At 43.7% G+C, this 144,179-nt stretch overlaps 2 protein-coding genes across 4 annotated transcripts in view; both read right to left on the reverse strand.

Moving 5' to 3' along the window:
- Positions 1–868: 868 nt before the first annotated feature.
- On the reverse strand, positions 869–103,264 carry LOC140484614 (microsomal triglyceride transfer protein-like). Of its 2 annotated transcripts, XM_072583129.1 has the most exons (18): positions 102,727–103,263; positions 98,287–98,477; positions 96,586–96,729; positions 94,484–94,591; positions 88,295–88,411; positions 73,054–73,193; positions 69,194–69,341; positions 40,206–40,363; positions 38,895–39,063; positions 32,122–32,229; positions 28,299–28,511; positions 22,616–22,830; positions 20,102–20,199; positions 19,868–19,989; positions 16,661–16,891; positions 12,167–12,291; positions 5,575–5,745; positions 869–4,006 (listed from the first exon to the last, which is right to left on the reverse strand). In XM_072583129.1, exons 1-18 carry the CDS (start codon positions 102,794–102,796, stop codon positions 3,859–3,861), a joined length of 2,676 nt encoding a protein of 891 aa, XP_072439230.1. In that variant the 5' UTR covers positions 102,797–103,263; the 3' UTR covers positions 869–3,858. The 2 variants fall into 2 exon arrangements, 1 of the variants encoding a protein (XP_072439230.1); XR_011962301.1 differs by lacking the exon at positions 869–4,006 and having other exon boundaries at positions 5,596–5,745; positions 16,807–16,891; positions 102,727–103,264.
- A 22,211-nt stretch (positions 103,265–125,475) lies between these two features.
- The window catches only part of LOC140484616 (protein TBATA-like), a 51,359-nt gene continuing 32,655 nt past the window's right edge, over positions 125,476–144,179 (reverse strand). For both annotated transcript variants that reach the window (XM_072583133.1, XM_072583132.1), the window contains 7 exons: positions 142,039–142,130; positions 140,361–140,519; positions 138,952–139,033; positions 134,354–134,519; positions 132,766–132,812; positions 126,670–126,774; positions 125,476–125,750 (listed from right to left, as the gene is read on the reverse strand). In XM_072583133.1, coding sequence (XP_072439234.1) covers positions 125,698–125,750; positions 126,670–126,774; positions 132,766–132,812; positions 134,354–134,519; positions 138,952–139,033; positions 140,361–140,519; positions 142,039–142,130 — 704 coding nt within the window. In that variant the 3' untranslated portion in view covers positions 125,476–125,697. The remainder of the gene's footprint in view (positions 125,751–126,669; positions 126,775–132,765; positions 132,813–134,353; positions 134,520–138,951; positions 139,034–140,360; positions 140,520–142,038; positions 142,131–144,179) is intronic.

Genomic DNA, 144,179 nt, shown 5'->3' on the forward strand with positions numbered 1-144,179 from the left:
ATCAGACACGATTATTGAGGGAACAGAGATTATGGGGCTTCCAAGATTAGCAAATAGAGAAGATCCCATTCTTTCAGTTCAGTTCCAAAGCCAATGCACCACATTACCTCCTCAGCTACCTTAATATGTTACTTTTGTCTAAAGACTAGTAGTTATCTTTTGGAATTTCTTCTGGGGAATTAATGGATGCCCCAGAGAAACCAAGCTACAATTGGCCAACATTAATGGTAGGTGATTAGAATACCCCAGAGTAATTCAGGAACTCTGTACTTCCCTCATATGAAATGTTTCATTCACACACCCCTACAGGTACCAAAGGTTTCGTTCACACATCATAAGTCATTTTGTGGAGGTTATACCACCTTCTAAAACATTGCCGGTGTTCCTCAGGGTGTCTGAGGGAAAGGTTGCCAGTGTTTTTCCTGACTGCATTGAGTGGTTTTGTGCAGCTGATGTTGAAGATTCTGTCTTCAGGGAGAAAGCTGAATGAACCTATTTCCACCTTTATTTATATGTAAATCCATTGATGGTGACAATCTTCCTGTGCTAACACTTCATATAAACATTGACAACTGTTTAAAGCAGAATGTTCACTTTGGTAGGAAAAAGGAAAGTTTGTCTTTCAATTTCTCTACCTCCATGAAGTGTTTGGCAGTACCCAATGGTCTGAAAGATGACTCGAAAACAAAATTAGACCAGTCAGCTAGTCATGTGATACCACAACAGAGTTTCTGAATAATTAAAGCAACCAATTGCCCTGCTCAGTTGTTCTGTGCTCGATTACCAGTGCTGACTGAAGCACTGTGATTGATTAGCTAAGCCTGAGGGTACTTAGAAAAAAGTAAATAAAGAATGGAGCCAGAGTAGGTGCATGGAATAGACATTTTATCAACATGTCTACAACAGACCCAAATATAAGGCACAAATAATCCCGAATGAGAAATAATTTTAAGAACTAAAGTACCTCAATCCTCTTGAAAAATGCAACATTTACCAACTATGTCACATCTCAGATTAATCATTTAATAAATGACAAAGTAATATTTTCTTGGAGTCCCTGTCATTTCATTGAAATATTTCTAATCATAACTCATTATTTTTGCACATTCCCTTATGCAGCAAATAGCCTGAGGTCAGCATAAAATAATTTACATATATGGACTTCCTTTAATGTTATTTAAAAGGGAAAATAATGTCAGACTTGGCCCATTGGCCTCCACATCCAAATTTGCGACATGTTCTCCCATCCCACCATGTTTAGCACTAAAATCACATAGGACCCCATTTACTTTTACAACCCCAAACAATGCTCCCACACCCCCAGCTTGTACAATCATTCCCTCTTTATCAAAGGCATTTTCTTCCCTTCCATTTCTCACACCCGCCCTCTCTTGAGCCCGAATGAATGATTTATTGTCGCATCCATCTTGAAGATACAGTATTGCCAACAATCCGGCGCCATTTTTAGCTATAGTTAGTTTAAAAAGAAATTACTTAAGTAAAAGTTCATCTTCAGTTCGAATTGGGGTCTCAAGCATGAGCTTCAGGGCTTCTGCAAGGTGGGCCTCAAAAATTGAGGTTCTGGGAACAGCAATGATGATGCTGATTCTCCAGGAGACTCTGGCTCTGCTGCTCCCACCATCGCCATGAGTCCAGGCTTCGGGCCTACTGTTGCCAGGAGTCCAGGCTCCGGGACCACTGCCACTAGGAATCCAGGCCTACCACTGCCAGGAGTCCAGGCTCCAGGACCACTGCCACTAGGAGTCTAGGCTCCGGGAGTATAACCACCAGGAGTCCAGGTTCTGGGCCAACCACTGCCAGGAGTTCAGGCTCCAGGCCTACCACCATCAGGAGTCCTGGCTCGGGCCTACTACCATCAGGAGTCCAAGCTCTGGGCCACTGCTGCCAGGAGTCCAGGATTCAAGTCCACTCTTGCCAAGACTCCAAGCTCTGGGCCTATTGCCACAAGGAGTCCAGGCTCTGGGCCTACTGCAGCCAGGAGTCCAGGCTCTGGGCCTAGTGCTACCAGGAGTCCAGCTTTGGGCCTACTGCTACCAAGAGTCCAGCCTCTGGGCCTATTGCTACCATGAGTCCAGCCTCTGGGCCTACTGCTGCCAGGAGTCCAGGCTCCAGGCCCACTGTCACCAGCAGTCCAGGCACTAGACCTACCACTACCAGGAGTCCAGTCTCATCAGATGCTACCTGACCTGCTGTGATTTTCCAGCACCACTCAAATCTTGACTCTGATCTCCAGAGTCTGCAGTCCTCATTTTCACCTAGAGATACACAGGACCCTGGCCTCGTGCAGGAGGAAGCCCCAGGGCAACCAGAATGAGAAAAAAACGTGACTGTGCTGAAAAGATAGAGCCATGTGGATGCGGCAGAACCCACTGCAAGAGTCATGAGTGGCTGAGGCCCGTGCTCAGGAGCCAAATGCTGCTGACCCCGCTGCTGCCATCTTGGACGTCAGTCAGGCTTCCTTGAATGGCCCTCAGTACTGACATACAGAGAGAAGAACTGGTCTGAAAGTTCCTCAGGAACTAGATCCAGAAAATCGTTGGCTGCCAACTTTGGTTGGGGAACGCAATCACTCCTCACTCCATTGAACTGGCTACAGATACCCACAGCTCAGGGCTCAGCACACTTAGAAGGATCACTTGGATAAGTGTTCTAGCAGCCAATCAGCTTCCAGGGAATGCAGCAGAGAGAGAGAAATAAAACAACAGAATTGTGTATAAAGCCCCTTAACACAGCGAAACATACCAAAGTGAAGCATTTCAAACACATCATATCACTGAGCCTCAGTTAAGAGACATTAAGGTCAAAAGTAATGCTCAGTTAAAAGTGTAGCTTTTGGAGAGTGTCTTAACTGAGGACAGAGATAGAGAGCTTCAGAGTCTAGGACTTAGATAGCTAAATGCGTAGTTGTTAATTGTGGGTTGAAAGGACTGGAGAATGTATAAGAGGTCAGAGTCGCAGGAACACAGATTTCGCAGACTGCAATGGGGCTACTGAATCCTGCGGAGAGATGGAGCAAGACTCTGGGGAGACAATAATGACTCGGATTGCTCGGAGCGACAGCAAGATTGTTTTTATACCGAAGTGATTTCAACTTTAAACTCTGGCACCTTCTTTCCAAATGAAAAATAAGCAAATTTTACTGAAACCCAACGTTTGGGGAGGTCTACTCTCAATGCACTAAATTCAACTTTGTAAATGAGAACCAAATCAATCAATCTTTTTTTGTGTTGATTACATTTGGAAAGTCCAACCCTTCTGTTCCCAGCTGTTTCTCATCTCAGTAAGAGGTGCTTTTAACTTCAACCTCACCACAACTTCCCCAACCTCTAAAAGGCTCGGCAGAAATAGGCAGCTGAGTCAAAGCCCGTTGCTTTGACCTTGTGGTTGATAAAGTGATTGGAAGTGGGAACAGAGAAAAAAACTGGGTAAAAGGTGAAACATAAATACCATAGCAGAGCTTAGGGAAATGGGTGATAACTTCGTACGAAACACTGATGTGTTTGCAACATGGGGTATACTGCAAAATGGACAAGTGGTTTTGAAAACCGCAGAGCTGCTCCAAGAGATATGCTGCTATGTACCCATGGCTTTTACTGATTTTTGCAATTTGCATTTAAATTGCTTTATGAATTTTACCACCTCAAGTATTGCATTTGAAAGACACTGGTCAACACTAATTTGCCTGGCAACAGGTATACCAAGGCTGGGAGTTTTTTCAGAGTGGCCTGTCGATGGGCGTTACGATGCATTTGCAGTGATGTTACAGCCGGGAGCAACTGCGAGGAAATTCCCAGTCGTGCTAACAGCATCGAACAAGTTCACCACCCAGCCTGGAACCTATGCCCCCTCCGAGAGCATCTTCTTACACATTTCGGAGTTTGCTCGATGCAATGGTAACTCCATGCCTTGAACTTGCAATGTTCTCACCCTCTTGATGAGAAATGGATCCTCCTTTTGCAAGGACTGATAGATCATAACCGTCTCTCTGAAGTCAGAAAGGAAGAGAGAATTTAGGGCTCAACTTGCTTTACATTCTGTGATGAACAGCAACTTTCAAAATGCTTTCTTTGAATTCATTTGAGGGTTCTGGGCATCGCTGGCTTGACCAGCATTGATTATCCAACCTTAATTGCCCTTGAGAAGGTGTTGGTGAGCTGCCTTCTTGTACTGCTGCAGTCCATGTGCTGTAGGTTGACCCACAATGCCAATAGAGAGGGAATTCCAGAATTTTGACCCAGTGACAGTCAAGGAATACCAATATATTTACAAGTCAAGATGGTGAGTGGCTTGGAGGGGAACTGTTGGTGTTCCCATGTATCTGCTGCCCTGTCCTTCTGGATGGAAGTGTCCGTCTGTTTGGAAGGTGCAGTCTCAGGATCTTTGGAGAATTTCTGCATCCAGTTCTTGTCACCACACTTCAGAGCACATGGGAACACCGAGAGAGTGCAGACAGGATTTGCCAGAACATTTCCAAGAATGTTAGGTTGGAAAACCTGGAATTGTTCTCTTTGGAGTAAAGGGAGTTTGATGGGGGTGTACAAAATTTTAGTTGATACACGGAGTAAGGCCTCACAGACAGATGGTCCTGGGCAATGCATTATGGGAGACTATGTGGAGGAACTTTTTGTTATGAGGTGAGTGACCATAATCTGAAATCACTGCCCAGGAGGGGGATGGGAACAGAAACAGTTACTGATTTTAAACGGAATTAGATTGACATTTGAAGGAAGTGAATTTACAGGGCTTTAGGAATTCGGGTGGAGGGAAGTTTGTTAGATTGGTTCTGTACTGTGAAGCAATGGATCAAATGGCCTCCTACTTCGATATAAATAACTCTATAGAGCTAATCTTGCAGGACATTAATCGTGCAGTTATCAGTGAGGCTCCTGTGTCACTTCTCTTTGTGAAGGTTCACCACATTTTGTGGCCTCTCGGGCCTAGGTCTTTCCCCTGCGATCAAGCCACCCATTGGCAGAAAGCCCACCTGCCAAACTCAGCCAAACATACACCTTCAGCCCTCAGCAACATCTCTATGGAGGTGGTGGCCACTGGTGGTACTGCACCCAACCAGGCTCCGGGAACGATGGTCGGAGGGCAAGGAGTCAGCTGTAAGAGGGGATAGGGGATGTTAGCTCTCAGCAGGTTCCTCCTTTATCAGATCTGGTCCCTCAAGTAGGCAGTAAGTGTCTTTGAACACAAGAGGCTGCAGGCAAATGTGCCTGAGTTAGCTTGTCACACGCCCAGCTTACAAGCCTCATGTCAACTGCTGGGTTAATAACAATGGCAGAGGCATGTGATCTCTGAAGGCCATTAATTACTTGGGGCTACAATTGGTGGTCAGGTGTGAGGGCCATCTTAACTCAGGTGGGAGAATGAGGAAGGCAGGTTCCCTATGACCCACTCTTCCACCCAATGAAATTCCCCACCCACTTCCCAACGTCAAACCTGGCATGGGAGAGGCCACTAAATTCTGCTCTGTGACTCTAAGAATGCAGCAAGAATAGCAGGTTACCATTGGATGTGCGATAACTAACATTTATGGTGGTCTTTTACCTGTATGGGAACGGTTTCTTCAGCAACTGTAGGCAGATCAGGATTGGGGATTCCAAAAACTTCACAGTACTGACAAAATCCAAAGAAGCTGCAGCCTCCGAACTGCAGTTCACACCCACTCGCAGAAAGGGAGTATCAACCTTCGTACGCGAATTGATCACTAATGATCCCCTGTCAACCAATGGAAAAGATATTTATTATATCTCTGACGTGGAGGACCCAGTGTTAACACTGGGGTGGACAAAGTCAGAAATCACATGGCACCAGGCTATAGTCCAACAGGTTTATTTATCACTTCACCTGACAAAGGAGCAGCACTCCGAAAGCTTGTGATTTCAAATAAACCCGTTGCACTATAACCTGGTGTCATGTGACTTCATTATATTTGGATGGTATAGCAGTAATGTCTCAGCTCATGCTCTACGATCATAGGTTTAAATTTCACCACAGCAGATTTAAATTAAATCCAATGTAAAATCCCTGTCTTAAAATGGTGACGATAAAACTACCACAGATTGTTGTAAACATTCACGTGTTTGACTGATGTCCATTTAGGGAAGGAAATCAGCCATCCCAGTCTGGTCTCACTCCAGACTCATAGCGGACCCGTAACCATCCTCTGGGATATGCAAGTGGGCCATTCAGTTCAAGGACAATGAGGGATGAGAATCCCTACACCGTGGAAGCAGGCCATTCAGCCCATTGAGTCCTCACCATCCCTCTGAACAGCATCCCACCCACATCTACTCCACTACCCTGTAACTCTGTATTTCCCATGGCTAATCCACCCAACCTACACATCCCCTGCACACTATGGGTAAAAACAAACACAACATAGTATGACTACAGCACTGCTCTCTCTCTCATTACAGAGAGAACTCGTGGCAGTTTAACCTGAGTGTTCCCACACTCAACCTCTCCCTTCGCCTGAGGTAAGAGAGTCATTCACAGTAACTCTCAGCTGGTGCAGGAAATGAACCGTGCTGTTGGAATCACCCTGCACGGTAAACCAGCCACCCGACCAATAAATGCTGGCCTTGCCAGTGACATGCATATCCCATGCAAAAACAAAGAGAATAAATTCAACTCTCAAATCAGGAATAGGCCATCCAGCCGTGTGAGGAGTAAGTGAGGACTGCAGATGCTGGAGATCAGAGTCGAAAGTGTGTTGCTGGAAAAGCACAGCAGGTCAGGCAGCATCCGAGGAGCAGGAGAATCGATGTTTCGGGCCAGAGCCCTTCATCCAGCCCTGTGAGCCTGGGTTGAGACTGTAACCTCTGACCCTCATTCCTGTCAACCCCTGATGACCTTTCACCCCTTTGCTTAATAAGAATATTCCAGGACTCTGCTTCCACCAACCTTTTCAGGAAGAGAGTTCTGAAGACTAAAGACCCTCAGAGAGAAATTAAAAGCCGCATCTGAGAGAAATTAAAAGTCGCATCTGAGTTAAATAAATGACCTGTGATTTTTAAGTAGTGACCCCAAGTTTTGGATTCTCCCACAGAAGAGCACATCCCATTCACACCAACTCTGTCAACATCCCTCATGATCTTCTATGTTTCAATCAGGTCGCTTCTGATTTGTCTAAATTCCAGCAGATGCAAGCCTAACAATGTTAATGTAGGGCCCTTGGTGAGTGTTGTTGAGCAGAGACCTAGCGGTGCGGGTACATAGTTCCTTGGAAGTGGCATCACAGGTAGACACGGTATTGAAGAAGGTACTTGGTACGTTTGCCTTCATAGCACCGAGTATAAGAGCTGGCACATTAGGTTGAGGCTGTACAGAATGTTGGTGAGACCACTTTCAGAGCGCTGTGCCTGGATTTGCGATAGGAAGGAGATTATTAAATTGGAAAGGGCACAGAAAAGATTTACCAGGATGTTGCCAGGACTGGAATGAGAGTTTGGTTAGGCTGGGACTCTTTTCACTGGAGAATCAGAGGTCAAAGGGTGATCTTATAGGGGTTTACAAAATCAAGAGGGGCTTAGATAAGGTGAATTGTCAAGGTATTTTTTTCCCTAGGCTAGGGGAGTTCAAAACTACAGGGCATAATTTAAAGGTGAGAAGAGGAAGATTTAACAGGAACCTGAAGGGCAACCTTTCACACAGAGGAGGGTTGATATGTGGAATGAGCTGCTGAAGGAAGTGGTAGATGCAGGTACAGTGACAACATTTAAAAAACATTTGGGTGGGTACACAAAAAGGAAGGGTTTAGAGGGATATGGGGCAAATGCCAGCATGGGACTAGTTTAGTTTGGGAAACTTGATCAGCATGGACATGTTGGACTGAAGGGGGTTGCTTCCATGCTGTATGACTCTGACTTGATGACCTTTCTTCATAAATCAACTCGCCCATTCCACATATTGGTCTAGGAAACTTTCTCTGAACTGCTTCCAATACATTTACACCTTTTCTTACATAAAGAGATCAATACTATGTACTTTACTCCAGATGCTCTCCCACCAGTGCCCTATACAACTGAAGCATAACTTTCCCACTTGTGTATTCTATTCCTCACAATTTAAATGATAGCATTCGATGAGCTTTGCTAATTACTTGCTACATCTGTACACTAACTTTTTACAATTCATGCATTCGGACATCCAGATCACAGTGCAGCTCAAAGCTCTGCAATCTCTTACTATTTAAATTAATACACTTCTTGGTTATTCTTCTTGCCAAGTACTCCATTTCCTATATCTCTGCCCACTCATTTAACCTATTCTCACAAAGCTAGTCTCTTTCTTTTCTAAAAGCTGTTCCTTGGCTCAAGAAGACTCTTCAAAGTTTGTGAGAAGATTTGTAGCTCGGGTGCTCGTTGTTGTGGTTCTGTTCGCCGAGCTGGGAATTTGTGTTACAGAGGTTTCGTCCCCTGTCTAGGAGATATCCTCAGTGCTTGGGAGCCTCCTGTGAAGCGCTTCTATGATGTTTCCTCCGGCATTTATATTCCTCACTATAAATTCCACACTAAAGTCCTCACTTCAACCTCACTGATGTACTCCGGGTAATTTTCATTGTACACTTACTGAAACAAGTTGCAAAGTTATGATCTGGGCTGCCTGCTTAAGAATGCTTTGAATGGTCTGGCCTAGTCCATAACACTATCTATTTCTTTTTGTAACCTCCTTGTGCCCTCTTTATGACTTACTTTCCTACCTATCTTTGCGTCATCAACAAATTTGGCAATTACACCATCTGTTGTCACTTGTATATTTTGTAAACAGTTGAGGTGCCAACACTGACCCCTGTTGCACAGCACCCATTACACCTTGCCAAACTGAAAATAGATCCATTTCTGCCTAAACTCAGCCAATCTACTAGCCATGCCAATATGGTAGCTCCTAAACTATGCAGTAACTATTCCCCTTTATCACAGTCCAGCGTGGGAAGAGTGCGTGGTGGCAGAGGTCTCCTGTTATCTGTGGCAGGGGTGTCAAGAACAGACATCTGAGGTCTCCCAGAGAGTGAGCTAAGCAGAGGACTCATCAAAAGCTGCTGAACTTTTAACACAATTCCTTTATTTTTCTAGTTTTTATTAAGAAGGATTTGAATCTTAACTATTACCTTATTTCTTTATTTTTCTACTTATTCTATGAAGGTAATGCTTAACATTTTTAACTTTGTTTCTTTTACTATTTTGTACCTAAGTCTTTGCACCTAGGTACCTCTGAACCTAAGATGGCACTTTTCACTGTACTCCTATACTTCTGTACTCGAGTACACATGACAATAAAATCTAAATCTAAATCTTAAAAATGCCTTCTGGAAATCCATCCAGGATTTTAACCCAGCAACACTGAAAGAACTGCGATTTATTTCTAAGGCAGGATGGTGAGTGACTTGCATGTGGTGGTGTTCCCATGTATCTATTGCCCTTGTCCTTCTAGATGGAAGTGGTCATGGGTTTAGAAGGTGCTATCTAAGGAACTTGGGGAATTTCTGCAGTGTATTTCACAGCTAGTACACACTGCTGCGACTCAGCGTCAGTGGGGGAGCTTGTGATTGTGGTGCCAATCAAGCGGGCTGCTTCGTCCTGGACGGTGTTAGGCTTCTTTAGTGTTGTTGGAGCTGCCCCAATCCAGGCAAGTGAGAGTATTCCAATACACTCCTCAAATCTGCCTAGTAGATAGTAAATAGGTTTGGGGAGTCAGGATGTGAGTAACCCATTGCAGGGTTCCTGGCCTCTGATCTGTTCTTGTAGCCACTGTATTTAAACGGTTAGGAAAGTTCACTTTCTGATCAATGCTGAACCTCCAGGATGTTGATAGTGGAGGATTCAGTGATGGCAATGCCTTTGAATGTCACGTGGCAATGGTTAGATCCTCTCTTGTTGGAGATGGTCACTGGCTTGTCAGCCCAAACATTTGCCTGATTGGTTTGAAAACTAAACTCTGGGTTGCAGACACATGTGATCTGCCTGTTCTACACCTCTGATTGTCTTTGCTGTGCCAAAGGCCATTTAGGTATTTTGTCCAAAAATTCTACAATAACCTCTCGAAATCTCTCTGACATTATGTCTCTCTGCTCCTTTCAATATCTCCTTTAATACTAATCTCTTCGACCATGTTTTTAGTCACCTGTCCTAATAGCTCTTTATGTTGCTCAATGTTGAATTTTGTTTGATAGTGATTGTGAGATGTGTTACTCAGTTAATGAGGCTATACTAATGCAAACTATTGTTGTTGCTGTTGTGTGCAGTCCAATCCCCTGAGGGAGCTTCCATGAGGAGCATCAAATGGCATCAGCACATTTCAGTTCAAAGATATAGAAATAAACAATACCACTCAGCCAACATCATTGAAGCTGAAAACCCACTCATTGTTCTGTGTCTGTTTATGGGATCTTGCTGTGTACATGTGGACAGCTTGTTTAAGAATTTGAGGACTATCAGACCATTCAGCCCATCCAACCTTATATTTTATTCAACACCCATCTGTCTTGACTCTGCAATATGGCAACAGTGGGCCTTGGTGAGTCAATATCTGGAGGACTCTGTAATTTTGGTCTCCCCACCCAAGGAAGGAGGTACAGCAGTGTTTCACAAGACTGATACCAGGCGAGGGGTGTGTGTGTGCGTGTGTGTGTGTGTTTACACAGCAAGACTGTTCCATGGGTACAGATTGGTTCGACTGGTCTGTATTCAACAGAATTCAGAAGGGTGAGCAGTGATTGGATTGTAATGTTCAGCTTTCTAACCGTGCTGGACAGACCAGATTTGGTTGTGGGGAACGTCTAGATCTGGGTGATACGTTCTCAGGACACTGGGTAAATCATTTAAATCAAAGATGAGGAAAAATATCTTCACTCCAAGGGTGGGCTTTCAATGCAGAATGACAGCAACAGTACAGGTTCAATTCTCACACCTGTTGAGGTTAGGGACAATGAAGGCTCCTCCTTCTTAAACTCTCCCCTCACCTGAGGTGTGGTGACCCTCAGATTAAACCACTGCCAGTCACCTCTCTGTTCAATGACAGAGCAGCCTTACAATCTCGTTAGACTATGGCGATTTTAGTGAACCTGTGGGATTCTCTACCACAGAGGGAAATGGAGGCCAAGTCAATAAAAGGCCAAGAATATATTCAAGAAAGAGTCAGTAAATGTTTAGATTTTTTAGGGCATCCAGGGGTATGAGAAGAAAATGTGAATACAGCATTGAGACAGAGTGTTGGCCATAATCATTCTGAATAGCAGAACAGGCTTGAAGGACTGAATGGCCTACTCCTGCTTCAATGGCAGCCACTTCATAATCCAGCTCCAGAGCAGCATCTAGTGGCTGGAGTCTGCAACTCCACTGTGACAGTTGACATTGAAGAATTGTAGGTGAAAGTCAGGACTGCAGATGCTGGAGATTAGAGTCGAAAGTGTGGTGCTGGAAAAGCATAACCAGTCAGGCAGCATCTGAGAGCAGGAGAATCAACATTTTGGGCTAAAGCCCTTCATCAAGAATTGTAGTCAGTCCTCATGTGGGAGCCCAGTTTGCCGGTAGCTCATTGGCTGTTCAGTAAAGACAGAAGACTAATAGGTGGGGCAACTAAATCAATGGGATGGAAATGGTGAATTCTGGGAAGGATGGCTAATTGACTGATAGATTATCAGGTGGTTAAAGATGAAAATCTATTTCTCAATAAATAGGCACAGGAATGAAAATAAGTATCTGGCTGCCTAAAGCACAAACATTGGGTGAACCTGGCAAGCAACCAATTCTCTCTAATACACCAAACTCTGCCAAGGGGTGTTTAATCAACCAAAATTTGACATTGAGTGACAGAAAGAAAAGATTTTCAAAACCAGTTATTCTTTGATGGGACGTGGGTGTCACTGATCACTTCTAACTGCCTCTGAACTGAATGGAATCCTGGGCCTTTTAACAAGAGTCAAGCACATTTTGCGATATGTAGGCCAGACCCAGTAAGAATGGCAGATTGCCTTCCTAAAAAGGATGTGTTTTGACACCAAAAGCAGTGAATCTAATCAAAGACAAATTAAACCGGTGCACTTGAGCAGCTTAGTAAAGGCTAAGTTGTTACTTCAATAGAAACTGACAATGAGATTTGGACTTCTCGGCTATCTTTAATATTTTTATTTACGTACTGATTCCTGATGTTGGTTGTCGATTGTTGACTCCACAAGCTGAGTGCGATGGTGCCTGAAATGTCAATCCCAAGCCCTCCTTCGAACTCGGTGCTGGCTTGAATTCCTGACTGTAGTTGGATTGCCTAAGGGCAGAGAGAAAATTGAATGCATTGGATTTGTGCAGCAATAATAAGTGTTTTCAATCTGTGTGGAGTGCAATGGGGAAATGCACAATTTCTATTAAATTCAATGCCGTTTTAAACTCCCCAAGGTTTCTGAACAGAAAGACACTAATCTGTAATGGCACAGGGAGATAACTGACTTCTGCAATTTGTACAGTTTCAAACCTCTTTTAAATTTTCACCTTTGCTCCTTGCTTCCCATGTCTTTTCGATTTCCTCACACCTTGAAATTTCTCAGCAATGTATAGGCCTATTGCTATTTGCCACTTGACCAAGATGATTTTAACATTACTTTATTCATGGTTCCTCCCTGTTTCATATAGGACTCTTTTGATTTTGATCTTATGAACACAGCAGTTCGTCTCTTTCAGCTTTGAACATGGAGCTTGCACCTTGCACACAAATCTATCTGTTCTGTCCCAACATACGGACTAACTGAGGTGGGCTTGCCCCCTCAATGGGGACCATGCACAGCTCTGGGTTCACGTCCCTTCTCAAGATTCAATGATTGTGGAAACCTGCCATAAAGCAGCCAAGCCAGGATGATTGTATCTGTGCAGCAATAATAAGTGTTTTCAATCTGCGCAGAGTGCACTGGGGAAATGAACAATTTCTATTAAATTCAGTTCAGTTCGAAACTCCCCAAGCTCATAGAGTCCATACATCCATTGAGTTGTACAGCACGGAAACATACCCTTCGGTCCCAAGCCCTCTTTGTCTGTGCTGACCAGGTATCCGAAATTAATCTAGTCCCATTTGCCAGCATTTGGCCCATATCCCCCTAAATCCTACAAGTACCCATCCAGCTGCCTCCCAATGGCAGGTGGTAAACGTGGGAGAGTTTCCAGGTCAGTCAGAAGAGGGTGCTACAAAACAACAGCCTCGTTGTGTTAAATTACAGTAGAAACAGTCTTCTGCCATGTGTGAGGGCTCCTTCACTCTGAAGGACCAGCACACAAACTAACCTATTGTGTCTCTAGAAGTTGCTCCTTTTGTTTTTCTAACCAGCCATTTGAATTCTTTGATACTATGCTGCAAGTAGCTAACAACTGCACATAGTCAAGAGTGTGGTGCTGGAAAAGCACAGCAGATCAGGCAGCATCCGAGGAGCAGAAGAATTGACGTTTCGGGCATAAGCCCTTCATCAGGAATTACATTAATAGACTCAAGTCTTCACATTCGCCTGACTGTTGCAATGAGGGATTGCTGTATTGTCAGATCTAGGGTGGACAGGTGGGAGGTTGGAAGATCACAGCAAGCCAGGCAGCGTCAAGAGGTGGAGAAGTCAACATTTTGGGTACAAGCCTTCTTCAGGACTGTGGGTAGGGGTAGGGGGAGCTGCAGATAAAGGTGGGGTGGAGTGGGGGGGGGGGGGGGGGGTGGGGGGAGGTCAGAGATGGTTTTGGGTGGGAGAGGGGTGGAATGGTGAGGTAGTGATAGGTGAGCACAGGTAGAGGGTACAACCTGGTTGGTTGATGGGAGGAATGAATCTGATTGGTAGCAAGAAGGAAGTCAAATGGAAGGGGTTAGGTGGGTCTGGAAAGGAAACTGGGGTATGGGATGGGAAGTTATTTGAAATTAGAGAAGTCAATGTTGAGTCCTCCAGGCTGTAGGCTGCTCAGGTGGAAAATGAGGTGTGATTCCTCCAATTTGCAGTCTGATTCACTGTGGCAATGGAGGAGGCTGAGGATGGTCATGTCAAAAAGGGAGTGAGAAGGGGAATTATAATGGGTGGTGACTGGGAAGTCAGGTCGGCCCCTATGGGGCCAGCTGTGATGCTCGGCAAAACGTGCCCGGAGTTTACGTTTGGTCTCATGACATCAAGATTACATTAGGAGCACCAGATACTGTTAACTAGGTTGGAGGACAGGCAGGTGAACCTCTGTCTCACCTGGAAGGAGGTGAGGGGGTAGGTTGCCAGCAGGTTTTGCATCTTTTCCAGTTGCTGGGTGTGTGAGGGAGCTGGTAGAGAGAGTAGTGTGAACCAAAGTTTGGCGAAGGGAACGGTCCTTGCGGAAGGCAGAGAGGGGTGGGGAGGGGAAGATGTCCTTGGTGGTGGGGTCTAGTTGGAGTTGGTAGAAGGGTTTAAGGATGATGTGTTGGATGTGTTGACTGGTGGAGTGGAAGATCAGGTCAAGGAGATCTCTGTCTTTACTGTATTGGTGGGGTGGGGGGGGGGGTTGGGGGGGGAGGTTAGAGCAGTGGAGGGCTGTCTGGATGACAGAATGAGAAAAGCACATCGTTCAAGGTAGATGGATATCTGGGATGCTTGGGAATGGAATGTCTCCTTGTCCGAGCAAATGCAATGGAGGTGGAGGAATTGGGAAATTGGGAAAATGGAATGGAGCACTTGCAGGATACTGGGTGGGAGGAGGTGTAGTCCAGGTATTATGGGAGTCTGTGGGTTTACAGTAAACGTCTGTCTAGAGACTGTCGCAGGAGACAGAAATGAAGAGGTCAAGAAAGAGGAGGGAGATGTCCGAGATGGACCAAGTGAATTTGAGGGCGGGTTGAAGTTGTGGGCAAAGTCGATGAACTACTCCAGTTTAGCCTGGGTGCAAGATGCTGCACTGATGCAGTCATCAATGTAATGGTGGAAGAGTTGGGGTACAAGGCCTGTGTAGTTACTGAAGAGGGACTGTTCAACATGTCCAACAAAGAGGCAGGCATAGATGGGGCCCATCCAAGTGGCAATGGCCACCCCATGGATTTGGAGGAAATGAGAAGAGTTGAAGAAAAAGTTATTGAGGGTGAGGACTAGTTTGGCAAGGCACAGGAGGGTATTGGTGGAGGGGAACTAGATGGGGTTATTATAGAGGAGGAAGCGGAGGGCCTGAGGGCCTTCCTTGTGGGGTATGGACGTTTATAAGGACTGCACATCCATAGTGAAGATAAAGCGCAAGTTTATGAATTGCAAGTTACTGAAGAGATGGCAGGCGTGGTTAGTGTCATGGATGTAGGTGGAAAGGAGAACCAAGGGGAAGAGGATGGAGTTGAGATAGGAAGAAATACTTTGGGTGAGAGTGGAACATTCAGAATCGATGGGTTGTCCGGGGTAGTTGTGTTTGTGGATCTTGGGCAGGTAGAAGTGGGCAGTCAGGGGCTGGGGGACTATGAGGTTGGAATCATTGGGGGGGAGATCACTGGAGGGCAAAGAGGGCACAGACAGTGTAAGTGGTTTTGGCTTGATGGGCCATGGTGGGGTCATGGTCAAGCTTTAGTATTGTCAGATATGCCAAAACTCAAGTCAGATATAAATTTGCCTCCCCAGGGATACGTATAAGATTCTTCAAATTTCTGGAAAAGAAGTAAAGAATTCTTTCCTAAGTTAATGCCTCTGAAACTACTCGTCGATTTGAGATTGCTGTATATATAAATTGGCTCCCATATTTATCTTCTGAATTTTATTAAAATACAGTTCTGAGATGTAAAGAAATTCTGGGAACTAAAATATATCATAGATAATTGTTCTTCCTTTTCACAATCTTAAATTGGTTCTCCTTGGAATTTTAAAGAATGATGCTTATTTAAAACAGGGAACTAAAGTTAAACCAGAATAAGGAATCTTACAGAAAGGTATGTCACAAGATCAAAACTAAACTGCAACAATAATCTTATTTTGGATGTCAATTATGTTTTACATATTTGGCATTTACAAAAGCTATATTTCAATTTGATTTTATTTATGATCGTCACATGTGCTGAAGTATAGTAAAATATTTTGTTTTACGCGCAGTAAAACATGCCTTTAAAAGCAATTTTTTTGGCCAAGTTTGTTATTGTCTTGGCTTAATTCAGTTTTGTAACACACCGTTCCGTCACTAAAATTGTTATAAATGCAAGTTTGTACTGACTAGATAAACAATAATTTTGATTGCAATAATCTTGTTTGTCACTCTTGACAACTACAGATCAAAGGAAACATTTATTATGAGTGTGCTTGAAAGAAAAATGTGCAGTGTTTTTAATTACAACAATGAGAAGTCTCAAAGCACACTCACTGCAAGATTTTTCTGAAATATAATCATTTGTTAAATTAAGAAGCACCAATTTTCACAAAGAAAGCTCCTATTAACAGTAATGATCAGGTAATTTATTTTTTGGAATGTTGACTGAAATATAACTATTAGCTACAATAATCAGGATATCACCCCTACTCTTCTGTGAAAGGATGTCACAGGATCCATCCAAGCTGACATCTCAAAACTGCAGCATTCCCAGAGGAGAACCTTTTGACACAAGGGTAACAGTTTTACCATGTAAGCCAAAACTCACTGTGGTTTATAGCACTTTAGTTTGTAATAAGAAGGTTACAATTGGGCTTTGATACCTGTAGATGGTCAATAAGTAAGATGGATCCTTTGATTATGATTGTGGGTTCTTCAGTGATGGACCAGAGCTTTTCCATTAAATCACTATATCCTTGGAAAAACACAACAGGAGGGAGCTGGACATCAAAGAGGATCACTGACATACCGGCCGTGGCTTCATCATCGTCATCCTCAACTTCCTTCGAGCTTTCTTTGAAAAATGAGTCGAGACCTTGGGCTACGATTGATACCTGTTGCAAATGTGAAGAGATGTATGTAGTAATTGAGTGTGCCAATTTAAATAGAGTAGCCGCATCTTCTCAAATCTGGGATCAACTGAAAATAACAAATGCAGGAGATCGCAGTGGGTCAGACAGCATCCATGGAAAGACAGTGACCTAAATTTTGAGTCTACATGACTCTTTGTTCGACATTTTTTGTTTTCAGTACAGATTCTAGCATCAGCAGTAATTTGCTCTTACTATGAAGTCAGATCAAGTTTCTGGAAAGTCAGACATGATATATGTTTGTTTAAGGAAAAACATGCTGAACACAATATGAAGCTGTTGTCTGTATGTACTAAGTGAAATTGTTACTATTCAAGGTTTGTACACATTCAGTATGACAGAAACAGAGTGTAATACCACATTCTGGATTACTGTGTCTAGCTCTGGTCGCCCAGTTATAAGGAAGGATATTATCAAGCCGGAGAGGGTTCAGAAGAGACTTACCAGGATGTTGCTGGGAATGGAAGGTTTGAGTTTTGAGGGAAGGCTGGGATTTTTTTCACTGGAGCATAGAAGGTTGAGAGGTGACCTGATATAAGTTTATAAAATAAAAACAGGGAGAGGTAGAAATAGAGTTGATGATAGTTGTCGTATCCCTAAGATGGGGGTTTCAAGACTAGGGGGCATATTTTTAAGGTGAGAGGAGAGAGATTTAAAAGAGACATGAGGTAATTTTTTTTATACAGAGATGGCTCATATGTGGAAAGAACTTCCTGAGGAAGTGGTGGACGTGGCTACAATTACAACATTTAAAAGACATTTGGATAAGTACATGAATGGGAAAGGTTTGGAGGGTTGTGGGTCAGCAGCAGGCAGGTGGGACTAGTTTGGTTTGGGATTATGTTTGGCATGGTCTGGTTAGACCGAAGGGTCTGTTTTCATGCTGTATGACTCTGTGATAAGTAGAATGTTTATGTTGTGCGGAGTTGCTCTAGATGTTGGTGTCATCATTATGAGCGCAGTGGTGAGTGTGCTGTTTGAGCAGGGTCATTGCCTCAATGGTGTAGGTAATGGAGCATTAATTCCCGTGGCATTCCCCCAGTTGTCCCACAAAGGCACCACAGGCAGGATTTCTGTGATTGTTGGCCAAAGACGAAAGGTTATAGTTACGCACTGGATGGGTAAATTCTGACTGACAGTCATCTTTATCAAATACATGTTGCCTTGCAGAAAAACTCGAACAGGAACTTATAAAATTGGTTAATATACATATGACATAAAAGAAAAAATTTGACAGGAATACTGGCTCAGTTACTCAAATATTATGAGGTTATTCTGAAACTGTCAAAATCTGCTCAATAAGTGGGCTGACTGTATTACAGTAACAGCTGTGTAAAACACCAAGATTTATCCACGCAGTCATTACAAACTTAATAATGAGAAACATTAGATAATTGACAGAATAAAGCACTATCATCATTAATCATGTGTTTGGTATGCTTGCCTGTTTTGGTCAGTGCATTGAGTATAGTAGTTGGCAGCTCCTGTTGTGGCTGTACAGGACATTGGTTAGGCCACTTCTGGAACATTGTGTGCAACTCTGGTCTCCCTGCTATAGGAAGGGCGTTGTGAAACTTGAAAGGGTTCCGAGAAGATTTACAAGGATGTTGCCAGGGTTGGAGGGTTTGAGCTACAGGGAGAGGCTGAATAGGCTGGGGCTGTTTTCCCTGGAGCATCGAAGGCTGAGGGGTGACCTCATAGAGGTTTATAAAATCATGAGGGGCATGGATAGGATAAAAAGACAAGTTCTTTTTCCCACCCTGGGGAAGTCCAAAACTAGAGGGCACAGGCTTAAGGTGAGATTGGAAAGATTTAGACTTGACCAAAGGGGCAACGTTTTCACACAGAGGATGGTGCGTGTACAGAATGAGCTGCCAGAGGAATGGTGGAGGCTGGTACAATTACAACGTTTAAAAGGCATGGGAATATGAAGAGGAAGGGGGATGTGGGCCAAATGCTGGCAAATGGGACTAGATGAATTTAGAATATCTGGTCGGAATGGACCCAATGGTCTGTTGCCATGCTGTACATCTCTAAGATTCAATAACATGTTCTCTTTTATACTTCTTATCATATCTACTGACAGGCATTTTATTGACTCAAATTTCAACTCCTTTTTCTTTAAGCTCATGGATGTGCATAAAAATAAGGTTGATGCCAAAAAAGCTGTATTACAATCTGCAGGGTCCCTGGTACAAGAGGTGGAGGATTCGTGCCAAATAAACACGCACTTGTGCATAGACAATATGATTCAGAGACTGGAGGCTGCCCTCAATGCACTCATCAGTGTCAGAAATTTTATTAAACATTTACAAGCTCTAAAGCAAAAAAAGCCTGTCCTTTTTACTCAAGTGAACATTTTGGTTATGAGTTTTATAAAACAATATTAGAACAATCAGACCGTAAACAGACACCATCAGAAGTCACATGAGACTAGACTATAGTACAACAGGTTTATTTGAAATCACAAGCTTTTGGAGCACATCATAGAATCCCTACAGTGTGGAAACAAGCCCTTCGGCCCAACAAATCCACACTGACTCTCCAAAGAGTAACCTACCCAGACCCATTCCCCTGTTACTCCATATTTCCCCTGAATGATGCACCTAGCCTACATATCCCTCAACACTATGGACAATTTAGCATGGCCAATCCACCCTAACCTGCACATCTTTGGACTCTAGGAGGAAACCAGTGCACCTGGAGGAAACCAACGCAGACACGGGGAGAATGTGCAAACTCCACACAGACAGTCACCAGTGGCTGGAGTCGAACCCGGGTCCCTGGTGCTGTGAGGCAGTAGTGCTAACCACTGAGCCACCGTACCGCCCTTAACCTGCTGTCGTGTGACTTCTGACTTTGTCCAGCCCAGTCCAACACTGGCATCTCCACATCACGGTTAAACAGACACCAACTTGGGTATAAAGCAAGTGAACATACCTGGCTTGCGTGAAGTTTATTTTTCCCCGTAGACACAAAGAAATCAGAGTAACTTTGCTGTAAGATACCACTGTTTCCAAAGAGTAAATCCATGTTGTATGAAGTCACCATATCTTTAGTAACTTATAAAGAAAGAAATTACATGGAAATAGGGTTCTTAGAACAACTATGTTGAATACAGGAAAAAATGGAATCAAATACATCCACTTTATATGTTAATTGCCATCCTTTTACCTGCTAAATATCCTGAGGAGGATGACGAACTCCCAGTTCTGGATAGTCGGTGGTAATTATGTATCATTGGGTCTTTCAGGGCTTTGCGAATTAATTTGCTACAAAAAGCAAAAGAGTTTTGTCAAGGTCAAAGTTTCGGGAATGCATACAGAGTATAGAACTGAATCCAATCGGAAAAGTAACACAGAAAAATGGAACTATGAGATTCTATAATTGTATAACAATAATGAAATGGAATTATCTTTCTTTATGGTCTTAAGTGGCAGTCTAAGTACAACTCATGTGTGAAAATCTCCAGACAGTACACTTGACAGGTTTGAATAGAAGTCACAAGGAGAGCTCAAGTGGAAAGTAGAAAGTTCAAATTGTTTCAAACATTTTTCTTCCAGAGTTTGACTCTGTGACTATATGTTGAGGCCAATTAGTGAAGACATTTTAGTTTCTGAATTCTGATAGGTCTTACACATTTGAGAGCAAGGGGCAAAGGACTGACATCACTACGCCAACACTGGCCAAAGATCTTTTTGTAGATACTGCTGGGATATTAAATCATGTTTCCTGACCATCAAAAAAAAGCTATTCGAATGAATTCCCCTTGTGTTATGAGGTGAATTCAGTTGTCCAGGGTCATGAGGAGGAAATCATGTCTATTTTGCCTTAAGCAAAAGGAATTGTTTGGAATTCCATGAGGAGCAGATAGTTTACCATGTGATTTACCTCTGCAATAAGGCAAAGATCTTTAAAACCCACGACCATTTCCATCGAGAAGGACAAGGACAGCAGTTACACAGGAACACCACCACCTGCAAGTTCCCCTCCAAGCCATTCACCATCTTGACTTGGAAATATATCGAATTCCCTCCCTCAGGGCATTGTGAGTTAACCTACAGCGCACGTACTGCAGTGGTTCAAGAAGGCAGCTCACCACCACCTTCTCAAGGGTAACTAGAGACAGGGAATAAATGCTGGGCCCAGCCAGCGACACCCACATCCCACAAGTGAATCTCCTGAATCACCTCCATTTTCCAAGTCAGAGGAGCATGTAACCACAATGCAGCTGTAGACAGAGAAGGTCAATGTGTGCCTGGACTGTCTCACCAACAATCTCACTGTCTGCTGGGTGCCTTTTGACTGCACCCAGTCTATAGTGCAATCATGAGATATTAAGGGCTTGAAAATATCAATCTGAAATTAGTGGCAGTCCAATAATAAAGATTAATTCTTAATGCTTACCAAGGAGCCTATGATCTTAACCTCTGAATGGTGCCCTAAAACAATGGGTGGAACCTTATAGTGGTCTGAGTGATGTGGGTGACAGTGGGCTGCCGAGTAATAATCTCACCACACTGCTTGTCAAAGCATAAAAGATGGCATGAGTTTCTCTTGGTGTAGAAAGACCCTTCCACACTTGTCACACATTGCTCAGGGTCCTATGAGATTCCACCCATAGCTACTTTAGTGAAGGGATAAAAGGGAATATTTCACAAAGGTGATAGCTGCTGGGCCACACGATGAGATGTTTAAAAAATATGGGATTTGAGCGGATAGTTTGCTGGGGGGAAGGTAAGGCGTTCCAAACATTAGGACCCTAAATATAAGGATAGTCACCAAAAATCCAATTGAAAGTTCAGGAGAAACGTCTGTTCCCCAGAATGGGGCAAGACTTCGGAACTGGCTGCCACGTGATGTGGTTGAGGTGCTAAGGGTAAACTCGATGATGATGCGGGGAAAAATATTCCATGGGGTGAGATAAACCTGGGTTTATGTGGGGCACAGTCATTATCAAGGGTTGGATGATTGGCCCTGTTCTTACATCAATGAGATGTTCAACTGGGTCCCACATTCTGCTCACCTCGCGCAGTAGGTAGCGTCCTTACCTCTGAGCCAAAAGCTTGGGGTTCATATCCCACTCCAGCCCTGGATGGGCAACAATGATGCCAACATACCATGGCCAAGTGGGTTGGTTGACTGTAAATCTTTCCAATACATGGGAAGGATTCCCTGTCAGCCATGGGATAGGAAGATAACTGAAGCCTTTGACCACCCATAGATCCAGGCTACATGTAAAAGTGTACATTGCCATAGTAACTCAGATTCGCTGTTTGGCTTGACAGCAATGTGAGTCAGTTTGCATGGGTTGGATCCCTATTCCAAATGGGTTGGATTTGGGATCTGCCTCCTTCCCCTACCCAGTCGCAGTGCCAAGGCTCAATCCTGCAGAGATCACAAGAGAAAGAAAATGTCGCCTCTGAACGGTTTCAGCACAGCCCTACCCATCAATGAGCAGACAGTTTGTTGGGGGAAGGTCAGGCCTTCCAAACATCGGAACCCTAAATCCAAGGAGAGTCACCGATAATCGATTTGGAAATTCAGGAGAAACACGCTGGGGAGGCACTTCCAACACTTTAGCTGCCAGTGTGTGTACAGCCACTGGGGAGCCTGCTTCTAAAAGCTCTTAGCTTATGACTGTGAGAGGAACAGGAATTTCCATAGGACCGTCCACCCAGCTCTCACCTTGCTGGATGATGGTCAGAGCGCAGAATATTCTGCAGTTTTGCTACGATAAACTTAGACAGTTCCGATTCAATTTCTCCGACGGACAGCAAGATATTTTTCATCTCCATGGCTGAGGGATGGTTATTGAGAATCACGTCAAATGCAGCCAGTCGCACAGGTACCCCATACTGATTCACGCTCTGGTGAAAAATCATGTTCATCTGTTTCTTCACCTAATTGTAAATATAAGTCAAATCTTTATTCATCCAACAGGTCATCAGCAGCAAGCCACCAACTTTCCCAGATGATTGTTTAGTGCTGACACTGAGCATGCTGAGTCTAGCCCCTGCCCTTCCTTCCATGATCCTCCCCATCCATCCTCCCATTTCCTGCTCCTGCCTTATTCTTTTCTGATGGTTTTGGTCTGAGGTTTGGCAAGGCCTGTTCATTAGCATTCTTATCTGAACGGCTGATACAGTACAAATCAGATTTGGTTTGTCAATACGTAAACATTGCAAAGATGCAAATGAATGGAGAGTGAATGTAATGATTACAGGCATCAGCAAATGAGCGGGCACTCCCAGAGGGGAGCACATAGCACAGAATCAGGTTGACACACTTATTTCACCTGCTTGTGATTCTGCTGCACCTTCTTGAAATTCCCTGTGGGTGACCGTCCCCATGGGTGGCTCTTCCAGTGGGTGACCCTCCCTGTGGGTGGCTTCCCAGTGGGTGACCCTCCCTGTGGGTGGCTTCCCAATGGGTGACACTCCCAGTGGGTGGCCCTCCCTGTGGGTGGCCCTCCCTGTGGGTGATCCTCTCTGTGGGTGGCTCTCCCTGTGGGTGGCCCTCCCTGTGGGTGACCTTTCCTCTGGTGACCCTCCCTGTGGGTGGCTCTCCCTGTGGGTGACCCTCCCTGTGGGTGACCCTCCCTGTGGGTGACCCTCTCTGTGAGTGACCCTCTCTGTGAGTGACCCTCTCTGTGAGTGACCCTCTCTGTGGGTTGACACTTTTTATACAGAATGAGAAATTTACTTTTTATATGCGGTCCTCAAAACATCAATTGAATGAACACCTGTTTCTCTTCGCATTGCGTGCACCCTCCCATTAGATGCCCAATCCCAGAGTCACTGGGTGGCCACCATCACAGAAACAACAACTTGCACTTCTGTAGCACCTTTAACCCAGTAAAGTTAGACAAACGCACACAGGAGTTCCTTCTAAAAAACCCAAAGTGATATTAGAACAAGTAACAGGAGATTGGCCAAAGAAACAGAATTAATGACTGGCTTGAGACAGGTGAAACGTAGAGAGGTGGAAAGGATGAGGGGTTCGAGTGTATTCCAGAGCTTAGGGCTTAGACAGATGGAGACATAGCTGTCAAATTGGAGAAATCCCCAGAGGGGGCAGAACTGGAGAAAGGCAGGCTTCCCAGAAGGGTGAAGGGCTTGAAACATGAATGAGAAGGTCGAGGGATTTGAGGAAAAAAAGATGTGAATTTTTAAACTGGGATGAGCAGCGAGGGTGAAAAGGACTTGATATTTGTTAGGATACAAGGTGAAGCTTACAGAGGGTGAAGGGTAGTGCTCGGAATCGTAATACTAGTTATAATGTCCATTTTCACTACATTAGATCTCATTGACATCTCATTTATTTGCTGTGAGGCTGGGAATAGCTTTATTACTATAGACCTGGGGAATTAAATAGAAACTTGTTATCAATGACCTTTAATCTTTCTCTGCCTGAAAACCCATTCATCCTTTGCAAGCTTTCTCAGGATAATATAACAACATTTAATACATATTATTAATGTTATAAAATTGAGAATTGTGGCAGTAATTAAGAATAGATCGTATCGAGAGCGGGGATGAGTATGAATCAAAGGCAGACAATGCAAGACGTGAATACGAGAGTAAAATACTTCAGAGACTAGAATTCTGAAATAAAACAGAAAGTGCTGGAAATGCTCAACAGATCTTCTTGAAAAATGAGGAAGAACGTTAGCTCTCTGGGTGATGACTGTTAAGAGTTGATCGTATTGATAAGATTCTGAGAGGGGGAAAGCTGAAAGGATTTTGCACCTGGTGGGAAAGTCCAGAAGTAAGGGATAGAGAAGGGGTTATCCCAGATATGGAGTGGCAACATTTGTTCTCACAGAGATTTGTGGGAACCTAAGAACAGAGGTACATCACCCTTGAGTAGCACTGTGAATCTCTGGAACTCACTTCCCAGAGTCACAGCATATTTTTCCAGGGTTGGTAGACAGGTTCTTAACTAACACGGGAGTCAAAGCTTATCAAGGAGGGATCGGTGTTATGTATATAGTTTAGATTAGATTACTTACAGTGTGGAAACAGGCCCTTCGGCCCAACAAGTCCACACTGCCCCGCCGAAGCGCAACCCACCCATACCCCTACATTTACCTCTTACCTAACACTACGGGCAATTTAGCATGGCCAATTCACCTGAACGGCACATCTTTGGACTGTGGGAGGAAACCAGAGCACCCGGAGGAAACCCACGCAGACACGGGGAGAACGTACAAACTCCACACAGTCAGTCGCCTGAGGCGGGAATTGAACCCAGGTCTCTGGAGCTGTGAGGCAGCAGTGCTAACCACTGTGCCACCGTGCCGCCCACTTGAGTGTGTGTGGCCCCGTTAAGAGAGAGGGTCAGGTGACTTAGGTTGAGAGTTAGGGGAGGCAGTCTAAAACTGACAGTTGACCTGAGAGGATGCACAATAAAGCATTCTCTGTTCAAGTTTACTATCCATCTACCTCGTGTTGTATTTATGATTCTAGCGAATCACTAATACAATAGGCAGTAGCGTGTGAATTGAGGTCGCAGTCAGACTAGCCACGATCATACTGAATGGCGGAGCAGACTTAAGGGGCTGAATGGCCTCCTGCTGTTCTGTATATACATTCATGTGAAACCCTATTATTAAGGGAAATGCTATTAAGTTCCTCAACAATGTCATAGAACACACGTGACTGTGAATTATCAGGACCTAGCTTCTTGAATGATCTCATTTGATTTATTTTACAGTTTTTGCACATGGAATTAAAATAACACTCGATGGAAAGCCAGGAAAATGTTTTCACTTCCGAGAAATGATATAACTGGGACAAGTCACTTTTTTTTTGAGGTCACTGAGTTGCTTAGAAACCAGCCTTGCAGATTCTTCACTGATGGTGTAGCAAAAGATTCAGTCGGTTTGAGAGATTTGTCAGGGGATATCCCATGCTTCCATGTTTCTTGACACAAATTTAAAAATTAAAATACAATTAAATCATTTTTTGATCATTTGTGTTCATTTAACAAAAGGGCTAATCACCATTTTTGAGCCTTTGGGTTCGTTGTTGTCTACTGTTAATAATCTCCAAATGAAGTTGACTGCCCCGTTGCTATTAGTGATGATAATCTGCTGCCATCTTGAAGGGACCCGACTATCAGATATCCAGAATGTCAGAGTTTCTGACTTGGTCTTAATAAGGAACCCTGGGTCCTCTAATGTAGATAACGTGGCCATTTTATGCGAGACTTCACACCCAGCAGTTCTTCTGGTGATGCTGGTAAGATGAACAACTGTTGGGGAATACACTAAAGGGCACAATGTTGACACTGGGGGTGATGGTGCTGCTAAACCTGTCAAAGAAACAGAATGTAGGAGCAGGAATAGGCCATTCAGCCCCTCGAGCCTGCACCACCATTCATTATGGTTATGGTTGATCATTGAGCTGAATACCCTAACCCTGCCCTCCACCATATCCCTTGATCCTTTGAGCCTCAAGAGCTATATCTACTCCTTCTTGAAAACCTCAACCATTTTCTGTGGTAGTGAATTCCACAGGCTCAATATTCTCTCAGTGAAGACCCTTCTCCTCATCTTAGTCCTCCAAGTTTTACCCATCATCCTTAAAACCATGACCCCTGGTTCTGGACTCCCCCACCATTGGGAACATCCTTCCTGCACCTAAACTGCATAGCCCTGTTAGAATTTTCTAGGTTTCTATGAGATTTCCCCCTCATTCTTCTAAACTCCAGTGAATATAATCCTAACCGACTCAATCTCTCCTCATATGTCAGTCCTGCCATCCCAGGAATCAGGCAGCCGTAAAACCAGACAATCAAAACTATGGGACATGGCCCAGCAGTAGGCAACCTGAGATGTGGAAAAACTGCTGCAATTACATGAAAGCCCTGGAAAATCCAAGCGGAACGTTTCTTCCAGCTCCACTTCAAGAATGTGGACCCCGGCTGTCCTCGGGCCTTCACCTACTGCCCCCACCTCCAAAAGGTTAACCTTACCTGAGGTAAAACAGCCCAACATGAAGTTTCAACAATAACTTTGTATTTATATAGCATCTACAATGCATTAAAACATCCTACGACCCTTCATGGGAGGGTGAGACTAAACAAAATTTGACACCAAGCCAGATTATAGGATTATCCCAAGAGATATTAGGATAGTTTTTTTTTCATTCATTCACAGGATGAAGGTGTCACTGGATAGGCCAGAATTTATTGCTTACCCCTAATGGCCCAGAGGGCAGTTATGAGTCAACCACATTGCAGTTGGTCTGGAGTCACATGTACACCAGATCAGGTAAGGACAACTGTTTCCTTCTATAAAGGACATTGTTGAACCAGATGGGTTTTCCCCCAGCAATCGACTATCATCATTAGAATCTTAATTCCAGATTTTTATCGAATTCAAATTCCACCATCTGCTGCGCTGGGATTCAAAGCTGGGTCCCCAAAACGTTGCTGGGTCTCTGGATTAATCATTTAGTGATAATGCCACTAGGCCATCACCTCCCCCAAAGTGACCAAAAGCTTGACTAAAGATGTAGAATTTAAGGAACACCTTATACTGGTTGGGTATCCATTAACCATTCAGACAAAGAGACATCAAAGACAAAGACCTTTTTGGAAGTGGACCAAATGGATGACGATTTCGGGCCCTTTGGAAAAAATCTTTACTTGGCTGAACAGATGCAAACCTAAAAGTGATGAGTTTTTTTCCCCAGAATTCAGCATGTTTGCAAGTCTGTTCAGAGTCCACTGGTTAACGAACTTTGTTTTTAGGTCAGCTTGAGTTCAGTCAAGTTATTTTCCAGAGGGCCTGTACGGACTATAGTGGATCCACAAACAGAAAATATCATTCACCTGAAAACCAGTTGGTCCCAAGGATTTCAGATAAAGGATTCCCAGCCTATAGTAGGAGAGAGATACAGGGAAGTGGAGAGCTTTTAGGGAGAGAATTACAGAGTTTAGCCTGAGGCAACGGAATGTGTGGACATTAGAGATCAAGGGATTAAAATTTGGTGAAACCAAAGCTCAGTTTGAGCAGAAATTTGGGAGAGTGATGTGCCCAGAGGAAGCTTTGGAGATGAAGGAGCAAGGGTGAGAATTTTTTAATTGAGCCAAGAACCAATGTGGGTCACGGAGTAATGGGGGGAATGGGACTTGGTGCAAGGCAGCAGCATTTGTTTTGAATCGCCTCCAGCTCACGGAGGGCAGCATGTGGAAATGTTAATCACGTTGGAACAGTCAAGTTTGAAAGTGAACAAGGCATGGACAAGGACTTCAGCAGTGGATGAGCTGAGGCAGGACAGGAAGTGGGTTCGATCTGGCAAGCTGCATCGAGAGGCTGACAATTAGTTACCCAAAAGTGAAGGAAGATGTGTAACTTTACCTCCTGGGTGATATAGATGTTTGGAAATCTCTGCAGTACAGTCACAGCGATAGCTGCCACTGAGCTCGTCTTCCACTCTGTATATTTTAACAGGAGTGGGATTGTTTCTGGAAGGAGTGCATTCTTAAGGGCCAGGAGGTACATCTTTATATCCGCCTCTTCTGTGGCTGCGTTCAGCCCCTCCAAGATCGCTTTCTTTCCAGTCTCAACTTCCTGTGAACAAAGAGCAACAGCGAGGGGGTTATGGTACGGTCTGACACTGTAACTGCTTAGCTTCATACTTTTACTGCTTCCACCTCCTGTCTCCCCCTGCCAGCTCCCACTCCAATATAAGCCAGTTCCCTGAGGGGTGCCACCCTCCAGGGCCTTTACATGTCATCACTCTGCCTGGGTGAACCTGGACTGGGAATGTTGGCAGATTAGTTGAATATTGCAGCATTACGGCTGAGGTGTGAATCTTTGATGCTTCAAGTCACTATCTTCCAACAGAAGTTACTTAATAGTGTTCAGGAATAGGATTATTATCAATACAGAGCATATTTTAGTGTTAATTTCATTCTCTCTCTTTTCCTACCGCCTCCTACCTATGATCGGGAATTCAGTAAGATCAGGTTTTGACTTTGGGGAGATCTAATGTTTTGACAAATCCGTACTTTGAAATGTCTTAAATAAGTTCATTGCATTCAGTATTTTTTTGAAAAATGTATTCTCCTTTTACAGCCAGCAACCAGCTAATTAGTTACTAATTATACTGAAAGCTTCATGTTTATATTAACAATTTCTTGGAAGTGCAGAAACTGAATTTTGCTGAAAAGAGTTATCAGGGAATTTTGGCTGTTTTGTACTCATCAGGACAAATGCAAGAATGCCAAATTTCAAACGATCGCCTCAATTTATACCTCAGAGAAAAGGGCACTAATTGCTTGGCACGTTCTTTCTGATTGGCTGAGGCATTGATATGGAGAAGACAATAGATTCCCCAAGGTCCACTGGATATCTTGTACCTTCAAAACATCCCTTTGACTCTGGGATCCTCAGGCACAATTTAGCTGGTCTGTGGCCCTTTCACTAGACTTACTAGTTCCATTAAGATGTCACACTGTTTATAAATTGTTTTAGGTCCTTGGATCTTGGCAAATCTCTGTGAACAACTGAAACATCTCAACCAATTTCAAAGCATTTTCCCAGATGTTCTGAGACAAATTGGCTCCTCCACATAGATCCAATTCAAATCCTGAATGTTCACATCTTTTATCACCAGCCTCGCAATATGATAAAACTTCCCCTTTGAAATGTAATTATCCCAGATCCATCTGACTTGTACTTACCTCAGGCTTGTTTACCAATGTTCAAAATCAGGTGCTTCAAAGTATCTTATTCTTTTGAAACTCTGAGTTGAATTGAATTAGATTTATTGCCACATGTACTCAAATGAGTACAGCAAATAGTTTACAGTTACCGTATGTAGCACCATCTTACATACAAAGGCAACTCGGTACAGATACTTAAGATCAAATTCTGAGGTAACAAAGTGAAATTAGAAAAGTAAAGAAATGGCATTATAGGTCATAGGAATAAATTAGGGAAATAATATATTTTGATCCCAACCTAAAAGTTTTACTTTTACAACATACGAATCATGAAATGAAAGATTTCTATCATATTCATAATATGAATGCAAGAAAAGACTCTAAGACACATCAGATGGTGAGTTATCACACTGTTAGTCATGAGACCTGACTATACACAAATCAGCAATTATATATTTCTCTATGTTCAACACTGACTACATTTCAAAAAACACTTCATTAGCTTCAAAGCCCTTTGGTGTATCCTGTTGCATCATAAATACCAGGCCTGCTTTCATTTCAATGTGTGCTGTTCTCCTGTTATACCTGGTCAGACCATGCTAGCTTGTCAGCTTCCCCAAGCTTTGGGCTGGATTTTCTGAGGAGTGGCAGCCACATGTGAATTGTTTTACTGAGATGTTAAAAAAAAACAGCTCTGCATTTCTGACTGGAGATTCCGAATAGGGCCTCCTTCAGAAATGCAAAGTCATATTTCCATTTTGACAAGTCCCTCCTAGCACAGAGCGATTGGGAGAAGGTAAATTACACCCTATTTTCGTTCACAATGGGCAGTCGATCTATTGTTTAATTTAAAGGTTCAGCATCACACAGAATCACTTTGATAACAGCTGTCATTAGGTAAGTACATACGGGAAGGGTGAGGACGTCATGCCAGTGAAGGTTGGAGGCACGATAAGTAGTGCCAGGTGGGTAAAGTGCCAGGGCAAGGAGGGAAGGGAAGTGATGCAGTGATAGTGTAGGTTGGCGGGGGAGGGGTGGGCTGGAGATTTGCTGAATAGCAGGGAGGAGTAATATCAGTTCTTGGGGGCAGGAGGGCGGGGTGCTGGGTCCAAAAGCAGATGGAGGGAAGTGTTGACTGCTGGAGGTGGTGGGTCAGGTTCAGAGGGGTTGGATCCTGGGAGGTGATGGGGGGGAGGGGGGGGGGGGGGGGGGGGGGGCTGCGGTGAGGGGGATCGTGTCTATTGGTGGGATTTGGTCCTGGGAGGTGATGGTGGAGTCTGGGAGGATGGGTCTATTGGTGGGATTGGGTCATGGGAGATGATGGTGGAGGGTCAGGGGGTGTTTGTATCTACTGGTGTCAGGGAGGGGTGTTGTGTCAGAGTGAAAGGGGGGTCTGCTCTGGCAGTAGGAGGGGCAGGGTGTCAGGCCCAGAGTTAGGGAAGTAGTATTGGGTCCTGGAGTCAGAGAGACAGCAGTGAGATAGGAGGTACTGATTATCAATGGAAGGGTGGCATTGTGCCCGATGGTGGGTGTTTTCAGGTCATGGGGGAGTGGGGATGAAGGGGCCATCATTCCCAGATCCAGAGGGAACGTATCTGCTCCAGGTGGGGAGGTGGGTGTTGCCTTCCGGTCTTGGGGGTGGTGGGAAGGGATCGTGTGTGAGGTAAGTTGCAGGGTCAGTTAAGTAGTTACTCAGGAGCTAGATTAAATATTTAAGAGACTTAACTTCCTGAGTAACTAATACTTAAATTCAGTGGAACTCTCTAAATTCTCCAATATAAGTGGATACTTTTGGAGAATTCTTGGTGGAGGGGAATTGCTGAGCTGTACTTTCAATTTCCTAGACAATTTCTTTGCAGTGTGCCATGATGAGGTGCTCGTCAGTTTTTGCTCAGGACCAGAAGAGTCCTCACCAAGAAACCTCAGCTGCACTGGGCAAATAATTTTAGTAATTATCTCTATTTGGCCAACATTTGTTCCTCAGCATCACTCCAAGCAGATGATCTGGTTACTATGGCATTGTCCTCCTGGGATCGTGCTGTGTATATGTTAGCTGCTGCGTTTACTACACTTCACCAAGTATGTCATTGGCTATTAAGAGCACTGGATCATAAAAAATTATTAATTAAGGAAAGCACAGTGGTTCAGTGGTTAGCACTGCCACCTCACAGCACCGAGGACCCCGGTTCAATTGCAGCCTTGGGTGACTGTCTGTGTGGAATTTGTACATTCTCCCTGTGTCTGTGTGGGTTTGCTCCAGTTTCCTTCCACAGTCCAAAGATGTGCAGGCTAGGTGGGTTTGCCATGGTGGATATGAGTCTGGGTGGGATGCTCTTTGTGGGGTTGGTGCATATTGAATAGGCTGAGTGGCCTCTTTCTACACAGTTGGGCTTCTATGAAATGCCAGCCTTTTGACTAATTTATTTTTTTGACATCTGCTAGGTGGAACAAAGCTTGATTATGAATTATAAGCCTACCCATCAGCAACTGATCAACAATATTAGACTACTAACCTGGAGTTTACACAGGTTCCTCTGGCACATCTTGCCGATCACTGCTCCAATCACTAAGACAATGGTCTCTTGGATTTCTCTGCTTGGTAGCTTATTCTGAAGCTTAGCCTGTAAGGGAAGTACGCCAATCAAATTAATGTTTCCAGCGTTGGTTAAATAATGCCTTACTGAGGAACCACACATCATTCACCTTGGTTCATCAACTACTTTCAGTTGAATGTCACTTGAGAGATATCTCGAGATTTCCAAGAAGTTGTGATCATTCAGTTAGCACCTACCGGAAGCCAAACTTCAGCAAGTTCATGGCAAACGTTTGGATTTTCCCCAAAACTGAGGTTTTTTTAAAATTGAAAAAATTAAAACCTTCCATCATAAGCCAACCTACTCTGTCAGGTATTATCCCAATAAACCTCTGAAATGCCTCCAATGCTTTTACATCCTGCCTTAAAGGAGGAGACCAAAACTGCATTGTATTTGAGAGGTGGCCTCAACAAAAGAGAATAGACAATAGACAATAGACAATAGATGCAGGAGTAGGCCATTCTGCCCTTCGAGCCTGCACCGCCATTCAATATGATCATGGCTGATCATTCCTAATTAGTATCCTGTTCCAGCCTTATCTCCATACCCCTTGACTCCACTATCTTTAAGAGCTCTATCCAATTCTTTCTTAAAAGAATCCAGAGACTGGGCCTCCACTGCCCTCTGGGGCAGAGCATTCCACACAGCCACCACTCTCTGTGTGAAGTAGTTTCTCCTCATCTCTGTCCTAAATGGTCTACCCCGTATTTTTAAGTTGTGTCCTCTGGTTCGGCACTCCCCCATCAACGGAAATATGTTCCCTCCTGCCAGAGTGTCCAGTCCTTTCATAAGCCTATACGTTTCAATCAGATCCCCTCTCAGTCTTCTAAACTCAAGAAGTTGATAGTTATATGGTTTTCAAGACAGAGCATTTAGGTGGAAAGTTTGGGGTGGGGAGGTCACTCAATTGGCGTGGTGGTGTTTCATCCACACCCCCAAAAGATTGCATTCTGGGTAGGCTAAGTACATGAATAGGAAAGGTTTGGAGAGATAGGTGGACTATTTGGACTGAAGTGTCTGTTTCCATTCTGTATGACCTCTAGGAAGACCCATCAATGATCTTTCTGATTGACCACCTACTGAGGCCCTTGACAAACAATTTAAGAGCAAACGTAGACCATTTGGTCTCTTGAGCCTGCTCCACCAATCAATAACATCATAACATCTGTTGGTGTTTCAAAACCTCCCATCCACCCTCCATTCCCCTGCCTAACAAATATCTATTTACCCCTGCTTCAAAAATATCCTTCTGAGGCAGGGACTTCCAAAGCCATGCAACCCTCTGTGAGAGAAAAAAAGATCCCCTTATATCTCCGAAGAGGGTGTTAACTACTTTGAAAACAGTGCCCTGTAGCCCTGGACTCCCCCAAAAGAGAAAACATCCTTTCCATGTCCTTTTCCCTTGTCAAAACCATTCAGCATCATGTCACCCCTTCACCATTCTAGGCCCAGTCTGTCTAACATTTCCCCATAAGCCAACCCACTCTGTCAGGTATTATCCCAATAAACCTCTGAAATGCCTCCAATGCTTTTACATCTTGCCTTAAAAGAGGAGACCAAAACTGCATTGTATTTGAGAGGTAGCTTCAATGAAAGAGAGAATTCCATTCGCCCTCCCCTTCACTTTCTGTCTGAACAATACTGTATCCTCCACCCCCTCAGAATTCTGCGGTCACTCCGTTGAAATGATACACTGCTTCCTTATTCTTCCTGCTAAAGTCAACAATTTCATATTTTCCCACATTATACTCCATATTTGAACCCACTCAGTCAACCTATTTCTACCAATCTATGGCTCAGAGGTTAACCCAGGAGCTGAGACAAAACAGTCTGTGGGTTATGAAAGCTCAGTGTAGCCATCATTACAAAGTTAGATTAGATTCCGTACAGTGCGGAAACGGGCCCTTCGGCCCAACAAGTCCACACCGACCCTCCGGGTAACCCACCCAGACCCATTTTCCCTCTGACTAATGCACCTAACACTATGGGCAATTTAGCATGGCCAATTCACCTAACCAGCACATCTTTGTGGGATTGTGGGAGGAAACCGGAGCACCCGGAGGAAACCCACGCAGATACGGGGAGAATGTGCAAACTCCACACAGAGGCTGGAATCGAACCTGGGTCCCTGGTGCAATGAGGCAGCAGTGCTACCGTGCCGCCCAGGTAGCTGGTCTCGTCATTTAGCTGAAGTCACATGATTTATTGGAAATGCTATTTTGACTCAATACTAAAAAAATGATTTTCTGATCCTTTAAAAAAGCCACTTCCACAGAATGAGAACATTCCACAAAACCTCTACCTTAGAACACCAGTTCCCAAATAACAAAATATCAATTGAATTACAACAGTCGGTACGCTTCAGAAATATTTTAATTTGTTGTGAAGCACTCTGATATGTCCCTATGTTGTGTAAAGTTCAATGGAATAAATGCAAGGGTTTACTTCCACTAAATGCCAACAGTCAGGGTTCAATTCCCGCAATGACTGAGATTATCAGGGGAGATTTTCCTTCTCAACCTCTCCTCTCATCTGATGTGTTGCAGGAAACCCATCTTGATGATGGGGAACACCTGGATTTACAATGGGGTTTTATGACCGGGTATTCTTTTCATCCTTTACTACTAAAAGTAGGGGAGTGGCTATACTTATTCAGAAAAATCTTCTGTTCACATTATCAGAGCAGGTGAAAGATGAGCAAGGTTTGTGATATTTAAGGTCCTGATACTTGGGGAGGAATATGGCACCTTAAATGTCTACTGTCCCCTGGCAGGTCCCCTCAAATTTTTGATTAGTGGCTTCTCTAAGCTAAGTGTCTTTTAAACACGGTACATTATTATAGGGGGGATTTCAATTGTCTTTTGGATCTGACAGTGGCCAGCTTGCCTAGTGGGCCCCCAACTATTTCTTCGCGGGCCAAGCAGGTGACCCACGTATGCGAGGAGTTGGGGCTCGTGGACATTTGGAGATGTCTTCACCCTACCGGCAGGGACTTCACCTTTTTTTCAAACCTGCATAAATGTCACATGAGGATTGATCTTATTCTGGCTCCCAGGACCCTTCTGGATTCGATTATGGGTTGCAAAATTGGGAAAATAGGTATTTCTGATCACGCAGCAGTATATTTGGAGGTTAAGGCCAAGAGTGAGGGGTCAGGTTCACGGCACTGGCGCCTGGATCTTTTCTCCTCAGATTCCAAATTTGTGGAATACTTTTTGAGGGAGTTTCAGGAGTTTTTGACTATCAACTCAGGCACGACTAGTAGTCTGTCCATGCTATGGGAGACCGCAAAGGCCTTTGCTAGGGGATTAGCTATTTCCTACTCGGCTAGCCGGAAACGACAGAAGGAGGAACAGCAGTGTCTACTTGAGACATGGCTGAAAGTGCTGGGGTGGCACATTTTGTGAGGCCTTCGGTGACCAAGTTATAGCGGATCACGGCCCTCCGGGGTGCCCTGAGTTCTGTACTTACACAAACCGCAAATAAAGAACTCGCTTTTGCTAAACAAAGATGGTTCAAGTATGGGGATAGGCCAGGGACGTATTTAGTGTATCTGACTTGGAAAAAGCATGATCTCCAATCCATTACTGCAGTTAGAGACAGCACTGGGGTCCTTACATACAATGCCAAAAGGATTAACAAGGCTTTTCAGAGTTTTTACTCTGAATACTATTTGTCTGAAGGTTGCAGGGATGGGTGGGCCAAGATAGAATCCTTTTTTAAGAGCCTGGACCTCCCGGGGGTAATCTTGGAACAGGCCTCTCTCCTCAATGCCCCCGATAGTTCAGGAAATACAGGAGGCAGCTAGGCAACTTCAGAGTGGGAAAACACCTGACCCTGAGGGTCTCCCAGGTGAGTTTTATAAGGAGTTTCTAGGGATTCTGTCAGGGCCGATGTTGGAGATGTACAATCACTCCCATATGCATGAATGCCTACCTCCATCTTTGAGAGAAGCTAATATTTCCTTAATTCTTAAGAAGGAGAAGGTTCCTGAGGATTGTGCCTCATACAGGCCCATCTCTCTATTAAATTCAGATTTTAAGATTCACTGTAAGAATTTGGCGCTGATATTGGAGAAGGTGTTGCCCTATATTGTCAAACAGGACTAGACAGGTTTTATAAGGGGCCGTAGGTTCTCTAATAATATTAGAAGCTTGCTGACTATGGTCCAAGTTTGTCAGCAACGACCGATTCAGGGGTTGGTGATTTCTTTAGATGCAGAGAAAGCATCTGACCGGGTGGAATAGCCGTATCTTTTTTATGTCTTAGAACAGTTTGGGTTGGGTAGGGTTTTTGCTAGGTGGGTGGAGGTTTTATATCACCACCCTCTGGCCGCGGTCAACACCAACGGGGTGAAATCTGGGAATTTTAGGATTGGTAGGGGTAGTCGGCAAGGCTGCCCCCTCTCACTGATGTTGTTTACGTTGGTGATAGAGCTGCTGGCAGAGGCCATTCGTCAGAACATCCACATAACCGCTCCACAAGTGGGGTCGAGGGCACACAACATTACACTGTATCCTTGTGACATCCTTCTGTTATTAACCTGTTGCTCATGGATAAGATGAGAATAGTTATGGATCACTGCCGGAACTCCATTGTTATCCGTATTCGTATGGTCAAGGCATGGAGAGCGAAGCATCAGAATGAGGGTTGTTTATGCAAGACTTCACAACTTACACCCACAGTTGGTATGCCAGGGTTCCGACTAGGGATGATGGACTCAGGGCTCAACTATGGGCACAAAAGGAGTTTCCAGTTTGGGAGACTTGTTTAACGTTATGATGTCTTTTGAGCAATTGAGCTGCAAATATGGGCTGCCCGTTTTTTTTCAGGTTAGGGATTTCATCCACAAGAAGACTACGCTTCTCACTAAGCCCTATAAGCCCCATAAAGAGAGGTTGTTGCTACGTTCCACAAGCACCCTTTTGGTTAATACCCTTTGCTGCTTGCTGGGTGGCAGGGCCTGGCAGGATATTAACCGGTTATGAGAGGTTTGAGAGCAAGAACTAGGAGTGGAGATCTCTTCTGAAACATGGGAGGACATGGGAGAACAGGTGAAAGGTCTCAATCTGTAATAGGAAATATACTATGTAGTTAAAGGTTCTGCACAGGGTTCATTTTGCACCGGACTGTCTGGTGAAGTTTAAAAAAAAGAGGTATCTCCAATGTGCCCCAAATGTAAAATAAGTGTAGCCACTGCTTCTGGACATGCCACAGGCTCAGTGTTTACTGGAGCGGTGTGGCGGGAGAGATAGGAAGGGTATTGAGGACTGAAGTTAAATTAGACCTGATATCTCTCCTCCTAGATCTACCGAATTTATCATCTTTAGACAGGCATGGGAAGAAACTATTTAATATTCTTACTTAATGTGCACGGAAGAATATTCTGGTGAATTGGGTCTCTGTGAACCCACCGGGCTTGTTGGGATGGTGGAAATTAATTATGGAACACATTCCCTTGGATTTTTTCACAAATATGGTGCACCACACACCAGAGCATTTCTATAAGACATGGCAGCCCTTTTTGAGTTGTCTGGACACAGATTTGTCTGCTATCTTAACTAGGACATTGGTTTAACCAGGATGGTTAAGTTTGCTGAGCCCTGGGCCTTGAAGGCAGACTGCTGAGTTAACATGGATATATACACAACGCTCCCATTTTTGGTTTGGTGCCGAATATTGTTACTTTGTTTATTTTGTACTTGCGTTTGTTTATTTGTTTATTCTTCTTTTATAGAGTCATAGAGATGTACAGCATGGAAACAGACCCACTTACTTATTTATTGGTGTTATTTTGCACAGTGTTTGGTTTTGTTTTGTTTTATAGGGTAGGTTAGTAGTTAGTAAAAGGTCGTTGTATTGTAATTTGTGTTCTTTTTCATTATACTGGTATTTGTTATATTTTCCATAACTTCATATTTTTGTAAAAGGTTTTTTTTTGCTCACAAAGATATTTATATTAAAAAAAAGTTCCAGGATATCTACTTTATCCAAAGAGTGTTAGAATTGGAACTTGCGTTTAGGTGACATGGAGGCAAGTTACGATCTGCAGCAGTTTAAGGAGGCAGCTTGCCCCAATCGTCTCAAGGGCAATTAGGGATATGCTTATATCCCATGATTAAATAAAAAAACCATGTAAATTGCTGCTAAATAAGCATGTATGGGAGAAAGGGATAGAAGGATATGTTGCTTAGATGGAAAGAAGAGGGGTGAGTGAAGGTTTGTGTGTTGTACAAGTTCTGGCATGGAACCATTGGGCCGAATGGCCTGTTTAATTGTGAATACTTTACTGTACAGGGCCTGACGGTGCACTCCACTACAATTAATAAAATCTTCTGGACTTTAGACTTCCTGTTCAGGAAAAACTGGTGGCTCTTTACCGGCAGAAAGCAGTCGCTTGTTGGCTGCTGCCCACCTCTCCCTAAGCCTGGTGGGTCCTGGGTGATGGGAAATACACCAATCTCGTATCATTAAATAAAGTCAGCCATCTTGTGCTCAGGCTCACCATCCAAGTACCATCTACAGAGTAGCACTGTGCCAGCATTGACTAATCCTGAAACATTTCAAATGTGGTGATGATCTCGGTTCAAGTCCCACCTCAGAATGTGACAGTCACAGGAGGATGTTATAATGTGTCCGAATATTGACATGTAAAAAAAAATTAAACATTGTACTGCATAGCTCATACATACCAGCAAGATGTGTAAAAGTTCTTTTGAGGGGTGTGAGGTGAAGGCACTGGCATACAAGAATGTCCGCAATTGAGGAATCTGGGCATCCTTGGTGAAATCCAGGTATTCGGAGAGGGCGCTCAGTGATGACTCTGTCTGCGCTGCCGTAGCCGAGTCTATCAGGAAGGAACTAGAACGGGACACAGACAGGATGAAGCCTTCAGTATGATCCCCAGTCTCAACAGGACTACGATTGACTATTAAACCTACAAATTATCCAGAAGTCATTTCCAAAAGAGATGTATTTATTCTGATCCTAAGTCCCTGGCTTTTGACTTTCTGATGCAAGGTCATCGATGAGGAGTGTTTGAGTTTCTTTCTGTACACATTCCTGCCTGGTCTTTTGGGTCCTCCCAGCATTTCAGGGTTTGCAACTTCTACAGGAACATGCTTCATTCAGGGACTAGCAGGTCGCACCCACCCACCCATCCAACCCAACCCCCCCCCCAGCTGCCACTGACTGTTCTGCAGCATCTCCAAGATTTTACTTTGATTGTCATCTTGTCCTTATTTTCCCCTGGGATGACAGTGTCAATGGCCAGCCAATATTCATTACCCATCCCGAACTGAGTGGTTTACTGAGCCATTTCAGACATCAGTTGAGAGTGGTACGGGAGTCAGTGATTGGCACTGCTGTCCTCACTGTGCCAGGACCTGGGCTCATTTCCAGCCCTAGGCAACTGTGTGGAGTTTGCACAATTTTCTCTGAGTGCTCCGGTTTCCTCCCACAGTCCAAAGATGTGCAGGTTAGGCGGATTGGCCAGGCTGAACTGCCACTAGTGTTCAGGGATGTGTAGGCTAGGTGGGTTAGCCAGGATAAAGATGAGGTGGATCTGGGTGGAATGCTGTTCGGAAGATCAGTATGGACTCAATGGGCCACACTGTAGGGATTCTGTGATTCTAAGAGTCATTACGTTGCTGTCGACCTGGTGTCACATGCAAACCAGGTCAGGTGAAGACAACAGATTTCCTTCATGCAGGGGATTAATGAGTTGGATGTGTTTTTACAATGTTTGTGACTTTCATGATCACCATTAAGACTAGAATTAAATTGTCAAATTTTTTAAAAGAATATTAAATAATTAACAATTTTAAAGAATGCAAACTCCCGTGCTGCAGTGGTGGGGTTTGAACACATTTTCCCAGCATTCACCTCAGCATTACTCAAGTGCTACTAACACTATAACACCACCTCCCTCTGTCAATCTGCCAAGAGATTCCTAAGTGTGTGTTCATTTATAACCATGAACGGAAGACAGACCGTTAACTCACATTTCAGTGTCTCCTGCTTTCTTTAGCAAGTTCAGAATATCATTCTTCTTTGCTTCTCTCAGTAGTTGAACAAAAGCCAGGAAAGTCCTTGTTGTGGATATTTTATAAAGATCTTGCAGGGCAGTCTTTTTATTGAGGCTTTTCAAATAATCACTTGCCTTAAAGAGAAACAGAGTAAATCTCTCATCATAGGGTTCCGACTGCTGGATCTTATCAGTTCAACTTGAAGGAACTCAGATGTGTTTATGTGGTCGTGGCACTTGCTCAGATGCAGCTGCAGCTGCAGACATGGGGAGGCTGTTAACACCGCAGCCACCACACCATTTAAGAAGCATAGAATCCCTACAATGTGAGAGCAGGCCATTCAGCCCATTGAGTCTACATTGACCCTCCAAAGAGCATCCCATCCAGACCCACCCCATTCCTGTAACCCTGCATTTCCCATGGACAATCCACCTAACCTGCACATCTTTCGACTGTGGGAGGAACCCAAAAAGCCCAAGCACACACAAAGAGAATGTTCCAAGGCTGGAATCGAACCCAGATCCCTGGCGCTGTGAAGCTGCAGTGTTAACCATTGAGCCACCTTGCTAGTTTCTCACTCTTACCACTGCCCAGAGGTTCATTACAAGGGTTTACAGATTGATAATCAAACTGTTTGGCCATGTTATGGCTCACCTTTGTGAAGTGCCCAGTCCTGAGGTCAGACTTGAACCCACGACTTCTATCCCAGAGCACACACCACAGCATCTCCACTTTAGCAATAGCCACCAATGCAAAAGGTGACTGTTAAAGGCATGTAAAATTATACCAAGAAGCCAGAGCCCTCTCCAGTCTGGACAAAACAAGGCGTCAGAGGAAATTGTGACACTGAAGAATATTTATCCCTCAATCAGTATCACAAAAAAAATCACCTGGACATTTCTGTTTTTGGAATCTTGCTGTGTACGAATAAGCTGCTTTCTTTTTTACAGTGAAAGACTTCTGGGGTGCTTCATTGGCCGAATAGCTTTGTGGGATGCCCTTTGACCATAAAGATTTCCCCAGAAATGTAACTCTTTACTTATCTTTTATGTGACCATGAGCCTTAATGTCCATTTTGGTCAATCTCCCAGTGGCATTTCTACAGTTATAGCCTTAAGAGGAGAGGAATAAGCAGGTCATGAATTTGGCCATTTTAAAGTCCTATTTTTCTAATATACTTTGATTTGATATTACTATTCATGGTTAAATTGCAAAATTTAATGCAACTTGGAAGTTGTTAGGAACAGAGCTTAAAAATGTGTTGCTGGAAAAGCGCAGCAGGTCAGGCAGCATCAAAGGAACAGGAGAATCGACGTTTCGGGCATAAGCCCTTCTTCAGGAATCACCGAAACGTCGATTCTCCTGTTCCTTGGATGCTGCCTGACCTGCTGTGCTTTTCCAGCAACACATTTTTAAGCTCTGATCTCCAGCATCTGCAGTCCTCACTTTCTCCTAGTTGTTCGGAACACAATTGGGAGATGCAAGGTTAAAGCACAGCAGCACCACCATTGGTGGGAAGATGTAATTACAGCAGGCCCCATTCAAGTCTTTGCCACTTCTCGACTTGACAGTTTCAATGCACTGAACGGACGCCCATTTTCCACCTTTGATAAACTAAAGCTCATCCAAAACTCTCCAGGCCTGTTCCTCCACCACTTCCATGCTTACTGGCCCTACACAGGGTTCACATGAGCAATGATGAAAGTTTACAATTCTCAAGTTTGTTTTCAAATCTCTCCAAGGCTTCACACCTTCTGTCTCTATGTAACCTCCTCCAGGTTATAATCTTCCAATATACTCAACTTCTTTTAATCTGTCCACTGCTTCCCCTCTGCCCTAGGCCCAAAATGCTGGAATTCCTCCAAAAAAATCCATATCTCCTTTAAGATAGTCCTTAAAGCCTTCCTCTTTGATCAAACTTCTGGCAATTTTTCACATAACTGGCAGTGTAAAATTCTGTTCTTCAAGTACTTTTACTACTAAAGATGCCACATAAATGGAAGTGGTTGTGCCAGGTTGACATAGTAATATTCCAGTATAACAATGTTAATATTTGAACATATGCATGGGTAGGCCCCTTCAATCTCTTCAGCCTGCTCTCCCATTCATTAAGATCATAGATGAACTGATTATTCTTCATTCAGACAACACGGTTAACCTTTTACCCTGCCGCTTATCAAGAATTTTTCATAGGATTACAGAATTGTGATGCAGGAGGCTATTTGGGCCATTGTGTAAACATGAGCTCTCTGATTGAGCTTTACGACTTCAAATACTGGATTAGTGGTGCTGGAAGAGCACAGCAGTTCAGGCAGCATCCAACGAGCAGCGAAATCAACGTTTCGGGCAAAAGCCCTTCATCAGGAAGGGCTTTTGCCCGAAACGTTGATTTCGCTGCTCGTTGGATGCTGCCTGAACTGCTGTGCTCTTCCAGCACCACTAATCCAGTATTTGATTTTCAGCATCTGCAGTCATTGTTTTTACCTTTACGACTTCAAGCCATTCTTGGGCTCCACCCCTCCCCCACTTATCCCAGCACATTGTTTCTCAGCAAATAGCCTGATGCTTCCCTCTCCAAAGTCTCGACTGAAGTTGTCTCCACTACACATCGAGGTTGTGCCTTCCAGGCTCCAACTACTCACCATATCAGTTACTGTACCAGCTTCTGTCAACTATTGTAAATTTGTACCAAACACAGAAATTGCTGGAAAAACTCAGCAGGTCTGGCAGCACCTGTGGAGAGAAATCACATTTAAAGTTTCACCTCTGCTGAACCTTCCTCAGTTCTAAGGGAAGGTTATTGGACCCGAAACGTTAACTCTGATTTCTCTCCACAAATGCTGCCAACCTGCTGAGCTTTTCCAGCAATTACTATTTTGGTTTCTGATTTCTAACATCTGCATTTATATAGGTTTTTACTTTAAATTTGTGCTCCCCCCCACTTCATTCTTAATCATTTAGTGAGTGGGAACTGTTTTTCCCAATCCAATCTGTCCATACACTTTGTGATTTTGAAATCATCTATCAAATCTCCTCTTAGCCTTATCCAGTCCAGGAAGAGGCCATTCGGCCCATCGACTCTACAGGACCCTCCAAAGGGCGTCCCATCCAGCTGTTGACTTTAACTCCATATTTCCCATGGCTAATGCACCCAGCCAGCACATCCCTGTTTACTATGGGGCAATTTAGCATGGCCAATCCACTTAAGATAATCTTTGGACTATGGGAGGAAACAGAGCACCAAGAGGAGCCCCTCCCCAGATGTGTGAACCTAACATAGACAGGTGTCCGACAGTGGAATTGAACCTGGGTCCCTGATGCTGTGAGACAGAAGTGTTAACCACTGAGCCACTGTGCCATCCATAACTGAAGTAGTTCTTATCTCTGGAACTATTCTTGCAAACCTCTTCTGCCCTTTATCCAATATTCTCCCTGAAGTATGGAGCCCACAATTATAGATAATACACCTTACAAATAGTAAGGTTGTGGAATGCCCTGTCTGCAACAGCAGTGGGCTCACCAACATTAAGGGCATTTAAATGGTCTTTGGATAAACATATGGATGACAATGGAATAGTGTAGATTAGATGGGCTTTAGATTGGTTTCACGGTTGGCACAACATCGAGGGCTGAAAGGCCTGTACTGCACTGCACTATGTTTTATGTCTATGTTCTATGTTCAAATGAGGTGTAATACGTATCTTACGCAGGTCCAGCATAAACTCTTTGTTCTTCTAATCTATGTACTGACCAATAAGCTGAGAAAGCATATTCTTTATTAACTACTTTCCCCACATTTAATAGAATATGTAATTATACAGGAGAAAGTGAGGACTGCAGATGCTGGAGATCAGAGCTGAAAATGTGTTGCTGGAAAAGCGCAGCAGGTCAGGCAGCATCCAAGGAACAGGAGAATCGACGTTTCGGGCATCAGCCCTTCTTCAGGAATGGATTCCTGAAGAAGGGCTGATGCCCGAAACGTCGATTCTCCTGTTCCTTGGATGCTGCCTGACCTGCTGCGCTTTTCCAGCAACACATTTTCAGCTATGTAATTATACACCCAGGATCCTGCACACCTTTTAGATTGCTACGTTTCATTTGATATTACAGCTTTAAAACAGAGATAATCAAGAATTATTTTTCTGAAGAGGCCATTGATCTATGGCATTCACTGCCCCAGAATGCAGTAGACACCTGGATACTGAATCAAGGAGGAGATAGATAGCTTTTTAATTAGAAATGGGTTGAAAGATTATGGGGAATGGGCAGAAAAGTAGTGATGGTGAGATTAGCGATGAACACAGTCAATGGTGGAGTAGAGTTGAATTGCTTCTAATTCTGATGTTCTTAAAATTCAGCTTCCCCTGTGTTTTCAGGAAGATCATTCCAAAGATTCATGAATCTATGGAGGAAAATGATTTCTCCTCATCTCTGCTTTAAATGGGTAAGCACTTATTTTGAAATCGAGACCCTTACTTTTAGATTTTCCCATCCTTGCCGCATGTACCCAATGAAGATCCCTCAGGACATTTGACAACAAATTTACAATGGAAACAGATACATCATTCTATCCCTGTACTTTAATACCTGTCATACTTTATTTCTCCCAGCAGTCATGTCTCCAACTCAATCTTTGTGACTCCCAGGCCTGGAATATTTTGGAAGGTTTCAGTGCAATTACAGTGTTAGAGTGCAATTTATTTTCTTCAACTGATCCATAGTGCGTGGGATAAACCTGGATCAGTTCCACAGAAATCTCTTTTATCTATTCAATTTCACCACACCCCACATCAACCATCTCTTACATTCTGCATTTATATGGAGCCCAGTAGACCAGGCCATTACTTCATGGCAACTGTGTTTATCAATTCATTTATTTCTCTGCCCTGAGCCCTGTGTTATATCAGCTCTCTTCACCATTTTTAATGTGACATCTGAATCTGTTACATTGAAAAGTGAAAAGCTGTTGGACCTTATTAAGCATGCAGCGCTTACTTTGCATAAATGATGAATTGAGGGCTTCAAAGATTAGTTTTCATAACGTCCATACCATAGGGAGAATTAAAAATGAGTTAGGTTTAATCCTTATGTATCAGATCCTGAATGGTCCTGACATGGTGGACATAGAATGGAGGTTTCCTCTTCAGGGAATAAGAGGTACCATTTTAAAATTAGGGTGCAGATATGGATCCCGTTGGACAAACACTCTTTCAGGTCAGATAGGAAGAGAATTTTGTCTTTGATGTTTGTGCAAGTTTGGAACCCTCTGCTTCAGAATATTTTTAAGACATAGGTAGACATGTTCCTGTTAGATAGGAGTCAAAGAAAATGGCGACCAGGTGGTGGGGAGGGGGAGAATTCAAGCACAAACAGAACAGCCATCACCTTACTGTATGGTGAAGTAATCTCGAGGGCCTGAATGGCCTATTTTGTATAATCAAGTATTTGGTTTCCAATTTAACAGTTTCTTACACACCAGGGTACCTTAATAACTGTTGGTAAATTCACATACAAGTTCCAGCTGGCAGGATTGATGTGGAGATTTGTGCAACATTAATGTAATTTCTATACTCCATTTGGAACATTCTGATTTCCTGTATTTGTCCATTTTTCCATCCTTATTATTCTCTATCTCCTCTCTGTCCATCAACCTCTCTGCCCCTGTCCCTTCCCTTTAAAAAAAAAATTAAACTCCATCCACTACCAAAATTGCACTTTACTGTTAATCAGAATTCTTTTTTTCCCCATGTTACATTTGATAGACTTTTGAGTACAGCTATACCTTAACTCATGACAAGGTCACGTCCCACTGCACTCTGTTTGGAACCACATAACAGGCAAAGCTTAAAAGCTTGAAATCTCAAGTGAAAACAGTCAATGCCAGAAACATGAAGTAACTCAGTCAGCATCTGAGAAAAGTAGATTCTAAGTTTTAGGTGCATTCACTTAGGAAGGGTCTGGACCAGACTGTAATGATCTCTGTTCCCTACCCAGTTGCTGACTGACAGTCTGTGTACTTTCACAGTTCCCCATTATGTAAATTTATTTGAGGTTTTTATTAAAATATCTGTTCATGGGATGTGAGCTGTGCTGGTTGGTCCAGCACTTATTGCCCATTCCTACACATAGACAGCCTTACTGATGTTAAGGGGTCCTACTCTCTCCTTAGTTACTCCTCAGTTCTGTCCTTTTGGATTCTCCTTAACCTTATCTGCCAAAGCTATCTCATGTCCTCTTTTTGGCCTCCTGACTTCCCTCAAGTATACTCCTACTGATCCTACACTCCTGTAGGGATTCACTTCACCAGGGGTTAATTAATTTCAGATATCTGGTTGGCATGGACGGGTTGGACCCAAAGAGTCTGTTTCTATGCTGTCCATGTCTTTGACTCTATGTCTCTAAGTTGGTGGTGAGCTGCCTTCATGAACTGCTGCAGCCCTTGGGGTGTCAGTACATTCACAGAACTGCAAGACTTTCACTTTTCAAAAGAAGACCTAACGATGGTGAAAAGTGAATGTAAAACACAAACCGCATACTGAAGTCTCATGTAATAAAGGTGAATTTATTCTAGTTAGTTACTCTGAAGCAGTGACCTTGACTATAATCCAATTTTTCAACCAAGAGCCATGTCTTTTTTATCAGTTGATAGATTTTCTTTTGTGCTTCAAAGTGTATTGTCTCAATGAAACAACTGCGCGTAGGCCGTTAATCCATCACCAAGTCACTCTTTATTTACATGTACACAGTACCTGTACATGGACTCTCGAAACATTGACCCTCCTGCTTCTTAGATGCTGCCTCACCAGCTGTGCTTTTCCAGCATCACACTTTTCGACTCTGACCAGCTAGCTCAGAGCCAGTCCATGGAGTGAAAAGAATCTGAGACTCTTGTTTACATCCATCAGCCAGGACTCCCTGATTGGCCAAGATTAACAGCCCCAGTCGGGGATCTCATACTCAATGAGATCCACCTGATCCTCATTCCAATCACTACACATCAGTTTTGTACAGGAGCATGTTTGTATTATTAATTACTTGCAAAATGCAGTGCCTGTTGCTATAGGGATAAACATGGTGGCCATTTTGCAACAGCCAATAGCACTGCGCTGAACTACCAGTTCAGAATATTGGAAGAGAAGGCGGTTATATCGCCCATTAACCTGGTTCACAATTCATTGCAACCAGGTTGAACTCTGAAGAAATTCCATTGATCAGCATTTGCCTTAAAGACTTAGTTGCCAAATGCAAATTCTAAATTTGCACATGACACAGATTTGGGGCGGGGAGGGGGGACAGAACTATAGTCAATTCTGAAGAGGACTACAACAAATTACAGGAGGCCATCAATCAACTTGCTGAACAGGCAAATACAGTTCAACGCCGATAAACATGAGCTCACACATTTCGAAAGGAAGAAAGGTCATTGCTCAGAATGTGCAAGGGTACATAGGGTGGAGGAGCAAGGATATCGTTTGAGTTTTTAAAATTAATTCACAGGGTGTGGATGTGGCAGGTTAGGCCAGTGTTGAAGCTCTGCAATCTACGGGTTGGAAGTACGCACACAAAATGCTAAAATAGAACTACAATCTTATTCTTCAGTTCGCCGCCCAAAGATAGCTCTGATCCACAGCAGCACCATTCCCACCACAGCTAAGGCAATATGGCAGCTCCCAAATCCACTGCAGATAGGATGGACATCAAATCTTATGCTGTTAGCATCAATCTAATCCACATCAACAATCCAGCCAGTTCCTCCTTTTCTCTAATATATGTTCCATATTGAGCTTCATCCATTGCCCATCTATTTATTCCAATGATGTCCTTCAAAAGCTGTGCATCAAATTCCTCGGAGGTTACAATGCTCCCAAGTCTCGTATCATCCATAAATTTTGTAACTGAACCCTGCAGCCTCAGGGCTAGGTCATTAAGATACATCAGAAAGAGCAGGGGTTCTAACACCAAGCCTTGGGGAACTCTCTCCAGTCCAAACGCCATCCACCAGTCACAAAGTTCTGTTTCTGTCTCTCTGTCAGCTCAGCATCTGTGTTGCTACCCTGCGTTATTCTTTTTTATTAGATTACATACAGTGTGGAAACAGGCCCTTCAGCCCACACCGACCCACCGAAGCGTAACCCACCCAGACCCAGTCCCCTACATTTACCCCTTCACCTAACATATGTGGGAGGAAACCGGAGCACCCGGAGGAAACCCACACAGACAGGAGGAGAATGTGTAAACTCCACACAGTCACCTGAGGCGGGAATTGAACCCAGGTCTCTGGCGCTGTGAGACAGCAGTGCTAACCACTGTGCCACCGTGCCGCCCACAAGCTATTCCTCGAGCTATAACTTTGCTCACAAGTCTGCTTGTGTAGTACTGACTAAACATCTTCTGGAAGTCTGTGTACAGCTCATCAACAATATTATACAAATAAACCCTCTTCAGAAAACTTCTGATGTGTTGTTTAACAAAGTTTTGCCACAAAAGGAATCAAAACAAGCATGTAGATTTTGAAAGCAAAGCAATAAGGTCACAGTATCAATTCAAAGTTTTATATAAAATAAGGAAATGATATAGGATTTGAAAAAGGGGACTTTTTTGTATTCTGGTCCAATTAATTCCCAACTTTTAACCTGTAAACTAAAGATATTGACTTTGTCTTTGCAGTACCAAAGGAGATAGTTAAATACATATGTGCACATGTATGTGTTGTGCACGTGGTTCATGCGTGTATGTGCGCGAGTGTACGTGGGTATGTATGTGTGCACATATGTATGCGTGTGAGAGTGTACGTGTGTATGTGCATACGTATGTGTATGTGTATGTGTGTGTTTGCACATATATATGTGTGTGTGTGCATGGCCCTGTCCAGGCATAATAGACAAACTTCCTGAATAATATTAATCATACAGTCAAAGAATAACATGTGGATTTCTGGGTCTTAAATTTTATAAATGAAACTCAGAACTCTCCCGTAAACATTTTCTTGGAAACAAATTCAGCAAATATCAATCTGCAAAACAGTCAAATGGAAAATGCATCTCAAAGGCAAAACCAAAACAAGGAAAGCATTGTAAAATAATTTTTTGCAATGCTTTAAAGAAAAGGATGACTTGTACTGATATAATGCCTTCCATATTCATCGATATCCCAATGTCTTTTAACTTTTGCTGTGTAATCAATGTTGTAATGTGGGAAATCCTGCAGCCAATTTATAAACAGGAAGTTCCCAAAGTAACAAGGTGATCAGTTTCATGTTGCTGTCTGAGGGATAATTATTGGTCAAGACACCATGAAAATCTCTCCTTCTCTTCAGTGAATAGGGCCATGGGCTCTTTTACATTCACCCGAGTACAGCTTCTATCAGAAAGAGGACACTAAACATACAGGCGTGAAATCAGGGTGAATTGTGTGGTCAAACCTCTGCAGTGCCCAGTGAACGTTTTGACTCAGGCATAGGTACACCTGAGTGAGCCACAGCGGGCGCCATACCTAAACATGCCAAGTCCGACCATTCATTGTCAAACCTGACCATAATAGTTTCACAGTAATATAGTGAAAGTTTTGCAGAGATCCCGAGAAAGTCAGTGCTCTGAAAAGTAGGCAAGAAATTATTCACACGGTATTTGCATGATGTGATATCAGACGTTATCAGCATCATGAAAGGCTAATGCTTTGAATATCTTTAAGACTTAGTGCGTCGGAGTATTACTGCAGGCTTTTGTTTGGTTTCCTTTTGCACATTTGCTCAGGTCAAAGTTTTGGGAATGCATTTCAATTCCAATTTTGTTTTGGCTTTATGTTGTGTGTTTGCATTGGGTTTGTAGTTAAAGTCTAGAATTTTGTTTAATATTTTGAAGAGAGCTTCTTTATCCTTTTTAGAGGCAAGGCTGGAGCCTTGACTGTGTGACTAATTTCCCTTACTTTGAAGCTATTCATTAAATAATAAAAATAAGGCTGGGGATCTTAGGTGCATGGGAATACCATCACCTCCAAGTCACATACCATCCTGACGTTGACCCTTACTTCCATTTAGCACCAATGCAGAATCCTGCAAGCCCTGGCACTGGGGCAAGTGCCATCATCTCATGGATAGTCAAGAGGAAGACTAACCACTGTTTTCTCATGAGCAATGGGGGATGGTCAATCAATGGCATCTATACCAGTGAGACCCACATACTAATCTTTCAGAATTTATATTTGTTGAGGATCTTACCCAATGTGTGTGACACAATTTCATCCAATCACAGCTCAACCAGTCATCAGGAGGTGAAAAAAAAATCAATCAGGTAACGGTCCAAAGAATCTCAGACCAGAGCCCCAGCAAGCATCTAGAAGGACAAGGGCAGCAGATTCATGGCAACACCTCCAAAGTTCCCCTCCAAGCTGACACCCCATCCACTCTGTCCAGCACCGCCACTCAGTAGTTAGCAGTGTGGCTAACTCCAAGATGCACTGCTGAAATTCACCGCTGCGCCTTAGAGAGCGCCTTCCTAACTCATGACCACTTCCATCCAGAAGGACAGGGCAGCAGACAAAACCGCCACTTGCAAGTTCCCTGCCGAGCCACTCACCATTCTGACTTGTAAACATATCGCCGTCCCTTCAGTGTCATTGGGTCAAAATCCTGGAACTCTCCCCAACAGTTCTATGGGGCCACCGACACAAATGGACTGCTGTACACCCCATCATCACCTTCTGAAAGACAGCTCAAGGGGGACAATAAATGCCAGCCCAGGCAATGACACCCAGATCCCATAACTAAAGAAGATGATGACACTGTCCCTATCTCTGGGAAATCAGCTCTCGTTCCAGGATCGACGTCAGGATTTGAATTTGACTCATTTATTGTCATGTGTATTTAATACAAAATACAGTGAAAAGTTTAAACTGTCGTCATGCATCGGCACCATTTTGACTAACTTAAAAATAAATAAAGATAATAAAAGAAAATTTTTTTAAAAAGATAACTTAAATAGAGTCCGCATTTCCAACACTGTTGTTAGCTGCCTCCTCACTGCAGCCACCAGACTGCTCCAGCTTTCACAGGCCACCACTACATCGCTGCCATAATCCCATGATGGCCAAGGAAGAACTATAGAGTGTGAACAATCCAGAAATCCTTCAGCTTTGTTGGTGGTGGTCAGTAAGATTGGGAGAGTATCCTGCCCAGCCAGAACTGTGCAGCAGCTGTGATATCATGGTCTCCCCACATGAACACATAGCACGAGCAAATGTTAGCAACATTCTGAAGGTAAAAGTAAAGTCTCCAAGTGACGCTTGGGAAGGCAATAGATAGACAGAGGGAATGGTTCATGAGAATGGTTTCAGGGATGAGGAATCTCCATTATAAAGATAGATCAGAGAAGTTCAAATTTGCTTTCCTTGAAGAGAGAGGAGATCAGATCGAGTGATTAAAAATCCAGAAGGCTCTGAACAGAGTAGATAGGAAGAGACTGTTCTGAGTACTGAAAGGATCAAGAGTGAGAGGACACAGATTTAAAGTAATTACAAGAGAAGCAAAGTGATAGAAGAAAAAAAAAATTCACTTAGTGAATGGTTAAGGTCTGGCCTGCGATTGTGGTAAAGCCAAGTTCAATTGAAACATTCAACAGATAATTTGACGGTTATTTAGAAAGAACGTGCAGGGTTACAGTCACTCTCTTCTGATGAGGCCTGCTCTCAAATGATGTGCCTGTGCAAGGCCTGGTGATGTTTTGCAATACTTTTAAAAAGTGCCATGTAAATGAAAACAGTTGTTGTTTTATAAACAAACTCTGCAGCTCCCCAAATCTCTAAATGAGGACATTTCTCCTCACCCCAGTCCTAAATGGCCAGCCCCTTATCCTAAGATCATATGCACAACTTCTTGATTCTCTGTCTGGTTAATCAGCCTCTCAGCATTCACCATGTCAATCCTCGAATAATTATTCTGTATTCCAATTAGCTTGCTGCTCATTCTTCAGAACTTCAGTGGATATCGTCCTTTTCTGTTCAATATCTCTTCATTAAACAATATTTTCATCTTTGGGATTAATCTAGTGAATCTTTGTTCTAAGGAAAGTGTACCCTTTGAATAAGGAGACCAAAACTGAACATGCATAGTCTCTTCAATTACAGCAAAATGCCTTTACACTAACTCCTTTGTAGAAAGGCTAATGTACCATTTACCTTCCTAATTGCTTGTTATACTGGAATATTAATATCTATGAGTCATGTGCAAGGGCAGCCAGGAATGAAATTCTGGTTTGCTGCATTTTTCCAGCACTGTGGTTAATAAATTGCACATTTCCCACAACACATTCCATTTGCTACTAAATTGCGCACTCACCTAACCATCCCATACTCCTTTGCAGCCTCTTGGCATCCTTTTCACAGTTTTTACTTTAGCAATTCACAGTGGCTCGCTCAGTGGTTAGCCCTGCTACCTCACAGCACCAGGGTCCCAGGTTTGATTCCAGCCTCGGGTGACTGTCTGTGTGGAGTTTGCACATTCTCCCCATGTTTGTGTGGGTTTGCTCCGGTTTCCTCCCACAATCCAAAGATGTGCAGGCCAGGTGAATTGGCCATGCTAAGTTGCCCATAGTGCTTGGTGCATTAGTCAGAGGGAGGGTTGGTTTGGACTTGTTGGGCTGAAGGGCCTGTTTCCGCACTGTAGGGAATCTAATCTAATTCACTCCTGAATACATTACATCCAATCCTCTTATCTAATTCAATGATAGGGATTATAAATAGCTGAGGCTCCAACACTGATCCCTTTGACATCATACTTGTTCCAATTTACCAATCTGAAAAACATCTTTTCATTCATCAAGTGGAATTTTCCAGGCCTACCAGAGGTTTTGGAGTTTGGGAAGGTTTTGAAAATGAGGTGGATTATTCTCTGGAATGATAGCCTTCCTCTCTCAACTCCACCTAAGACCTCCTGTTATAATGACAGATGGAGGAGATTTGGGCTGTATCTGCTGAGATTTCGAAGACAGAGAGGTGACCTCATCGAGGACCTGACAGGGCAGATTTTGAGAAACTGTATTGGGCAGTGCACTCCTGATTCTAACCACTCCAAAGAAAAGGCAAAAAATTATTCTCACATCACCTTTATTTCTTTTGCCAGTCAGGTTAAATGCTGAATACTTTTACCTACAGGCTGTTCCTTAGCCAAATGCCTTATGGTTTTTTTTCTAAGTTAGTAATCTCCTCTTCTCTACTGGCAAAACAAACAACTTCAGGAATCTCTGCAAAGGTACGCTTAATAAAAGCTGCTGGCAATGAAAGATTAGGGAAAAAAACAAATCAAGCAGTAGTTGCAGGTACCTCAGGAATGTTGAACTTACTTAGCCCTGTAGAAAAATGTTATTATCAGGAAGGCCAAAGCTGTAAGATTTTACGCGTTTCATTTGTATTGAAGCTTTTATGAGAAAGCAATACGGCTACAAACAGACAGGACAACTTTTCTGCTGTTTATTTTACAATTTGTGGAGATTGTAACTCTGAAGAGATTCCATAAATTACATATTAGTCAACTTAAATCACAATGTGACCTTTTCATTTGCAGCAAAGTTAGCTGTTTATCATAAAGTCATTAGCAATGTGAAAAATGGACGTTCACCCAGTCTGAAAGCTGAATGCTTGCTCCTCACTGGTCCAATTATTTTGTAAATAACTGTACAGAGACTATCCCTTTACTACAACTTGGTGTACTGTTCAGTGATTAACTTGACACCATGTTGATCCCAAACATAGCATCACCAAAATTGTTATGGTGCAGGGAAAACCATTGAGCTCATCATGCCTCTATTACCAATCTCCTGCCTTTTCTCCATGTCCCTGCTCACGATTTCTATTCAAATAACCATTGAATGCCCCTCAATGGAACCTGCCTCCACCATATTTTCAGGTAGTGTATTCCAGACCTTCACTCGTTAGTGAGTGAGTCATAGGGCTGTACAGCACGGAAACAGACCCTTCGGTCCAACTCGTCCATGCTGACCAGATATTCTAAATCATTCTAGCCCCATTTCTCAGCATTTGGCCCATATCCCTCTAAACCTTTCCTACTCATATACACAATTCTTTGAAATGTTGTAACTGTACCAGCCTCCACCACTTTCCCTGGCAGCTCATTCCATACACGCACCACCCACTGCGTGAAAACCTTGCCCCTTAGATCCCTTTTAAATCTTTCCTTTTGCACCTTAAACCTATGACCTCCATTTCTGGACTCCCCCACCCCGGAAAAAACACTTTGTCTATTTGTCCTATCTATGCCCCTCATGATTTTATAAACCTCTAAAATGTCACCTCTCATGCTCAAGGGGTAACAGCCCCAGCCTATCCAGCCTCTCCCTATAGCTCAAACCTTCCAACCCTGACAATATTCTTGTAAATCTTTTCTGAACCATTTCAAAGTGCACACCATGCTTCCAATAGGAGGGAGACCAGAATTCCACACAGAATTCCAAAAGCGGTCTAACCAATGTCCTGCACAGCTGCAACATGACCTCCCGACTCCTATACTCAATGGACTGACGAATAAAGGCAAACGTATCTTCTTTACTACCCGGTCTACCTGTGACTCCACTTACAAGGAACTACAAACTTGCACTCCAAGGTGAGAAAGTATTTTCTCACATCAACCTTGCTTCATTTGCACATCACCTTAAATCTATGCCCCCTTGTTCTTGTTCCTTTTACGAGTGGGAACAGCTTCTCCCTATCTACTCTATCCAGCCCTGTCATCATTTTGAAAACCTCCATCAAATTTCAGCTCAATCTTTTTTCTCTCCAAGGAGAACAGTCCCAGCTTCATCAAAAGATCCTCATCACTGAAGTTTCTCATCCCTGGAACCCTTCTTGTGAATCATCTCTGCACTCTCTCTCCAATGCATTTACATCTTTCCGAAAACGTAGCGCCCACAACTGTCCACATTACTCCAACTAAGGTCTAACAAGTGCCTTGTACCAATCTTATCCAATCATAGAGTTGTGGAATTTGGAAGCAGGCCATTCAGCCCATCGAGTCGACATCAACACCCTGAACAGCATCCCACGCATACCCACCCCCACACCCTATAAACCTGCATTTCACATGGCTAATCCTCCTAACCTACAACATTCCTGCACAAAATGGGCAATTTAGCCCGGCCTATCCACCTAACCTGCACATCTTTGGACTGTCAGTGGAAACCGGAGCACCTGGAGGAAACCCACACAGACAGGGGAAAAACATGCAAACTCCACACAGACAGACGCCTGAGGGTGGAATCGAAACTGTGTCCCTGGTGCAGTGAGGCAACAGTGCGAACTACTGAGTAGTGCCACCCAATCCTGTACAATGTTACCGTCTTGCAACAGTACTCTACACTTTTTCCACCAATATGGCTAATAAATTTCAGATTTTCCTACATTATATTTTATTTCCTACCAACCTACACACAACCTTTGCTGTTCACTGTCAGGATGGCAGCCAGTGACTGGTGGAGTTCACCAGGGTCAGTGTTGGGATCACAACTATTCACATTACACATTAACAATCTGGACAGAGAAACTTAGGGTATCGTTGCTAAGTTAGCAGATGACACAAAGATAGTTGGAGGGACAGGAAGTGTTGAGGTTGCAGAAGGACTTGGACAGGCTAGGAGAGTAGACAAAGAACTGGCAGATGGAATACAATATGGGAAAGCGTGAGGTTATGCGCTTTAGTCAGAAGATTAGAGTTGTTGACTATTTTCTAAATGGGGAAAAGCATCAGAAGTCTGAAGCACAAAGGGACTTGGGAGTCCTAGTTATGGATTCTCTTCATGTTAACATGCAGGCTCAGCTGGTTGTTAGGAAGGCAAATGCAATGTTAGTATTCATCTCTAGACGGCGAGAATACAAGAGCAGGGGTGCATGCTGAGGCTGTGTAAGGCTCTGGTCAGACCTCATCTGGAATATTGTGAGCAGCTTTGGGCTCCATTTCTAAGGAAGGTTATGTTGGTGTTGGAGAGATTCTAAAGGAGGTTCCAAGAATGATCCCAGAGAGAAAGGGGAGGGCTTGTCACACAAGGAATGGTCGAGGACTCTGGGTCTGTATTCAATGGAGTTTGAAAGGATGAGCAGGACATTTCATTAAAACTCACATGATACTGAGAGGCCTGGATAAAGTGGACATGGAGAAGGTGTTTCCAACAGTAGGAGAGACTAGGACCCGACGGCACAGCCTCAGAGTGAAGGGACAACCCTTAAGAACTGAGATGAGCAGGAATTTCTTCAACCAGAGGGTGGGGAATCTGTGGAACTCATTGCCACAGAAGGCTGTGGAGGCCAGGTGATTTGAATGTCTTGAAGACAGAGATAAATAGATTCTTGATTAGTAAGGTGCACAAGGGTTACATGGAGAAAGCAAGAGAATGAGATTGAAAAACCTTCTGGCCCTGATCGAAAGGCAGAGCTGGCTTGATGGGCTGAATGGCCTAGTTCTGCTCCTACATCTTGCACACTTACAGTCTGACACTCCTCTGGACCCACACATGAATAGTCCACCAATTTTTCAATTCTCTAATCTTCCTTCTCCCAAACCCGGGTCCCTGGCGCTGTATGGCAGCACTGCTAACACTGAGCCACCTCAGATAGCAAAGCTTGAATGTTACACATTCCTGTGGAGAGCTTGTGCTTCTAGGTTTTTGTGTGTGTGTGTGTGTGTGTGTGTGTGTGTGTGTGTGTGGCGGGGGGAGGTTGGAGGTGCTGGTTGGAGTGGAAGCACGTGAACTGGCCCTAGCAAGCCACTCAAATGGGCAATTCAGGATGGGCAATAAATGTTGGTCCAACCAAGGAATATAAGGTGTAGGAGTCGAATTAGGCCATTCAGCCCAACTAGTCAGCTCTGCCATTCGATTATGGCTGAAGTGTTTCCCAACACCATTCTCTTGCTTTCTCCCTGGAATAGGTGATCCCCTTACTAATCCAGAACCTAAGTATCTTGGTCTTAAGTATACTCGATGACTTGGATCTCCACACCATTCTGTAAAGATCTCAGGAATGAAGAATAAAAAAGGTAAAGTAAAAACATCTCTGACCCATCCCCCACACTGAATCAAATAGTGTGTGTGTGTGTGAGTGAGTGAGTGAGTGAGTGAGTGTGTGTGTGTGTGTGTGTGTGTGTGAGTGTGTGAGTGTGTGAGTGTGTGTGTGTGTGAGAGAGTGTGTGAGAGTGAGTGTGTGTGTGTGAGAGAGAGAGTGTGTATGTGTGGTGTTTGTGAGAGAGTGTGTGTGTTAGAGTGAGTGTGAGTGAGTGTGTGTGTGTGTTAGAGTGAGAGTGAGTGTGTGTGTGAGTGAGTGAGCAAGTGTGTGAGAGTGTGTGTGTGTGAGAGAGAGAGAGTGTGTGTTAGAGTGTGTGAGAGTGAGTGTATGTGAGAGAGAGTGTGTGTTTGTGGTGTTTGTGAGAGAGACAGAGTGTGTGTGTGTGCGTGTTAGAGTGAGTGTGTGTGTGTGTGTGTGTGAGAGAGTGTGAGTGTGTGTGTTTGTGTGTGTGTGTGTTATGGGTTCATCCTGAATTCAGCAGCCTAGTCTACTTGTGTAAATAAATAATGAAGGGTTTATTATTAAATTTGAGAGCAAATGGCAACTAAAACAGGAAAACAACTCATACTGATTGCCTCAACGGAAATAGGCAAGAGTTGTTTCTTCATAAAAACAAGTGAGACGGTGATAAAGTGGCGGAGAGTTAGTCGCCTCCAGGTAATCAGAAACCAAATGGGTTCTCCAGCCCAACCGTTGCCATGGCAGCAAATACAGTCTGAAAGAGAACCCACTCTCAATCCCAGTGCATTTAATGTCACAAAAATCAGCCATCTTCCCAAAATTCATGCCAAGTTCCTGACTTTTGGTGGAAGACATTCGACCATAAGACATAGGAAGAGCTCTTTAGTCCCACTGAGTCTACCCCATCCATTCAATGAGAGTGTGCCTGATCTGATCAACCTCATGGTCCACTCATGCCTTTTTGCCATATCTCTGCATTTCCTCACTTATTAAAAATTTGTCTTCCTTGAAAACATTGAATGATATTAGACAATAGACAATAGACAATAGACAATAGATGCAGGAGTAGGCCATTCTGCCCTTCGAGCCTGCACCGCCATTCAATATGATCATGGCTGATCATTCCTAATTAGTATCCTGTTCCAGCCTTATCTCCATACCCCTTGACTCCACTATCTTTAAGAGCTCTATCCAATTCTTTCTTAAAAGAATCCAGAGACTGGGCCTCCACTGCCCTCTGGGGCAGAGCATTCCACACAGCCACCACTCTCTGTGTGAAGTAGTTTCTCCTCATCTCTGTCCTAAATGGTCTACCCCGTATTTTTAAGTTGTCCTCAAGAACCCTCTGTGGTAAAGCATTTCTAAAAATCTGTATTGCTTTCCAAGTGCTGCCAAAACTCCAGCCTTTCTAATTGGCTGGCAAACTTTCCAATTGCAAATACAATTCAAATGAAACAGCACTCAGTATATATAATCATTGAACCAGTATCTGCTGAAGAAAGAATTTCAGGATAATCACTGCCGATAACAGCTGCTGTTCGAGGTTAAGTCATGTCACATTAATGAACTGATTTTTTTTGATAACTGAACTGACCATTTTTAACAGGAAAATAAAGCCAAATCTGAACTTTTACAGATACCAGCCATTCACCTCAACATCACAATCTAATCTCAAGGTTCAGATGAAAATTGTAAAAACAAACATTTAACATCTCATGTCATACAATGTCCTTGATCGGATTACTGCTTGAAATCTCTCCCAATGTTTCACATTTAGCGAATAACCCGTGAGTTCGACCCCCAACTTCATCAGCACCATATTCTCGTGTGATCTCATTAAATACCGATCCACTGAGACTATTCTAGAGCCTCAAGCCTCAGGGAATTTTGGAAAATCATAACTAGTGACGTCCTCTCTCGACAGCTATGGATTTTAGTGTCCAAGTTTGAGAGCCTGCATTCAGTCCTCAGTTTCTTCATACAAATACAGAATCACTACCGTGCAAAAAGAAGCCATTCGGCCCATTGAGTCTGCACTGGCTCTCCGAAGACCAATCCCACTCGGACTTCACCCAGCCTTCCCCCACCCTAACCTTGAAACCCTGCCTATTCCATGGCTAATCCACCTAGCCTGCACATCCCTTGACACCACAGGTAATTTAACGTGGTCAATCCACCTAACGTGCACATCTTTGGACTGTGGGAGGAAACCAGAGCTCCCACAGAAAACCCACGCAGACACGGGGAGAATGTGCAAACTCCACACAGACAGTCGCCCAAGGCTGGGATCAAAACCCGGGTCCTGCCACTGTGAGGCTGCGGTGCTAAATCTCTAGTTGGCTCAGTTATTAATAATTTAATGTTTCTTGCCCTTATTTAACCCCTTTGTTACTTTCTACCATGAAATTTGCATAATCTGCTGAGAACGCAGACACAACCTATTTGTTCAACATCTCTGCTTTTTCTTCATTTCTAATTCCCTCCGTTCTCTAAGGGACCAATGCTCTCTTTAGCTCCCCACTTATTTTTTACATACTTGGTAAAAATGTATCTCTTAAAATTTGGCTTTAGGTTTCTTGGTGGTTCATATTCTATACTCACATTCTATTTCAAGGAATATTTTGGTAGCCCTTTGTTGGTTTCTAACAGCCAATTCTCAATGTTGCTGCTAGCTTTGAAATTTTACAAGACTCTTAATATAACATGATGACTATCTTCCCACAAAACCATAATCGGTACTTCCTCACAGTTCTCATTTTTCAATAGAACATATTTTAGTTAAACATTTTGATTTGTTTCGTTACATGTTCCCTCCATCTATTAACCATTATTCCCCCATTTGATAGAGGGTTGACAATGGTGACCCTAACCTCAGAACAGGTCAATGAGGAGTCACAAATCAAAGCCTTCTTGACCTGTCAACAGGCCTCACTGAGAATAAGTAGGAAAGGGACTGCAATTTGAAATTGCTTTTTGCCAAAAATACCAGGGTTTTGTCTTTCCTGAGCCCATTCCTGCCTCCAATCAGATAAAGAACCAATCCTGACCTGGTTTAGTTCAAAGCCCTTTCCACATCTCTGGCTATACTGATTGCAAACTGCTCTTGTGGAGTCCATCTCAACAAAACAGCTCCCTCTTTCCCCATTTCTGGCTTCGGGACTCAAATTCCCCTTCATCTCACATTACATTTAGTTCCATACAGTTATCTCCTTACCTTGCTTGAATTTATGCCACTTGGCTGGTGGTTCATGGGAACAACTTGTTAGTATTACCTCAGAGGTGCTGTATTCCAAACTGGACTGTAACCTCTCAAACTCTTGCAGTGAATCAAATTGCCTGGTTCTCCAAATGTAGTTGGTTCCTGAGTAGACCAAGATACCGAGATCCTCCCTTTCCCATTCCGCATGAGTCTTCCAGTGTGAGGTGGTGTATTTAGCCCCGACTCCAAGCCGCCACACAATCGTTGGAACTCATAATTACAGCTACAAAGAACAGTATGCATTCTCTCGATTGTAATGGTCCCTTTCACTATCACATTCCTTTCCACTACTCACCCACTTGAGCAAATTCCTATACCAATACAGTCAAGTGACTCATTGCTCGGTATTCCTTGTTTTTGTCCATGCAGGTAGCAAGTTGTCCATACCTGTTGGTCAAAGCCATGCTGCTTTGGGAATCCAGGATGTACAGATGGAGGAACCTCAGGCCAATGAGGACCAATTCCAATACCGAACAACCCAGATGGCCTCCTTCTTCAAAGATCACAATTTCCCCTCAGACGTGGTTGATGATGCTCTCCTCCACTTCCCGCTCCTCCGCCCTTGAGCCACGCCCCTCCAATCGTTACCAGGACAGAACCCCACTAGTCCTCACCTACCACCCCACCAACCTCCAGATACATCGGATCATCCTTCGTCATTTCTGCCACCTCCAAACGGACCCCACCACCAAGGATATATTTCCCTCCCCTCCCCTATCAGCATTCCGGAAAGACCACTCCCTCCGCGACTCCCTTGTCAGATCCACACCCCCACCAACCCAACCTCCACTCCCGGCACCTTACCCTGCAACCGCAAAAAATGCAAAACTTGCGCCCACACCTCCCCCCTCACTTCCCTTCAAGGCCCCAAGAGATCTTTCAATATCCATCAGAAATTCACCTGCACCTCCATACACATCATTTACTGCATCCGCTGCACCCGATGTGGCCTCCTATACATTGGGGAGACAGGCCGCCTACTTGCAGAACGTTTCAGAGAACACCTCTGAGACACCCACAATAACCAACCCAACCGCCCTGTAGCTAAACACTTTAACTCCCCCTCCCACTCCACCAAGGACATGCAGGTCCTTGGCCTCCTCCACTGCCAGACCATGGCAACACGACGCCTGGAGGAAGAGCGACTCATCTTCCGCCTAGGAACCCTCCAACCACTAGGGATGAACTCAGATTTCTCCAGCTTCCTCATTTCCCCTCCCCCGACCTTTTCTCAGTCCCAACCCTCAGACTCAGCACCGCCTTTTTGACCTGCAATCTTCTTCCCGACCTCTCCGCCCCCAACCCCCTCTCCAGCCTATCACCCTCACCTTAACCTCCTTCCACCTATCGCATTCCCAACGCCCCTCCCTCAAGTCCCTCCTCCCGACCTTTTATCTTAGCCTGCTTGGCACACCCTCCTCATTCCTGAAGAAGGGCTTATGCCCGAAACGTCGATTCTCCTTCTCCTTTGATGCTGCCTGACCTGCTGCGCTTTTCCAGCAACACATTTTTAACCCCACAGTGACCCACAGGCGTGAGGTATGTACTACATGTTAACTAGCTAAGACTATTGCCTTGAGATTCCTTATTTCAATTTGGATCATGACTCTCAAACGCTCCTGTCTTTGGCCAACCTGTCCAGGTAATACTCCTAGTTCCCAATATCTGCAGCTCAGACTCCAGCTTGAGGACTCCAAGCCAATGTTTCTCAACCTGCAGCCCTTCTTGTGGTTTTCACAGCAATGGCACAATACGGAAGGAAGCCATTTGGCCCATCTTGCCTGCACACAATTTCTGTCTAACTAACCATCCACTGGCCCTCTTGAATGCCTCAGTTGAACCTGCCTCCACTACATTTCCAGGCAGTGCATTCCAGACCCTAACTACTTGCTGTGTGACAATGTTTTTTTACCTCACATCATCCTTGCTTCATTTGCGCATCACTTTAAATCTACGTCCCCTTGTTTCTTTTTCCCTTTTGAGCAGGAACAGCTTCTCACCATCTACTCTTATCCGTTTGCCATTTTGACAATCTCTATCAAGTCTCCTTCTCAGCCTTCTTCTCTCCAAGGGTAACAGTCCCTCCTTTTCCAATCCATCCTCATCGCTGCAGTTTCTCAAACCTGGGACCACTCTTGTAAATCGCTTCTGCTCCCTCTCCAATACATTGACGTTTTTCCTATAATGTGGCACCCACAACTGTACTCAATACTCTAGCTGAGGTCTAACAAGAGTCTTGTATAGGTTCAACATCACCACCTTGCTCTATGCCTCTATTTATAACACTGGGAACACTGTGCGCTTTATTAATTGCCCTCTCTACGTATTCTGCCATCTATGGTGTTCTGTGGTTGTTTTCTGAGATTCAATGCTTTTTATAAACTCTCAATACTGAATGCTCTCGCATATCTATTTAACCCTCTTAACTATTTAGCTCGTTAATTAACTGGTTATTACTTTCATAAGTTACAGAACCCAATCTTAAAACAAAAAAGGCAAACAATGAAAAATAAACAAAAGGAAAATAAGCAATAGCTAGTACAAGTAAGACAAAGAGAATTTAATAATTAGCTGAGGAGATTAAATAATGGAGAAAAACAGGGAATGAGTTAAATAAACTGAAATGGAGGAGATTCAAAAGTGAAGGATGGGAAGAGATACAGAAGGCAAGAAGGGGAAAAAGACTAGCAAACAATTTGGTCATGATGCTTGTTTGAAGAGCTATCACAAGTATAATTGGATAAATGGCCTCCAGATGCATTGTAACAGCTGTGTGATTCCGTGGCCAGAAAGCAAGCCTGATGGAGGGAGAGGAGATGAGAGGGAGAGAGGTAGAGCGAGGCAGGGAAAAAGAGAGATGGAGGGGTGAGCGAAGAGAGAGGGAGATGAGGGGGGAGAGAGGGGAGAGGGAAAGGGGAAGAGAGAGGGAGGGAGGAGAGGGAGGGAGGAGAGGGAGAGAGGAGAGGGAGGGAGGAGAGGGAGGGAGACAGAAGGAGAGAAATAGGCAGAAATAAAACATTTCATTTTCACTGCTGGCATGTCTTTTTAAAGTTATGAAGTCAATTTTCTACTGATATCCTGGAATTAGTTACAAGTTGATGGGTTTTTGGTGAGGCAACAGCCAATCAATGGCCACAATCCAAGTGCAGGTCAAAGGAAGTCAGCACGGCCTTGAGCTCCTTTGTCAGTGGAATTGGCAAAATATGATGGATGCTTTCAAAATGCTCATTACATGTACAATTAGAGAAAACACGAGAAATATATTATTTCTTATGCAGCAAATTAACTACTGATGTATCCACTGGTGAAGGACATTCAAGGCAAATCAAAGCAAGCAACAGAATTAATTAAAAGTTTTGTTATTGATCATTAACAAAGGAACATAAACTAAATTGTACTTTTGCAGGTACCATCCACTAACTTCAAGGCTATAATCTAATCTCAAGGTTCAGATGGAAATTGTAAAATAAAAGATCTTTTAAACTTTGCTCTTGCATTTCATGCCATTGAATATCCTTGGGGATAACCCTTCTTCAGGATAGGGGAGGGGATAGGGAGAGCTACAGATAAGGGGCGTGGGGGGTGAAGGGTTATGGGTGGGGAGAGGGTCCAAAGGGATTGGAAAGGGAGTTGCCACAGTGAATCATACTGCACACTGGAGGAACAACACGTCACCTTCCGCCTGGGCGGCCTACAGCCCGGAAGATTCAACATTGATTTCTCCAATTTCAAATAACCTCCCCCCCCCATCCACCAACTCCCTTTCCAATCTCATCTCCTCGCTTCCATCCCCCTGACTGACCCTTCCCTCCAGCTACCAACCGGATTCATTCCTCCCATCGACTAACCAGGTCACACATACCACCTGTATTCACCTATCACTACCTCACTACTCCATCCCTCTCCCTACCCATTATCCTTCCCACTTCCCATCCCCCGCCTCCATCGCAAGTCCCCTATGGCCAGACTTGAAGAAGGGTTATAAATGTCGACTTCTCCACCTCCTGGTGGTGCCTGGCTTGCTGTGCTCTTTCAACCTCCTGCTGGTCTACTTTAGATTCCAACAGCTGCAGTATTTTTGTCTCTAACTGAATGTCCTTGGCAATAATTGTTTCTTGAAATCTTTCTCGCTGTTTTACATTCAGCGAATAACACATAGGCCATAGCCAAGGGAAGATAAAGCAGGAAGGAGAGACCCTTCTCACATTTTTGGAGGAGATGAAAAGCAAGTCGATTCTTCCACTTCCTAAGAACCGATGACTTGGCTCAGTGTTGGTTTCTTTGCCAAGATTTGCTGATTCAGGAACACTGCTGATTTTAGACAATGCTTAACAGGTTGAATAAGCCAACTCTATTCTAGTTCAAATTGAAATGAGAGATGTCCCAGGGTGGAACTGATTGCGGGGGGAGTTGGGAGGGGGTGGGGGGGGAGCAATATTCCCTCAGAACTCCTCAAGAATTCTGGTAGGACCAACATGCACTCAGAACAGGTTGTATTTAGCTTCAAGTGGGATGGTCTACAGCTCTCTCCCTTCCTGGACAATGGCCTTGAACTATATACTCAACTTGCTGGCTCAATATTAAACTGTCCTTCTGATCAGCCCCTTCAGGAGCAGGAAACCTGAGCCAGGTTTTTGACATGAGTTAACAGAAGTTAGTTATAGAATAGTCAGTCTATCCACAAATACTCCCATATACAGTAGAACGGCTTACTTCATAGATTCATAGACTCGCTACAGTGTGGAAGCAGGCCATTTGGCCCATCAAGTCTGCAGCAACCCTCCAAAGAGCATCTCTCCCAGACCCACCAGCCTACCTATCCCTATAACTCTGCATTCCCCATGACTAATCCAAATAGCCTGCACACCCCTGGACACTGTGGTGTAATTTAGCATGGTTGAAGAGTGTGGTGCTGGAAAAGCACGGCCAGTCAGGCAGCATCCGAGGTGTAGGAGAATCAATGTTTCAAGCCTGAGCTCTTCCTGATGAAGGGCTTTTGCTGGAAACATCGACTCTTCTGCTCCTCAGATGCTGCCTGACCTGCTGTGCTTTTCCAGCACCATACTCTCGACTCTGATCTCCAGCATCTACAGTGCTCAATTTCTCCCTATAAGTTAGCATGGCCAATCCATCTAGCCTGTACATCTTTGGACTGTGGGAGGAAATCCATGCAGTCATGGGGGAGAATGTGCAAACTCCACACAGACAGTCACCTGAGGCTGGAATCGAACCCAGGTCCCTGTCGCTGTGAGGCAGCAGTGCTAACCACTGAGCTGCCCAAAATTATTTATTTATTTAGCCAATTTAATGTCACAAAATTTCCCAACACTGATCCGCATTTGGAAAATTTGTTAGAAACAATGAGGCAAAAGGTTTGTTAGTGGCTCTATACACTTTCTTACTAGCAGAGGGGGAATTTAAATGCCAAACTGTTGGATGGAGCTAGCTGAAGATATTTTAGAGTCCCTACAGTGTGGAAACAGGCCCTTCAGCCCAACCATCCACACCAGCTCTTTGAAGAGTAACCTACCTAGACCCATTTCCCTCTGACTAACGCACCCAACACTATGGACAATTTAGCATGGCCAATTCACCTGACCTGCACATCTCTAGACAGTGGGAGGAAACCAGAGCACCCGGAGGAAACTTATGCAGACACAGGGAGAATGTGCAAACTCCACAGAGACAGTCACCCAAGGCTGGAATTGAACCTGGGACCCTGGTGCTGTGAGGCAGCAGTGCTAACCACTGAGCCACCGTGCCGCCCCAGTTCCTCAATGATGAAATTCCAGGATGCACAAGGTCCTAGAGAGTTGTACAGTTAGGGGAGATGAAAGGGATAGCTGGAAGGCAAGAGTAATTTCAACACAGGGATGAGAATTTTAAACTCAACGTGCTGATGTCAGAATGGGAGCCAATGTACAGGATGTGAGTGTAAGGGTGATAGTTGACAGCAGATTGAACGTGAACCACAGTAATCCCTGCCTGGTGATTCTGTTCAAGTCAACTGCCAAGGAATGGAATGCAACATATTAACCAAGATCTGACAGCTGACTCGGTGAGGAGTTAGTCAGCTGTACAAGTGGTGGAGCAAGAGATGATAGCATAAAGTTCTGGTTGGGACTCAAATACTTAGAAGCTTAGAATCATGGAGATGTGCAGCACAGAAACAGACACTTTGGTCCAACTCATCCATACCGACTAGATGTCACAAATTAATCTAGTCCCATTTGCTAGCATTTGGCCCATATCCCTCTAAACCCTTCCTAATCATATACCCATCGAGATTCCTTTTGAAATGTTATATTGACTGCAAGGACTTTAAAGAATATGCTATTAATCTGAATGAGAACAAAGAATTGAAGATGTATGTTCTGAATTAACTCAAATTACATCTGACTAAATAGAATGGACCTGGCACAAATACAATGAGAAGAAAACCAAGGGCAGTGCAGAACAGGATAATTTTGATTCTGAGCTCTCCTATTTCTAATTAACTCATAAACATCCATCCTTGGAAAGAAAGCAGATGCACTGCTAACTATACACTGATTATATATTGTGGATAAATGACATTTTCAAATAACTGCACTTGTGTGCTCAGATGATTCTGCCTGTCGTAAACTAGGCCATAAAAAAATGTAATAAATGGATTTAATCTTCATTCAACTAATACACTCTGCTTGCCTTGTTAGTGTCGCTTACACATGATACAGAAATCAGCTTTCCGCAGCTTCATACTGCTCTGAAAATTCACAAAATGCAATTGATGTGGTTACCACAGGGGAATGTAGAGAAAGGCAGATGGGGATTCATTCATGTAATACTGGTGGAAGTGGTGCCATAGTACTCACTGGGTCAGTAGTCCAGAGGCCCAGGTTAATGCTGCGTTGGGCAGGGGGGGGGGGGAGGCTCTGGCTTCAAATCCCACCGCAGCAACTGGTAGAATGTAAATTAAATGAACAATATCCAGGATTGAAAGTTACGCTCAGAAACCCAGATTGACAATACCAGTTACCATAAAAACCCGTCTGGTTTACTCTTCATTCCTTAATTTGAGCCATTCAGTTATGGCAAAGTCTCCAAAGAGTGGCTTGAAACACACTGAATTACACCTCACAGGCAACGCTCAGGCACAACCCTCACCATCCTTGGGTATGTCTTGTCTCATCAAAAGTCTCAAGACATTATGTTAAATACGAGCAAGGAAACTTCCTGCTGATTCCTCTGTATCAAAACCCTCTCAACTAAGAATCAGTGCTCCTCCATGTTGAGTACCAACTGGATGCAGCATTGAGGGCGGTTAGGGCACAGAATGTGCTCTGGCTGGGGGTCATCAATGTCCATCACCATCAATGGCTCAGCAGCAGCACTACTGATTCAAGCTGGTCAGATCCCAAAGGAAATAACTGCTAGACTGGGTGTGTGGCAGGAGATGAGGGAACCAACAAAAAGGGAAAAAACATACTAGATGACCAGCGGTGATCATAATGAATGGCAGAACAGTCTCAAAGGGATTGAATGTCCTGCTCCTGCCTCCATTTGCAAGGTTTCTATATCCTTGCATGTGATTCTGAACAGCATCATGAATGTGAACTTGACTCCTGTTCAGGTTGAGGTGGTCTTGGGACCTGCCTTCTCAGCCTTCCCCCTAAGAGTGGAAGGCAATGGTGCACTATCATGGATAAATAACTGCCAAGGAAACAGCTCAGAGTAAAGCATCAGCAGCCAAAGAGTTTGGAGCACTATCTACAAGATGTACTGAAGCAATTTACCAAAGATCCTTAAGACAGCCAACTTCCAACTCACAATCACTACCACCTAACAGGACAAAGGGCAGCAAATCGATAGGAGCACCACCACCCACAAGTTCCCCTCCAAGCCACTCACAACTCTGAGTTGGAAATATATCATTGTTCCTTCGGTGTCACTGGGACAAAATCCTAGAATTCCCTCCATACAGACATTGTGGGTTTACCCGTAGCACAGAGGGACTGCAGCGGATCAAGAAGCTAAAAATCACACAACACCAGGTTATAGTCCAATAGGTTTATTTGGAAGCACTAGCTTTCGGAGCGCTGCTCCTTCATCAGGTACCTGAAAGAACAGCGCTCTGAAAGCCAGTGCTCCTAAATAAGCCTGTTGGATATAACCTGGTGTTGTGAGATTTTTAGCTTTGTCCACCCCAGTCCAACACCAGCATTTCCACATCACAGATCAAGAAGGCAACTCACCACCACTTTCTCAAGGGCAACCAGGGAAATAAATACTGACCCAGCCAGCAACGCCCATGTCCCAAGAGTGAATTTTAAAAAGTACTTGGCTGAATTGTCAGCCTGAAAATTGAGCTGTACCTGTTGGTGTGGGAGATGACATAGTTGAAAGTATGGCATCTCATTATGTGGTGCTGTTTAAATGCTGGTTATTACCACTCACACAAAATCCCTTATGGTGTCTTAATATGTTGAAGTCTTAATATGTACAAATCTTAGTAATTTGGTGAATGATCAAGTGGATAATAATTCCATCCTACACCACTCAGTGAGACATAGCTTACATGGCTCATAAAAGCTGATTGTACGAAAGGTAAACTGACCTTTTTTGAATTGAAGTTGAAGGCAAACAAACAGCAAATTATATTGAGTCACTAAACTTGTGATGGGAGAACAGTGTGGATACTTACAGATGTACACACTTTGCAGGGTACCTTTTCCGGAGTACCAGTCAGAGCTAAAGGTGTATCAATCCCAAGGTTGTGCAATGTTTCCTGAAGACTTTTCCCATAATATTCTTCGGGCCTATGTTCTGAACTCAAGTAATGAAGCTGCTGCCTGTTGTGAGAAGTAATAGTTTCAATAAACTAAGTCAAAGATGTTCAATCTGTTTCGTAGGTGGTGAATTAAAACGCTTTTGGAATGCTAGAGAAGAAGGAGCAAATGAAACAAATATGATCAGATGTTCTGGTGGTGCACTGGTTAATGTACTTGACTCTGGGCCAAAAGCTCTGGACTGAGACAAATGATGCAGATGGGATTATAGGAGAGTCCAAGGTCAGTTGGAAAACTGAGCTAGCAAGAGACTTAAATGCAGAATTGAAAGAGGATTGCCAAGAGGAGATGAAGAAGGTTGAAACAGCTAATATTGTAGTGATACAGAGGAGGAAAGAGAAGTAGAGAACCACTAGTACTGGGAAATGAATCATGGAATCCTTACAGTGTGGAAAGAGGCCATTCCACCCATTGAGTCCACACTACCCCTCCAAACAGCATCACACCCAGACCCACCCCACTACCTTATCCCTGTAATCCTACACCTCCCATGGCTAACCCAGCTAGCCTGCACATCCCGGGACACTATGGGAAATTTAGCATGGCCAATCCACCTAAGCTGCACAGCTTAGAAACCGGAACACTGGGAAGAAACCCATGCAAACACAGGGAGATTGTGCAAACTTCACACAGGCATGGAATTGAACCTGGGTCCCTGGTGCTGTGAGGCAGCAGTGTTAACCACTGAGCCACCATGCTGCCCTGAACATACTGAAGTAAACAAAATCAGTTGGACCAATAGAATTAGAATTAGGTTGCATTGTCACATGTACTTAAGTACAGGGATACAGTGAAAAATTTACAATATCCCCCTTCCCGGTGCCAATTTAGCTACAAGTTACCTCGGTACAAAATCATATGTAAAAGTAGAAAAATAAAGAAATAAGTTAAAAGTTAAACATTACAGTTCTTGTCACTATTAAGCAATAGATAATAAGCATTCAACAATTTTACTGATTTCTCCTTCTCAGCCTAAACCTCAAGTAAAATTAGATTAGATTAGATTACTTACAGTGTGGAAACAGGCCCTTCGGCCCAACAAGTCCACACCGCCCCGCCGAAGCGCAACCCACCCATACCCCTACATCTACCCCTTACCTAACACTATGGGCAATTTAGCATGGCCAATTCACCTGACCTGCACATTTTTGGACTGTGGGAGGAAACCGGAGCACCCGGAGGAAACCCACGCAGACACGGGGAGAATGTGCAAACTCCACACAGTCAGTCGCCTGAGGCAGGAATTGAACCCGGGTCTCTGGCGCTGTGAGGCAGCAGTGCTAACCACTGTGCCACCGTGCCGCCCACATGGGAGAAGGAAGAAGAAGCTGGAAAAAGAGAGAAAGCGAGGAAGAAGGAGAGAGAAAAAAATAAATTTAGCCAGCTTTTCCCCTTAACTGCTAGATGAGCGCCTCCTGCTGGAGCATGTTGGGTCACTCTGAGCACTGTTACAACTGCTGCCCAATATCGTCCTGCACCTTCAGGAGAAAGGGGTGAAAGTCCATTGGGAAAGAAAATCCGATCTGCTCACGCTGCCACTGGGCCTGCTCAGTGTACAGTGCTGGCCTCCATTTGCAACTTTCTCATGAATAACCAGAGCAGGCGAATAGCCTGGTTGAGGATTTTCAAGGAAGATCTCCCTGCTGGAAATTCGGGAGTGTCTGAGAAATACAGAACAGGCCTTGTACCCATTTAGGCCTCCTCTCATTCAGTTATAGTGACTGGAGGAGGCTATTCAGCCTGTGCCAAGAAACTATGGTCCTATCCCTACTGGAAATTTCAGGTGCATGTTGAAGTATTTCCACTGCTCCTTCATAGTTGAAAGAGGTGCATTTAGAAGTGGCTAAAAATCCTCTTCTAACATTCCAGATTCATGGTTCAACATTAAGTGAAGAAAGATTGGCAACATTTAGTAAACACAACTGGGTTCAAATCTTTGAATGGGCCATTTTCTTGACTCTTGAGTGCCCCTACTTTGGTGTTTACTCAAAGGAGCACTGACTTCACATTAAAGGAAACTTGATCCAGTCTATAATATGGTAGGTTCTAAGGACAGAGGAAATGCAGCATCATTTCTGTTTCCATGACGTTGTGCAGAAGGCTAGTCTTTGACATTGCGTATTTGGTATAACACCAATTCAATTTTAGCAACATCCCCAGATGACCTTATAGAGGTCATGAGGGGCATAGGTGAAGGATAGGTGTCGTTTCTCTAGGGTGAGGGATTTCGAGACTCGGGGGCATATTTTTAAGGTGAGAGGAGAGAGATTTTATAAAGCTGTGGGGGCAATTGTTTTTACACAGAGAGTGGTTTGTGGAAATGAACTTCCAGAAGTGGTGGGTGAAGATATAGTTACAACATTTGAAAGACATCTAGATAAGTACATGTATAAGAAGTGTTTGGAGGGATATGGGCCAAGCTCAGGCAGGTGGGACTAGTTTAGTTTGAGATTTATGTTCGGCATGGACTGGCTACGGGGAAAGGTTGAAGAGGCCAGGGCTATGTTCCCTGGAGCATCGGAGACTGAGGGATGATCTTATAGAGGTTTATAAAATCATGAGGGAACTGGCCTCCGGCAAGAGAGCACAAGGGCGACCACATCTTCGCTTCAAAGAATGTCTGCAAGAGAGACATGAAGTGACTGAACACAAGTGTCAAGGGGTGGGAGGACATTGCAAATGATCACCCTTGCTGGAGGCTGGAATTACGCAGAGCTCTAAAAAGAGAAGAGAAGCTGAAGCCTGCTACTGAAGAAAAGCCCACCCACTGATCAAACAGCACCAAGACAAACTCGGAGGACTGTGCCTTCAAGTGCAGTCACTGCAGCCGAGACTGCCACTCCCGTGTGGACCTCTACAGACACAACAGACGCTGCTCTACCAATAAAGATTGAAGCAAGACTTCCCGGGCGCAGATCCATGGGCGCAGACTAACGGATGCCACCAGAGAGGGGCATGGATATGGTAAATAGGCAAGATCTTTTCCCCAGGGTGGGGGAGTCCAAAACTAGAGGGCATAGGTTTAAGTGAGAAGGGAAAGATATATAAGGGACCGAAGGGGTAACTTTTTCATACAGAGGGTGGTACCTGTATGGAGTGAGCTACCAGAGGAAGTGGTGGAAGCTGGTACAATTACAACATTTAAAAGGCATCTGGATGGGTATATGAGGTTTAGAGGGATATGGGCAAATATTGGCAAATGGGACTAGATTTATACAGGATATCTGTTCAGCATGGATGAGTTGGAGCAAAGGGTCAATTTCCGTGCTGTACGACTCCATAACTCAATAATTTGATTTGTGACCTGCTGGCAAACAGAATATCGATTTCTGAAATCTGGCCCTGTTTAAAGAAAGAACTTGCATTCATGATAGAGCTATTCATGATGACGCAATGCCCTTCAGCCAATAAAGTGCTTTTAAAATATTGGAATACGGGGTAACCTGGCAGTCATTTTGCACACACTAAGCTGCTGCAAACAGAGATTGTGGACCAGATGCTCATTTTTCCTTCTGTCCTGTTTGCTGTGGGATAAACAGTGGCCTGGAAACCAGGAGTACTCCCCTAATCACGGAACCATGCCACCTGATCGTTCATGCCTTGCCAAGTGTGTCGATGAGTCTTGGGTTGGGAACTGCACACAAATACTGCATTTTTGCCTTATCCTTCCATTCCAGAGCCACGCACAAGAACAAGTTTAAAAAAACTGGCAAACCTTGAGCTGATCTTGGCACCAATTGTTGATTGGAGATTGAGGCTGATCACGTGACCCTCTTCACTGACAGCTGTTTTGATAACACCGTTCTCCAAAGAATAAAGACCTTTACAGGTGGGCTGCCACTGAACTCCCAGAACCTTGAATTAAAAGCCAATATTTTTATCAAACATCTGCTTTAAACTAACGGCAAATCGAAGGACTTTTAATCTTCTGAAGTGAACAGTACTTACTGATAGCCTTATGAATTAAGACCATTGGGTGGGGGAAAAAGGTGATGGTGGTCAATTAAGAATGCAACAAGCAAAAGGAAAATGAACAGTCCATTCGGTCCCTTGAGACTGGTGCACCATTTAATAAGGGGCTGATCTGATCTCAGTTTCAAATCTGTGTTACTGCATGTCTCCCATGACCTTCAAAGGCTCAACACAGACGTGAAGATATCCAGTGATTTAGCCCCCCATAGATTAGATTCCCTACAGTGTGGAAACAGGCCCTTCGGCCCAACAAGTCCACACCGACCCTCCAAAGAGAAACCCACACAGACGCACTTTCCCCTGACTGATGTACCTAATACTATGGGCAATTTAGCATGGCCAATTCACCTGACCTGCACACCTTTGGACTGTGGGAGGAAACCCAGGCAGACACGGGGAGAATGTGCAAACTCCACACAGACAGTCGCCCAAGGCTGTAATTGAACCAGAGACGCTGGTGCTGTGAGGCAGCAGAACTAACCACTGAGCCACCATGCCGCCCTTAGCTCACGGCTGTAGAGAATCTCAAAGATAAATAACCCTCTGAGCAACAAAATTCCCTTTCATCTCAGTCTTCAGTAGGAGACCCCTATTTTGAACCTGTGTCCCCTGCCCCAGGCAATTTTTAAAAACTCATTCATGGTACTTGGGCACCGCTGGCTGGGCCAGCATTTATTGCCCGTCGCAAGTTGTCCCTTGAGAAGATGGTGGTGAGCTGCCATCTTGAACTGCTGCAGTCCATGTGCAGTGGCTCGACCCACAATGCTCTTAGGAAGGGAATTCCAGGACTTTGACCGTGACAGTGTGGGAATGGTGATATGTTACCAAGTCAGGACGGTAAGTGGCTCAGAGGGAAACCTGCAGCTGGTGGTGTTCCCATGTATCTGCTGCCCTTGTCCTTCCAGGTGGAAATGGTCGTGGGTTTGGAAGGAGTTGTCTGAACGCCTATGGTGAATTTCTGCAGTGCATCTTGTAGATGGTACACACTCCTGCCACTGACCCGCCCGAGGTAGTAGAAGTGGATGCTTGTGGATTTGGTGCCAATCAAGAGGGCTGCTCTGTTTTAAAGGAAATGACCTGATCGTATTAATTGCTAGACTATTAATCCATGAACTATCAATCCCAGAAAGCACATGGTGAAATGTGAACTGAACTTAAAAGAAAATCTGGAATTATGAGTCGACTGATAACCTTGAAATCACTGTCACTTGTCATCTGGTTCACTAATGTCTTTTCACGAAGGAAATCTATCATCCTTTCCTGGTCTGGCCTACATGTGACTCCAGACCCACAGCAATATGGTTGACTCTCAACTGCCCTCTGAATAGCCTAGAGAGACAATCACTTGTATCAATCTCCTCAGCATTTGCCCTGTCAATCCCCCTCAAAATCCTCTATATTTCATAACATCACCTCTCATTCTTCTAAGCTCCAATGAATATGGGCATAATTTGCTCATTTTATCCATTTGGAACATAACATTTCCTTCAGTGATCTTGACCATGAGAACTTTCACCAATTGTTAAAAAAAAACCCACTTGGCTCCTTCAGGGGAAGGAAATCTGTCATCCTTACCTGGTCCAGCCTACATGTGACTCCAGGAGAAAGTGAGGACTGCAGATGCTGGAGATCAGAGCTGAAAATGTTTTGCTGGAAAAGCGCAGCAGGTCAGGCAGCATCCAAGGAGCAGGAGAATCGACGATTCGGGCATGAGCCTTTCTTCAGAAAGAAGGGCTCATGCCCGAAACATCGATTCTCCTGCTCCTTGGATGCTGCCTGACCTGCTGCGCTTTTTCAGCAACACATTTTCAGCTCTACATGTGACTCCAGCCCACAGCACTGTGATTGATTCTTAACTGCCCTCTGAAACGGCCTGAGTAAGTCACTCAGTTCCATCCTATGAAAATACAGAGAAAAAGAAAATCTTCCTTAAAAAGCAACATTTTTATCCCAGGAATCAAATGAGTGAACCTTTACTGCCTCTCATCCAGTAAGTAAGCAAAACAAACCTGAATATGGTACTCTAAAGGTGATCTACAACTTTAGTAAAACTTCCCTACTTTTATACTTCCTACTTCTTCTATCAATGGCCAAAATTCCATTTGCTTTTCCTAATTATACAGGAAGTCCATTATAATGGGTGTGTTAGGGTCCAAACAGTGAGACAATGATGTAGTTGGGTGAGGTTATTAAGAAAATACCAACTCCTCTTCATTTTTAACAAGAAAAATTAAGATGTAAATAAAGATTTAACTCATTCAGGAAGAATGGGACCCTGTAGCTGAATTCGAAGTATATTGAATGGTGTTCTGATGGACCTCTGCACTTGCTGTTCAGAACCAAGGCTCACATTTAAAAGGATACGTGGCAGGCCATTCACCCAACAATGGGGAAACGGTGGAATTCTCTGCCACAGAAACTGGTTGACGTCAAAACATTGAATTTGTCAACAAGGAGTTAGATATAACTTTCAAGGATAAAGGAATCCAAGAGATCAGGGGACTGAGTTGGATGATCAGCTGTGAATGTGTTGAATGGGAGAACAGGCTAAAATGGCTAAAGCCCCTATTTCCTTATTATCTGTATTCCTGCCGGTGATTCAGAGGAACATAAAGAGAGTGGGTTTGATTCTTGCTCAGGTTGAGGTGGTCCCCTGGGCCTGCTTTCCCGACCTGTCCCCTGAGATTGGAAGGCAATGGTGAACCATCATGGATAAACAACTGCTAAGGAATTAGCTCAGGATGAAGCATCAGTAAGGAGTTAAGCACAGGATTTTGGAGCTCAGCACACAAGACCCAAAGCTGCTAAGGTTGTGTCTCTCACTAATTAGAGAATGTGCTTTGACCTGGGTCCAGAGAGAGCACCGATCGATATTGTGCCTGCGGTCTGAACACGATTCATTGCAGATGTGTTCCTCCAGCGCATGTGGACCCTGGCACAGTAACCATGGCAATCTCAGTCTGGAGGGACACTCAGCGAATGACTAGTCCAGGAGCTGGAATAAAATGAACTGGTGTGATAGATGTGCTACACTATTAATATATAGCACCTTTCAAGCTCTTAGGGTAGCTGATGAAAATTGTTTTGTAGATTTGTCATGATGTCATGTAGGAAATGGGCCCAGCGCAGACTGGAGGCTAGGTACCAGTGCGGACTGGGTTGGAAGGGCTGTTGATCTGAACTTTAGTATAGCACAGTACAGGCCCTTCGGCCGTCGATGTTGTGTCGACCTTTTAGCTGATTCTAAGGTTGACTAACCTACATACCCTATATTTTACTACCATCTATGTGCCTATCCAAGAGTTGCTTAAATGTCTCTAACGTATCTGACTCTACTACCACTGCTGGCAGTGCACTACACATACCCACCACTCTCTGTGTAAATAACCCACATCTCCCCTAAACCCGTCTCCAATTACTTTAAAATTGTGCCCCCTCATCATAGTCATTTCAACCCTGGGAAAAAGTCTCTGACGATCCACTCTATCTAGGTTCTCATTACCTTGCATATCTCTACCAAGTCACCTCTCATCCTTCTTCACTCCAATGAGAAAAGCTCTAGCTCCCTCAACCTTTCTTCATGAAGACATCTCCTCCAGTCCAGGCAGCATTCTGGTAAATCTCCTCTGCATCCTCTCTATAGCTTTTACATCATTCCTACGATGAGGTGACCAGAACTGAACACAATATTCCAAGTGTGGTTTAACCAGGGCTCTATAGAGCTGCAGGATAGCCTTGTGGCTCTTAAACTCAAACCCTCTGCTAAAGAAAGCCAAGACACCATATGCCACCTTAACAAACCTATCAACTCGGGTGTCAATTTTGAGGCATCTATGGACGTGAACCCCAAGATCCCTCTGTTCCTCTACACTACCAAGAATCCTGCCTTTAACCCTGTAATCTGCATTCAAATTTGACCTTCCAAAATGAATCACTTCACATTTTTCCAGGTTGAACTCCATCTGCCACTTACCAGCCCAGCTCTGCATCCTGTCAATGTCCCGTTGCAACCTATGACAGACTCCACACTATCCACAACTCCACCAACCTCGTGTCATTGGCAAACTTAGTGACCCACTCTTCCACTTCCTCATCCCCCAAATCATTTATAAAAATCACAAAGAGCAGAGATCCCAGAACCGATCCCTGCAGAACACACTGGTCACCAAGCTCCAGGATGGATACTTCCCATCTACTACCACCCTCTGTCTTCTATGGGCCAGCTAATTCTGTATCCAGACAGCCAGACTTCCCTGTATCCCATGCCTCCTTACTTTCTGAATAAGCCTCCCATAGGGAACCTTATCAAACACCTTGCTAAAATCCATATACACCACATCTACTGCTGTACATTCATCAATGTGTTTTGTCACATCCTCAAAAAGTTCAATATTTTCTGATTTATTCCTACAATGTGTAATGCTGGACTTTTTATTTCTTTATTATTTTCCCTTAGAACTTGCATTTGTGACATAAGTGGCGACTTGTAACGTTTTCACTGTACTCATGTGAGCAAGTGAAAATAAAGCTAATTCAATTTTTAAAAAATGCAGCTTCCTTCTGTTCAAGATCTTATTACTATCTTATGGTAAACTTTATGCATATACACAAGAAAATAAAGCTTTCAGAGATTTGCTGTACATTCATCAGTTCTCATTGGCTCGTCCAACATTAAGTTCTGCTTCACAAGTTGTTTTTAATGTTCCTCTGAAGCTACATGTCATTTGTACATAGATTTCCATTCTGCTGTTCCCTGTGAGTGTGCACTGCAGCAAACACCTTTCCTGATGCAATAAATATATGAATCCCCTTGAATTTCTTTGCTATTTCACACAACACTATTCAAGGAAAACAAGGGGAGTTCATCCATGTGTCACTCAATATTTACTCTTTAACCAACATGACAAAACATCAATATGCTTTGTACTTAATGGCTGCTGTGTTGGTCTACATTATGTTGAGATGCCAGTGTTGGAACTGGGGTGGACAAGTCAGAAGTCACATGACAACAGGCAATAGTCCAACAGGTTAGTTTAAATCACAAGTTTTCAGACCGCTTCTACTTCATCAGGCGAAGGGTCTGAAACCTGTTGGACTATAACCAAATGGAGAAAGCGAGGACTGCAGGTGCTGGAGATTAGAGTCGAGGAAGTCCTGATGAAGATCTTATACCCGAATCTTCGATTCTCCTGCTCCTTGGATGCTGCCTGACCTGCTGTGCTTCTCCAACACTACACTGACTTCTGACAGTGTACATTACAATATTATTGACAATTCCGAAGTAATTTGAATGCTCTTGGACCATCCCAAGGTTGTGAATGATGCTACAGAAATGTAAGTCTCTTGTTGCTATGGGACATTTCACAAGTGGGGCTGTGATTGTCAAAGGCCAGTAATAATGGCAGAATTATCACGGCTCAAAATGAGGCCATTCTGTCCGGTGGGTCTGCACAGCTCTCTGAATGAACAAAGTATCTGGGATCACTCACCCGCCTTCCCCCTGCACCGCCCATTTGAGATTTCCAACCCATTCTCTCTTGAAAGCCTTAATTGAGGCTGCTTTCATCGCACTCTCAGACGGTATATTCTAGACCCTAACCATGTGTTACATGATGAGATTTCTTCCCCTATCTCCATTGCTTCTGTGGCCAATGATCTTAAACCTACACCTTTCAGTCCTTGATCCTCGCACTGATGGGAACAGTTTTTCTCCCTCTCTAAGGTGCACAGACCCCTCATGATTTTGAATATATCTATCAAATCTCCTCACTGTCCAGGAAGAACTTTCTATGCACTCCATGGCCCTAGCTCTATCCAAAGGATGGCACTGTGGTTAGCACTGCTGCCTCACAGCACCAGGGACCTGGGTTCAATTCCAGCCTTGGGTGACCGTCTGTGTGGAGTTTGCTCAATCTCCCCGTGTCTGTGTGGGTTTCTTCCAGGTGCTCCGCTTTCCTCCCACAATCCAAAGATGTTCAGGTTAGGTAAACTGGCCATGCTAAATTCCCCCGGGGATTCAAGGATGTGTAGGTTAGGTGCATTAGTCAGGGGCAACTATGGGGTAGGAGGAACGTTGTCTGGGTGGGTTAACTCTTCGGAGGGTCGGTCCAGACTTGTTAGGCCGAAAGGTCTGTTTCCACACTGTAGGGATTTTATGAACAATTTCGACGTACAAATCACTTCAGAAACAATGAAGTACAATGTAGGAAGGTGAAAGTGTCAATGATAACAACAATGTGCAAATACACATGGAGGCTACATACATTAAACAAATATTTGGGGATATGGGCATCTCACAGCAAGGTACCCATCCTAAGTGCAATTTGTTGGAAGCTGTTCTTCCTCTGTTCTCCACGTTGGGCCCACTCGATGAATTTAAATTACCTTATTTCATTATGCTGCTCCTAAATAATTCCAAGAGGTTTTACCTCTTGGCTTTGTACCTATTTCCTCATTTCCGCACATCCAGCACAGGATATCAGAAACATTGGATTGGAATAGGCTGTGCTGAGATGGAAATCAGTGTTACCCAGCATATTTGGAAGATGGTTTCAAATGGGATCAGCATACAGATGAGAAACTGGAGGTGCTGGGGGTGTCAAGCATAGATTCTCATGCAGACACCGGAATTAATGGTGCATCAATGGGAGGGGAAGCCACTGGAGGTGATTCGTAGAGTCTGCCGAGTATGGAAAGAGGCAATTTGGCCCATCAAGTCTGCATCAACATTCCAAAGAACATTCCACTCCCCCAATCTATCCCCATAACCCGACATCTACCCTAGCTATCCCACTTAACCTGCACATTCCCTGGAAAGTTCAGACGATTTCCCATGCTCAATGTACCTACCTACAGATCCCTGAACACTATGGGTAACTTAGCATGGCCAATCCAACTAACCTGCACATCATTGTGATTGTGGGAGGAAACCGGAGCACCCAGAGGAAACCCACACAGACATTTGCCCAAGATGGGAATCGAACCCAGGTCCCTGGCGCTGTGACGCAGCAGTGCTAACCACTAAGCCACTGCGCCACCTCCCTGTTCAATTCAGTGGCTGCAGTTGGACAGTTAAAAATGGGAGAGCACTTCAGCTGGATGAGCCAGTAGGACAGTATATAACCATGAGAAAGGAATAGGCAGTGTGAAAACGAAACAGACATACTGCTACAAATTGGCAGCTATACACTACAGGAGCACACACAGATTAAATAGGACCTTCTGTGTCAAACTGATATCTGAAAAACATCTGGAAGACCATAACCCTCTGGTTAGCCATGAACTTTTTTCTCTGAGGCATGAGTTTGAAAGAAGGCTGTTGTAATAATGCCCGCACACAGGAATGACTCTGTATAAAACAGTGACCTGGCACTGACAGGGAAAAGCCACCAGTGAGCTCCTGATTCCTACCCCTCTTGTCTTACCCACACAAAATGGGAAATGCTGAATAGTTTATAATCTCACTTGTACTTTGCAGGGATAGACTGATAGAACTCTGTAACTTATTTCACAGAAGCAGAAAAAGCCCAGCTACCTCTCATCATGCTCTGTCAGATGCTTAACAGCTATAACTAATAGAATCCCTACACTGTAGAACCAGGCCATTCGGCCCATCATGTCCACACCAAACCTCCGAAGATCACCCCCCCCCCCCAGACCCAACTCCCTACCCTATCCCCATAACTCTGCATTTTCCATGGCCAATCCACCTAATCTGCACATCTTTGGACTGTGGGAGGAAACTGCAGCACCCAGACAAGACCCACGCAGACACTGGGAGAACCTGCACACTTCACATGGACAGTCTCCCGAGGCTGGAATCAAACCTGGGACCCTAGCGCTGTGAGGTAGCAGCACTAACCACCATACCCCTCCCCCCACTGGCTTATCCAACCAACCTCTCTCAGGGTGACCAGCACAAATCAATAGGGCTGCATGGTGGCTCAGTGGTTAGCACCGCTGCCTCACAGCACCAGGGACCCGTGTCTGATCCCAGCCTTGGGCAACTGTCTGTGTGCAGTTTGCACATTCTCCCCGTGCCTGCATGGGTTTCCTCCAGCTGCTCAGGTTTCCCCCCACGGTCCAAAGATTGGTTAGGCCACTGTTGGAATATGGCATGCAATTCTGGTCTCCTTCCTATCGGAAAGATGTTGTGAAACTTGAAAGGGTTCAGAAAAGATTTACAAGGATGTTGCCAGGGTTGGAGGATCTGAGCCATAGGGAGAGGCTGTATAGGCTGGGGCTGTTTTCCCTGGAGCGTCGGAGACTGAGGGGTGACCTTATAGAGGTTTACAAAATCATGAGGGGCATGGATAGGATAAATAGACAAAGTCTTTTCCCTGGGGTCGGGGAGTCCAGAACTAGAGGGCATAGGTTTAGGGTGAGAGGGGAAAGATATAAAAGAGACCTAAGGGGAAACTTTTTCACGCAGAGGGTGGTACGTGTATGGAATGAGCTGCCAGAGGATGTGGTGGAGGCTGGTTCAATTGCAATATTTAAGAGGCATTTGGATGGGTATATGAATAGGAAGGGTTTGGAGGGATATGGACCGGGTGCTGGCAGGTGGGACTAGATTGGGTTGGGATATCTGGTCGGCATGGACAGGTTGGACCGAAGGGTCAGTTTCCATGCTGTACATCTCTATGTCTCTATGTGCACGTCAGGTGGATTGGCTGTGCTAAACTGCCTGTAGTGACAAGGGATGTGGAGGTTAGGTACATTAATCAGATGATAGGCAGTGTAATAGGGTAGGGAATGGGTCTGGGTGGGTTACTCTTCGGAGCATCGGTGTGGCCTTGTTGGGCCAAATAGCCTGTTTCCCTGCTGTAGGGATTCTATGTTGATGTTAGGTATATTAGTCAGGGGATACGCTTTGGAGGGTCAGTGTGGACTTGTTGGGCCAAATGGCCGGTTTCCACACTGTATGGATTCTATGAGTTGGGTGCGTGGGGAGGAAGTGTCAGCAGTCATCTCATTGAAACTCAAACGTGTCTGCCCCATTACCCACACTTCCTGTGGACCTCACTAAGCCATGAAAAGCAGGAACCCCCTCCCCCACTTCTCAAAATGCCTACTCTTAAACAGCTCATTCTGAGAGGGGTTATATCAGATTTGAAACTCTGTCTCTCTCTTTCTCCGCAGATGCTGCCAGACCTGCAGAGCTTCTCCAGCATTTTCTGTTTTTTTTTATTTCTGAATCTCCAGAATTGGCAGGATTTTATGTTTCAATAATTTGACCGTCAGGCTGGAGATCTGAAACTTTGGCCGGATCAAGGTAAAACTGACAGAAGGAAGCAGGTAATATTGTTCTGCCCTTGGCATCACAAGATGAACTTTTTAGAAATAAAATTGGAAGAATAAGTTTCAAAACACCTCTTTTAATTTTCTACCACAAAAACCCAATGGTCACCTTTAAATGTTACGATGTACATGAAGGAACCTGGAATCTGACAGTTGGCAAGGAGGGAAAAGCAAATTAATAATACTTGGACGTGAAGGCATTGGAGCACTGTTCTGGTGGAGACATGACTCTTTGGATCAATGTGTGTCATTTTCCTTTTGGGATCTGGTGAGGGACATTGACAAAGGAAATATTTCTATGTCATGTTACTCCACCTGCTGTTCACTTGGAGAACTGCAGTTACCCTTCTGCCACGGTGGACACAAATGTCACTATGTACCTAGATGAATATTTGAAGATTTCAGCTCTAATGACCATCACGCCAACAGTATGTGTTCGACAGCCACTATGAAAGTCCCACCTTCTAGATCTCCCCTGAGGCCTGCTGACCCTCAGGTTAAACCACCACAAGTCATCCCTCTCTAATAAGAGAACAGCCTGATGGTCCTCTCGGACCACAGTAACTTTATATTTTGTTCCTCAGGCACCCTGCCATTGTTCAAACTGGTTTCTCATTTTCCATTGTGCAAAAATGAAAAGACCCTTTGTTACCCAAAAGGATAATTCTTACAGAAATTGTCAAATACTTTATGTTTCCGTTGAACAATATAATGGCTAATGGTGATGTACTGGCAATTTAGCTCAGATGGTTAGACAATAGACAATAGGTGCAGGAGTAGGCCATTCTGCCCTTCGAGCCTGCACCACCATTCAATATGATCATGGCTGATCATCATTAATCAGTATCCTGTTCCTGCCTTATCTCCATAACCCTTAATTCCACTATCCTTGAGAGCTCTATCCAACTCTTTCTTAAATGAATCCAGAGACTGGGCCTCCACTGCCCTCTGGGGCAGAGCATTCCACACAGCTACCACTCTCTGGGTGAAGAAGGTTTTCCTTATCTCTGTCCTAAATGGTCTACCCCGTATTTATAAGCTGTGTCCTCTGGTTCGGCACTCACCCATCAGCGGAAACATGTTTTCTGCCTCCAGAGTGTACAATCCTTTAATAATCTTATATGTCTCAATCAGATCCCCTCTTAGTCTTCTAAACTCAAGGGTATACAAGCCCAGTCACTCCAGTCTTTCAGTGTAAGGTAATCCCGCCATTCCAGGAATTGACCTCGTGAACTTACGCTGCACTCCCTCAATAGCCAGGATGTCTTTTCTCAAATTTGGAGACCAGAACTGCACACAATATTCCAAGTGCAGTCTCACCAGGGCCCCGTACAGCTGCAGAAGAACCTCTTTGCTTTTATACTCAACCCGTCTTGTTATAAAGGCCAGAATGCTATTAGCCTTCTTCACTACCTGCTGTACCTGCATGCTTACCTTCATTGACTGGGGTACAAGAACACCCAGATCTCTCTGTACTGCCCCTTTACCTAAACTGATTCCATTTAGGTAGTAATCTGCCTGCCTGTTCTTGCCACCAAAGTGGATAACCATACATTTATCCACATTAACCTGCATCTGCCATGCCTCTGCGCACTCACCTAACCTGTCCAGGTCACCCTGTAATCTCTTAACATCCTCCTCACATTTCACCCTGCCACCCAGCTTAGTATCATCAGCAAATTTACTAATGTTATTACTAATACCATCTTCTATATCATTAACATATATTGTAAAAAGCTGCGGTCCCAGTACTGATCCCTGTGGTACCCTACTGGTCACTGCCTGCCATTCTGAAATGGAGCCGTTTATCACTACTCTTTGTTTCCTGTCAGCCAACCAATTTTCAATCCAAGTTAGTACTTTGCCCCCAACACCACGTGCCCTAATTTTGCTCACTAACCTCCTATGTGGGACTTTATCAAAAGCTTTCTGAAAGTCCAGGTACACTACATCTACTGGATCTCCCTCGTCCATCTTAGAGTTACATCCTCAAAAAATTCCAGAAGATTAGTCAAGCATGATTTCCCCTTCATAAATCCATGCTGACTCTGACCTATCCTGTTACTACTATCCAGATGTGTCATAATTTCATCCTTTATAATAGACTCCAGAAACTTTCCCACCACTGAGGTTAGACTAAGTGGTCTATAATTTCCTGTTTTCTCTCTCCCACCTTTCTTAAAAAGTGGTACAACATTAGCCACCCTTCAATCCGCAGGAACTGATCCCAAATCTATCGAACTCTGGAAAATAATCACCAACGCATCCACAATTTCTCGAGCCACCTCCTTCAGTACTCTGGGATGTAGACCATCAGGCCCCGGGGACTTATCAACCTTCAGACCTAACAGTCTCTCCAACACCAATTCCTGGCAAATATAAATTCCCTCAAGTTCAGGTCCTTCAGCCACTGTTACCTCAGGAAGATTGCTTGTGTCTTCCCCAGTGAACACAGATCTGAAGTACTTATTCAATTCTTCTGCCATTTCTTTGTTCCCAGTAATATATTCCCCTGTTTCTGTCTTCAAGGGCCTAATTTTAGTTTTAATCATTTTTTTGCCTTTCACATACCTAAAAAAACTTTTACTAGCCTCCTTTATATTATTGGCCAGTTTACCTTCGTACCTCATTTTTTCTCTGCGTATTTCCTTCTTAGTTATCCTCTGTTGTTCTTTAAAAGCTTCCCAGTCCTCCGTTTTCCCACTTATCTTTGCTATGTTATACTTTTTCTCTTTTAACTTTATATGTTTCTTAACTTCCCTTGTCAGCCACGGCCACCCATGCCTCCTCTTAGGTTGACACAGAGCGATCAGTTAAAATTGTATTTGCTGAATTTTAGATGAATGAGAGGGAACTCTCATAGGACCTTGCAAAAAACCCAACAGGGCTGTTCGGAGTATACAAAGAACTGTATGATGCCAATAGCATGGGTTCAATTTCCACACTGCCTGAGGTTACTCTCCTTCTCAGTCTTTCCCCTTACCGGAGACATGGTGACCCTCAGGTTAAACCTCCACTAGTCCCCTCTCTCAATAAGAGAACAGCCCTATGCTCTGGTCAGACTTTGGTGTTAAGGTCAATAGTGGAGTAAACCCAAAGATCCAGGCTAATACTCTGGCGACATGAGTTCAAACCTCAACATGCGCGTTGGAGCAATTTAAATCCAGTTAATTATTTTCTTGTAAAAATCTGAATTTGAAAACTAATCTCATTAATAGTGACCATGAAATAATCAATTTTGTTGGTCAGCTTGCTCACTGATGTCCTTTCGGTCTGGTCTAGGGTGTGAATCCAGATCCACAGTAATGTGGTTCATTGCCTTCAGAGGTCGCCCAGAAAAACACTCGCTTCTAAATGAAACATTCCAGGTTTGGAATACAGTGAGTGGGGGCAGCCAGTGGTCAGACCATGTGGAGACCCCCTGTGCCGATCTGCTGACCCTCAGGTTGAGAGACCTTGAAGAGAGACTGTGATGTTTGTCTTTTTAAACCTTGCTTCTTCTTTTTCATACCGATGGTCACATTGAGCATAGCTGTAACGGAACATTTTTTCTTCATTTCCCTATTCTGTAACTAACAATTGTACCTGGGTACTTTATACCTAAGATGGCACTGTAAGTGGCAACTTGTAAACTTTTCCCTATAAGTATTGGAGTACGTGTGACAATAAAACTAATTCAACTCAATTCAATAAAGCTAATTTAACTTATACTCAGATATTGTTTACAGTGGTTGAGAAATCTAGAATTCGGGGAAAATCATTTAGGACTGAGATAAGGAGAAATACCTTCACTCAGATGGTTGTGGAATTCTCTACCCCAGAGGGTTACGGATGTCCCACCATCGAATAAGTTTAAGGTTGAGACAGACAGATTTTTAGACTCTGCGGGAATCATGTGAAATAGGGAGGAGGGAGAGTGGATTTGAGGCATGAAGAACAACTGGGATCATACTGACGTTCAGTGTGTCACGTGATATATTCCTGGCCTACTTTAATGCTTCTATGTTGGGAAGTGCTGTACACATTGAAACTGCGGTTCGCATTCGCACTGATGATGATAACATTAAACAGTTACCTGTGAATATTCACCTCATATACTCCAGATCCTGTGCAAGACTCTGCTGAGTGATTGGGTGGGTGAAGGAGGGTTGGAGAGAGGGGTTGTTGAGTGTATGAGAGTTAGTGAGCGAGTGAGGGAGGAGGATTCAGAAGAGGGATTGCTGAGTGAGTGAGAATGAGTGAGTAAAGTTCGGAAGAGGAGTCACTGAGCGAGTAACTGCATGAGAGAGTAGGGTTGGGGATAGGGATTGCTGAGTAAGTGAGAATGACTGAGTAAAGTTAGGAAGAGTGGTTGCTGAGTGAATAGGGTTGGGAAGAGGGATTGCTGAGTGAGGGAGTCAATGGGTGAGAGAGAGTTTGTGTGAACTAGTGAATAAGTGATTGAGTGAGGGAGGGAGGAGGGTTCAGAAGAGGGAATGCTAAGTGAGTCAGTCAATGAGTGAATGTGAGGAGTCAATGAGTGAGTAGGGGATGGGAGTTGGGTGAGGAGTTGCTGAGTGTGGAGGAGAATTTGGCTCCCCAGAATTAGCAACCATTTTGTCACATACTCTGGTCTTACAGGACAAAGCTAGAACTGCCGAGTTGCCCGCTCAGAGAAGTTTTTTTAAAGATAACCTTGTGACTGCTTGAGATTCAGTGTATTCCCCAAACCCCAGTCTAGCTCTGATTGCATAATGATACATGGCTCATTGTATCGCTTATCTTCCTGATTTTGATGCTCATGTCGTTTATCTTCTTGATTCTTACAGACCTGGTGCAAACACTGAGTGTCTGCTACCCCTCCAGCCCTGTTTGATAAGGAAACAGCCGTGACCACAACCTGTGCTGACCGGTGATACCACCGAACCCATGACTTTCTTACTAACAGTCAGGCCCTGCTTAAGATACTATAGAAACTGTAACATTTTGAATTAGTTCAGATTATGCCTGCCTCGCTGTGAGGTATGATGTTTTCCCCATGGCCATGTAATAAAGTCTGTTCATGCTGAAGGACTGACTCCTGAGATTTTCTACAACACTGAGTTCCTGTAGAAAGGGGTGGGTGGGGGGAGTCATTAATATTTCTATTAGTGAGAAAACATTTTCACAATATGTTAAAACACATTTTGTAATTGGCTTCTCTACTGTACAGATTTTAAAAACCAAGAGTATTTAGGCTTTCAAACGTACCAACAAGAGTACAGCAAAGGCAGGAAAATTAATGGCCACTGTTTGCATCCAATGATCACACAACATGGCGCCAAATTCGTTTGTGCATTTTCTGGTTGTAACATTTCCAGAATGTGCGGTTGATTGTGGGGTAGTTAAAAATAAAGAGCAGTGCCTGTAAGACTGGTAAATCTGTAAGATTAATAAATATGGTGAATCCTCATGTCAGATCCTTGTTGGAACAAATCCAAGTCAAGGAAATATCTATAATCCTGACTTGTCTTCTGCTGTCGAACCAATCTCCCAGTCAGGTCAATCTTTGCCTTCAGTATCCTGAGCACTAATTTTAGCCCACACTAATCACAGTGTTCCAGGAAACTGCAGCAGGGACTGAGACAAAATCAGATTGCTGTTGGTCGAACACTCGTGTTGCTTTATCTAGCATTACCACGGCCAATCGGTGAAATGAAATGTACCTGATTGGATGATCCAAATCCAGACTCTGGCCTTTCACAGCTACGGAGGTCCTTGATCTTTGTCACCTGGTTATTGGCAGTTTCATAGGTGACTCTGCAGTTGCCAGATACATCAAACTAATAAAAGGAAAGTGGAATTGATAAACATTTGAGAACAAGAGGTCATTGTTTAAACACAAAGGGTTACCCATTTAAAACACAGAAGAGGAAACATATTTTCTCTCAGAAGTTTGTGAACCTTTGGAATTCTTTTCCTCAAAAGGCAGTAGATGCAGAACCTTTAAATATTTTTAAGGCAGAAGTTAATAGATTTTCGATTACCAAAGGGATGAAAGATTATTGGCAATCTGAAGCAACATGGAATTTAGGTTAAAATCAGGTCAGCCAAAATCTTATGAACTGCAGAGTGGGCTCAAAGGGGGAGAATAGCCTAGTCTTGTTCGTATCTTCATTATTGATTTGTCCTTGATGACTTGAAAGCTAAACACTAGAAATCTGAAATGGTGGATAGAAAATGGCAGAAATATTCAGCAGTTCAGGCCAGTCTCCGTGGAGAAAGGCAGAGTTAGCATTTCGGATTGGTGGCCTTTCACCACACATTAGGAAAGAAGACCAGAGCTTTCCCAGTTTGGACATGAGGCCTCCAGGTCTACAGCACGCCTGGAGGAACTGGGCCCCTGCTCCTTACAGTAGAGAAAGTGAAGGAGAAATTAGATGGAGGTTTTACAGATCATAAACAATTTACAATGGAGAGAAAGCACTTCCAGCAGGAGGAAGAGTTGATCACTAAAGGACTCAGATTGAAGATGATTGGCAAAAAGTATGAGAGGTGAGACGAGAAATCTTTTTACTGGCACTTTGAGTTATTGTCAGCTTGGAACACACCGTCTGACAGGATGGTGGATACAGAACCAACTGTCATGATCAGCAAGCAATCGGATAAATTCTTGAAGTGAAAAAAGACTCCAGGGCTGAGTGGAAGGAGTAGGGAAATGGGATTAAGTGGTAGTTCTATCAAGGCATTATGCATCTATTAAGCTTCTTCTGCACTGTACCATTCGATGTTTTGAACAGCATTGCCTAAGACGTGATAGCTCAAGTTATACAGAGAGTAGATGTATGGAGACCTTGGAATGCAGGTTCAGAGCTTCTTGAAAGTGGAGTCACAGGTAGATAGGATAGTGAAGGCAGTGTTTGGTATGATTTCCTTTATTGGTCAGAGTATTGAGCACAGGAGTTGGGAGGTCATGTTGCAGCTGTACAGGACATTGGTTAGGCCACTGTTGGAATATTGCGTACAATTCTGGTCTCCTTTCTATTGGAAAGATGTTGTGAAACTTGAAAGGGCTCAGAAAAGATGTACAAGGATGTTGCCAGGGTTGGAGGATTTGAGCTACAGGGAGAGGCTGAATAGGCTGGGGCTGTTTTCCCTGGAGCATTGGAGGCTGAGGGGGTGACCTTATAGAGGTCTAGGAAATCATGACGGGCATGGATAGAGTAAACAGACAAGGCCTTTTCCCTGGGGTGGGGGAGTCCAGAACTAGAGGGCATAGGTTCAGGGCGAGAGGGGAAAGGTATAAAAGGGGCAACCTTTTCACACAGAGGGTGGTGCGTGTATGGAATGAGCTGCCAGAGAAAGTGGTGAAAGTGGTACAACTGCAACAGTTAAAAGGCATCTGGATGGGTATATCGATTACAAAGGGGATGAAAAATTATTGGCAATATGAAGCAACACGGAATTTAGGTTAAAATCAGGTCAGCCAAAATCTTATGAACTGGGTTTGGAGGGATATGGGCCGGGTGCTGGCAGGTGGCACTAGATTGGGTTGGAATATCTGGTCAGCATGGACGGGTTGGATCGAAGGGTCTGTTTCCGTGCTGTACATCTCTATGACTCTATGTATGGAGGCTGGTTCCTAAACACGTGCTGTTTATGGCTCTCTTTTCGTCAATATTTTCATTTGATTTGATTTATTATTGCCACATGTACCTGGGTACAGTGAAAAGTTTTGTTTTGTGTGCAGTACAGGCAGATCATACCATACAAAGATCACAGGGTGGTTGAACAGAGTTACGGCTGCAAAGAAAGTGCACAAAAAGCAAAATCAACATTAGATTTGAAATTTGAGAGGTCCATTTAGAAGTCTGATTACAGTGGGGAAGAAGCTGTTCTTAAATCTGTTCTTAAATCTGTTAGTCTGTGTGTTTAATCTTTTGTATCTTCTGCCTGAGAGAAGGGGTTGGAAGAGATTATAAACAGTGTGGGAGGGGTCTTTGATTATGTTGGCTACCTCTCCAAGACAATGAGAAGTGAAGATGGAGTCGATGGATGGCAAGGTTGGCTTGTGAGACTAGGCTGTGTTTCTAACTCTCTGTAGAGAGAAGCAAATAGGAATAGCAGTATTCATCTTGTAAAATGATGGTATGTGCTCTGGTAGTCATCTCTGTGCTGGGCATTATCCGGGAGCCCCACTCAGATACATAGGGTTTGGGACAGAGGCCCAATAAATACGGCCCAAGGGTCCCAGGAAGGGAGAGGGGTTGTGCTCCTGATAAATATAATCAGTCTTTGCAGATGTCATTGGCTTAGGATTGGATGCAGGCTGATGGTACAAGCAAGAACCTCTGAGTTGGTGATCTGTCGAGCTGTCCTGCAATAATGTACCTGATATTTTAAACACAATGGGCCGAGATGCACACAAAAGTACAGTGGATGCTGGAAATCTGAAATAAAGTGGCAAAATGTTGCAGCATCTGTGAAGAGAGAAAGAAAGTCAACATTTCAAGTCCAATATGACTCTTCTTTGGATTTGAAAGAGGTGAGAAAATGATGGGTTTTACTTTGCTGATAAACAAGTGACTGGAACTAATGAGGAAGCTGTCCACAGCAAATGAATGAATCATTTATTTACTGAGACGTCAATCTTGAGGATACAGTGAAAAGAGCTTTGTCGCCACAATCCGGTGCCATTACGAGGTACAATAAGGATAAAAAGAAATTATTTAATTAAGAGTTCAGCTTCTTTTCAAATTGGGGGCTCAAGCCCAGGCTTCGGGGGTTCTGCAAAATCTTTGCAAGGTGCTCCAGTCCTCCAGAACTCAAGGTTTCTTTGGAAATAGCAACTAACGCTCTGGCTCTGGGCCTACTGCCAAGAATCCAGGCTCCAGGCCTAATCCCACTAAGAGTCTAGGTTCCGAGCCCACTGCCATCAACAGTCCTGGCTCTGGGCCTACCGCTGCCAGGAGTCCAGGCTCTGGGTCTACTCCCACCAAGAGTCTAGATTTGGGGTCTACTGCCGTCAAGAGTCTACGCTCCGGGTCTACCGCCACCAAGAGTCTAGGCTCCCGGCCTACTGCCATCAAAAGTCCAGGCTCAGGGCCTACCGCTGCCACAAATACAGGCTCCAGGTCTACTGCTGCCAAGAGTTCAGGTTCTGTGTCGAGTCCCACCAAGAGTCCAGGCTCCGGGCCTACCGTCACCAGGAGTCCAGGCTGCAGGCCTACTGCCACCAGGTTTGTCCAGCCTCTGGGCCTACCACCGCCAGGGGTCCAGACTCCGGGCCTACCACCGCCAGGGGTCCAGACTCCGGGCCTACCACCGCCAGGGATCCAGGCCCCGAGCCTACCGCCGCCAGGGGTCCAGGCTCCGGGTCTACCGCCGCCAGGGGTCCAGGCTCCAGGCCTACCACCGCCAGGGGTCCAGGCTCCGGGCCTACCGCCGCCAGGGGTCCAGGCCCCGAGCCAACGCTGCTGCGAGTCCAGGACCCGGGCCTACTGCCGCCAGGAGTCCAGGCTCCAGGCCTACTGCCGCCAGGAGTCCAGGCTCCAGGCCTACTGCTGCCAGGAGTCCAGACTCCAGGCCTACTGCTGCCAGGAGTCCAGGCTCCAGGCCTACTGCTGCCAGGAGTCCAGGCTCCAGGGCTACTGCTGCCAGGAGTCCAGGCTCCAGGCCTACTGCTGCCAGGAGTCCAGGCTCCAGGCCTACTGCTGCCAGGAGTCCAGGCTCCAGGCCTACTGCTGCCAGGAGTCCAGGCTCCAGGCCTACTGCTGCCAGGAGTCCAGGCTCCAGTCCTACTGCTGCCAGGAGTCCAGGCTCCAGGCCTACTGCTGCCAGGAGTCCAGGCTCCAGGCCTACTGCTGCCAGGAGTCCAGGCTCCAGGCCTACTGCTGCCAGGAGTCCAGGCTCCAGGCCTACTGCTGCCAGGAGTCCAGGCTCCAGGCCTACTGCTGCCAGGAGTCCAGGCTCCAGGCCTACTGCTGCCAGGAGTCCAGGCTCCAGGCCTACTGCTGCCAGGGGTCCAGGCTCCAGGCCTACTGCTGCCAGGGGTCCAGGCTCCAGGCCTACTGCTGCCAGGGGTCCAGGCTCCAGGCCTATTGCTGCCAGGGGTCCAGGCTCCGGGCCTACTGCTGCCAGGAGTCCAAGATGTAGGATGCTCCGGGTGGAGCTCATCCACACCATCCATTTCTTTTCTTTTATCTCTCGTGTTTTTTTCTCTCTTCTGTCTTTCTCCTGTTCAGCCAATGGCCTGGAGCAGAGCATGAACTGCACTCAGCGGCCTGGAGCAAAAATGGCTACTGATTGGGAATCAGTAGAGCCCAGTCAGAACATGTGGAAACTCTTGTAGAAAGGATGTAATGTCTATCTCTTTAGCTTTATTTTTTATTTTCCGAACTTACACTCTGTATATCTGTAACGTAGTGTAACTTCTTTTATTTATTCTGTCTATTTTCTGGCTCCAGGTCTACTGCTGCCAGGGGTCCAGGCTCCGGGCCTACTGCTGCCGGGGGTCCAGGCTCCGGGCCTACCATTACTGGGAATCTCAGTCCACAGCACCATCACTGTACCCTGTCAACCTTCTCCGGCCTCAAAGATGAAGAAGAAAAGAAAAAAGATGAAAAGTGCATCGAAGAAACGATGCCACCGGCCTGGAGCATAGAGGCTATGACTAGTTCCTACCATGCCGGCCTCAACTTGAAAGAGCAAAAGACAAAGGCGGCACGAGGGAGGCAAAGGAGAAATAGAGAAGAGAAATAGATGTTAATGATGGGCATAAACAGGAGAAAATGGGTGTGCTGCACTGCAGACAAAGCCAACAAGATGAATACAAGACAGGGGGTGGGAGAGGGAGGTGCTGGGGTGGGGGGAATTGTGTAATCAAACTAGATGATCAGAAACAATGGCATGCCCTGAAGTTATTGAACCCTGAACGCTATTAAGGGCTGAAGCTGAAAATGAGATACTGTTTCACCAGCCTGTGTTGAGCCTTGCTGGAGCACTGTAGCAGTGTGGTGAATTGGTCACTGGGTCACAAGATCCTGGGCACTTCAACAAATACCACGAGAAAGATGTGAAGGTGGTGGTGGTCATTGTCCCCGATGAAGGATGTGGGACGATGGTAATCTCTGGAGGCTGACTGTTTGGAAAGGTATTGGAAGAGGATGGAAATGTTCGTGTGAGGGCACGAGGGTTTATTAAAATGGCAAGCAATTGGAAGGTTAGAGTCATGCTTTCAGACAGAGCAGAGGTGTTCAGGAAAGCAGTCATCCAGTCTGCATTTGTTCTTGCTAATGTAAAGGAGGCGCAGATACATGCAGATTCAGTAGCAACAGCAGTAATTATCTAACTACCTTGAACCTAATCAAAAATATTGAGATAAATTAAAACAATACTTTTGATGCCAATAGCTTACAACCCAAAGAACATGACAATAATGTATTTCTGAGATTGGTTTCCTCGCATGTCAATCCTGATAAGTGCAACTGGTACTGGTTTGATTTTCACCTCCCTTACAGAAATTTTTTAAAATTAGATTTGCTACAGCATGGAAACAGGCCCTTTGGCCCAACAAGACCACACTGACCCAGACGTATTTCCCTACATTTAACCACTGACTGATGCACCATGGGCAATTTAGCATGGCCAAAGCTGCACATCTTTTGGAATGTGGGAGGAAACCAGAGCACCCGGAGGAAACCCACACAGACACGGGAAGAATGTGCAGACTCCAAACAGACAGTCACCCAGGGTTGGAATCGAACCTGGGTCCCTGGTGCAGTGAGGCAGCAGCGCTAACCACTGAGCCACCTTGCCGCCCCAGTATTGTAGTTATGATGTACACAACCAGGTTTCATTAGAAGAGAAAGTGAGGGTGGAAATCAAAAATTATTCAACTGAAATGAGTAGGTTACCTCAGTGACGGTACCCGAATTCAGCTGGAGCTGGAAAAGGCTGACCAGGCCTTGCTTCAGGCTTAAAATGAATCCTGTTTCATCAACAGAGCCATACAGAGCTTTTATCTGAAAGGAATATGGAACAGGTTATCGATGGAAGACTCCACATTTCATCCAGTATCACTCCAAACAAACAACTAGAAACACAGTTCAGGAAAGCTCATAAATTAACACACCGGTAGCCATCAAGAATCATAACAATTTTTAAAAGTTCAATAGTATAGAAGAATGGGAATGATTACGTTAATGGTGAATTATAATGATGATAATGTAGCTCAGACATCTGTGAGTATACAAGGGTTATGCTAATAACTGGGGATTAATTGGTTAATCTGAGGAAATATAAACAGGGGAGCAGTGAGGGCTCTTGTGGCACAGTGGTACTGCCTCTACTTCTAAGGCAGGAGGCCCAGGTTCAAGTCACATCTGCTCCAGAGATGTGTGATTGCTGAACAGATTGATTAAAAAATTCTAAAGGAGGAGGACCACTTGGTTGCGAGGGGTTAACATGAGCTGTGTGACTGAAAAGTCAATAAGCTCCATCCACAAGGAAAAACTGGTCTGAATTCCATTTCTCTAACAGCCTTAACTTCAAATTGACAAAAACAATAATCACGTTACTGAAAAACAGGAATTTTACTTGGGAGCTTTAACCCTAATTTTGTGTAATAGAATGTAAGTAAAGAATTTATTGGAAGTCCTGAGTGCCAGGCAATAGCCACTTTGAGTTAAGTCAGAGTTAGAGATGCAGCAGACTCAGAGGAACGACAGTCCAGCTAATTAAAGCAGCCTCATGAATTCATTTCAGACTGATTTCCTGGTAGGCAGAACTCATGAGGTTACAGTCCATGGCGACACAAGTCACATCACTGGCAATACATGTTAAACTTATATTAATAAAAATCAGTTTAGATCTCAAAAACATACAAATGGTAAGGAACAGAAATGACAGTACCTCATTTAACACTTGAACCTGTTCCTCCTTAGCTACTTTCCTGCACTATTCCTATATCCCTTATCAAAATATGCATCCAAATGTCCAAGATGGCGGCAAGAGTAGGATGCTCCGGGTGGAGCTCATCAAAACCATCCATTTCTTTTCTTTTATCTCTCTTGTGTTTTTTTCTCTCTTCTGTCTTTCTCCTGTTCAGCCAATGGCCTGGAGCAGAGCATGAACTGCACTCAGCGGCCTGGAGCAAAAATGGCTACTGATTGGGAATCAGTAGAGCCCAGTCAGAACATGTGGAAACTCTTGTAGAAAGGCTGTAATGTCTATCTCTTTAGCTTTATTTTTTATTTTCCGAACTTACACTATGTATATCTGTAACGTAGTGTAACTTCTTTTATTTATTCTGTCTATTTTTACGTACCTACATTTTGTGCCTGGGTACTTTGTACCTTCGATGGCGCCATGTGTTGGTGACATTGTAGACTTTTCACTGCACTCCTGTACTTCAGTAACATAAATACACGTGACAATAAACCTAATTCTAAAGTAATAGTCAGAAACCTATTCTTCAGATACCCACAGTGCCTCACCATCCCTGCTGTGGAGAATCTGAAAGATGTGCAGCCCTTAGAGTGAAGAGTTTCTCCTTATTTCAGCGTTGAATAGCCAGCCCCTTACTCTGAGACAGATTCTGAGTTCCAGACTGTTCAGCCAGAGACAACATTCTCCCACAAGTCAATCAGGTCAAGCCCCTAAAGAATTCTGCGTGATTCAATTAATCAGCTTATTTCTTTTTCTTCAAAAGTGTAGGAACGGAGGCAGAGTCTACTTAACGCATCAATTGTTATTAAGCTAAGAACTAATTAATAGGGTGATCTTGGAACAACAATGAAAAAGCACGATCGTTAAAAAAGGGAAGGAAAATCAGGCTGAAGGAAAAACAATGGATTCTGGATTTCCTCTTCTCCATTTCCTGTCATTGTCCAAGTTAAATTTCATACCAAATCTGTTTTTTTATTTGAGGTTGGCTAAGTGAGAAAATGTTTGCCAAGTCACCAGATGCAATCCATACCCCTAATTTTGAAAATGGGGCAAAATGAGAGATAATTACCTTTCCATTATTCCAGTGAAAGATTACAGGTCCTTTCAATCCTGTCATTGCGGTAGGCCCCAGCAAAGACTCAGCAGGAATATCTTTAAAGATGCTTTGACTGTCCATTCGTTCCGATACATTTAATAATTGCACTTCCTGTATCTATTGAACAAGGTAGAGGGAGACACAATGGAAAATGATGCTTGTAATCAAAATCTTAAAGCATTTAACTCCTGCTGATTTGTTAAGAGTACTGCATACCCAAAAGACTTCTTCTAAAATTACAGCTCATTACTTCCTAAACAGATTGCATAGAACCATTGGGTTATAAAGCTTAGAAGGAAGCCACTTAGCCTCTTGTACTTGAGCTGGTTTTTTTGTGAAATCAATCCAATTAGTTACACTCTCCTGCTCTTTGTCATTTTTAAAGTTATTACTGAATCTGCTTCCAATACTTCCACGGTAATTGAGGATAACTTGCCGCATCTTTTACTCCGTCAAATTCCTTCTGGTTGTTACTTTAAATATCCATGTACTATGCTTAACACTTGTGTTCACTGGAAACTGTGTCTCCACACTTGCACTTTTATAATACTGCCGAGAGTGTGGTGCTTCATATAAGCCCTTCATATGCCTGAAACGTCGATTCTCCTGCTTCTTGGCTGCTGCCTGACCTGCTGTGCTTTTCCAGCACCACATTCTCGACTCTGATCTCCAGCATCTATAGTTCTCACTTTCTCCTAGTTTTATAACACTGCATTCAGTTCTGGTCTCCCTGCTCTCGGAAGGCTGTTGTGAAACTTGAAAGGGTTCAGAAATGATTTTCAAGGACGTTGCCAGGGTCAGACTGCGTGACCTATAGGGAGATGCTGAATCAGCTGGGGGTGTTTTCCCTGCAGCATCAGAGGTCGAGGGGTGACCTCATAGACGTTTATAAGATCATGAGGGGCATGGATAGGGTGAAGAGTCAAGGTCTTTTCCCCTGGGTGGGGGAGTCTAAAATGAGATGGCATAGGTTTAAGGTGAGAAGGAAAAGATTTAAAAGGGACCTAGGGGGCAAGCTTTTCATGCAGAGGGTGGTGTGTGTATCAGAGGAAGTGGTGGAAGCTGGTACAATTACAGCATTTAAAAGGCATCTGGATGGGTATATGAATAGGAAGGGTTGAGAGGGATATGGACCAAACGCTGGCAAATGGGACTAGATTAATTTAGGATATCTGATTGGCATGGAGGAGTTGGACTGAAGGGGCTGTTTCCATGCTGCACAGCTTTATGACTCCCTCATGAGTTTGAATCTCCCTTTCATCTTCTCTCTGCTCAAAGGAAACGCATCCCATTTTCCCCCTCTATCTGATTAAGTGGATGACCATTGAAGTGTCTGGCAGTCATTGCAAAACAGCTCCAAATTGAAGTTAAATCTGCAATGTACAAATATTTCTGCACTATCAGTAGCACTTGTACATTCATCAAATAAAACATTAACATCATTAAATTATTTGTGAGACTGGGAATTCCAAACTTTGAAGATTGGAATCTGAAGATGCAGCTGTTAATGTTGGAGCAATGAAAATCTCAGAAATTGAGAAAGTCTGAATTGGGATAAAGTGGAGATCTTAAACGTTTGTTGTGCCAGAAGGTGCTAGACACGTTGGGAGGGAGTGAGACCATGGAGGAATTTAAGGCAAACTCCAGGCATGAAAATGGAAAAAATGTACGTACTTGCAACTGAACAAGTTGCTCATGTTGGTTGCTGCTGTTTTCCCAAACCACATGAAGGCCAACGACAGCTTCGATCCTGAATCCTGATCCTGGCAATGTTTTTGGACTGGATAATGTCTCCAGTAACAAATCCACATTGTACTTATATGTAAACAATGTACCAGATTTGTATGCAAGATCTACAGCTCGTGCTGAGGGGGAGAAAGTACAAAGTGATTATATTTTGTCTAAACAAGCATTTGTGGCAAAAATGACTTCACTTGCTTAAATGAGCTCATAGAGTAGATTTTAACCAAGAGTATTATTTGTCTTAAACATGTTTGAAGTTCTCATTTTTTCTCACATCTATTCAGGATTTGAAAACCCCTTCTCTGTGTTGGTGTAAGGTTCCAGGTTATGGTCTATTGAGTTGTAAGTCACACGACACCAGGTCATAGTCCAACAGATTTATTTAAAATTTCACACTTTCAAAGCACTGCTCCTTCGTCTGTTGGACTATAGCCTGGTGTCATGTGACTTTTGACTTAGTCCACCCTAGTTCAACACCGGCATCACCACATCATGTTCTATTGATACGTATGATGTCAACAAAATCATTAATAATTCTTTGGACATTTGTATCAGTCTCACAGACAGGTCCCAGAAACCTGGTGTCACCACATAACCAACTTTGGGATTCTGTGGTGCGGTGGTAGTGTCCCTACTTTTGTGCCAGGAGGTTCATGACTCACCTGCTCCAAAGGTATGTAATAACATACCTTTGTGGGCGGCACGGTGGCACAGTGGTTAGCACTGCTGCCTCACAGCGCCAGAGACCCGGGTTCAATTCCCGCCTCAGGCGACTGACTGTGTGGAGTTTGCACGCTCTCCCCGTGTCTGCGTGGGTTTCCTCTGGGTGATCCGGTTTCCTCCCACAGTCCAAAGATGTGCAGGTCAGGTGAATTGGCCGTGCTAAATTGCCCGTAGTGTTAGGTAAGGGGTAAATGTAGGGGTATGGGTGGGTTACGCTTCGGCAGGGCGGTGTGGACTTGTTGGGCCGAAGGGCCTGTTTCCACACTGTAAGTAATCTAACCTAAAAAAAAATCTCTGAACAGGCTGATTAAAATAATTTTAACCAACTTGGTCCAGAGGGGCAGTTACATTAGAGGCAGCTTATATAGTTGAGGGAACGTGAGAGTCTTTTTTTAAGTTCAGTCTCAGCATGTGAGTGTTGCTGCCTTGGTCAGCATTTATTGTTGAGAGTGTGGTGCTGGAAAAGTACAACAGGTCAGGGAGCATCCGAGGAGCAGGAGAATCCTGATGAAGGGCTCATACCCAAAAGGTCAATTCTCCTACTCCTCGGACTCTGCCTGACCTGCTGGGCTTTTCCAGCACCACACTCTCGATTCTGATCTCTGGCATCTGCAGTCCTCACTTTCTCCCAGCATTTACTGTCCAGCCCTAATTGTCCAGAAGGCAGTTAAGAGTCACTCACATTGCCATGGGTCTGGAGTCACTAGCCAGGTTAAGTAAAGATGGCAGTTTCCTTGCCTAAAGGGCATTAGTGAACAAGTTGGACTTTTCCTGACATCACAATGGTTTCTTGGTCATTGTTGGACCCCAAATTCCAAATGTGTTTCCAAATTGAATTTGAATTCCCCCATCTGCTACAACAGAACATGACCGGGGTTTCTGGTAAATCATGGGGCAATAGCACCACTCGGCAAATTGCTGAGAGACTGGAGAGATAACTGTGGGATTAGGAATGCCAACTGTTGGAGATGTTCTGGCTATGATTCAATAGTTAGAAGCAGAACCAAATAAGAGCAGTCACCCCGAGCTGCACAGTGAAGGATGGAGGTAGGCGAGAAGATGGAGTCAAGGGCTGAAAAGTGATGAAGAGTTAAATGCTACCACGGTTACAGCCACATGAGCTTGGCGGGAAGCACTTTGTTGCTGTGGAAGGGGTGGAACGCTAAAAGAAGAGATGCAAATGGATGCTCCGAAGAGAAATATGCACTGATCTGGGAAACAGTAATGTGTTTGAAGTTATTTGGAGATGTAAAGAAGGATGAAGATGGGATAACAGTGCATCTGAGCCAAAAGAGGGGTTAAGGCATGTGGAAACGTGATGATGAGAGTTTGGAAAGAGTTGTAAATCGTTCATTTGCTCGATGAGTGTTGGACGTTCAATGGTTGCAAAATAGCAGGTGATGAGTGGACTGTGAAGGGGATCAGTGGTTTGGGATGGTGAGGTATGCAGTTAGAGTTGGGCTTGTCACCAAAGGTCATAGGAGTAGACAGTTCATGGTTAAAGGTTTGAATGGATGGCTGGGAAATTGGGTCAAAGAGTTTATCTGGAGGGAGATGTTATAATATGAGAACTAACACAAGCGTAGAGTGAAGGACAATGTCCCAACTGAATGAAACCAAGAGCAACATTTTTACTGAATTATTAAAGACACACACAGTTACTTGACAGCAGAGAGGAAAGTCTAAAAATTTAACTTGAAACGAAATAATTCAATTCAAGATTCTTTCACCTTTCCTCCTTATCTCTACACAAGATGCTTACACTTCTTGTAACCTACAGCAGTGGAAAAATTAGATCCTTAAGCAAATGAACATTGTGCTCTCTGTATTAGAGAAAATGATATATTATAATTGGGTTATAAACTCAATATTCTCAATTAGCTTCATCCATTTACTTACTCAATCATAGAGTAACAGTGATTATTAATCATTAATTCAATTTCATCTCTGACTGTAGTTTCATGTATTATCCATTTTCATTCTAAATCTGCTAACAACACAACACCTCTTAACAATAAATCTCTGCCGTCACATCCTCATTACCCTGTCAGGTTCAGCTTACGGAGTAATACTTCAAGTACAAACTACAGGAAGAAAAAGGAACATTTCTCATTTGATTATAAACTTTTCTACTTTGCACTAAGTTTAAGGATGAAAAATCTCCAGCTCTGATTGTATTCATGCGAACTGTTGGTGTTCCAAACTCCACATTCCCTTTGATTCCCTTGCCTATCCAGCTCTGCCTTAAAAATATTCAATGACTCTAACTTCATCACCTCTGAGGCAGAGAGTTCCAAAGCTACTCAACTCACACTCTAGAGAGAAACAAAATTCCTCATCTCTGCTTTAAAAGGCTGGCCATTAATTTTAAAACAGTATTGCCTAGTTCTGGACTCACCCACAAAAGGAAACTTCCTTTCCTCTTTATTATCCAATATTACCTCCCCATTCTCCACCTCCAGAGGACAAACACTCACTTGACTTAAGCTTTTTTTCTTTTAGGAACCTATAGAAATTCTTACTATTTGTTTTTACATTTCTAGTTCGCTTCCTGTCATGTTCAAAGTTACTTGGCCTGATAACCTTTTAGTCATTTCAGTTGTTCATTATGTTCTGACCAGCCATTCATCTTTTTATAAATTATATGATTTTCCTTACGTTTGACGCTTTTCTTAACTTGTTTAGTCATACAACATGGAAGCAGACCCTTTGGTCCAACTTGTCCATGCCAACCAAGTGTCCTGAACTAAACTGGGCCCATTTGCTTGCATTTGGTCCATATTCTTCCTTTAGAACTCCTTTATAGTAGAACGCATTCATTCCGAGTATTCTAAAATATCACCTAAATCTCTGCCACAGCTTCTTTACTGGTCCATCTCCTAGCCTCATATTCCAGTTCACTTCAGCTAGCACATGTCCACGTGCTTGCTCTTATTTAAGTTTAAAGGTTTAAGTTTTTGACCCATTCTGCTCCCTTTCAAATTGATATTATGATCACTGCTACCCAAAGGTACCTATGCTCTCAGGTCATTAATTAATCTTATCACATTACATAATAACAAAGTTAGTGTAACCTGCTCTCTTAACATGCTTCTCTGACAAATTATATTCTATGAAATCCTCACTTTTGCCAATAAGATTTTTCAAGTGTGCTTAGATGAGAAAAAATGAAGACTTACGTTTAAACTGTTTCACAACCTGAAAATCTCTATTAGTTACTTATAACCAATTAAGAACTATAGAATGCAGTTATTGTTATAATCATGAATATGCATCAAAATATTGCTAGCATAAGGCACTTGCACAAATATTTTCACATAGGGATATGAAATTAATAGATTTTGGGGTTTACAGAGTAAAGGTGGTTGATCAAACTGCAAACAAAAATTCTGCCACTTGCTAATATCTTCTTAAGTGCATCTGAAGGATTAATGCTGGATTATTGTGAAGCTGTGAGTTATCAGCTCCCTGTCCCTGCACCTCAAGCTTCTCCACAGTTATCCACACTGTGGTTCTGACGATCAGGTTGCTTCCCGGGATATTACTGGATGGGACAGAGTTTACAATCCAGGCGTTGGAAAGACATCAGTAAAACGTTAAAGGGTATTTGTTTGCGCTCACTCGAACTCAGCGAGGACAGGGTCTCACCTTCAACAGACCGTAGTGTGAAGATCGCGAACAACATTGTCCACTCCCTCAAGGCTTTCGGAGACGCCATGCTCTGCTTCCAGAAGAGTCTCACTTTGACACTTGAGCTGAAAACGGCACGGGGGTTTAGCTACAGGGAAGAGGAGGGCTAGAACAGGCAGGGCAGCAAAGGGCTAGAACGTACAGTCTGCCGAACTGGCAGAGGAATTTTTTTGTCTTTTAAAAAAAGACTTGCGAAACTTGCCGGAACTTGCAAAACTTGTTGAAGTTTTGTAATTGACCAGGAGGTCAGTGACTGTATAAGGGCGGCAGTCTCTGTGTGCTACCTCTTCTGTGTTAATTGCTTGTGGGAACGTATCTGCAGCTATACACCAGGGACTATATCTGTGAATTGTCTCTTAGTGTTTGGAAATCTGTATGCTTTTCAGAAAGTTTTTTTGTGTGTGTGGTAACACATATCTTGCCTCACGATCTATTTGGGCGTCTGTGTCGCTAAACTTCTGCTGTTTCCTTAGATGAACAAAGACTGAAAACAGCATTGCAGACTGGTGTAACACTTTCAAACTCCCCAGGAAACAACCTCAGGCAGCTTAGTCTGATAGAGTATTTCGTTTGGAAAGAGAACTGGGACAGCTAGGGAGGAGAAACACAAGTTGGTAGTTAAAAAAAATTACCTGAGTTGGAACAGTATGAGATAGAGATTGGGTAAGAAGGCACTGAATATATTATAGTTTTGGTTAGAAAGAAAACAGATTGTTAAAAAAAAGGATCAAAACTCAGATCAACTATTCAAGGAAATGTGAACAATGAATTTATTTATATATGCATATTATGAAAAATTTGCGGATGCTGGAAATCTGAAATAAAAAAATAGTAAATGCTGGAGAAACTCAGCAGGTTTGACATCATCTATTGAGAGAGAAATGGAGTTATTTTTTCAAGTAAAGTGTGACTCCTTAAAGAAATTCCTCATGGTTTTGAGGAAGAGAGTTTGGATTTGAAACATTAACTCTTGTTTTCCTCTCTACTAATGATCCCAAGCATGCTGAATTTCTCCAGCACTTTCTGATATAGTTAGGTATGTACATAGCAATATATAGGAGGTTGCTTGTAATTCCTCGCAATTGTTTTTAACGTATCTATATTGTATTTAAAATGTGTCCAATTGCTAATGATTACACCAGATTCTTCCACACTGTTGCAGGTTGAGGCCGCACATACAGAGAATGTCTCCTGTCTAACATCTCAAATGATAATTGGTCAATTGGGGGAAACAGAGGGACGGAAATTTGCACATGGTGAGTCTCTGTTAGAGCAGCCCATATTTGAGAGACACAAAATGGCTGACAGCCAAGCTGTCCCTCTAGCCCTGCAGAAAATGGCTGGCAAGTGGTTCTCCAGAAGTAAAACCCTGATCCGGCATTTAAGTGAGATCATGAGTTGATAGAATGGCACCTTTGGACAGGGGGTTATTCCAAGGTGAAAGAGAACCTTACATGAAACAAGAGCTGCAAAAGGACAGTTTGAGAAGAAACATCCAAGCTTAAAGAGTTGTAACAAACATTGAAGGGAAAAGCAAGCTCCCACAGTAACAAACATCAATGAACTGATGGGATTATGGCTGATAAAATTCTGGAGATCAAACAAGTTTGTTAAACTACAACAGTGATTAACTCCAGTCTCATTAATGAAAGGATGTTGTCCCATTAGGTAAAAAGAGTTAGTTATGACATGGCACATAAATCTCATCCCAGAAGACAGTATGTGGTCAGCCTAGGTCCTGGAATGGCTATGAAAACAACAAAATGGCATTTTGCAGTAATTGGTTGTTTATTCAAAATCAATCACAATATTAAGAAGTAGGTTCTACTTAAAGATTCTTCAGATAATCTTTAGAGACAGATTTCAATGTAATTATACATACACCTATATAACAAAAATACAAAGATCACTAAATGCATTGGGGAAACGCTTCAAATCTAGATGTAAAAGTTAACTAGTCTTCGAAAGCTTTCCCTTTATCATTAAAGGAATGCCTAGTGCACACTGTGAGAAACAAACTGCTCACAACTCATTAGCTAAACAATACTAACAGTAGGGGTAGATATAAAATCTTTACATATAACTAACTTGATAGTAGAATTAATAGTATGAATCTTACAGCAGTTAGGAAGAACCAATTGTCTTTTGTATCATTTATAATTAGGACAGTGGGGAATATAAGATGAGTAACTGAATTTGATAGAGATAACAAATGAATACAATGAATAACAGGATTCAAGCAGATCCTTAGAAATAAACAAGTCTGGGACATGTCCGAAAGAGTATAGCCAGTAACTTTGAAATGCAAATTAATAGAATGCATTGAAACAACCTAAGACCTGGTGATTAAAATGTTTGTTAAATATCATGAGATCAAGGGGAACCTAGGGCTGTGCATAGGAGTGTCCATCATTGATTAGGCATTTCACAGGATTGGATGTATAGAATAAGGGGGAAGACACAGTGACCACATTGTATGTGATTATTGTAGCATAAAATATCTAAAATTACTATACTATATTGTGAAAGTCAGAGAGTCATTGACGTCTCTTCTGATCTGAGCCAAAGATTAAGGGGATAGTTGTGCCGTCACGTCAAAGCCAGATTCAGAGGTGGTCTTTATCCTTCTCCCTGCATGATCTGGTGACTGCTCGAATAAAAACCACCATATGCCTGAATTCCACCTGCCCCCTGAATCTTGTCCCTAGTTGGCGGTTTCACTTTTACAATCTCAGTATGAGTTGGTATCTCCAGAAGAAAAGGACAAAAGCAGAGAGAAAAATGAAGATACGAAAGTCTTCTGTATTTGCAATATGGACAGCGCACATCTTTTCTGCTTCACCAAAAACTACACTTTGCTAAAGGACTTTTTGGTCACTAAAATTGAGACCATTAGATTGGCTGCTTCCACTGGGTCCCTTCTCTAGTATCTCACCATCTTGCCTTCTCCCAAGTTCCTCTTGTACATGGACGTTACTGTTATAACCTTACTCCCATTAAACTGATGTCTCTCATTTCACTTCCTGTCTTCCATCGCCGGCTGATATTATAAAAGAATCCCTCACGTCAGGTTCTCTCCTCACTAAATCCATCTCAGGAAACCCCACCCGTGGCTCTCTGTTCCAGCAAACTACTGCACCATTTTACTGCCCTTTTCTTATCAAAGTCCTTGAACATGACTCTTCCCAAAACTATAACTATTTGTTTATGATTGGGCCTCTCCTATAGGTGTTTTCCCTTTGCTGTGGCATACAGAGAGACAGTAATATATCTTTTGACTGTGATCATTATCCAACCTCATCCATTTCTGCCAGCCTGCAGCCTTTTGCACAATCAACCGCATACTTATTCACACTTTAATCAAAGCCAGAGAACCTCCTGCAGTGACTTATATTTCCCAACGACATGTGGCTGTTTGGTATCATCATTTGAAGACATGGTGTCAGGTCCCATTGTGTGCCCACAATGTTCACCTTAACATCACTGCCTCCTCGCTCAACCTCCACTGCAGAGGTGTTGTGTTGCACATGTTGTTAAGTTGCTTTTCCAATATCCAAGTTTGAATTCCCATTATCTAAGCATTGGGAAGGTCAAAGCTACAAGCAGGAAATCGCTTCTTTCATCAAGAATTCCATTTCCCTCTACATTTCCAGCTGGGACAGTACTGCTACCTCATAGCACCAGAGACCCAGGTTCTATTCCACCCTCAGGCAACTGTCTGTGTGGAGTTTGCATGTTCTCCCCGGGTCTGTGTGGGTTTCCTCTGTGTGCTCCAGTTTCCTCCCACAGTCCAAAGATGTGCAGATTAGGTAGATTGGCCATGCTAAATTGTCGATAGTGTCCAGTGATGTGAAAGCTAGGTTGATTAGCCATGGGAAAGGTCATGAGGATAGGGTGAGAGTGGGGTTAGGTTTGGGTGGGGATGCTCTTCAGAGGGTTGGTGCAGACTCTGAGCTAAATAACTTTTTTTCACATTGTAAGGATTCTCTGATTCTAACCTCTGATTCAGGCTGGGCCAAGCTGCAACTCCTATTTGATCCTGAACTGAAATTCCAACGCCATAACCCTTGCATCACAAAGACAGCTTCTACAATTGGTGTATTCTTATCCATCTACACCTCTTCCTTAGGCAATCAGCTGTTGTAAACTTTATCCAGTGTTTGTTGCCTCCAGACCTGACTATTCCCAGATCTGTTGAGATTCTCCAGCTGTATCCTCTCACCTCCCACGTTCCACAGACTTGAGCTCATCCTGAACCCTATCCTTGGTCTCACTAAATCCCATTTGCCTGTCTTCCTTGTGCTCAATAACCTGTATTTGCTCCTGGACCAGTAACACCTAAATTATACAATTCTCACCTTTGTGACAAAATCTCTCCTGGGCCTTAGTCCTCCCTATGTTGGGAGCTCCTCCTGTCCTACAACATTGCATTTTTGCAACTTGGGTCTTTGGTACACCCTCATTCACATTGGCAGCTGTCTGGACTCCAAACCCTTGAATTCCCTCTCCAAAAAGTTCCATTTTCCCCTCTCTCTCTCTCCCTTTAGGATATTACTTGAAGGGTATTTTTCACATCTATCATCTTGTCTCCATGTCTGAGTGTGAATCCTCTGACTGTCCTCAATATCTTTATGGGGCAAGATGAGGAAAGAGGACCCATGAGCTACGTCCATCAGCATGTGGACTAACTTTAAACAGAAATTGCTGGAGAACCTCACCAGACCTGGGAGCATCTGTGGAGAGAGAGTAGAGTAAATGTTTTGGTTCCAGTGACCCTTCAAGGGACCCAGAGATTTGGGATTTTGATCCTGCAGTGGTGAAGGAGTGGTGATATATTTCTAAGTCAAGGTGGTTAGTGGTTTGATGGGGAACTTGCAAGAGATGGTGTTACCATATATCTACTTGTTCCTTGTTCTTGTAGATGTGGCTGTGGGTTTAGAAGATGCTGTCTGAATGCCTTAGTGAATGTTTTGTAAACGCTGAGCATCAGTGATGGCGGGAGTGAATGTTTGTGGATGTGATGCCGATCAAGTGTGGAAAGTGAAAGTAAACATTTTAAGAGAGGAACTGTTATTGTGCATGTTTACTGTTCACACATCTATTGAAGAAAGGCGGAAAATCTTTGATCAATTTCAGGATTAAAGACAGGATTCTTGTCAGAGTGGAGGAACAGTGGGATCTTGGTGTGCAGGTACATAGATCCCTTAAAATTGCCACCCAAGTGGACAGGGTTGTTAAGAAAGCATATGGTGTTTTGGCTTTCATTAACAGGGGGATTGAGTTTAAGGGCAGTGAGATCTTGTTGCAGCTGTATAAAACTTCGGTTAGACCGCACTTGGAATACTGTGTCCAGTTCTGGTCACCCTATTATAGGAAGGATGTGGATGCTTTGGAGAGGGTTCAGAGAAGGTTTACCAGGATGCTGCCTGGAATGGAGGGCTTATCTTACGAAGAGAGGTTGACTGAGCTCGGACTTTTTTCATTGGAAAAAAGAAGGAAGAGAGGGGACCTAAATGAGGTGTACAGGATAATAAGAGGCATAGATAGAGTTGATAGCCAGATACTTTTTCCCAGGGCAGAAATTGTTAACACGAGGGGTCATAGTTTTAAGCTGTTTGGCGGAAAGTATAGAGGGGATGTCAGAGGCGGGTTCTTTACGCAGAGAGTTGTGAGAGCATGGAATGCGTAACCAGCAGCAGTTGTGGAAGCGAGGTCATTGGGGATAGTTAAGAGACTGCTGGACATGCATATGGTCACAGAATTTTGAGGGTTTGTACATTAGGTTTACCTTACATGAGGATCAATGGTCAGCACAACATCGTGGGCTGGAGGGCCTGTTCTGTGCTGTACTGTTCTATGTTCTATGTTCTAAGTGGGCTACTTTATCCTGGATAGTTTCAAATTTCTTGAATGTTGTTGGCGCTGCATTCATCCAGGCAAGTGGGGAGTATTCCATCACACTCCTGACTTGTGCCTTGCTGCTGGTGGACAGGCTTTGAGGAGTCAATAGGTGAGTTACTCACCAAAGAACTTCCACCCTCTGACCTGCTGTTCTGGCTGCAGTACTTATATATTGTTTTATTCATTCAGGGCATTGCTGGCTAGGTCAGAGGGCAGTTAAGAGTCAACCACTTGACTGTGGGTCTGGAGTCACATATAGGCTAGACCAGGTCAAAATGGCAAATTCCTTCACTAAAGGACATTAGTGAACCAGATGAGGTAGGTCCAGTTCAGTTTCCACTTAATGGCACCAGCCAAAATGTTGATGGTGGGAAACTCAGCAGTGGCTATGTCATTGAACATCGAGGGGAGATTGTTAGATCCTCTCTTGTTAAAGATGTTCATTGCCTGATACTTTCTGACATAAATTTGCTCGCCACTTATCAGCTGAGAGTTGTCCAAGTCATGCTGTTTGTGGGAGTATTTTCTGAAGAGTTACAAATAGGACTAAAGAGTGCAATTACTGCAAAGTTAACCTTACAATGAAGGGAAGGTCACTTAATGTATCAGCAGAATGATGACTCCGCTGGCAGTGTCAGATTCCCTCGATACAGCAGTGAAGGGCCACCTAGATGATATACTTGAGTTATGTCAGATATTCTAGAGAGTTGTGTGTTTGAACGTCTTGGTGAGTTAAAGGATAACAATCGATTTTCCTTATGTTATGGAACAGGGGAATTTACTCTTCTGATCTCTGTTCAGTTCTAGTGGTGTCCTGTATTGTGAATTTTCATCCTTAGCCGTTAATTGTGGAAAGGGGTTGCTATAAATATAAAATATACATATCTAGATGCTAACTGCAGTCTGTGCTACGCATTTATTTGGAAAGTTAAGCTCAATCTCATCCACACATTCTATATTAAAGGGAGAGTGATGCATCTTCTCTTTCTGATCTGAGAAACAAGTAACTTTTTATCTAATATAGTAAAAATAGTATAATACTGAAAAGCATTGTTTCCTTCCATATCATTTTATACATACAAAGGAATAAGTTAGAAGCCGGAGTAGACCATTCAGCTCCTCTAGCCTCTTCCACTATTCAATGAGTTCCTAATTGATCTGATTGTTACTAAAATCCACATTCCCCCTACCTCTGCTAACATTTCATTCCTTGCTTAACAAATACCTCTCCACCTCTACCTTATAAATATTCAAAGACACTGCTTCCATACCTTTTCAAGCAAAAAGTTCCAAAGACTCTTAATCTTCTGAAGAACAAAAGTCGAATCTCTGTTTTAAACTGGGAATTCTAATGGCCTGCATGGTGGCTCAGTAGTTAGCATTGCTGCCTCACAGCACCAGGGAGCCAGGTTTGATTTCACCCTTAGGCGACTGTCTGTGTGGTGTTTGCATATTTTCCCCATGTCTGCGTGGGTTTCCTCCCACAATCCAAAGATGTGCAGGTTAGGTGGATTGGCCATGGGAAATGCAGGGTTAAAGGGATGAGGTAGGTTTGGGTGGAATGCTCAGTAAAAAGTGACTCTCTGCAGGCTCGCCCTTGGTGATTCCATGTCCCTCAATCCGGCAATGACTGCCTTTGAGCAAGGGCAACCCAGCCTTGGGACCCTGTTCGCTTTTTGAGCTTCCCTTGTGGGGACTGTCCCACTCTCTGCTGGCTGAATGTCCGAAACGGTGGGGTGACTGTTCTTTAACAGATGCAATGCAGAAATTCACAAAGAACCTTAGAAAGCACCTTCCAAGCATGCAAATACTACCATCTAGAGAGACAAGGGCAGCAGATACATGGGGGCACCACCATGTGAAAGTTCCCCTCCAAACCACTTACCATCCTGACTTGGAAATGCTGTTACCTTCACTGTCACTGGGTCAAAATCCTGGAAATCGCTCCCTCTGGGCATTGTAAGTCTACACACATCAAATGGACTGCAGCAGTTCAAGAAGGCAGCTCTCCACCACCTTCTTGAGGGCAACCAGGGACAGGCATTAAATGCCGGCTCAGCCAGCGATGCCCATGTCCCACAACCAAATTAAAAGAGACTGCCCAATGAAGAGCTTCAATTAACATCTGAACAGGACGGCCTCCCTAACTACTCCCTTCAACTGCATTCACACGCAGCCCAAACCTATTGAGGCTGGGAGATAATGTAAAATGTGGCGCGTAAATAAGATCTGCACAAGCAAAAACTTTTCCGAAATATCAATTATCGCTCTGCCTCAAGGAGAGCTGAGAACTGCATTCTGGTGAGCTGGTTTACCATGGTGACGGTGAGCAGTGCAAGATTTCAATTCCAACATGGCTGAAGGCCAACCAGCACTATTGCTTGTGACAACTAGATCAAATCTAATTAAGGAGGAAACGATCCGGATACAAAAAGCGTGATTTAATTGCAGAGTTAGATTGACAACTAACTACTGCACATACAGCACGGTTGGAGGTCTATTCTCATTGTCTGGAGTTTGAAGACTCAAATTCCAAACCCATTTCTTTACACAGGTTAATTACAAACAACGTCAATGGTTTCCAGGCCACGTATTGAATGCAGTATTTTTCCTTTTCATGCACTTTTGAAAGATGTCGTGACAGTGCTGGTGTTATATAACAATGATGTGCCAGTTACCAGCACCTGCCAAGAGTATTCTGACCCAGCACTGCAAAGGCAAATAAAACCCTTGAGCTTCGTTCAACTTCCCAAGGACGAGGTTTCCCAAAGCACAGTCAGCATGTATACTGCACATTGGTCTTAAATTTCATACTCTTTGGCTACCAACTAACAGCAATTGCCAGCTTCATTAATTGTGGAAACTACTGGCTTTCTGGTCAATGGAGGATCTGCCATTGTGTGATCCAATAGTGACATTGACCCAAAGGAGGTTGTTCATTTCAAACCAATAACATTTCCACAAGACAGAGTATTCCAATACAGAAATAGATGCCTGTTTGTGCTGAGTATTATTCTATCACAGGATAGCCCATGAGGAGTTCATGGTGAACTACTTTCTTGAAACACCTCTGTTCTGGGGTGTAGGTACACTCACAATGTTGTTAGGATGGGAGGTCCAAGAATTCGACCCAACAGCAGTGAAGGAATATTGTCTGAGTTCAATGTCAAAGAAGTGTGTGACTCGGGGTGGGGGTGGGAGGTCACAAGGTTGGGTTCCCCATGTCTTTCTATGTGACAGGGGAACTGGAAGGTTCTGTATGCTCTCCAGTGCATCTTGTGAATGGTGGATGCTTTTTTCAACGTGAACAAATGCGAGGTCTTGCACTTTGGCAAAAAGAATAAAAGCACGGACTACTTTCTAAACGGTGAGGAAATTCGTAAAGCCAAAGTACAAAGGGATCTGGGAGTGCTAGTCGAGGGTTCTCTAAAGGTCAACGTGCAGGTTGAGTCCGTGATTAAGAAAGCGAATGCAATGTTGTCACTTATCTCAAGAGGGTTGGAATATAAAAACACCATTGTGCTACTGAGACTTTGGTTAGGCCCCATTTGGAGTACTGTGTCCAGTTTTGGTCCCCACACCTCAGGAAGGACATACTGGCACTGGAACGTGTCCAGTGGAGATTCACACGGATGATCCCTGGAATGGTTGGTCTAATATATGAGGAACGGCTGAGGATCCTGGGATTGTATTCATTGGAGTTTAGAAGATTAAGGGGAGACTTAATAGAGACGTACAAAATAATACATGGCTTGGAAAGGGTGGACGCTAGGAAATTGTTTCCGTTAGGTGAGGAGACTAGGACCCGTGGACACAGCCTTAAAATTAGAGGGGGTCAATTCAGAACAGAAATGCGGAGACATTTCTTCAGCCAGTGAGTGGTGGGCCTGTGGAATTCATTGCCGCAGAGTGCAGTGGAGGCCGGGACGCTAAATGTCTTCAAGGCAGAGATTGATAGATTCTTGTTGTCTCGAGGAATTAAGGGCTACGGGGAGAATGCGGGTAAGTGGAGTTGAAATGCCCATCAGCCATGATTGAATGGCGGAGTGGACTTGATGGGCCGAATGACCTTAATTCCACTCCTATGTCTTATGGTCTTATGCTGCTGCCACAGTGGGTTAGTGTTCGAAGGAGTGAATATTTAAGGTTATCGATGAGATGCTGATCAAGCAGGCTACATTGTTCTGGATGATGCCAAACTTCCTTGAATGCTTACCATTATAGATACGAAGACAGCATGGTGGCTCAGTGGTTAGCACTGCTTCCTCACAGTGCCAGGGACCTGGGTTCGATTCCAGCTTCGGGTGACAGTCTGTGTGGAGTTTACGCATTCTCCCCATGTCTGTGTGGGTTTCCTCCCACAGTCCATGTGCAGGCTAGGTGGATTGGCCATGCTAAAATGTCCGTGGTATATAGGAATGTGCAGGCTAGGTGGATTAGCCATGAGAAATGCAGAGTGATGGGATGGGTCTGGGTACGATGCCCTTCAAAGGATTGGTGTGTACTCAATGTGCCAATGGCCTACTCCCACACTGTGGAGATGCTACGAGTCTATAATGTTGTTCATACTGAAACAAAGTCTTAAGACTGGACCGACTATAATTAAAGGAATGCATCACCTAGAGAAAGAACCTGAAATTAAAGTCAATTAAAAGATCTGTTTCAAAATGAGAGTTTTCTGAGTAACTTGAGCTTTTTGATTACCTGCCTCATTAGTGATGAGGTTGCTTATTCCGAAATGAATCGATTGATTCTGAGGCAATCTCTGAGCAAAAGCCACAAACCTTCAACACTAAACCGTCAGAATTTGTTGGTTATTGGCATTCTTAGAACACCAGAAAGTACACAAATTAGATTAAGTAGTTGATGTCACTTTCGGCATATTTTCTCTGGAGTTGACTGGGATTTGAAAAGTTCTTTAATTGTTTTCCTTTCAGGTTTGATCTTTCAACAAATATTTTATTGAGACATTTGGGTTTCATAGCATGCTTGATGTTGAGTTAGTGGATTTCGATCTGTGAAATGACCATTAATCAAGCCCTGCAAAAGTTGCTTAGAGGCTTTCTGAGGGAGGACTTAAATCAGATTCTGATGCCACTTTGGATTTTGTAATAGAAACCATCTATCTAGTACTGAATCTTAGACAAAATCGCTCCAGGATTTTCCAGTAAACCACAACTTTATAACTCTGGCGTACTCAGAACAAAATGTATTAAAGAAAAGCAACTTGATTGGTATTGTTTTATCTTGTGCTTTGAGGCAATGCTGTTACCTGCGCATTGACACACTGACCCAGAGTACCTTGGCTGTCTGCACATACACTATCCCTGAGGCTGATTGCTTTTGTCATTCCTTATAAGGCTTATTAACTTGTTATTTACTGTAATGCTCTTTTATTTATATCTGTATATAGGTAAAGTCGCTGTAGTCCCAGAGGACCATAGGGCTTCTCTTTCATCAGTGAGAGAGTTAAAAATCACACAACACCAGGTGATAGTCCAACAGGTTTATTTGGAAATACTAGCTTTCGGAGCGCTGCTCCATCATCAGGGAGCTGTAATTTAGCTCAATATTTTATGCATTTCTGAGTAAATTGAAATAGTCCTTGTGGTATAGGATTGATGTCAATTCTGATTACACTACTCTCATGTCAATAAGAGAGAAGACACCAATCCAGATTGTACATGTGAAGAGAGAAGTCTTAGTCACTACACTCGAGAGCTGTATTTGATAATCTATATACAGCTAGTGCTTTCTGTTGGACTATAACCTGGTGTTGTGTGATTTTTAGCTTTGTTCACCCCAGTCCAATACCGGCACTTCCATATCAGTGAGAGACAACTGGTGATGAGTTCAACCTAAAGGTCGCTTTGCCTTAGTCAAAGGGTGAGATTAAGAAGGTGGGATTTTCATGTTAACCACAGACAGTGCAGAAATTGAACCCATTTTGTTGATGTCACTCTGCATCACAAACCAGTCAAGTAGCCAACTGAGCTCACCGACCCCCTACATCTGTGTTTCGAAGATTATCAAATCCAGCCCTCGAGGGTAGTGACTGAGAGCTGCCTATTCACATGCACAATCTAGATTGGTGTCCTCTCTCTTATTGACATGAGAGTAGTGTAATCAGAATTGACATCAATCCTATACCATTATCTCAATTTACTTCATGAAGTTTAGAAGTTGATAGGTTGCCCACAACTGACATGAAACAAACTGGTCCATGATTGAACAAATTCCTACTCAGTCTTGACTATCTTACTAATACAAAAGTTTGAAAAGGTGCTGGTGATACTCTTTTGTTACTAGAATTAAGAATATGATTGTGCGTCAAGATTCTTTAACAGGCTGTGGCTCCCTATGTTTCTTCAGCCGATTGGGAATGTATGCATGTGGTATATCTTCATTCAATGACCCATGACTGCTGGAACCAATTATGATTTAATGAAATGCAAGTGGTATTGTATTCCATAGTTACAGATTTTTTGGCAAGATGTGGAGTGCTTGTTAATCACTGCAGTAGGCCATGACATTGACACTAAGTTAAACCGGTTTTGATAGTTTTGTGAGGATAAGGTTAAATAGGAAATCACATATGATAGGTTTGTTCCATTTGGTTAAAATAAGCAACGATTTGTAATGTACCTTTTGTTTGTATATACAGATGAACGTAACAGTCCTAGCCCATGTGGGTGCAATTTTAATGTCAGCCTGTAGAATCATATGAGTGAAATTATTCCATAACAAGTTTCCAAGGATGCAAACTATTCATCACTGCTGCCTTACTGAAAATCAAGTGTCCTTCTGTGAAGATCCCAGTCTCTCAGTAAAAATAGAGTCATAGAGCCTTACAGCATAGATACATGCCCTTTGGCCCAAACTAGTCCACCCACGCTAATCCCATTTCCCTGCACTTGACCCATATCCTTCTAATCCTTTCCTATCAATTTAGTTATCCAAATGCCTTTTACATCATAATGTTCCAGCCTCAACCACTTCCACTGGGTGGCACGGTGGCACAGTGGTTAGCACTGCTGCCTCACAGCGCCAGAGATCCGGGCTCAATTCCCGCCTCAGGCGACTAACTGTGTGGAGTTTGCACGTTCTCCCCGTGTCTGCGTGGGTTTCCTCCGGGTGCTCCGGTTTCCTCCCACAGTCCAAAGGTATGCAGGTCAGGTGAATTGGCCATGCTAAATTACCCGTAGTGTTAGGTAGGGGTAGATGTAGGGGTATGGGTGGGTTGTGCTTCGGCGGGGCGGTGTGGACTTGTTGGGCCGAAGGGCCTGTTTCCACACTGTAAGTAATCTAATCTAATCTAATCACTGGCAGCTCATTCCATGTGCGTACCAGCCTCTGTGTAAAAACTTTGCCCCTCAGATTTCTTTTTATTCTTTCCCCTCTAACCCTAGTCCTCGATTCCTCAATCCTGGGAAAAAGATCGAGTGCATTCACCCTATCCATGCCTCTCATGATCTTATGCATCTCTATAAGATCCCCCCTCAGTCTCCTACACTCTAAAGAAGAAAGTCCTAGCTTGTCCATCCTCTCCCTAAAACTTAGACCATTGATTCCTGGCAGTATCCTTGTAAATTTTGTCTGCACCCTTTCCAATTTAATAAGATCCTGCCTATAGCAAGGTGACCAAAACTGAACACAATACTCCAAGTGTGGCCTCACCAATATCCTGTACAATTGCAATATAACTTCTCAACTTCTATACTCAATGCCCTGACTGATGAAGGCCAGTGTGCCAAAAGCCTTCTTCATTGCCCTGTCTACCTGTGACTCCACTTTCAGAGAACCATGCAACTCTGTCACATTACACTCCTTAAGGCCCTACCATTCACCATGAAACCCCTATCTTGGTTTGACTTTCCTAAATGCAAGACCTCACACTTATCTATATTAAACACCATTTGCCATTGCTCAGCTCACTTCCCCAGCTGATCAAGGTCCTGCTGCAATTTCTGATAACCTTCCTCACTGTCCATAACGCCACCTATTTTAGTGTTATCAACAAACTAATTAATCATGCCTTGTACGTTCTCAATCAAATAATGATATAGATAACAAACAACAATGGGCCCAGCACCGATCCCTGAGGTACTCCACCAGTCACAGGCCTCCAGTCCGACAAGCATCCTTCCAATATTACTCTCTGCTTCCTACCATCAAGCCAATTAATGTTTCCAATTTGCCAGCTTCCTCTGGATTCCATACTATCTAACCTTCCAGAGCAGCTTACCATGTGGAACCTTATCAAAGGCATTACTGAAATCCATATAGACTATATCTACCACTCTGACCTCATCAACCTTCCTGGTCACTTTATCAAAGAACTCTAAGAAATTTGTGAGGCACGATCTTCCACTCACAAAGCCATGCTGACTACTCCGAATTAAACCCTGTCTTTCCAAATCCATGTATACCTTATCTCTCAGAATCTTCTCAAGTAACTTACCTCCCATGGATATTAAGATTGCTGGTTTATAGCTCCCAGGTTTTTCTTTGCAGCCCTTCTTGAATAAGGGTACAACATTTGCTGCCCTCCAGTCTTCCAGGACCTTACCCATGGCTAAAGATGATGCAAAAATCAGCCAGGGACCCTGCAATTTCTTCTGCACCCTCTTGCAGTGTTCTTGGATATATCTAGTCAGGATCAGGAGATTTATCTAACTTCATATGTTCTAATACATCCAACATCACCTCCACTGTGATATGGACTGTCTCCAGGATATCACCACTAACATCCCCAAGTTCCCAAGTCTTCATGTCTTTCTCCATGGTAAATACAGAGGAGAGATAATCATTAAGGACCTCACCCAACTCTTGCGGTTTTTACACATACATGTCCACTTTAGTCCTTGAGGGGTCCTGTTCTCTCTCTAGTTAATCTATTTCCTTTAATATACTTAAAGAATCTCTTTGGATTCATCTGAATCTTCTCAGCTAAGGCTATCTCATGCCCCCTTTTGGCCCTCCTGATTTCCTTCTTTAATTAACTCCTGTATTCCTGTATTCCTCCAGGGATTCTCTTGATCCCAGCTGCCTGTACCTGAGCCATATCTCCTTTTTTTCTGGTCAAAGCCTCAATATTTCTTGTTATCCAGAGCTCCCTATTCCTTCCTACCTTGCTCTTCACCCTCACAGCAACATATAGACCCTGAATTCTAGCTATCTCACTTTTAAAGGCCTCCCACTTGCCGGACGTCCCTTTGCCTGCAAACATACTACTCCAATCAACCTCTGCAAGTTGTCCTGTCTAATTTCATCAAAATTCACTTTGCCCCAATTTAGAACATAAACCTGTGGACCAGATTAGTCCCTCTCCATTACTATTTAAAATTAAAAGAACTATGGTCACTGGTCCCAAAGTGCTCCTCCACTGTCACCTCAGTCACCTAACCTGCCCTATTTCCCAAGGGTAGGTTGAGTTTTTGCCCCTCCCTGAGTAGAACCCTCTATATACTGCTTGAGGAAACTTTCTTGAACACTCTTAACAAATTACACCCCATCTAAGCCCTGAAATAATTGAATAAATCGGAATAACCTGATGTAATATTTGTTATCAACACCAACTAAGAGTAACACATAAATCATAAGTGCATTGTAACATACGTAAGAACTAATCTGTTAGAATTGTTGCAGTTAGACCTGGTTAGACCCCACTTGGAATGCTGTGAGCAGATCTGGGCACCACATCTTAGGAAGGAAGATATTGGCCTTGGAGGGAGTACAATGTAAGTTTACAAGAATGATACGCCGACTTCAGGGGTTACATTATGAGGAGATGTGACATAAATTAAGGTTTTTTCCCTCCAGAGTATAGAAGGTTAAGGGGTGATCTGATTGATATCTTAACTGGAAAAGATAGGCTAGATGAAGATAAACTATTTCTACTGTTTGGGGATTCTGGAACTTGAGGGCATGGTCTGAGAATTAGGGCCAGACCATTCAGGAGAGATGTTAGGAAGCACTTCTACACACAAAGTGTAGTTGATGTTTGGAACCTTCCTCCACAAATGGCAAGGGATGTAGGATCAGTTGTTAATTTTAAATCTGAGATCGCTACGTTTTTGTTGAGTAAAGGTATTAATGGGAATGGGCCAAAGGCAGGTGTGTGGAGTTAGTCTACAGATCAGCCATGGTCTCATTGAACAGGCTGGAGGGGCTCACTGGCCTACTCCTGTTTCTATGTTCTCACTGGATTTACTACAATGGTACTGGGACCATCAATGCCTCTATTTCCTCAGAATACTAAGGAAATTCAGAATGTCCACAAAGTCACTTACCAATTTTTATAGATGCACCATAGAAAGCATCCTATCTGGATGCATCACAGCAACTGCTGAGCCCAAGAAATTACAGGGAATTGTGACCACAGCCCAGTCCATAATGCAAACCAGCCTTCCATCCATTGATCTTCCCGCTACCCCAGGAAAACAGCCAACATAATCAAAGACCCTTCTCACCCTGGTTATACTCTTTTCCACCGTCTTCCATCGGGTGGAAGATAAACATGAACCAACGTTTTCAAGAACAGCTTCTTCCTGGCTGTTATCAGACTTTTGAATATATTAAAGTTGATTTTTCTCTGCAGCTGTAACACTATATTCTGCATTCTGTTCTATTAACTTGATGTATGGTATGATTTGCCTGGCTAGCACATAAAACAATACATAGAACATTACAGCACAGTACAGGCCCTTCGGCCCTCGAAGTTGCGCCAACCTGTGGAACCAATCTGAAGCCTATCTAACCTACACTATTCCATTTTCATCCATATGATTATACAATGACCATTTAAATGCCCTTAAGGTTGGTGAGTCTACTACGGTTGCATTCCACGCACCTACTACTCTCTGAGTAAAGAAACTACCTCTGACATCTGTCCTATATCTATCACCCCTCAATTTAAAGCTGTGTCCCTTCGTGCTAGCCATCACCAACCAAGGAAAAAGGCTCTCGCTGTCCACCCTATCTAACCCTCTGATTATCTTATACATCCCAATTAAGTCACCCCTCAAGTTTCTTCTCTCTAATGAAAACAGCCTCAAGTCCATCAGCCTTGCCTTGTAAGTCCCTTCCTCCATACCACGCAACATCCTAGCAAATCTCCTCTGCACCCTTTCCAAAGCTTCCACATCCTTCCTATAATGCGGGGACCAGAACTGTACGCAATACTCCAAGTGCAGCCGCCCCAGAGTTTTGTACAGCTGCAAAATGATCTTGTGGTATCGAAACTCAATCCTTCTACTAATAAAAGCTTACACACTGTATCCCTTCTTAACAACCCTCTCAACTTGGCTGGTAACTTTCAGGGATCTATGTGCATGTACACTGATACCTCTCTGCTCATCTACATGGCAAGACTCTTACCATTAGCCCAGTACTCTTTATTCCTGTTACTCCTTCCAAGTGAATCACCTCACACTCTCCCACATTAAACTCTATTTGCCACCTCTCAGCACAGATCTGCAGCTTATCTATGTCCCTCTGTAACCTACAACATCCTTCGGCACTATCCACAACTCCACCAACCTTAGTGTCATCTGGAAATTTACAAACCCATCCTTCTACGCCCTTATCTAGGTCATTAATAAAAATGACATACAGCAGTGGCCCCAAAACAGATCCTTGCTGTACACTTGCGGTAACTGAACTCCAGGATGAACATTTCCCATCAACCACCACTTTCTGTCTTCTTTCAGCTAGCCAATTGCTGATCCAAACTGCCAAATCACCCTCAATCTCATGCCTGTGTATTTTCTACAATTGCCTACCATGGGGAACCTTATCAAATGCCTTACTGAAATCTAGGTACACCGCATCAACTGTTTTACCCTCATCCACTTGTTTGGTCACCTTCTCAAAGAACCTAATGAGGTTTGTGAGGCACTATGTACTCTTCACAAAACTGTGTTGACTACCCCTAATCAACTTATTCCTTTCTAGATGATTATAAATCCTATCTCTTACAATCTTTACCAACACTTTACCCACAACCGAAGGCTCACTGGTCTATAATTACCAGGGTTGTCTCTACTCCCCTTCGCGAACAAGGTGACAACATTTTCTATCCTCCAATCTTTTGGCACTATTCCTGTAGACAATAATGACATAAAGATGAATGCTAAAGTCTCTGCAGTCTCTTCCCTGGCTTCCCAGAGAATCCCAGGATTAATCCCATGTGGCCCAGGGTACTTATCTATTTTCACACTTTCCAGAATTGCTAACACCTCCTCCTTGTGAACCTCAATCCCATCTGGTCAAGTAGCCTGTATCTCAATATTCTACTGAACAATATTGTCTTTTTCCAGTGTGAATACTGACAAAAAAATATTCATTTAGCACTTCTCCTATCTCTTCGGACTCCATGCACAACTTCCCACTACTGTCTTTGGTTGGCCCTAATCTTACTCTCATCATTCTTTTATTCCTGATATACCAATAGAAAGCTTTAGGGTTTTCCTTGTTCCTATCTGTCAACAACTTCTCATGTCCCCTCCTGGCTCTTCTTAGCTCTCTCTTTAGATCTTTTCTAGCTAAGTTGTAACTGTCAAACACCCTAACTGAGCCTTCATGTCTCATCCTAACATAAGTCTTCTTCTTCCTCTTGACAACAGATTTAACTTCTTTAGTAAACCATGGCTCCCTCACCTGACCCTTTCCTCCCTGCCTGACAGGTACATACTTATCAAGGACACGCAGTAGCTGTTCCTTGAATAAGCTCCACATTTCAGTTGTGCCCATTCCCTGCAGTTTCCTTCCCCATCCTCTGCATCCTAAATCTTGCCTAATCGCATCATAATTGCCTTTCCCTCAGCTATAACTCTTGCCCTGCAGTATATACGTATCTCTTTCCATCACTAAAATAAACCTAACCGAATTGTGGTCACTACCACCAAAGCGCTTACCTACCTCCAAATCTAACACCTGCCCAGGTTCATTACCCAGTACCAAATCCAATGCGGCCTCCCCCCTTGTTGGCCTGCCTACATACCGTGTCAAGAAACCATGCTGCATGCATTGAACAAAAACTGACCCATCTAAACTACTCAAACTGTAGTATTTCCAGTCAACATTTGGAAAGTTAAGGTCCCCCATAACAACTACCCTGTTCCTCTGCTCCTATCCAGAATCATCTTTGCTATACATCTCTAGAACTATTTGGTGGCCTTTAGAAAACTCCCAACAGGGTGACTTCTCCTTTCCTGTTTCTAACCTCAGCCCATACTACCTCAGTCGACGAGTCCTCAAACATCCTTTGTGCCACCGTAATATTGTCCTTGACTAACAATGCCACACCTCCCCCTCTTTTCCTATCTTCTCTGTTCTTACTGAAACATCTAATTCCCGGAATCTGCAACACCCATTCCTAACCCTGCTCTATCCATGTCTCCGAAATTGAAGTCCCAGGTACCACCCATGCTGCATGTTCATGCACCATACTCCATATGCTCCTGGTGTTGAAGTAGACATACTTCAAACCACCTTCCTGCTTGCCGGTGCACTCTTACGACTTTGAAACCAGATTTCTGACCTCACTACTCTCAACCTCCTGGACACTGAAACTACAATTTAGGTGTCCATCCCCCTGCTGAATTAGTTTAAATCCTCCCAAAGAGCATTATCAAATTTCCTCCCCATTGGATATTGATACCCCTCTGGTTCAGGTGCAGATCATCCTGTTTGTAGAGGTCCCACCTACCCCAGAATGAGCACCAATTATCCAGGTATCCAAAACCCTTCCTCCTGCACCATCCCTTTAGCTATGTGTTGAACTCCTCTCCCTCCCTATTCCTCGCCTCGCTAGCAAGTGGCACGGGCAACAAACCTGAGATAAAAACTCCTTTTGTTCTTTTTAGCTCTAAGTTTCCACCCTAGCTCCCTGAATTTCTGCCTTAAATTCCCATTCCTTTTCCAACTTATGTCATTGGTGCCTATGTGGGTCATGACTTGGGGCTTCTCCCCCTCTCTCTTAAGGATCCCTGAAAGACGATCAGAGATATCATGAACCCTGGCACCTGGGAGGCAACACACTAACCGTGAGTCTCTCTTATTCCCACAGAACCTCCTATCTGTCCCCTGAACTATGGAGACCCTAATGACTAATGCTCTGCTCTTCTCCCCCCTTCCCCTCTGAGCAATAGGGACAGATTCTATGCCAGGGACCTGTACCCCATGTCAATCCCCCAACAGTATCCAAAATGGTACATTTGTTATTGAGGGGAACGGCCATAGGGGATCCTTGCACTGCCTGCCGGTTGCCTTTCTGTCCCCTGACTGTAACCCATCTGCCTTTTTCTGAGGTGTGACTACCTCCCTGTAACTCCTCTCAATAGTCCCCTCTGCCTCCCGAATGATCCAAAGTTCATCCAGCTCCAGCTCCGATACTTTTCACTGCAACTCAAGTACAGATAGCAATAATAAAATCAAATCAAATCAAAATCTTCAGTTAGGCCTCCTTAAAGCAGAGAAGATTAAAGTAACGTTAATTGGTAGAATTTAAAATTGTGAGAAACTTGGATAGATTCCATAAGCAAAAATTAGTTCCAGTGGCAGTAAAGTTGGTAACTAGAGAATACAGATTTACGATCATTGGTAAATGTTTCCAGGGAAATGAAATTTGAAACTTATGCAATATAATTATTACAACCTGGAATGCACTGCCTGAAAAGCTGGGAGAGGAAGATCTGAGAGAATTGGATAAATAGGTCTTACCATCCAGTCAGTGTCTGGTGTCTGGGACTAAATGGAATTATGGAATATATTAGCTATTAACTCGGGGATAATTGGGTGAACACTTGACTGAGTGTTTTATAGGGAATAATTGGCCCGTGGGGTTGGAGTTTGTGGAGTGAGAATGGAAATTAAACCAGCATTTAATGTCTGGTATTTAACACTGTGGGAGGGAGCTGGGAATGGAACAAATTGCATTCCCCGGTCTGAAAGCCTACAGAATCACAATGGGCCTGAACGACCTCTTTCTATGCCACTTGGATGTTCTGATGCAATTGGCAAGAATGGTCATCAAGTATTTAAAAATCAAGTCATAAACATGAAAGGAACCTTTGCCAATTCCATTCTTCTGAAGTTTTTGTTTTGATTAGTGAGAAAATCCCTAATGGACATTAAAACAAACTGAAGATAGTTACACAGGTACAATTTGCAAGAAATCACTGCAGACTCCAACCGCTCAATATAAAATGTCAAAGGTAAAACTGAGAATGGTAACTTTAATCAAACTCACTGGATAGGAGTCTGACAGGATCAGGTGAAATACCAGTATGGCTCCCAGGCCAATATTATATTGAGGAAGAATTAAAGAAAGCCAGGCATATATTTAGAGTTGCACTCAATCTTCTCAGTTTTCCAGCAACAGTTAGGCTCAAATTAACCATATGAATCAAAATCTAATACATTCTGAAAATGCAATAATCGCAATTCCAGTTGGCAAAGTAAAACAAAAAAAATTAAAATGTAAAAGCCTAGAACCATTATGGATATTGATCAGTAACACAAAAGAAATTCCCATTTATAATGCAGCCTTTCATAAGTTGGTGGAATGGTGCACGAAATTACACATTGAATGGATCTGATACAACTTACGTCAATAGTATATTGGGAAATGGGTAATGATGCCTCTGCAACATTTAAGAGGCATTTGGATGGGTATATGAATAGGAAGAGTTTGGAGGGATATGGGCCGGGTGCTGGCAGGTGGGGCTAATTAGGTTGGGATATCTGGTCGGCATGGACAGGTTTGATGGAAGGGTCTGTTTCCATGCTGTATATCTCTATGACTCTATGACTCCCAACAAAGTACTCACAGATTGTAGATAATGATAGTCTACAGTGTTGTAAGCAAAGCTACAGTCTTAAAGGGAATGAATCTCTGAGCTTGTTGTATTCATGGGAAACTTTATTGTAACTTCATTCAGATCCTTGTCCTCATTGGCAAATTAAACTTGAAAGGGTTCGGAAAAGATTTACAAGGATGTTGCCAGAGTCGGAGGATTTGAGCTATAGGTTCAATAGGCTGGGGCTGTTTTCTCTGAGGCTGAGGAGTGACTTTATAGAGGTTTATAAAATCATGAGGGGCACGGATAGGATAAACAGATAAGGTAATTTCCCCTGGGTGGGGGAGTCCAGAACTACAGGGCATAGGTTAAGGGTAAGAGGGGCAAGATATAAAAGGAATCCAAGGGACAACTTTTTTCACACAGAGGGTGGTGTGTGTATGGAATGAGCTGCCAGAGGAAGTGGTGAAAGCTGGTACAATTACAACATTTAAAAGGCGTCTGGATGGGTATATGAATAGGAAGGGTTTAGACAAATATGGACCAAGTGCTGGAAAATGGGGCTAGATTAATTTTGGATATCTGTTCAGCATGAACGAGTTGGACCAAAGGTTCTGTTTCCGTGTTGTACATCTCTATGACTGTACTTAACCACATGGGATGAGGGAACACATTTATCTCATTAGCTTGTGCCAGATTCAACCTCAGAGATGCCCTTTGTGTAATCCAGTTGCACATTCTCCCCGTGTCTGCTTGGGTTTCCTCCGGGTGCTCCGGTTTCCTCCCACAGTCCAAAAATGTGCAGGTTAGGTGAATTGGCCATACTAAATTGCCCATAGCATTAGGTGAAGGGGTAAATGTAGGGGAATGGGACTGGGTGGGTGCGCTTCGGCAGGTCGGTGTGGACTTGTTGGGCCGAAGGGCCTGTTTCCACACTGTAAGTAATTTAATCTAAAACCCGACAATAATATTTTACCATAGTTTAAGGATTAAGAAGGAAAACTGCTTTGGTTTAGATTTAATAAAATTACACACCATGATACACAAATAATAGTTATTATTCAGAATAGTGGTGACAAGATGTTGTTCACACAAATGCAAATGTGAACACAATCTCACCACATTAATGTTTAGAGATACAAACTGACACGTTGTACAGCAGTTGAAACAGATAACGAAAGTATTCATCGAGAGAGAAGATGTTGCCTCTCTCACGTCATCAGGTTCACTGGTAGCACGGCGTTGCTTTGGAAGTGTTTTCGCATTGACACATCATCACTGTTCCAACAGAGGGAAAGACAGCTGTCAATTATTGCACAGCAAGATCCCACAGATCTTTGTTAAACTTTTACAAGAAATCATTGCCTGTTTCTCACAACTGGTTTTCGCAAAGACAAGTCCAGTCAAGTGATCAATTGTGTGATTAGCTTTGCTGCAAGTTGCCAATTCTGCATTCATCAATTTCTGTTTCTGAACAGTTAAGACTATTACTTGGAAAATAGTGGTTGCTGTAAATTTGTGGGCGGCACGGTGGCACAGTGGTTAGCACTGCTGCCTCACAGTGCCAGAGAAAGGGTTCAATTCCCGCCTCAGGCGACTGACTGTGTGGAGTTTGCACATTCTCCCCGTGTCTGCGTGGGTTTCCTCCGGATGCTCCGGTTTCCTCCCACAGTCCAAAGATGTGCAGATAAGGTGAATTGGCCATGCTAAATTGCCCGTAGTGTTAGGTAAGGGGTAGATGTAGGGGTATGGGTGGGTTCCGCTTTGGCGGGGCGGTGTGGACTTGTTGGGCCGAAGGGTCTGTTTCCACACTATAAGTAATCTGATCTAAATGTACAGGAACTGAGTTTCCTGGGCATTTGCATGAACCAACAGTTTAAAAAGACTTCAGTTTGTATCTCTGAGATAGAACAAGTGAAAATATAATCTGGTTAACCATAGTTTGATGTACACTATCAGACATTGGATTGGTAATACATTTTACCAGCTCCATATGACATTGCTAACATTGAGAGTATTAAACAATATAACGAGGCAGCTGCTAAATTTAACCTGAGGACTCGAACTTTAAAACTGTTAGCATTATAATCCAATGCTATCTTTATCTCATTACAATTTAAAAAAACATGTCCCTACTTAAACTCCAATCAGACGGACAGACTGATATATTTTCCCCATCCTGAACAGTTTCACTCACACCCTGTGACCCTGTTCAGATCTGAGACTTCCTGTTTTCCATTACTCTGTGGTTCAGAAGACTTGCTTTGATGAACTTGAAGGACTTCAGCATTTCCAATGTGATCTAAATTAAAGGTAGACAAGATTCACAAATAAGAATCATCTATTGGAATTTTATTGAAGAAAATATACAACGCACAACTAGCTACATGTTTAATTGTAACATACCAAATTATTTCAGTATTTGTAATAATTAGTCAATGTATCTCCCATGTTCAGCAGCAATTAACATCTCTCTATTCTGACATCATTATAAATTATTACTAAAACTTATCAATTTGGTCAATAACTAAGGGCAAATACAATTAGGTTCAATGTAATGACAAATTCTGTCTTTCTCTTTAACAAATGGAGCAGCCATTGAAATGGCAGTTCCACAATGTTCCATTCTCATTAGACATCAAGCTTGTGGAGAATTGCAAACACAGCAGCTTCGTTCAAAAAAGGTCCAAAAAATTACAGTTTAACACCGGTGTTTGGGACACTTCAGAAGCAATGAACTAGGAGAAACTTTATTCATTGAGAGAGAAGATGCATGTATGTTGCCTTGGATTATATGGACTGATAGTTAAAGGAGAGTCAACATCTCTTGGGGAGAAAGAAATCATGCTTTATAAACTTATTTGATGAAACGAGAGAGGAGGCCATTGAGGGCAGAGTAGTTGAGTATGTGTTTCTGGACGTTCGGAAGGGAACTAAGACATATTAGAATGGGAAAGCCCTCAGATGGCAATGGTAGCAAAACAACAACATTGACTCATGGCTAGAGAAAAGAGAGTTGTGGAGAATGGTAGCTCTCTGTTCTGGAGAGAGGTACGCAGCAATAATGCCAAGAGTTCAGTACTAGAAATACAGGCTCGATTTAGGAATGTCAAAGTGACACACATCTCAGGTGCAGTCAACAGTGAGGAAAATAGCAATGGACTTCAAGGAGACATAGATTGATGGAAGGGGCGGAGATTTGAGAGATGACGTACCAAGCAGAGAAATATGAGGTGATAGCAGTAATGGGGAGAAACAATTTAGACCAAATGATACCATTTTAGAAGGAGTGGAAGAAGAGAGACATCAGGATGTGTTTATGCACCAGTTTTTGAAGGTTCCATGCCAGATCAATGAAACAGTAAAGTGCATGGACTACTGGGAGTTAAAAGGTGAGACTTTGGGCTGAATTTTCCCTCTCAATATGTCACATGTTGGGAGGCAGATATGTGACTGGACCATGTTTTCAAAGCTGCTGGGCCAAAGTTCACCACCTGCCATTTTCCCCAGGGTCTGACTACTTAAACCCCTGTTGGAATTTCAGGTTTCTTTCCCAAGGTATCTTCATCCCCAGCAAACAAGGTCAGATGTGGTCACACAGGCTACGGAAACACCAGCAAGCAAGTTCATTTGTAAAACTTGGGAGAAATCGGGTGAAACATTAGTTTAAGAGGTTTTGCTGCTACCCCATCATATCCTCACCAAACACTCTCCATCTCCTATGCACCTTCCTTGCCCAATTCCTTGCTCTTCCAATACTCCTACATCTTCTATACCCACCGTATGCAGAACTAGTGACCCAGAGTAACACTGCATGCAGTATTCCTAAAGATGACAAAATAAGCATCAGGCTATGAAAATTCCCATGGAAAAGATTGCGCTTCTTACACCTTCTTGAAATCATAAAGAAAGCTAGCAGTCCTTTGTAAGGTGCATAAATACATTGTCTAGAGAGGTGACAGCATTAGTCAGTTCTCAGCCAGACATTCATAATGAGGCCATCTAGTAACTGTATCAACAGAAGCAGCATGAGCAAGTGGCTAGGCAGTAATATTCATCCAATACACAAGTGCCAGGCAATGACTACCTCCAACAAGACAGAATTTACCATCACCCCTTGACATTCAGCATCATTACCATTGCTGACTCGCCCATTGTCAACATTCTGGGGATAACCGTTGACCAGAAACTGAAGTGGACCAGACATATAAACACTATGGCTACTAAAGCAGGTCAGAGGCTAGACGTTATGTGCAGAGTAAGTCATCTCCTCATTTCCAAAAGCATGTCCACCATCTACAAGGCACAAATCAAGAATGTGATTAAATATCTGCCCTTTTCCCGGTTGAGTGCTGCTACAACAACAGTCAAAGTTTGACAGTATGCAGGATAAAGCAGCTGGTTTGACTTGCACCTACCCACTATTTCCAATGTTCACCTCCTCCACCACGACACAGAATAGTGGCAGACCTTGTATAAAGATGCATCATACCAAGTCAACAGGGCTCCTCCAACAATCCTGTACCTCTACCATTTAGAAGGACAATGGCAGCAGATAGAGGAGAACACCACCCTCTGCACATTCCCTTTCAAGTCACTCACCATCCTGACTTGGAAAAAACTATTTCCATTCCTTCACTTTTGCTGGGTCAAAATCCTGAAACTCCTTTCCTTACAGCACCATTTGTCTCTACATCCCATGGATGGAATCCCTTCCAGAAGACAGCTCACCACCACCCTCATTGAGGTCATTGTTGGATCTGGAGGAAGCTCTGTTAGTCCTCCTGTGCCATCCGCAGTGCTGTAAAATGCACTTGCCTTATGGTCTCCCCATCAAGTTTAACCAGCTGCAATTCCTCAGCTGCGAAAATCCCAGCTCCATGAAACTAAAATAAAAATTGAGCAAAAACACAATTCAGGAGCCTCTTTTAGAAATGCCACAGAGAATCGGCCGTCAGAGACGGTGTGAACTGCAAGGCTCCCAAATGGCCTGTTTCAAAATCAGAATTGGCTGCGTTGCTGGCTGTTTGCATTTAGAATTTATTCCATTCACCAACCCACCCTCTCTTGGGGTGAAAAATCCCTCTAAAAGTGCTTTTCATCTATTTCAAAGTGACAATTAAACAATAAAACTTTCATTGTGTTCTAAAAATTATAAAAACAAACCAGCAATTTTCCTCAATATTTCCCTTCATTTATTTCTCATCCTTTTGCAATATTTCCCATCCCTTCCCTTTGATCTATCCTATGGCTGACCGTGTCTTTTCTGTTATGCACTGCCTCCTTCTCAGTTATTGATGCCCACTCAGCTCAAGGGAGTCACCTGACAAGGAACAGCTTGCTCCTTCCGAGTTGGCTAATAATGCTGTCAGTGATGAGCCTATACTGTGGACAAAAGGACGGCATGGTGGCTCAGTGGTTAGCACTGCTGCCTCAAAGCACCGGGGTCCCAGGTTCGATTCCAGCCTCAGGCGACTGTCTGTGTGGAGTTTGCACATTCTCCCCATGTCTGCATGGGTTTCCTCCCACAGTCCAAAGATGTGCAGGCCAAGTGAATTGGCCATGCTAAATTGCCCATAGTGTTAGGTGCATTAGTCAGAGGGAAATGGGTCTGGGTGGGTTACTCTTCGGAGGGTCAGTGTAGACTGGTTGGGCTGAAGAGTGTTTCCACACTGTAGGGAATCTAATCTAGACTTACAATTAAGCTTTGCAAAGACCCACCAGGATCAAATACAGAAAGAGCTAGAGTCGACAAAGAACTGCAGGTGCTGGAGATCTGAAGCTAAAACAGACATTGCTGGAGATCCTCAGCAGGTCTGGCAGCATCCGAGGGAAGAAAGCAGAGTTAGCATCTCGAGTCCAGTGGCTCTTCATTAGAACTGATAGCAGTGAGGAAGACAAGGGATACGTACTAAAGCCAGAGTGGTGTTGGGGGCAGACTGGGGGAGAGGTGACCAAATATGTGGAATTCAGAGAGACAAAGAAAGGGGTAGGTAAAGGATAGCAGATCAGGACAGGTGGCACGATGGCTCAATGGTTAGCACTGGTGCCTCACAGCTCCAGGGATTCATGTTCGATTCCACCCTTAGGCGACTGTCTATGTGGAGTTTGCACATTCTCCTGGCTTCAGCATGGGTTACCTCCCATGGTCCAAAGACGGGCAGATTAGGTGGATTGGCCATGGGAAATGCACGGTTACAGGGATGGGGAGGAGTTGTTCTGGGTGAGATGCTCTTCAGAGAGTCGGTATGGACTTGAAGGGCTGAATGGCCTACTTCCATGCTGTAGGCATTCTATGACAGAAGAAAAACCGAATGAAAGAATGTGATCATGAGACTAGAAGTACATAGGAAAGGGTGATTGTGCTAAAAGCAAGTCATGTCATAACAGAACTGGGTATGGGGATGGGTTAAAAAAAATAGAAGGATGGAATTAGGCTCTAAAGTTGTTCTCCAACAATTTCTGTTTCGTTACATAAAGAATTCAACTTTTGCTGTGACCTTATAGAGGTTTATAAAATCATGAGGGGTTTGGATAGGGTAAATAGATAAAGCTCTTTTCCCTGGGGTGGGAGAGTCCAGGGCATAGGTTTAAGGTGCGAGGGGAAAGATTTAAAAGGTACCTAAGGGGAACTTTTTTCATGCAGAGGGTGGTGCGTGTATGGAATGAGCTGCCAGAGGAAGTGGTGGAGGCTGATACAATTACATTTAAAAGACATCTGGTTGGGTCAATGAATAGGAAGGGTTTACAGGGATATAGGCCAAGTGCTGGCAAAAGGGACTAGTTTAATTTCAGATATCTGGTCGGAATGGACAATTTGGACTGAAGGAGTGGTTTCCAAGCTATACATCTCTAGCTGAAAAATGTGTTGCTGGAAAAGCGCAGCAGGTCAGGCAGCATCAAAGGAGCAGGAGAATCCAGGAGAATCGACGTTTCGGGCATAAGCCCTTCTTCAGGAATGAGGAAGGTGTGCCAAGCAGGCTAAGATAAAAGGGACAATATCATTAGGCCATTGTATCCCTATAAATGTTATTGTCATGTGTTGTTGAAAGTCATTCAATTAACTTCTATTAGTGGTCTGTTAATTTGGTCAATTCTTTCATGTACAACCTTTCCAGGTTTTTTCTGCTGTGGCTTTTGTTCTGAATGGCATACATTTACGTCCACCTTAAGATATATGGTGCCTTCTCCTGTATATTTTCCCCTCTTAGCGGGAACAAAAGGGCCTATATAGGGCAGTGTTCAGGAACGTTAGCCAGAGGAAGGTTTCGTGTTCTGACTTCCCATGTACCCACTTTATGCGTAAGCCTTGCCATCTCTTTTGGCAACACTAAAGAATGGGGGTTAAAGCAAGTTTTGAGAAGATTTATAGCTCAGGTTGGGGTTCTGGATGTAGGCTTGCTCACTGAGCTGGAAGGTTTGTTTTCAGATGTTTTGTTACCATACTAGGTAACACCTCAGTGTGCCTCCAGTTGAAGCACTGGTGGTTAGCCCATTTTCTATTTATATGTTTAGGTCTCCTTGGGTTGGTGATGTAATTTCCTGTGGGGACATCATTTCCTATGGCGATGTCATTTCCGGTTCTTTTTCTCAGGGGGTGGTAAATGGGATCCAAGTCAATGTGTTTGCTGATACCTATATCTAGAACTTCAACCTGAGCTACAAATCTTCTCAAAACTGATGATGTTCCATACACAGTCGTAATCAATGTATGTACTGCTGACAAGGGGGTTTGAGGAGGTGAGGAGGAAGCTGGCTTGGACAAAAGGCAGCACCAGAGCCAGGATAGAGGGAGGCCGGGAGCAGGAGAGCCCTCTCCAATATGGCATCACTTCACTGCACTGTGGGGGTGGGGGGAGTGATGGCTCTACTCAGGACAGGGACATTTCCCACTCCCCACCACCATCACACACATACACACACCATCGCCATTTCCTTCCAAATGCTTCCATGATATCAGGTTATGACAGAATACATGTGTACCACATGGTTGGTAGCATTTATAATAAATGTACCCTTACATTTTCCTTCTGATACAAATATTCCTGGCCATTTGGCTTTCACTCACTTCCTAAATAATAAAACCTGTGCTTGTGTATCCTCTGCATCTATTGAGCCTCTGGGTATACTCTAGATCACTGAAAACAAAAAATAACAGAGATCACAGCTGGTCAGGCAGATCCAGGAAGAGACAGCAAGCTAATGTTTTGAGTCTAGTTCACAGTGTCTTAACGGTATCGAATGCTGCATTTGTCATTTTCTGGCAACGTTAAAATGGAACAAAACCTCTCACCTGGCTGCTCCTCTTCAATTATTTCTGGCTTCTTTTTGAGGTAATATCTGTATGAATGGAGCACAAGAGAAATTGTTAAACAGAAACAAAGAGTAGATGTTGATGTCACTACCCTGCAGCATTGTAGGAAAACAGTGAATGGTTCTCTGGGTTCTTAATCACCATGATCAAGTGTCTTTGTCTAACTGTTGATACAGAATGGGGGGTCGGTGGGGGGGGTTGCAAGAGCGATGGTGGGGGTGAGTCAGGCAATGGGGTGGGGTACCTTTAGTGATAAGTTCAGGGGCGTTCCTCGCATTTAAATATTGTAACTGTATGTGCATCTACCACTTCCTCTGGCAGTTCATTCCACATTTAAACATGTGAAAAGCTGTCCCTCAGGTGCCTTTTAAATCTTTCTTCTCTCACCTTTAAAACATGCCCGCTATAACAGAAAATCCTGACAAGCAAAAGGACCATCTCAGAGAACCTTACGGTCTGGGGTAATAGAACTGCTTCCCCAGTTCTCATATTCCCCTCCACGCATAAAACCAATGTTTTATTGTCTGTCTGTATGTAATATGGGGATGAAAGGAGGTTTATAAGAGTTCAGAGTTTAAACTAGGGGAGTTATATGTTGACAGTTCATTACTGTTTATTTGTGGTTGGAGTCTACATGCTTGTAATAAATCTTAGTCCTTGTAGGGTACAGAAACCTTAACCATGGTTTCTGTTAGCCTTGGTCTAATAGATAGGTAAATTGGGGATTTGTTACATTTTACTATAGGCCTGAAACACAAGGCAGCAAGTTGAAAGGCTAAAGTTTGAAAGGGGGCGGAAGCTTAGAGAAAATGTATACAATAACATCCTATCAGGCCAGGTTATTCCCAGGGACAGGACAGGATCTGTTACTATCATTGCAACATTATCCAAATCCACGACCCCTGTACTGTCTAGAAGTACAGGAACAGCAGCCAGATCCTTCAAATCACACACCGTCCTGTCTTGGAAATATATTGCTGTTCCTTCCCTATTGCTGGGTCAAAATCCTGGAATTCCCTCCCTAACAGCATTGTGAGTGTATCTGACTGCAGTTGTACAAGAAAGCAGCTCAACACGATGTTCTCATGGCCTGTTAATGCAGGGCAAGTAATGCAGCCTTTGCCAGCAACGTCTTGACACCCGTGATGACTCTCTCATCGGGCTTTAAAAGCTGAGCCATTTTTTTAATCCTCTGGTTGAAACAATTCCTAGCCTTCCAACATTCCAAACACAACATATGCCTGAATAAGAGCAAAATACTGGAAATCTGAAACAAATAGAAAATGCTGAAGAAACTCAGCAGGTCTGGCAGCATCTGTGGAGAGAAAAACAGAGGAACGTTTAAGTGACTTTTTATTTAACCCTTTTACGTGACTCTTGCACGTTTACACCCGAGTGTGGCACCCACACAAACTGTTAGCAACTGAACATACAGCAGCACATGCAATATTGCTTCATTATGAAATAATTATACCTTTTGAATATTAAAACAAGTTGAGGAATACTAAAATATTAGAATGATTATTGCTCCAACTAGATTAATAGGCAGTGACAAAATAAACGATACCTGTTATGTTTTCTCCTATTCAGGGAGGACCTTTCCAGGGCTGAAGCTGTGGGATTATAATCAATCTGCTGTTTTCCTTGGCCTTCTCTACATGCAGCTCTTTGTTGGTATTCAGGGTGACTGCTTGCTAGAGCTGACTGAACCATTCCCAGTACAAAGTCTTTCTCTGCAAACCAATAGTTCTCATTACAATCGCTGATATCCGACAACAGTTCCACTTCATTAAAGAAAGGATTTCTCAAAAGAACTGAATCGCAAAATATCAGAGACCAAAGAGGTCCAGAGTCTGATTTAGGGCAGTGGAAGGTGAAAGGATCTTCCTGGACTCTGTCCTGTTTGCTACAGTCCCTTAGATGCGAGTCAGGGACTAAGGGCAGATCTTCTGAGTGCTAAAGCACTCGTGCCAGGCGAGGTCCTGAGCTAACTTGTGAAAAAGCAGCTACTAAACCCAACAACTTTGATCGCAGCCAGAACCTCAACCTAACTGAGCTAATGATGCCCCCCAGACCCTAAAGACATTAAGATGGTCAGTCCTAGAGTATTTTACCTTGTTGTTTACTGGTTCCACTTGGGTGCATGGTAGCTCAGTGGTTAGCACTACTGCCTCAGTGTCAGGGATGTGGGTTCGATTCCAACCTTGGGCAACCATCTGTTTGGAGTTTGCACATTCTTTCTGAGCTTTCCTCCAGGTGCAGTATTTCTCCCATAGTGCAAAGCTGTGCTGGTTAGGTGGATTGGCCATACTAAATTACCCATGATGTCCAGGGGTGTGTAGGCTAGGTAGATTAGCCATGGGAAATACGGGGATAGGATATAGGGTGTAGGTTAGGATGACCTGCTTCCACACTGCAGGGATTCTATGATTTTATTCTAACTCTTACACAGTGCTCTATGTCCGCCAAGCAAAAGGTCAATGTTTCGCAAAATTGGAATCAATTAGATACTCCTTAGAAAGTGATCAAGAAAAGTTCCAGGATTGTTGTGGATTCCAACTGTTTCACAAATGCCCTTCAGGGAAGGGAGGCCACTATACACAAGACTGCAGGGCCGTGTATTTGAGAAAATCAGTTGAAGACTGATTCTGGAATTAATCTGTGTTCAGTCTAAGATTTATTAACAGAGTGAAATATTCCGATCATATACCTCCTTACTCAACCACACCACAGTATAATCTTTTGTGCAGCTAAAAAATATTGATTGGCATTCAACAACGCCTCCAGCATAATGGCTGTCTGTATTTTTTAATATTTCTGGAAGTGTTAACACATAAAACTGGACTACTTGCCTACCACCCAATGAGTCTCTTTAGTTTTATCCATTTAACATGTTTTTCTAATCAACCTGTTCCGAAATGTTATTATACATCTCTGCAGGAGGTGGGATTTGAACCAAGGCCTTCTGTCCACGGGTAGGAACATTTCTACTGTGCTATGAGGACCCAACAATGACATTTTCATTTATTAATTTTCTTATTAAACTATCTTTCTAATCAACCTATTCAGCAATGTTATAACATGCTTGTGTAGCATGTGGAACTTGAACAGGAGTCTCCCAATCCAGGGGTTGGGACACTACCATTGTGCCACAAGAGAGCCCCTTTCTGCTGACCACTTTTTTGATTAGATTAGATTACTTACAGTGTGGAAACCGTCCCTTCGGCCCGACAAGTCCACGTCGACCCGCTGAAATGCAACCCACCCAGACCCCTACATTTACCCCTTCACCTAACACTATGGGCAATTTAGCATGGCCAATTCACCTGACCTGCACATTTTTGGATTGTGGGAGGAAACCGGAGCACCCGGAGGAAACCCACGCAGACACAGGGAGAATGTGCAAACTCCACACAGAGAGTCGCCTAAGGCAGGAATTGAACCCGGGTCTCTGGCACTGTGAGGCAGCAGTGCTAACCACTGTGCCACCGAGCCATCCAGGTGGGACTTGAACATGAGTCTCCCAGTCCAGGGGTTGGGACACTACCATTGTGCCGCAAGAGGGCCCCTTTCTGCTGACCTATTTTTTCTTGAACATATTTTTCTAATCGCCTGTTCAGCGATGTTATTACACACCTCTGGAGTAGTTGGACTTATACCTGGGTCTCTTGGTCCACGTGTAGAGACAGGTACCACTGCACCACAAGAGAGCCTTGCATAGAATGTATTTTAATTTTAATCTATTTTTCTAATCAATCTGTACATTTTTTAAACTTGTTTTTCTAATCAATCTGTTAAGAGATGTTATTACACACCTCTGGAGCAGGTGGGACCTGAACATAGGCCTCCCAGTCCAGCGATAGAGACACTACCACTGTGCCACAAGAGGGCCCAACAATGACTCTCTTGATATTCTTTGGGAAGTGAGTAAATCAGATGAGCCCAATAAACTAGTTCTCTCTGACTCTAAACGTAGGCAGGGACGTAGTGGAGGTTCTTGTAACTATTTAATTAGTCACATGGGGGATTACTAGTGGTGGTTAGTAGCTTAAAACAAGAAAAAAAACCTCACAAATAAACATCACGGCCATTTCCCTATTGGGCAAGTTGCTCAGTTGTGCAATGTAGCACTTCCGGAGATATAACAAATAAAGGGGGAAAAAAGCCACATAGTAGAGGTCAGTTAGCTGGACAGTTGGTTTGCAATGCAGAGTAATGTCAATAAAGGGGGTTCAGTTCTCGCACCAGCTGAGGTCACCATGAGGGACTCTCCTTTTCACTCTCTCCTCGACTGAGTCGTGGTGACCCTCAGGTTAAACCACCACCAGGTTGTCTCTCTCTATTGAGAGAGCAGTCTATGGTCTGGTAGGACCCTGGCAACTTCATACTAAGTGGGGGCAGCAATATTCTCCCTGTCTCTGAGTCAGGAGGTCCATTTCCAAGTCCCATGTGTTCGAAAAGCTTGTCATTAACATCTCTGAGCAAGATGATTAGGAACTCCTCAGAAAGGGGGCACCGTTAACACCGATTATTAAAACAAAAGTTCAGGGGTTTGTAATAGCATCTCAGGGAAGAACAGAACATAGAAGGGGCACTGTAAAAGAAAAATGAATTTTAACACAAACTTAATAAGATTAAACCAAGATTTAAATGTAGGGGGGAAGCAATGCACTTTAACTTCTGCAGTACTCATGGGTCAGAGAAGAACCATTGGTTCCTACCTGTTCCCTGTCCAAGAGCATACCACTACAGACATAATTAGGGAAGAGAGGCAGGCATTTGGGTCAAAGAAACCCTTCCCACTGCCTGGACATGTTCGCAGCCACTTTGACCAGGCCCAGGAGCAAAGTTTAGAAGCATGGGGATGAGGTGCAGGTGAAAATTAAGTAGCAATCCCTTCGAATATTGCAATTTGAATATTGCAATATGCTAAAGAAAACATCCAATCAATGACCTTCACTTGCAGACAATTACATTGATGTGGAGGTGCTGGTGTTGGACTGGGGTGGACAAAGTTAAAAATCACACAACACCAGGTGATAGTCCAACAGGTTTATTTGGAAGTACTAACTTTCTTAGTGCTGCTCCTTCATCAGATAAAAGTGTCACTAGCTATCTGATGAAGGAGCAGCACTCCGATAGCTTGTACTTCCAAATAAACCTGTTGGACTATAACTTAATGTTGTGTGATTTTTAACTTTGACTAAAAGTACATTGATTATTGATAATTAACGCAACATGTAATTGACTCTTAAAGGTCTCTGGGCAACAGCTCATTCGTAGGTTAGTTTGTAGAAACTACCCAAGAACAAATTTGAAGAAACAATGTCCCAAGGGTGGCATGGTGGCTCAGTGGTTAGCACTGTTGCCTCACCCGGGTTCAAGTCCCACCTCATGCAACTGTCTGTGTGGAGTTTGCACATTCTCCCCGTGTCTGCATGGGTTTCCTCCGGGTGCTCCGATTTCCTCCCATGGTCCAAAACTGTGCAGGTTAGGTGAATTGACCATGCTAAATTGCCCGTAGTGTTAGGTTAAAGGGTAAATGTAGGGGAATGGGTCTGGGTGGGTTGCTTTTCGGAGGGTCCGTGTGGACTTGTTGGGCCGAAGGGACGGTTTCCACACTGTAAATAATTTAATCTAAAGTCCCTACACTGTGGCAGCCAGCTATTTGGCCCATCAAGTCCACAACAACTTCTGAAGAGCTCCCACTCTATCCCTGTAACCCTGCATTTCTCATGGCCTCCACATTCCTGGACATTATTTATCATGGCCAATCCTCCTAACCAGCGCATCTTTGGACTGTGGGAGGAAACCAGAGCACCCAGAGGAGACCTACACAGACATGGAGAGAATGTGCAAACTCCACACAGACAGTCACTCAAGGGTGGAATCAAACCTGGGTCCCTGGTGCTGTGACACAGCAGTGCTAACCACTGAGCCACTATACCACCCAGTTATTGATTAAGTAAACTTGATATAAAATATTTCACGAGTATTATTTTAATGTACATACCTAAGTAAATTGTGCAAAGATGAGGAAAAAAAGTGAGTTGCACAATAGAGCTAGTGAATGGTCCTGTACGAGTTAATTGGAACAAAAGTGTGAGTGACAGACACAGGGTCAAACCACAACCAATTGATCCACCAAGAGCAGAGTTTGCTTACCTCTTTGCCCAGCACAGAGCAGCCATTGCTGAATAGCCGATAATGAGTCAGTCTGTAGGAGCTGGCAGAGCAGTTCCAGGACCTGAGAAAAAAAAACAAACGCAGAAGGTCGGATTGACACTGATACCACGGCGACAGATAAGGATGATATTGGATCGAAATGCAATCGTGTGCAAATGTCAACCCTTGTCTGTCACTGTCATGTGACCTCCACCTTGAGGTACACAACTGTAGGCAAACATCTTGGGTACACTCCAATATAGATCTTGTGTTGAACATATTGCTGCATTGGACACACAGAAAAAACCTGCAATTATGGGGTCAAGTGACACACCTTCCTGATTTGAAACCATATTGTCGTTCCTTAAGTTTTACTGCGTAAAAATCCTGGTACTCTCTCCCTCACAGCACTGTGGGTGTACTGAGCTATATCTTTCATCACACTCTCCCGCAGTGGTTCAAGAAGGTAGCTCACCACCACCTTCTCAAGGGGCAACTAGGGACAGGCATTAAATGCTGTTCAGTCAGAGCCACCCACATCCCAGGAATGAATATGAAGAAAATCAAGGTGTATGAACTAACCCCCTTGGAGGCAATGTTATAGCAGCCCATCGCAGAATGGGGTGTGGGAGATGGTGGGGTGGTGGGGGATGGGAATGCAGTGAGCAGAAGCTCTCAGATCTGCTGAGCATTTCCATCACTTTCTGTTTGCATTTCAGATATCCTGCATCTACTGTGTATTGCTCATTAGTATATGTATCATAAAATCCCTACAGTGTGGAAGCAGGCCATACAATCCACACCAACCTTTGAAGAGAATCCCACCCAGACCTAACCCCTCCCCACTAATTCCGCCCCCCCACCCACCCTATCTCTGCACTTCCCATGGTTAACGCACCTAACCTACACATGCCTGGAGACTATGGGTAATTTAGCATTGTCAATCCACTGAACCTACACATCCCTGGAGACTATGGGTAATTTAGCATGGTCAATCCACCTAACCTACACATCCCTGGAGACTATGAGTAATTTAGCCATGGTCAATCCACCTCACCTACACATCTCTAGAGACTATGGGTAATTTAGCATGGTCAGTCACCTAACCTACACATCACTGAACACTATGGGTAATTTAGCATGGTCTATCCATCCTAACCTGCACATCTTTGGACCATGGGAGGAAACCGAAGTACCTGGAGGAAACCCACTCAGACAAGGGGAAAATGTTCAAACTCCACACGGTTGTCCAAGGTTGGAATCTAGCCTGGGTTCCTGGTGCTGTGAGGCAGCAATGCTAACTGAGCCACCATGCTGCCCTTTACTTTGTTCAATGTTCCAATGGCTTAAACAAATCAAAGCAATCAGGTAGATGTTGTTCCTGAAAAAAGAAAATGTATTTTCTTTACCAGTAACTCGTGGTCCTGAAACAGCACATTGTGTTTACTCCTGTCCCGGACATCATTCCTGGTGGATCGTTGAGAAGTCTGACGGTTCACAGCAGGAGTCGAGTTTGGGATTATCCGACCCGTCTGTGCAGAATATTGAGTTGTTCTCCTTCCTTCTGTCTGTCGGGATACAATAAAACTTGTCCTGTTTGTTTCCTCAGGGAGCAACATCTATTACACTACACGTCAAATCAAATCAACACTTAATTATCATTAAATAGTTCTCTTATGATTTTCCCTCATGACACAATAAGAGTGGAATTGCTAAACGCCATCTATGCATCAACTCTGGATTGCCATAAACATTCAGAAGAATTTATCACATGAGTTCAGTGACATTGACGTGTTATCATAATGTGGTTTATCATACACTTCCCGATGTGCTACAGACCAATGTTACTTCTCTTGAGGCTAAGCAGTACGCTGTTGGAGAAGTGAAAGATGGGCAATTTGAAGCCCCCAACCTTGCTTCCTCACTACCTTGCTAAATGGCTGTATTATTTGGAAGCTGGGGAATACATAGATGTGGAGAATGACTCATCAGTTGGTATGACCCACATGAACTACTCAACTATGACAATACGTTGCTCCTAATACAACTGTCTTTTGTTGGTCTTTCTACCTTTGTCACTAGTAGGTTTCCTCTTCCAATAACCTTTGTTTTTGTGAATTTCAAGCTAATGCGGTCAGCCGCGAGAATACAAACATTTGAAACTTGGCAGCCAGGTGTTCCCTGGTGAATCCTACATGACAACTCAACCAATCAGAGGCCATTTGTAAATCAGTCAGCATCCTCTTCTTATGCTGTGGAAATTGTTGTTCCTTTTTTGAGTTGGTATTCTTGAAATTCTGAGGAGAATGTGAGGATTGCAGATGCTGGAGATCAGAGTCGAGAGAGTGGTGCTGGCAAAGCACAGCAGGTCAGGCAGCATCCAAGGAGCAGGAAAATCGATATTTCGGGCAAAAGCCCTTCATCAGAAATGGAATGCTCCTCGGATGCTGCCTGACCTGCTGTGCTTTTCCAGCACCACTCTAATCTAAACTCTGGTTTCCAGCATTTGCAGTCCTCACTTTTGCCTAGTTGATTTTAACCTTACTGCGAATCCTCTTGCAAGGATGCCTGCCTTGAAGAAGTTTTCCTCCTCTCTCCACAAAAATCTCAGTGAGTCTCTCTCTCTCTCTCACTGCAACCCCCAGGTCATCTCCTCTGCCCTGAAGCTCTTCAACCATGTACTGAAACAGACTTGCTACCACAGCCACATTTGCTTCCTCAGTGCCTGCCTCTGTAACCAACTGATCGCACGTGGACTCACCTCCATTCCTGATGAAGGGCTTTTGCCCGAAACGTCGATTTGCCTGTTCCTCGGATGCTGCCTGACCTGCTGTGCTTTTCTAGCACCACTCTAATCTAAACTGAGATAACAGGGAGTCTAATCAATTAAGTAATGATTCCTGATGAAGGGCTTATGCCTGAAATGTTGCTTCTCCTGCTCCTTCTTGAAATTCTGGGCCTGGCCACAGTAAGATAAGTTTCAACAATGTGTCTCTGTTTCAACAACACATGCTTTGTACTATCACATGCTGGTCTACAACAATTCTGCAAAGCTATGGCAAGGTCCATGACTAAAACAGTACTGACCTCCTTCTGTTCTTCAGGTTGGTCAGGTGCCAGGAGGCAGGCCCTGGTTGTGAATTCCCGTAGTTCATCGCGCCAAGCTTCAGACAATGATTCTGAAATAAATGAAGCCTTCTTTATTACTTTGGCACTGCTAGCAAACTGAATATATTACATGCAGTATGTCAGAATTCTCAGGCACCTTCAATGATCAAGATCCATTCATTGGATTACTTTCTACATATAACTCCTAAGGCCAGGTCTTGATCTACAACATAAAATTTGCTTTTGGCACTTTCAACCAGGGGTTGTTTGGCATCAAGATCAGCATTAACAGATAAGCAGCACCAATTTAACATTTGTATTTTGGATATTCACTCAGACTGATTATCATCTTAGGCTAAATATCAATTTAAAGTATGTTAGTAATTAAGGATAAATATTTTGTTTGATTGTTGTAGGGCAATTCAGCTAAATTTGTGACAATTAACTTATTAGACTCCCTGTTATCCCATAGAATCATGGAATAATACGGCTAGCAAACAGACTCTTTGGTCTAACCTGTCCACGCCAAACATAATTCCAAACTAAATTAGTCCCACCTGCCTGCTCCTGGCCTCGATCCCGCCAAACCTTTCCCATTCCTGTGCTTATCTAAGTTTCTTTTTTTGGTTGTACTGTGGGTGGCATGGTTGCTCAATGGTTAGCACTGATGCCTTGCAGTGCTGGGCACCTGGGTTTGATCCCACTCTTGGGTTACTGCGTGGAATTTGCACATTTTCCCTGTGTCTGCGTGAGGTTTCCTCCAGGTGCTCTGGTTACCTCCCCACAATCCAAAGATGTGCAGGTTAGGTGAATTGGCCATGCTAAGCTGCCCATATTGTGCAGGTTAGGTGCATTAGTCAGAGGTAAATGTAGAGTAATAGGGGAATGGATCTGGGTGGGATACTCTTTGGAGGGTTGGTGTGGACTTGCTAGGCTGAATGGCCTGTAGGGATTCTATATAACTGTGCTACATCCACCACAGAAAGTTCATTCCACACACGAACCACCCTCTGTGTGAAAAAAAGCCCCTTGCCTCCAAGAGGAATTCATGGTCATCTCATCCTTTAATTTTCCCATTGACTGTTTGCTAATATAGCCACTGAGTAAGGAAAGCTTGCTTTTCTCAATTTGAATCTGACCGATTGAGGCTTTGCTATGTAAAAAGGTAGCAATAGTTTGTTTACATTTTCTTTTATTCACTTGTGGGATGTGGGTGTCGCTGGCTGGGCCAGAATTTATTGCCTGTCTCGAAGTGTCCTTCGCAGGTGGGGGTGAGCTGCCTTCTTCAGCGGTTGCAGTGGATTGTAGGTTGACCCACAATGGCCTTGGGGAGGGAGTTCCAGGATTTTGACCCAGTGACAGTGAATGAACAGTGATATATTCCCAACTCAGGGGGGTAAGTGGCTTGGAGGGGAACTTACAGGGGGGGTTGCTCTCATATATCTACTGCCCTTGTCCTTCTAGTTGTGGATTTGGAAGGTGCTGTGTAAGGATCTTCAGTGAATTCCTGCAGTCCCTCTTGTGGTTGGTACACACTGCTGCTATTGAGCATCGGAAGTGGAGGGAGTGGGGGTTTGTGGATACAGTGCCAATCAAGCGGGCTGCTTTGTCCTGGATATTGTGAAGCTTGTTGAATGTTCTTGAAGCTGCACTCATCCAGGCAAGTGGGAAGTATTCCATCACATTCCTGATTTGTGACTTGTAGACGGTGGAGAATCAGGAGGTGAGTTAATCCCTGCAGTGCTCCCAGCCACCTGAACTGCTCTTGTATCCACTGTGTTTATGTGGTGGGTCCAGTTGAGGTTCTAGTCAATGGTAACCCCCAGGATGTTGATAGTTGGGGAATTTCAGTGATGATAACATCACTGAATGTCAGGGGCCGGGGTTACATCTTCAAGACTCCCTGAGTTGCGCCATAGTTTCAATGTGCTTCAAGGCTGCTACCATTGTCCCTGTGCCGAAGAAGTCTTCAGCCTCCTGTCTCAATAACTACCGCCCTGTGCTGACACCCATCATCCTGAAGTGCTTTGAGAGGCTTGCCATGAGGCAGATTAAGATCTTGCTGCTCCCCCCCACCCCACCGGAAACCCTGCAGTTCACATATTGACAAAACCACTCAA

Source organism: Chiloscyllium punctatum, chromosome 13 (genome assembly GCF_047496795.1).
Source record: "Chiloscyllium punctatum isolate Juve2018m chromosome 13, sChiPun1.3, whole genome shotgun sequence".
Taxonomy (NCBI): Eukaryota; Metazoa; Chordata; class Chondrichthyes; order Orectolobiformes; family Hemiscylliidae; genus Chiloscyllium; species Chiloscyllium punctatum.

Coding starts and splice junctions, on each gene's coding strand:
- LOC140484614 (XM_072583129.1), bottom strand. CDS start 102,796: ATGGCGTCTCCGAAAGCCTTGAGGGAGTGGACAATGTTGTTCGCGATC. Junction 40,364..69,193: donor CCTGCAAAGTGTGTACATCT/GTAAGTATCCAC, acceptor TTTCTCTTTAAG/GCAAGTGATTATTTGAAAAG. Junction 28,512..32,121: donor GGAACCTGTGTAAACTCCAG/GTTAGTAGTCTA, acceptor CTTTGTTCACAG/GAAGTTGAGACTGGAAAGAA.